This window comes from Aotus nancymaae, unplaced genomic scaffold, assembly GCF_030222135.1.
Source record: "Aotus nancymaae isolate 86718 unplaced genomic scaffold, 86718_ANA_hifiasm-v0.15.2.pri h1tg000041l, whole genome shotgun sequence".
Classification (NCBI taxonomy): Eukaryota; Metazoa; Chordata; class Mammalia; order Primates; family Aotidae; genus Aotus; species Aotus nancymaae.
Window position 1 is genome coordinate 29582316 of NW_026988455.1, and position 119329 is coordinate 29701644.

At 38.9% G+C, this 119329-nt stretch overlaps 2 protein-coding genes and 1 pseudogene across 4 annotated transcripts; 2 read left to right on the forward strand and 1 right to left on the reverse strand.

Annotated features, from left to right (window-relative positions):
• Positions 1–12098: 12098 nt before the first annotated feature.
• On the forward strand, positions 12099–100585 carry KIF27 (kinesin family member 27). Of its 3 annotated transcripts, none has more exons than XM_012472134.2 (16): positions 12099–12150; positions 21227–21611; positions 29100–29300; positions 33256–34214; positions 39748–39891; positions 47817–47986; positions 48472–48575; positions 50509–50664; positions 53640–53845; positions 57525–57722; positions 74095–74208; positions 76592–76768; positions 81068–81283; positions 86271–86477; positions 89059–89257; positions 99916–100585. In XM_012472134.2, exons 2-16 carry the CDS (start codon positions 21314–21316, stop codon positions 100125–100127), a joined length of 3561 nt encoding a protein of 1186 aa, XP_012327557.2. In that variant the 5' UTR covers positions 12099–12150; positions 21227–21313; the 3' UTR covers positions 100128–100585. The 3 variants fall into 3 exon arrangements, with proteins under 3 accessions (XP_012327557.2, XP_064217687.1, XP_064217686.1); XM_064361617.1 differs by lacking the exon at positions 99916–100585 and adding an exon at positions 97799–98675; XM_064361616.1 differs by lacking the exon at positions 12099–12150 and adding an exon at positions 16846–16865.
• Positions 69994–71400, reverse strand: LOC105730732 (large ribosomal subunit protein uL4-like). Its single transcript, XM_064361295.1, is given in 2 exon segments — positions 69994–70500; positions 70503–71400. Coding segments are annotated over 2 exon segments (1257 nt in total). The 5' UTR covers positions 71368–71400; the 3' UTR covers positions 69994–70108.
• Positions 100586–102135: 1550 nt separating the features above from the next.
• Positions 102136–104997, forward strand: LOC135268650 (kinesin-like protein KIF27; annotated as a pseudogene).
• Positions 104998–119329: the final 14332 nt, after the last annotated feature.

The following is a 119329-nucleotide window of genomic DNA, read 5'->3' on the forward strand; positions in this document are numbered from 1 at the left end:
ATTATTTCATTAAAATAGAATTTACCATATATAATTTTTAAAAAGCTTACTGTAAATTAGATTATTTACCTTCTGTTGCAGAACTCTCATTACCTGTCAAGCACTCATTTCCAACCACCACCCCCACATTCCTTCTAACAGAATCTTGATTTTGTTAGACCTTGTCTGCTTGCTGTGACTTGGAAAAAAAAGTAAGGAAAAGACACCCTTTTCCCAAGCAATTTACTGCCATCTGCTGGAAGCTTGTCATAATAACTTTACAAATGACAATGAGTGAGGCCTCTTGGAGTTGGGCAGTACACAACTTGCACAACCACAGTAGTGGTCCTGTGTCTGTCCCTGTCCTGTGTGACTCGGGATGGTGATTCCATCCCCAGTTCTGGAAGTAGATCTTGTATGGCATGAATGGTTTACTACTCCTGGTCACCTTATTCTCCTTGCCTGTGATTAAGCTTTGGTAATGGGTATATAATCTAGTTCTGGTCAGTGACACTGGATAGCAAGTCTGCTGGGAAGCTTCTAGAAAAGGATTCTTCACTTTTAAGAAAGAGATATAGGAAGGTCCCTTTTCTTCCTCTGAGCAATGCTTTTAGCATAATACTTGATGTTATGGTAGCTATTTTATAGAGCTAGAGCCCAGCTGTTCCTTCCATGCCTGAGCCCATCCTATCCATGGACTTCATACTTGAGTTAATAAACACATTATAACTTGTACCAGAAAGCATCATAACAGTTTCCAATGTAACCTCTGGGCCTCTGCTTTTGCCACCCTTCCTGCACCTCTCCCTGTCTTCCCTTCCCCCTTTCCCTCTTCTCCCTTTACTTCTCTGCCCTCTTCCTTCTTCTTCCCCTTTTCCCCTCCCCCTTCTTTATCCTCTCCTCTTACTTCACTCTTTCTCTCTCTCTCTTTTTTTTTTTTTTTTTGAGATGGAGTTTCACTCTTGTCGCCCAGGCTGGAGTGCAATGACACGATCTCGGCTCACTGCAACCTCCGCATCCTGGGTTCAAGCAATTCTCCTGCCCAGCCTCCCGAGTATCTGGGATTACAGGCATGCGCCACCATGCCCGGCTAATTTTTGTATTATTAGTAAAGATAGAGTTTCATCATGTCGGCCAGGTTGGTCTTGAACTCCTGACCTAAGGTGATCCACCTGCCTCCCAAAATGCTGGGATTACAGGGGTGAGCCACCACACCTGGCCTTTTTTTTTTTTTTTTTTTTTTCCGTTTTTCTTAGAGATGGTCTCACTGTCACCCAGGCTGGAGTATAGTGGTGAGATCATAGCTCACTATAACCTTGAACTCCTGGGCTCAAGCAATCCTCCCAAAGTGCTGGGACCCGCAGGCGCATGCCACTACACCTGGCTAATTTTTTAAATTTTTTGTAGAGATGTGGTTTCACCATGTTGCCCAGGCTGGTCTCAAACTTCTGGGCTCAAGTGATCCTCCTGCCACCGGCCTCCCAAAGCACTGAGATTACAGCTGTGAGCCATGGTTTCCTAGATCCACCTGCCTTTTCTCTTCTGCCTCTGAGCATAACCTGGATTCACAATCCTGGATGTCTGCATTCTAATCTAGGCAGCAGGATTGAAGAAGTAATGAATAAGAGTATAAAAAAGGGGTTGAAGCTGGGTGCAGTGGCTGGCTCCTATGGTCGCAGCTACTGGGTGGTGGGGAGGAACTGAGGTAGGAGGATCCCTTGAATCTGGGAGTTTATGTCCAGCCTGGGCAACGTAGTGAGATACAGTCCCTTAAAAAAACTGTTGAAAGGCTCTGGTAGCCACTACATTCCATTTTGGCACATGACCACAACTAACTGCCAAGAAGGTTAGGAAAGTGGCATGTATTACAGGCACTGGGTACTAGCTAAACTGTGTAAAAAGAAATGGATGGGCCTGGGCACAGTGGCTTATTCCTATAATCCCAGCACTTTAGGAAGCCAAAGCGGGGATGATCACTTGAGCCTGGGAGGTCGAGGCTGCAGTGAACAGTGATTGCCACTGCACTTCAGCCTGAGCAACAGAGTGAGACCCCAGTCTCAAAAGAAAAAAAAAGTATGGATGGATACTGGGAAACAGCAAGAAGTTTTTGCCACCCAGTGCATAGATTTTATAATTTTCTTACCTGATACAGACTAAGAGCACTAAAATAACATCTAATGACTTTAACAGCCATTGGTGATCATTTTTCAGATCTATTATTTCATTAGGGATTGCAAAATGTTCTAGTCCTAACATTTTGGTTTTTGGGGATTTGTGTGGGGATAACATCCCTCTCGGATTTCAGGGTAGTCTGGGGGAACATAATTAACATGACATTCCGGAAGAGAATGGAATGTAGAATTAAGTTCTAAAAGTGTTTTCAGTTGTGTTGATTCATTCTGCACACCCTTTTAAAGATAATGAAAATGTGCACAGCCTCCTGAAACTCCCTGGCACAGCCCTCCATTCAGAGAAGTCCTTTCTAATTCCTTGGTGACTCAGTTTCCTTTAGTAGCCTTTGATTTGCTGCCAGTTAAAAAATGTTTTGTTTTGCATACAAATTTCAATTATTTTTCTTCAGTGGCCTCCTAATGATTTGCCTCCCTCTGCACACTGAAGTTGTTTAGCCAAAGCACCTTGTCAATGCCTTCCAACCAAAGTAAACAGGTTAGATGTATTACTTGTAGCATGGGATGTCTCAGTAGGAGGATTATTTGGGGCAGGGTCTAAGGAAACTGTTCTGTTGAGATTGGATACTGTCAGAAAGCAGGATCAATTCTACCACTGGCTGCTCTACCATTGGCTGCCTCAAATTTTATCTATAGGGAGGGCAGACAAGAGCAAGGATAAAGCTGTCATTTGTAAAGAAGTTAGCAGTCACTCATTTCAGTAGAGATAGGATGTTTGGGCACTTTATTTGGCACAGTGGTCTTGTACTTGTCTGTGCTTAGGCAAAATTCTGAAGTGGCCTTATTTAGGCTTACTTTATCAGGGTCTCTCAGTAACCTTTCTGATGTTAGTGTTCTGTGAGATTATGTCCAACAGAAGACTAACATGCAGACTAAGCTGTGGGTGCCAGGCCAGCTTTTTATCAGGGGCTGCTTTTTTTCCTTTCTTAACCTTAAACTTCCCCCTGATTAACACCAAAGCAAATTAATAGATTTAATTTCATTAAATTCAGAAATCCTGTATTGAGCTTCCTCACAGTGCCCCCTCCCCTGAAGTTGAATGGATAATGGCTTAATAATCTGGTTGGCACCCCAGTCTGTCCCAGATGCAGATTAAATGACTGTATATGACTTAGGGAATCAGCTTTGAGGCAACTAGACCTTGCTTTTCCTTGCAACTCTGTGACCCATCTTGCTTTAGGTGTGCTTGGACTATTTTTTTTTTTTTTTTTTTGCTTTAGTTTAAAATTTCCAGCTTTTTGGTGGGTGCTGTAGTCAAATACAAAACCTGAACAAGTAAGGGAATTGCTCTTACTCAGGCTATTACAATAGGAAAAGCATTCCAAATCCAAAGATCAGAGTCTCTTGGCAGGGTGGTTTTGCCTTAGACTTTTATAGGGAGGAGTATATAAGTTACAGATGGAGGACTTAAGGTGGGATTGTTTTGCAATCAGAAGTCTCAGTTGCCAAACATGAAGTATTTATCTCTATGTCACGCTGGTTTTAGGTGGACAAAGAGTTCTAATACAGAGACAAAGAATGGAGAATTGGGCTGGGCACGGTGACTCACATCTGTAATCCCAGCACTTTGGGAGGCCAAGGTGGGAGGATCACTTGAGCCCAGGAGTTCAAGACCAGCCTGGGCAACATAGTGAGATTCTGTCTCTACCAAAAAAAAAAAAAAAAAAAAAAAAAAAATTGTGAAAAAGAATGAGGAATTCAGGGGTCTGTGTCTGGTCTTGTCCCACTGGGATGGGATAATCTCATGGAATCCCATATAATACCATGGTGTATGTAGTTCATGGGTGACCAAAACATTGTTATGTGATCCATGCCTGTAACTTGTAAAATTCCTTGCAGGTTTACAATTTATTGACTAAACAGTTGGAAGTTTGGAGAAATATATTGTGCCATTCAGCTAAATTACTCTTTTTTCCATACACTGTTATCTCTTTCCCTTTTTTGTTTTGGTTTATCCCTTTGGGTTAAGGATATTTTAGTTTTAAATGAAAGAAACCAAACTAAAACTAGCATAGTGAGAAAGCAATTGTAACGATCAACAAAATAAGCCTAGAAAATAAATAAATAAATAAATAAAAATAAAAATAAATTAAAAAAACAAAATAAGCCTAGGGATAGAGCTGGCCTTAGCCATGATCATGCGACTAGTTACAGTCTAGGGATTAAAATGCACAAAGTTACAGTTTAGGGATTAAAATCCATACCTCATATTTCTTTTTGCTCCTTGAAAGAGATGATTCTAACATCTGGTGATTCTAGGAAACAGAGAGCAAATCATTGTCAATAGCTCAAGCAAAAATCAGAGGCTTGCCTGAGGAGCCTGGTTTGGGTCCTAGGTCTCCCACCCTGGTCTGGGAGCAAGGGCCATGTGATTGGCTGGCCTACCAGGCAGATCAGGGTTAGTTCTTAATGGAAAAAAAGGTCTGCTAGCAGAAAGGAAAGGGATGGTAGGCAGCCAAGACAACTCTGCCTCTAATACCTTCATATGTTTAGAAGTTTTCAGCAGGGGGATCATTTCAGATTGGGAGCTGTTGAAAAAGAGCCAGGGAGAGGCTATTTTCTGAGTTGATCCAAAGAAAGCACTAATCCTAGGCCAGACATGGTGGCTCACACCTGTAATCCCAGCACTTTGGGAGGCTGAGGCAGGCGGATCACTTGAGGTCAGGAGTTTGAGATCAGCCTGGCCAACATGGTGAAACCCTGTCTCTACTAAAAAATACAAAAAATTAGCTGGTTGTGGTGACACACACCTGTAATCCTAGCTATTTGGAAGGCTGAGGCAGGAGAATCACTTGAACGTGGGAGGCAGAGGTTGCAGTGAGCTGAGATTGTACCATTGTACTCCAGCCTGGGCAATAGAGCCAGACTTCATCTCAAAAAAAAAAGAAAGCACGAATCCAACTTCCTGTCTAGGAACTCTCTCCCTTTCTTCACCATTCCCATTTCACCGCTCTCAGGATAGACTAAGAGTCAGTTGATATAGAAAACTAATCAGTATTTGGTTGCAGGAGTAGAATGCAGTTATTAAGGCTCAATATCTTTGTTGTTTAAAAAAAAAAGTGTTGCTTTATTTTTTAGAGACAGAGTCTCACTCTGTCACCTAAGCTGGAGTGCAGTGGTGTGATCATGGCTCACTGCAGCCTCAATCTTCTGGGCTCAAGAACCTCAGCCTTCCAAGTAGCTGGGATTACAGGCATGCACCACCACGCCTGGCTAATTTTTATTTTTTGTAGAGATAGGGTCTCACTAGATTGCCCAGGCTGGTCTCAATCTGCTGGCTTTAAGCAATCCTCCTGTCTTGGCCTTCCAAAGCATAAGCCATTGTGCCCAGCCAAGGCTCAATAACTTTGAGGAAGCCTGAGTCAAAGTGAAAAGAAACAAATAGGTCACAGTGGTATTTAGTGAGAAGCCTAGAAATACTTACTTTGAGAACTGAAAATAGTATTTTGAAAACAAGTAAAAAAAAATTTAAAAACTGTAGTTCATACTCACCCTCCACCACACATATGCTCCAAAAAAAAAATCCATATTGTTTAACTTTGAAGGTTGGTAGGAACCAATTTGTTATTCTGAAAAATTGATAAATAAAAAGAAAAAACATGTATTCTGTAATTCCTGTACTAACTATATTTCAGGATAACCTGACAGAGGAAAAGCTCTTCTTTATAGAACAATACCAGCTAATGCATGCAAAAAGGAATATTAGAACATTACCATTGTGCAATCCTTAATGAAATAATAGATCTGGAAAATGATCATCAATGGCTACTAAGTAAAATGTTGATGAGGAACTTTTTTTTTTTTTTTTTGAGACGGAATCTCCTGTTGCTCAGGCTGGAGTGCCGTGGTGCCATCTTGGCTCACTGCAACCTCCGCCTCCCAGGTTTAAGCGATTATCTTGCCTCAGCCTCCTGAGTAGCTAGGACTATAGGTGTGTGCCACCACGCCCAGCTAAATTTTGTATTTTTAGTAGAGACAGGGTTTCACCATGTTGGCCAGGCTGGTTTCAAACTCCTGACCTTAAGTGATCTGCCCATCTTGGCCACCCAAAGTGCTGGGATTACAGGGCCACCACACCCAGCTGATGAAGAACTTTTTAATGGGTGGATTACATTGAAAAACATCTGTACTCGGCCAGGCGCAGTGGCTCATGCCGGTAATCCAGCACTTTGGGAGGCCAAGGTGGGCGGATCACGAGGTCAGGAGTTCAAGACCAGCCTGGCCAGCATGGTGAAACCCTGACTCTACTAAAAATACAACAAATTAGCTGGGCATGGTGGCAGGCACCTGTAATCCCAGCTACTTGGAAGGCTGAGGCAGGAGAATCACTTGAACCTGGGAGGCGGAGATTGCAGTGAGCCTAGATCACGCCATTGCACTCCAGCCTGGGCAACAGTGTGAGACTCCATCTCAAAAAAAAAAAAAAAAGAAAAAAAAAGAAAAACATCTGTACTCATTTATAATCTTAACATCACCAAAAGCAGGATATGCAGACATTATATGCTTCCTGGTGTGTTGCAATAGGAAGTATGTAGCCCAATCTATGAATTATTCTTGCCAGAATTGAACCTGAATCTAATCAAGCATCTAAATCTAACTTACTAGTTTACAGGAAATGTAGGAAACAGAGGAACAAGTTAAATGAAAATACAGGATATGGTCAGCCAATTCTAAAGTGTGAAGAATCCTATAAGACAAATGGCAGCTTCTTTCTTTTTTTGTTTCTTTCTTTCCTTCTCTCTTTCTTTTAAGACTAGGTCTCACTCTGTCACCCAGGCTGGAATACAGTGGCATGATCACAGTTCACTGTGGCCTCAACCTTCTGGGCTCAATCAGTCCTCCCACCCTCAGCCTCCCAAGTAGCTAGGACTACAGGCACATGCTACCATACCCAGCCAATTTTGAAATATTTTGTAGAGACAGGGTCTCCCTTTGTTGCCCAGGCTGGTCTTAAACTCCTAGCCTCAAGCCTTCTTCCCGCCTCAGCCTCCCAAAGTGCTGGGATTACAGGTGAGAGCCACCACACTCGGCCTCTTCCTCCTCTTCAAATGACACTAATTCCATCATGGGGTTCAACCCTCATGACCTCATCCAAATCTAATTACCTCCTAAAGGCCCTACCTGCAAATACCACCACATTGCCGTTTAGGGTTTCAACATATGAATTCTGGGGAACACAAGCATTCAATCCATAGCAATACTCCCCAGACTGAAAAATTCTCAGAGATATTTATGCATACATGTTCACAGCAGCATAATTAACAATAGCCAAAAGGTGGAAACGACCCAAGTGACCAACAATGGATGAGTGGATAAACAAAATGTGATACATACATACAATGGAATATAATTCAGCCTTAAAAAGGGAAGAAACTATGATATATGTTACAACATGGATGAACCTTGAGGACATCATACTATGTGAAATAGTCACAAAAGAACTAATCTGTATGATTTGGCTTCTATAACCCAGAGTAGTCAAATCCACAGAGACAGAAAGAAGCATGGTGGCTGCTAGGGGTTAGGGAAAGAAATGGCAGAGTTTTTGTTTAATGGGTATACAGTTTCAGTTCTCCAAGATGAAAAGAGTTCTGGCGATTAGTTATACAACACTGTGAAGGTACTTAACTAATTTATTTATTTATTTATTTTTGAGACAGAGTCTTGCTCTGTCACCCAGGCTAGAGTGCAGTGGTGTGATCTTGGCTCACCACAACCTCCTCCTCTCGGGTTCAAGCTATTCTCCTGCCTCAGCCTCCCAAGTAGCTGGAATTACAGGCATGTGCCACCATGCTTGGCTAATTTTTTGTATTTTTTTTTTTTTTTTTTTTTTTGAGACGGAGTTTCGCTCTTGTTACCCAGGCTGGAGTGCAATGGCGCCATCTCGGCTCACCGCAACCTCCGCCTCCTGGGTTCAGGCAATTCTCCTGCCTCAGCCTCCTGAGTAGCTGGGATTACAGGCACGCACCACCATGCCCAGCTAATTTTTTGTATTAGTAGAGACAGGGTTTCACCATGTTGACCAGGATGGTCTCGATCTCTTGACCTCGTGATCCACCCGCCTCGGCCTCCCAAAGTGCTGGGATTACAGGCTTGAGCCACCGCGCCCGGCCTTAATTTTTTGTATCTTTAGTAGAGATGGGTTTTTGCCATGTTAGCCAGGTAGTCTCAAACTCCTTACCTCAGGTGATCTGCCCGCCTTGGCCTCCCAAAGTGCTGTGATTACAGGCATGAGCCACCATGCCAAGCCGATACTTAACCATTTAAAAGAGTACATACAGCTCAGCAGTGTTAAGATAGTCCATTTTGGCCGGGTATGGTGGCTCATGCCTATAATCCCAGCACTTGGGGGAGGCCGTGGTGGGCGAATCACCTGAGGTCGGGAGTTTGAGACCAGCCTGACCAATATAGAGAAACCTTGTCTCTAATAATAATACAAAAATTAGCCAGGTGCGATGGCACATGCCTGTAATCCCAGCTACTTGGGAGGCTGAGGCAGGAGAATTACTTGAACCCAGGAGGCAAAGGTTGAGGTGAGCTGAGATCGCACCTTTGCACTCCAGCCTGGGCAACAAGAGTGAAATTCCATCTCAAAAAAAAAAAAGATAGTCAATTTTATGTTATGTACATTTACCACAATTTTTTTAAAGGTGAGGGTAATTATACTGATTAAAAGAGAAGGTGTTACGGGCGCGGTGTCTCATGCCTGTAATCCCAGTGCTTTAGGGGGTCAGAGGTTTGAGATCAGCCTGGCCAACATGGTAACACCCATCTCTACTAAAGATACAAAAAATTAGCTAGGCGTGGTGGCACATGCCTATAATACCAGCTACTCTGGAGGCTGAGGCAGGAGAATTGCTTAAACCTGGGAGGGGAGATGGAGGTTACAATGAACCGAGATTGGGCCATTGCACTCCAGCCTGGGCAACTGAACGAGACTCTGTCTGAAAAAAAAAAGAGAATTAGGGTACATATCAATCAAATGCCATATATGGACCATGTTTGGATCCTGATTTGAGCCAAACAAACAAACAACAAAACTTCAGATGCATTATATAGAAAACTGCAGCTCTGCTCAGCTCAACCTCTGGTAAGGTGTGTTGACTTTGTTATCTGACAGATGGAGGCTTCAGTCTTGCCTCTGCCACTTAACCATGTAGGCTTGAGCAAGTTACTTTTCTGTTTTTAAATTTTTTTTATTTCCATAAACATTTATTAACTCTCTGGAATGTGCTTATTATCTATTATATATTAGACATTGACTGTGCTCAACAATACGGACATAAAGATAAATAATAGATTGGGCACAGTGGATCACACCTCTAATCTCAGCACTTTTGGAGGCCAAGGTGGGAAGGATGGCTTGAGACCAGGAGTTCAATACCAGCCTAGGCAACATAGGGTGACCCTAACTTTACAAAAAATTGAACAGGCCAGGCGCAGTGGCTCATGCCTGTAATCCTAGTACTTTGGGAGGCCCAAGGCGGGCAGATCACCTAAGGTCAGGAGTTTGAGACCAGCCTGGCCAACATGGCAAAACCCCGTCTCTACTAAAAATACAAAAATTAGCTGGGCATGGTGGCAGGTGCCTGTAATCCCAGCTACACGAGAGGCTGAGGCAGGAGAATCACTTGAACTCAGGAGGCGGAGGTTGCAGTGAGCTGAGATCGTGCTATTGCATTCCAGCCTGGGTGACAAGAGTGAAACTTCGTCTCAACAAAACAAAACAAAACAAAACACAACACAACACAACACAAAATATTAGCCAGGCATGGTGGCGTGCACCAGTATCCTAGCTACTCTGGAGGCTGAGGTGGGAGGATCATTTGAACCCAAGAGTTTGAGGTTGCAATGACCTGTGATTAGACCACTGCACTCCAGCCTAGGCAACAGAGTAAAACCCTGTCTCTAAAAAAAATCATAACATTTAACTCTACCATCCAGAGATGATGGTGGTTATCATTTTAGTGAATTTTGTTGAACATTTTTACATCTTAAGATTTTTTATTTTAGTTTTAAAAATTTATTTTATTTTACAGACAGGGTCTTGCTCTGTCACTCAGGCTGGAGTGCAGTGGCTCAATCATAGCTCATAGCAGCCTCCAACTCTTGGGCTCAAGCAATTTTCCTGCCTTAGCCTCCCAGGTAGCTAGCACTACAGGTGCATGGCATCATGCCCAACTAATTTTTTTTTAAGAGAAGGGGTTCTCACTGTGTTGCTCAGGCTGATCTTGAACTCCTGTCCTCAAGTGATCCTGCTGCCTCAGCCTCCCAAAGTGCTGGGATTGCAGAAATGAGCCACTACACTTTTGGCTTTCTTCTAATCTTCTGCCTTCTGGGTCCACATGGTCAACCTATGTTTTTTTCCAGCACCAGACAGGACAAATGTGCCCGTTAGCAATGCAGACATTATTGAAGATTTTGCAGGGGAGAGAGAGGAAGGGGTTTGAATTGCACACCTTACAGCATGGACATAAATGCCACCACTGGCTGGGTGTGGTGGCTCACACCTGTAATCCTAGCACCTTGGGAGGCCAAGGTGGGTGGATCACAGGGTCGGGAGTTCAAGATCAGCCTGACCAACATGGTGAAACTCCGTCTCTACTAAAAATATAAAAATTAGCTGGGTGTGGTGGCACCTGCCTATAATCCCAGCTACTTAGGAGGCTGAGGCAAGAGAATTGCTTGAACCTGGCAGGCAGTGAGAACCTGGCAGGCTAAGTTTTGATTTTTTGTAGGGGTGAGGGTCTCATTATGTTGCCCAGGCTGAGCCAAACTCCTGGGCTCAAGTGATCCTCCCAGTTCAGCCTCCCAAAGTGCTGAGATTACAGGTATGAGCCACTGAGCCCAGCCTGAATTTTTAAATTTTTAAATAATTCAGTTAAAAGAAAAAAATAAAAACCATAAATAAAATATTCAGCTTTTTTCCCCACCTTCATTCCTATATTTCATGAGAGAAGGAAGGCATTTTGAAGATGCTTAGATTGTGTTACTATAAACAAGTGGTACTAAAGCATTTAAAACTAAATTGGAAAAGTTAAATATTACCATATGACCCAGCAATTCCACTCCTAGGGCTATACTTAAAAGAACTGAAAACAGACATCCAAATATTGCACGTGAATGTCCATAGCAACATGGAAAAAGCCCAAATATCCACAGCCGATAAATGGATAAACAAAATGTGGTATGTCCCTATCTATACTATGGAATATTATTCAGCCCTAAAAAAGTCCTGATAGATGTTACAACGTGACTGCAGCTTGAAAACATTAAGCAAAAGAAGCTAGACACAAAAAATCATACAGTACATGACTGTATGATTCCATCAATATGAAATGCCCAGAATAGGTAAATCTATCATAGAGTCATAGATTAGTGGCTGGCTGGGGTTGTGGGGAGAGGGGAACGGGACTAGTTTGGGGATTTTCTTTTGGGGTGATGAAAACGTTTTTGAACTATATACACAGAGGTGGTTGCATAATATTGTGAATAAATTAAACGCCACTGAATTGTGAGCTTTAAAATAGTTTATGTTATGCTATGCTAGTTTTACTTAATAAAAATAAACTGCATTGGTAGCTAAGATATTGAAACGCAGTGTGGAATCGTTCTGATTCATTTCACCAACCCGTGGAAAGATGCTTACGCTCAGCCCTCAGAGACCGGTTCCAGCGCGTGGGTGGCACACAACTCGGGTTTGCAGGGAAGCCCGGGGGCGGGTTCTTTGAGGACCTCCGGCAGGAGAAAGACTCGCGCGGCTGGCTTGGGGGAGTGGCCAGGACCGGGGGCGGGTCCAGGACGCGACGTCCGGGATAGGACGGGGCGGGCGGAGTGCTTCGCCGGTTGCTAGGAGAACCCGCAACAACAAAAGACGCGGGCGGCGGAGGCGGCGGAGGCGGCGGCGCGGCGCGGCGGAGCAGAGCGAAACTGAGGAGTCAGTCAGTCCTGCGCTCGCCTGGGACTCGGCAGTCCCGAGCTGGTCAGTGCACGGCAGGTCTGGCCGGGCGGTGCGGGGAAGTGGGTCGCCCTCCCTCCCTCGGCGTCCCGGTACCCGCCCTCCAGCCCGCGGCGCCCGCGTCCCTAGGCCGCCGTTGGGAAGAGTAGGGCCGCCGCGGGTTGGGAGCCGGAGGGTGGGTGGTTGGGGCGCCAGCGAGACCGAGGGGTGCGTCCGAGGGGTCTGGGGTCGGGGCTGGGAGCCCGGCGAGCGATTGGAGACAGAGCGCCCGTTCCGGAGGAAGTTGGGTCCACACTGAGGAGCGGGGCCCGGGGAACTGGGATCCACCCGAACGCTGGTTCCAGCTCCTCGGAGCGTACCCCGTGTTCGTCTTGCGTCGCTGTGGGGCATGAGGCACGACTCGAGGGTCACCACCATCGAGCGCTTTGTTTTGTCGCAGGCCTGTTTTTCCCACCGTAGAAGTTGAAACTTTGGCCCATTCGAGCCCGAGAGCCCACTCTCTCGGAGGCAGGTGACTATAGAGAAAGAGAAAAGCGTCCAGATTCTTTCTTTGAAACCGCTTTTGAATAACGCTGCCCACTCCAGTTTTGAAAATCCTTGTTGTTTGCCCTTCTTTACTCCATTGTCTTTTTTTTTTTTTTGAGTCGGAGTCTCACTCTGTCCCCCAGGCTGTAGGGTAATGGCGTGATCTCAGCTCACTGCAGCCTTCGCCTCCTGGATTCAAGTGATTCTCCTGCCTCAGCCTCCCGAGTAGCTGGGACTACGGTCGTCCACCACTACGCCCTGCTAATATTAGTATTTTTGGTAGAGACGGGGTTCCACCATGTTGATCAGGCTGGTCTCAAACTCCGTACCTCAGGTGATCCGCCCACCTTTGCCTCCCAAAGTGCTGGGATTATAGGCGTGAGCTACCGCGCCCGGCCTCCTTTCTCTCCTTTAAGCATTTGGAGCCTTTTCTGAGATCCTTATGTGATTTGCTATCCATCTACTGGGAAGTTTCTTATGAAAAGAATTAACAGACCATGCATTTAAGACAACCACTGCTTTCTGGGAAATCAAAGGTACGGAATGGCAACGGTTTTTGGAGATACTCATTCCTGACCAGTGACATGACATGAGGGATTAACTATTTCTCTTGCCTTTGCTCAGATTTCAAAAACCCATTGAGTATGCTTAAATACGACCAGCCAATCAGATTTTGCCTTTTTTGGCATTTATTGGTGACATAATACACATGTTTCTGATGACTATAGTTGATCAGAATCTGAAGAAGTATGAGTGAAATGGATTGTGTAAAATTTTATTCTTGTACATTTTTGGTTTACAAGCCCTATGATTGTGGACCATTATTATTATTTGTTTGCTTGTTTTGTTGAGACAGGGTCTTGCTCTGTCACTCAGGCTGGAGTGCAGTTTCACACTGCAGCCTCAACTTGCTGGGCTCAACCAATCCTCCCACCTCAGCCTCCCAAGTAGCTGGGACGACAGGTGTGTCACCACAGCCTGGCTAATTCTTATATTTTTAGTAGAGACAGGGTTTCACCATGTTGCTCAGGCTGGTCTCGAACTTGTGGGCTGAAGTGATGCGCCTGGCTTGGCCTCCCAAAGTGCTGGGATTACAGGCATGAGCCACCGTGCCCAGCCCCATTATTTTTTTCAATGCTTAGAATGAGTTTCAATTGCCTTTATAGCCAAATTATTTATAGATATTACCATTAAAAAACCCCAAGAAAAGAGTCTAGGCATGGCGGCTGACGTCTGTAATCCCAGTGCCTTGGGATCCCAGTACCTTGGGAGGCCGAGGCCAGCGGATCTATTTAGCCCAGGAGTTCAAGACCAGCCTGGGCAACATGGTGAAACCCCGTTTCTACGAAAAATACAGGAATTAGCTGGGTGTGGTGGCCTGCACCTGTAATCCCAGCTACTTTGGAGGTTGAGGCAGGAGAATTGCTTGAACCAGGAGGCGAAGATTGCAATGAGCCAAGATGGTGCCACTGCACTCCAGCCTGGGTGACAGAGCCAGATCTTATCTCAAAAACAAAACAAAAACCCAAGAAATGAAAATTGGCTTTTTTTATTAGCAAATTCATTAGAAGCAGTTAGGTTTGGCTTAACATAGTCCATGAGTTTTGCTTTAATTTGATGGCATACAAAGAAATAAACTAATATATTTTTTTTTTTGAAAGAAAGAGAAAGAGAGAGAGAGAACAGGAGTCTTGCTCTATTGCCCAGGCTGGAATGCAATCTAAAAATAGGTGTTAAAAACCCCTTTTTTGCTGATAATTGTGCTTAACAGCGGAAACAGGAAGGAATAAGAGAAGAAAAAAACAAACAGCCAACCAATATTTCATTAAGTCTGTGAAATGCTATGCAAATGCTGAAGAGTGATTTACTTCCAATTATGTGGTCACTTTCAAAATAGGTGTAATGTGATACTGAGAAAAATGTATGTTCTGTAGACTTGGGGTAAAGAATTCTATAAATATTCACTGAGTTTACTTGTTCCAGGTCTGAGTTCAAATCATAGATGTCCCTGTTAATTTTCTATCTCGTTGATCCGTTGAATATTAACAGTGTGGTGTCAAAGTCTCCCTCTATTATTGTGCGGGAGTCCAAGTCTCTTTATAAGTCATTAAGAACTTATCTTATGTATCTGGGTGTTCCTATATTGGGTGCATATATATTTATGATCATTGGCTCCTGTTGTTGCATTGATCCTTTTACCACTATGTAATGTCCTTTGTTTCTTTTAGTCTTTGTTACTGTTAAAGTCTATTTTGTCAGAGACGAAGGTTACAACTCCTGTTTTGTTTTTTTTTCTCTCCATTTGATTGGTAAGTCTTCCACCAACCCTTTATTTTGAGTCTTTGTGTGTCCTTGCTTATGAGATGGTCTGGATACAGTGTACTGATGGGTTTTGATTTTTTATTCATTTTGCCTATCTGTGTCTTTGATTGGGGCATTTAATCCATTTAAATTTAGGATTAATCTTGATATTTGTGAGTTTAATATTGTCATTTAATGCTAGCTGGCTATTTTGCCCATTAGTTGATATAGATTCTTCATTATGGAGATACTCTTTACCTTTTGGTAAGTTTTTGGGATGACTGATACTGGTTGTTCCTTTCTTTGTATAGTGCTTCTTTCAGAAGCTCTTGTAAAGCAGGCCTGGTGGTGATGAAATCTCTGAGTGCTTGCTTGTTCACGAAAAATTTTATTTTTCCTTCATTTATGAAGCTTAGTTTGGCTGGATATGAGATTCTGGGTTGAAAATTCTTTTCTTTGAGGATATCGAATATTGACCCCCCACTCTCTTCTAGTTTGTAGGGTTTCTGCTGAGAGATCTGCTGTGAGTCTGATAGGCTTCCCTTTATGGGTAACCTGACCTTTCTCTCTAGCTGCCCTTAGAATTTTCTCCTTTATTTCAACCCTGGTGAATCTAACGATTATGTGTCTTGGGGTTGCTCTACTTGAGGAATATCTTTGTGGTGTTCTCTGTATTACCTGGAGTTGAGTATTGTCCTGCCTTACTAGGTTAGGAAAGTTTTCCTGAATAATATCCTGAAGAATATTTTCCAGCTTGGATTCATTCTCTTCATGACATTCAGGTACACCTATCAAACGTAAATTAGGCCTTTTCACATAGTCCCATATTTCTTGGAAACTTTGCTCATTCCATTTTACTCTTTCTTCTCTGATCTTGTCTTCTCATTTCATTTCATTAAGTTGGTCTTCAACCTCTAAATCCTTTCTTCTGCTTGATCGATTCGACTGTTGAAACCTGTGCATACTTTGTGGAGTTCTCATATTGTATTCTTCAGTTCCATTAATTCACTTATATTCCTCTCTAAATTGTCTATTCTCGTTAGAATTTTGTCAAACCTTTTTTCAAGGTTCTTAGTTTCTTTACATTGGGCTAGGACATGTTCTTTTAATTCACAGAAGTTTCTTATTATCCACTTTCTGAAGCCTTCTGTTATTGGAACGCACTCATTCTCCATCAGGCCTTGATCCCTTGTTGATGAGGAACTGTGATCCCCTGTAGAGGGAGAGGCATTCTGATTTTGGGTATTCTCAGCCTTTTTACTCTGGTTTCTTCCCATCATTATGAATTTATCCACCTGTCATCTTTGTAATTACCGACTTTCAAATTAGGTCTCTGAGTGGATGTCCAACTTGTTGATTCCCACCGCCGGAATCTGAGCAACCCACTGTGCCGGCTAAAACAGTGGCATTAAGATTGATGGTGCTTTTCTGCCTGGGAATCTCTGGTCTGGCTTCCTTCTTGAGTCCCTTTTTCAATCAACTGAATAGGCGACTCTGCCTTCCCGGAGCTCCAAACGTCGAGCAAAAGGGGACCCAGTCCCATTTACTCTGCATCAAGAACCACTGCGCCAGGGCGCCGACAAGACCGCCTTGCTGGCCACAAGAGTCACGCTGGCAACCCGTGGGGCTCCTCCGCTGGGAATCTCCTGGTCCATGAGCAACAAATATTCGTCTGAAAGTGTGGCGCCCTCTTGTTCTGTGCGCTTTCACTGGGAGCTACAATCCTGAGCTACTAGTCATCGGCCATCTTGGATCTCTCATAAACTAATGTTTTTGATTAATTTGAAGTAACTTCAAATGTTGGTGTTCAGAGACATTGGAAGAATTAACTCAGCGTTCCTGCAGTTGGAAAAGTTTCCAGTACCAAATAATCGTAGAGTTCTTTAAGATCCAAAAAAGGATTTATCAAACACGTGAGCATTTTTTTTTCCAGTATAAAATTCATTAGAATGATTTAAAAACTACTAAGGTTAGGTGTATCTCTTTGTTTTAGTGATTAAAGATATTTGTTGACTCTGTTTTGGGATTTTGCAGCCCAAGGGACCTGATTTTTTTTTTACTCTCAGTGGGCTTTTAGAAGAGTGGTGTAAATGTTTTTTGTTGTGATCCTCTTCATGCCATCCACTCACAGAATTAGAAATACTGAGTACTGTTGCAGTGTTTTGTTTTATTTTGCTTTGTCTTTGACAAGAGTCTCGACCCTTTCAGGATCAAGGGATCCTCACTTCAGTTTCCCAAGTAGCTGGGACTACAGGCACGTGCCACCACATCCACCTAATTTTTGGATTTTTTGTAGAGATGGTGTTTCTCCATGTTGCCCAGACTGGTCTCAAACTCCTGAGCTCAAGTGATCCACCTACCATGGCCTCCCAAAGTGCTGGGATTACAGGTGTGAACCACCATGCTGGGCCAGAGTTTGTTTGTTTATTTTTTAAGGCTAGTGAATATTAATGTTATCAATTTACTGTTATGGTTATTAATAAAATGTCATTTCAGTCCAGTAGTCTCTATTACTTACTGGTAATCTTCAAGATTCAGCAGCTTCTTTAAAGAACCTAGTCTCACCTCAAACTGATTACTTTTCATCATCTGCACTTAAACATTATCATAGATTACTTGTTGCATTTAGTATAAGCTTTATCCTTCTAAGACTGAACATTTATACAAAAGTTTTTATACAGACACAATGTTTTCATTTCTCTTGAGAGTGGAATTGCTGGATTAAGTGATGGAGTGGAATTGCTGGGTCAAGTGATAACTGTATGTTTAACTTTTTGCAGAAATGTCAATCTGTTTTCCAAAGTGACTGTACCATTTACCTTCCCACCGATAGTGTATGAGGGTTCTAATTTCTTTACACCCTGCCAACACTTACGATCTGTCTTTTTTATTATAGCAGTGCTAGTGGATGTGTATTGGTATCTCATTGTGGTTGTTTTTTGTTTGTTTGTTTGAGACAGAGTCTTGGTGTGTCACCCGGGCTGGAGTGTGGTGATTTGATCTCACCTCACTGCAACCTCTGCCTCCAGGGTTCAAGTGATTCTCCTGCTTCAACTTCCCAAGTAGCTGGGATTATAGGCACCCTCCACCAGACCCAGCTAATTTTTGTATTTTTAGTAGAGACAGGGTTTCACCATGTTGTCCAGGCTGGTCTTGAGCTCCTGACCTCAGGTGATCCTCCCACTTCAGTTTCCCAGAGTGCTGGGATTACAGGTGTGAGCCACTGTGCCTGGCCTCTCATTGTGGTTTTGATTGCATTTTTCTGATGTTGGGCATCTTTTCATGTGCTCATTGTTAATTTGTATATTTTCTTTGAAGAACTGCCTTTTCAGATCCTATGCCTATTTTTAAAATTTTTTTTAAAAAAATGTTTGAGTTGTAATAGTTATTTATGTATTCTAGTTGCAAGTTTCTTGTTAGGAACAATATATGTCTTGCAAATATTTTCTCCCATTCAGGGAGTTGTCTTTTCATTTTCTGGGTGGTTTCCTTTGAGGCACAAAGTTTTAAATTTTGATGTCCAGCTTTTCCTTCCCTCCTTCCCTCCTTTCTTCCTTCCTTCCTTCCCTCCCATCCTCCCTCTCTCCCTCCCTTCCTCTTTTCCTGTCTTCCTTCCTTCCTCCCTCCCTCCCTTCCTTTCTCCTTTCCTTCCTCCCTCCCGCCCTCGTTTTTTAATTTTTCTTTCTTTCTTTTTGAGACAAATTCTTGCTCTGTTGTCCAGGTTGGAGTGCAGTGGCGGAATCACAGCTCACCATAACCTCCAGCTGCTGAGTTCAAGCCAACCTCCCACCTTAGCTTCCCAAGTAGCTGGGACCACAGGTGAGCACTACTGTGCTGAACTGATTTTTAAAAAAATTCCAGCCAGGTACGGTGGCTCACGCCTGTAATCCCAGCACTTTGGGAGGTTGAGGCAGATGGATCACCTGAGGTCAGGAATTTGAGACCAGCCTGACCAATATGGAGAAACCCATCTCTACTAAAAATACAAAAATTAGCTGGGTGTGGTGGCGCATGCCTGTAGTCTCAGCTACTTGGGAGGGTGAGGCAGGAGAATCGCTTGAACCCAGGAGGCAGAGGTTGCAGTGAGCCAAGATTGCGTCACTGCACTCTAGCCTGTGCAACAAGAGCAAGACTCCATCTCAAAAAAAAAAAAAATGTCTTTGTAGACATGGCATCTCACTATGTTGCCCAGGCTGGGTCTTATTTATTTTGTAATCTATATTTCATCTTTATTTTTTACTTTTATTACTATTTTTGGTTGACACAATCATTGTACATATTTATGGGGTACAGTGTGATATTTCAATACATGTATACAATATGTAATGTTTAAATTGGTATTCTTTATTTTATTGCTTTTGGTGTCATATCTGAGAAATTATTGCCAAATTCAAGGTCACGAAGAGTTACTCCTGTATTTTAAGAGTTTTATAATTTTAGTTCTTACATTTAGGTCTATGGTCCATTTTTGGTTGACTTTTGTATATGATGTGAAGTAGGAGGTCCAACTTCCTTATTTTATCTGTTGTCCCAGTGCCATTTGTTGAAAAGACTATTCTTATACCTCAGTTGAATTGTGTTGGCACCCTTGTTGAAAATCAGTTGCCCATAAATGTGTGGGTTTATTTCTGGATTCTCAATTCTATTCTGTTGATCTATATGTCTATCCTTAATGCCAGTACCACACTATCATGATTACTATTACTTGGTTTTGAAATTAGGGAAGTGTTAGTCCTCTTACTTTGTTATTTTTCAATATTGTTTTGGTTATTCTGTGTCTCTTGAGTTTTTTGAGATTTTAGGATCTGCTTGTCAATTTCCGCACAGAAGTGAGCTGAGGTTTTGATACGTATTGTATTGAGTCTGTAGATGAATTTGAGGAATGCTGACGTCTTTATCTTTCAATTCATAAACATGAGATGTTTTTTCATTTTTGTACATCTTGTGCATTCTTCTAATAATATTTTTATTTATTTATTTTTGAGATGGAGTTTAGCTCCTGTTGCCCAGGCTGGAGTGCAATGGTGCAGTCTTGGCTCTCCACAACCTCTGCCTCCCAAGTTCAAGCGATTCTCCTGCCTCAGCCTCCTGAGTAGCTGGGATTACAGGCATGCACCACTGTGCCCTGTTAATTTTGTATTTTTAGTAGAGACCAGGGTTTCATCATGTTGGTCAGGTTGGTCTCGAACTACTGACCTAAGGTGGTCTGCCCGCCTCTCTCTCCCAAAGTGCTGGGATTACAGGTGTGAGCCACCGAACCTAGACTAATTTATTTTTAAGAGTGTTAATTGTAGTTACCAGTTATTTATTTACATATACTTTTAGCCCGGAAACTATAGCCAACAATTTAGTTTTTAATGTATTAATTCTAGCAGAGATCTTCAGAAATAAGTACAACATAATATTTAGAAGTAGAAAAAGCAGTTTTTCTGTTAGTTTTGGTTATTTTTGAATAAATTTAGTTTTAAGTTTATATTGATTTATTGAAATCCTTAAAACTATTTTCATGGATTTATTTCTAATAATCGTGGCAAAGAGGAAATGCTATTTTTCAATGCCTAGCTATAAAATCTAATACTGTTTGTTTTTAGTACATGTACAGCCTGAGCACGGTGTCTCACACCTATAATCCCAGCCCTTTGGGAGGCTGAGGAGGCGGGTCACCTGAGGTCAGGAGTTTGAGACCAGTCTGGCCAATATGGTGAAACCCTGTCTCTTCTAAAAATACAAAAATTAGCCAGGCATGGTGGCAGGCGCTTGGAAAACCAGCTACTTGGGAGGCTGAGGCAGGAGAATCACTTGAACCTGGGAGGCGGAGGTTGCAGAGAGCCGAGATGGAGCCACTGCACTCCAGCCTAGATGATAGAGCGAGGCTCCATCTCAAAAAACAAACAAAAAACCACGTGTACAGTTTCTTACTTAGTTATCTTCTTGGCTTAATTTTCTAACTCCCTGGTTATTATTCAGTATTTAGATTAATGAACTGGGAAACATCACTGTAGAAATAAAGGCACAATGGAATCCCATGTACTTATCACTTAGCTTCATCATTTATCAGCTCATGGACCCCACCCTCTAGATTGTTTTGAAGCAAACCCAAGACATACTATTTTGTCTACAAATTAATGATGTATCTTACAAGATAGGTTTACTCTTTGTGACTGTTTTATATTGGAAGAAAAGCCTGTTCTAATGGACTCTTTTAGAAGGTGGTTTGTTTATTGGGCTAAAAGGAATCAGTAAATAAAATTACTTTTTTATTTTTGATACACAGGAATCCAGATCTTACATAAGATGGAAGTTTCTCACACTAGATGCTGAACATTAAGTAAAAAGTCTGTTCAGTAAAATCTAAGGTGCCATGGAAGAAATACCAGTAAAAGTTGCTGTGAGAATTAGACCTCTGCTTTACAAAGAAGTTCTTCATAATCATCAAGTTTGTGTGAGAGTTATTCCTAACAGCCAGCAAATTATCATTGAGAGAGATAGAGTCTTCACTTTTGATTTTGTTTTTGGCGAAAATTCCACTCAAGATGAAGTTTATAATACATGTATAAAGCCCCTAGTGTTGTCACTCATTGAGGGCTATAATGCGACTGTTTTTGCCTATGGACAAACTGGATCTGGGAAGACATACACTATTGGAGGAGGCCATGTTGGTAAGATTCTCATACTCTTTGACTTTTATTTGTGACACTAGAAAGAAGCTAAAATATGACCAATATCTGACACATGGTATGTGCTTAGCATATTGATTGAATAGTGAAGGAATGAATAACGTAATCAAATGTGATCATAAGATCATCATCTTTGAAAGATTTGTTTTTAAATATTGAAGTGTCATTAAGTGATCTAATTTAGGATTATATTTGCTTGAGGAAAGAAGTTTAAGATAGTTTTCAATGGTCAGCCCTTGTTGTTTTGAACAGAATTTAAAGTAGAGGTAAGTGAGTTTGTTAACATAATCAGATTTTGCATCCTTTTACAAACCAGTTGTAAATGTTGAGTCCCACAATCAGGACTTAGGGACAGTAGGAAAAATTTATTATGTAAGGTATCTTTTTTTCATATTCTAGCCAGATTTCATTTTTAAAAACTGAATATTTTAGGATATAATTTCTCCTGCTTATAATTATAATTTGGAAAAGATGGAATTATAGGGTCTTCTGTAGAGCTAGAGGGAAACTTGGAAATCATTTTAGTTAAGTGTCTGGTAATAGAGTTGGGGACTTGACAGCCAAGTCCTCTGCTAAGATTGTTTACTGTATTGATATTGATATTTTTCTACTAAAAACAAACTTTTGAATAGTGCACATATGCATCGTTGTCTAAAATTTTAGTTAGTATTCTCTGTATATATAGTGGCTCTCAATATTTTTCTGTTTTCATATTTCACAAATGTAAAACATGTGGCTATCAGAAACCTTTTTCTCTAGCTGCTCAGATATGAGCTAAAACAAAATAAAGTAAAAAATTTTTTAAAATAAACTTCGCTCATTATACGCATGGAAGGGAAGTGGCTCAGAGCATGTAGTTTGAGGAAATCTTTATTCCAAAGATTAAATGGAGGAGTCTTTAGAGGCCAGTACTCTCCAACTAAAAGAAAAATCTCTATATTCTGCAGGATTAGGAGATCACAGATGCTAGATTGTTTCATGGTCTCACAATAAAAAGAATTCAGTTTTTTTCTAGTATAAATTTTAGCTTTTCTTGAGGATTGTAGGGTTTTTTTTTTGATTGGTAAATGTTTTATAATCCTAATAACTCAATAGGTACTTTATACCAATAGGAGTTATAAGATATTCAGAAGCTGGTGACTTAAATAATAGTTATACTGTTTTTTTTTAATTAAGAAACCATGATTCCTGAGATGTTTAATTGGCGTTAGATTAAAAAAGAAAAGAAGAAGAAGAAAAAAGAAACCATGAGTACTATTTTAATTTTGTAAGGGAAAAAGTTATTAAAGTTACCTATTGTCCTAACAGCTTTTAATTGCTTTAAAATTTTCTCTATCAGAAGAAATAGACCACCATTAAGAACATTTTGGATGTTTTCCTTCTCCTTTTTTTTTAATTAAAAGAAATGCTTATTATAAGAAGGATTGTGAGTGATGCATAAGAAATTAAACAAGTGACAGCTCCTCTCACCCCAAAGAAATAATAAATTTGATGCATATAACTCATATTACTCACATATGTAGTTTTTTTGGGTTTTTATTTGTTTGTTTAATGAGATATTATACCTATGATTCTGTAACTTTCTTTTTGCATTTAACAATGTAAAATGTCATTTCAGATCAGGAGTGGTGGCTCATGCCTGTAATCCCAGCAGTTTGGGAGGCCAAGGCAGGCAGATCGCTTGAGGCCAGAGTCTAAGATCAGCCTGGCCAACGTGGCAAAACCTGTCTCTGCTAAAAATACAAAAGTTAGCCAGGTGTTGTGGCTCACACCTATAATCCCAGCTACTCAGGAGGCTGAGGCAGAGAATTGCTTGAACTTGGGAGGCAGAGGCTACAGTGAGCCTAGACTGTGCCATTGCACTCCAGCCTGAATGACAGAGCAAGACTGTCTTAAAAAAAAAAAAAAAAAAGTTGCATTTTTTTTTTGGTGTATTAGTGAGCATTTTCTATTTCCCAGAATGTCTCTATAGCACACTAGCTGTGGGTCAGTTATATGTTTTTTGATTGTTGACCATGCAAATGATGTTTTTTTCCCCCCAGTGAATATTTATTAAGCATATGCAGTATCTAAGTTACCATGCTGGGCACTAGGGCAGAATGAAACTCTCTTATTTTAAAATGTGTTTCACTTTATTTTAAAAACTTTTTTGTAGAGACAGGGTCTCACTATGTTTTTTGTTTTTGATTTTGTTTTGAGACGGAGTCTTGCTCTGTCACCCTGGCTGGAGTACAGTGGCACAATCACAGCTCATTGCAGCCTCAACCTTCTGGGCTCAAGACATTCTTTCACCTCAGCCTCCTGAGTATCTGGGTCTACAGGAGTACATCACCACTCCCAGCTAATTTTTTTTTTTTTTTGGTATTTTTTGCAGAGACAGGGTTTTGCAATGTTGCCCAGGCTGGTCTCGAATACCTGAGATCAAGTGATCTGCCCTGCCTCAGTCTCCCAAAGTGCTGGGATTACAAGCATGAGCCACCATGCTTGGGTTTATTTTTAAATATGATGCTTATTTAAGCTAATATTCATTTTCCTGCCTTTGAGAACCTGGACTTACCTTTACAAAGTAGAGCCTTTTCCAAAAACTTTTGTGTACTCTTTAAACACCATGTAATAGCTAAATGATAGCTGTTGAGGTATAAAACTTTGCAGGTTTTCTCTTGGAAATGGTTTATTTCAGGAATATAAGACTAATATTGCCAATTTTATATTTAAGTTATCAAAATACATATTGGAGCTTTATTATAAATATTTGAAATTAAGTTTTTTTGTTGATGTGGGAAATAAATGAACTATTTCTGGTCAATTATTTATTCTGGATAATCAAGATTGCTTATCTATACTATAGTTTGGAAGGTTTAGATATTTCCCACAGGCTAGTTCCTATAAGTTCTTAAAAGGGAATCTTCATTTGTACTGTATTAGAAGAAACCCCACAACTTGCTTTACTTGCCACATGAGATGGCAGTCTCTCATCTTAAATTAGGGGAAGGCAGCCATACAAGTTGATGGAAACTCAGATTTTCAGAATTATTGTTGCCAAAAACCTAAACTTTGGTAATCTTCAACTTGGAAGCAAGCCGTTTTTTTTTTTTTTTTTTTTTTTTTTTGAGATGGAGTTTTGCTGTCATTACCCAGGCTGGAGCAATCTCAGCTCACCACAACCTCCGCCTCCTGGGTTCAGGCAATTCTCCTGCCTCAGCCTCCCGAGTAGCTAGGATTACAGGCACGCGCCACCATGCCCAGCTAATTTTTTGTATTTTTAGTAGAGACGGGGTTTCACCATGTTGACCAGGATGGTCTCGATCTCTTGACCTCGTGATCCACCCGCCTCAGCCTCCCAAAGTGCTGGGATTACAGGCGTGAGCCACCACGCCCAGCCGGAAGCAAGCTGTTTTTAAGGTTTATTTGTAAGTCAACTCTTTGTTGCTTGGAATATATTTTCCATGGAACAATGCTAAAAATGATGGGCATTGTTTTTAAAATTAGTCTACAGAAACTTTTTAAGTCTCAGTTTTTCCCTCTACTTATTTTAAATTTTATCTCATACACTTTATTTTTACTGTTTTTACAATTGTGATAAAGTACATATAAATTTACAGATCACCAAACTTACCATTTTAACTACTTTTAAGTTTAGAGTTCTGTAGCATCTATTAATTGTTAATGCAATAATAATGACTATTTCCAAAATTTTCATCACCCAAACAGAGAAGCTATATACCCGTTAAACAATATCTCTCCCCACATTATCTGATAATCCCTAATTTACTTTCTGTCTCTTTGAATTTGCCTGTTCTAGATATTTCATAGAGGTGAAGGCCGGGTGTGGTGAGCTCAGGAGTTTGAAATCAGCCTGGGCAACATGGTGAACTCAGTCACTACTAAAAATCCAAAAAATTAATCAGGCGTGGTGGTGTGCACCTGTAATCCCAGCTACTGGAGGCTGAAGCAGGAGAATTGCTTGAACCTGGGAGGCAGAGCTTGCAGTGAGCTGAGATCGTGCCATTGCACTCCAGCCTGGACAACAGAGCAAGACTGTCTCAAAAAAACAAAACCAAACCAAACACATAAAAGTGGGCCTGGCACGGTAGCTCATTCCTGTAATCCCAGCACTTTGGGAGGCCCAGGCGGGTGGATCACAAGGTCAGGAGATCGAGACCATCTGGCCAACATGGTGAAACTCTGTCTTTACTAAAAATACAAAAATTAGCAGAGTGTGGTGATGGGCACCTGTAGTGCCAGCTACTCAGGAGGCTACGGCAGTAGAATCGTTTGAACCTGGGAGGCAGGGGTTGCAGTGAGCCAAGGTTGCACCATTGCACTTCAGCCTGGGTGACTGAGCGAGACTCTGTCTCAAAAAAAAAAAAAAATTGGAATCATACATCCTAGCACTTTGGGAAACTGAGGTGGGAGGATTGCTTGAGGCCAGGAGTTTGAGACTAGCCTGGGCAACCTAGTGAGAGTTTGTCTCTACAAAAAAACAAAAACAAAAAAAATTAGCTAGATGTGGTGGAGCAACCCTGTAGTCCCAGCTACTTCTGAGGCTGAGATGGGAGGATTGCCTGAGCCCAGGAGGCCAAGGCCGCAGTGAGCCATGATTGTGCTACTGCACTCCAGCCTGGCTGACAGAGTGAGACCATGTCTCAAAAAAAAAAAAAAAAAAGAAGTGGAATCATACAGTAGTTTTCCTTCTTTGTCTAGCTTTTCTCACTTAGCATCAGAACTTCATTCCTTTTTCTGACTGAAGAACATTCCATTGTATGTATATACTGTGTTTTATTTATCCATTCTTTTGATGGACATTTGGTTTGCTTCCTCCGTTGTAGCTCCTGTAAATAATGTTGCTGTGAACACTGATATAGAAGTATCTGTTTGAGTCCCTCCTATGCCTTTTTGTAAAGTTGCTTTAATTCCTTTTTGAAACAAGGGGGAACAGAAATAAGTGTTCATTCATAATGTCTGCGTTCTGGGTTGTAGAAGCTGTGGACTTAGATAGTGTTGGGGTAGAAGAGGTGTAGAGATGTTCCCTTCCTCATTCTTGAACTGACGTCTAGACCTGGGTATAACAGAACCTGTCTTCTGTACACGTTCTTGTCACCATCGACTCTGGCTTGCTTTCCTGTCTCTTCTTCTTATCCCTTTCTACTCTCAAGCTCCTTGCACCTTTTCACCCCATCCAGAAATCTCAGAACAGATACACTTGCTGATGTGCGAAGAAATACGATACAAGAATTTTTTTTAAAAAGCATTCTCAATCTCTTAAGATAACTCTTCTAATTGAAAAAAAAAAGCATTCTTACTAACATAAATGAATTGCACTCCAGTGATTGGGATTCCACCCAGATCATAATAAATGATCTAAAGAGAAAGATATTTTAGTGCAAAGGATTGTGAAATAGGTTGGTCTTACCTAGGGTCAGTTTCCTGCTTTTTACAGCTATTTTCTGCTTTAGAATTTTATGTCATCTAAAAGCACCAACATTTTTTTTTTAATTGTACTTTAGGTTCTGGGGTACATGTACAGATCATGCAGGATTGTTGCATAGGTACATACATGGCAATGTGGTTTGCTGCCTCCATCCCCCTGTCTCCTATATCTGGCATTTCTCCCCATGTTATACCTCCCCAACCTCCCCACCCCTGTTGTCCCTCCCCTAGCTCCCTGCAACAGACCCCAGTGTGTGATGCTCCCTTCCCTGTGTCCATGCGTTCTCATTGTTCAGCACCCACCTGTGAGTGAGAACATGTGGCGTTTGATTTTTTGTTCTTGTGTCAGTTTGCTGAGAATGATGATTTTCAGACTCATCCATGTCCCTACAAAGGATACGAACTCATCATTTTTTATGGCTGCATAGTATTCCATGGTGTAGATGTGCCACATTTTCCTTGTCTAGTCTATCATTGATGGGAATTTGGCTTGGTTCCAGGTTTTTGCTATTGTAAACAGAAGCACCATTTTTAGAACATGGCTCCCACTAGTAGTGAATATCCTAGCAATGGAGTGGCTTTGGGCAGGGGAAGCCCTTTGTGTAGAAGGACTTTTTATGAGCCAAGGGCCACCTCTCTGGATCTAGTATTTAATGAACAGTGAATTGGGAAAGATAAAGTATTTATTTATTTTTTGAGAAAGGGTCTTGCTCTGTCACCCATGCTCTGTCTCCTGGCTCACTGCAACCTCTGCCTCCTAGGCTCAAGCAATCCTCCCTTCTCAGCCTCCCAAGTAGCTGGGACCTTAGGCATGCAACACAATACCCAGCTAATTTTCTTTTTTTTTCTGTAGAGAAGGAGTATTGCCATGTTGCCCAGGCTGGTCTCAAACTTCTTAGCTCAAGCAATCCACCCAACTTGGCCTCCCAATGTGCTGGGATTACAGGTGTGAGCCACCACAGTATGGAATAAAATGCCACCCCATATAGTTTTATCATTTATATTAAAATGGACATCTACCACATCTACCTACTTTGAAATTCACCTGTGCCACTTACATCTGTTTCATTCCTGGGACTTTCCAAATATATTTTCTTATTAAATTTTTTTTTTTTTTTTTTTGAGACAGTTTCTCTTTGTCGCCTGGGCTGGCCTGCAGTGGCACTATCTCAGCTCATTGCAACCTCCACCTCCCAGGTTCAGGTGATTCTCATGCCTTAGTCAACCAAATAGCTGAGATTACAGGCATCGTCTACCACGCCCAGCTAACTTTTCTATTTTTAGTAGAGACTGGGTTTCACCATGTTGCCCAGGCTGGTCTACTGGGCTCAAGTGATCCACCCGCCTCAGGCTCCCAAAGTGCTGGGATTATAGGTATGAGCCACTGCGCCCGGCCTCTTTCAACTCTTTGCTCAGATGTCACCTTCTAAATGATGCCCACCATGACCTTCCTGTTTAAAGTTGTGAGCACCTCCCGCCTGGTAGTCACACTTCTAGTCCCTTTACCCTGCCCTATTTTTTTTTTCCTCCAGGTACAATGAACACTTTTTAATAACTTACCAGTTATTCTTTTTTGCTATTTTCTGTCTTTCCTCAGCAGAATCTCACCAGGGAAGGGATTTCTTTTCTCTCTGTTTTGTTTATTGGTGGATTCCAGAGTCCTAGTATAGTGCCTGGTACACAGTAGGTACTAAATAAAGATTTGTTGAATGAATGCATGAATGAATTATTGGTAAGGGGATACCTGTGAAAACTTGTGAATTTTGTAGCTGTGGTTTAAAAAAAGTTATAATAGCCTGGTGGTGGGTACCTGTAATCCTAGCTACTCAGGAGACTGAGGCAGGAGAATCACTTGAACCCAGTAGGCGAAGGTTGCAGTGAGCCAAGATTGCACCACTGCACTCCAGCCTGGGCAACAGAGCAAGACTCTGTCTCAAAAAAAAAAAAGTTATAGAGAAATGTAATAAAATAACTGTAAATTTGGCGTTGCTTTTCTTATGTTTTAAATTCCAGGTGTGCTTTCTTTTTCTAAATTTTCAGCTTCAGTTGTGGAGAGCCAAAAGGGTATCATTCCTCGCGCTATTCAAGAAATATTTCAAAGCATCTCTGAACATCCTAGCATTGACTTTAATGTAAAAGTATCTTATATAGAAGTATACAAGGAAGACCTAAGAGATCTTCTAGAATTAGAGACATCCATGAAGGATCTTCACATCCGAGAAGATGAAAAAGGAAACACAGGTAAAGTAGCCTGCTTAATCAGTTGCCTTCATTAGCAAACAGACATGCTTTAATTCAGTTCCTGGATATATTCCAAGGAATCTTTAAATTAAACAGATATAGAAGCAAAATGAATTTGTTTTTACTTTTAAATTGAATAGCCTTATTGATTATTAATCTCTCTCTCTCTTTCTCTCTCTCTCTCTTTTTTTGAGACAGAGTCTCTCTCTGTCACCCAGGCTGGAGCATAGTGGCACCATCTTGGCTCACTGCAACCTCTGCCTCTCGGGTTCAAGCGATTCTCCTGTCTCGGCCTCCCAAGTAGCTGAGATTACAGATGTGTGCCACCACACCTGGATAATTTTTGTATTTTTAGTAGAGATGGAGTTTCATCATGTTGGTCAGGCTTGTCTCAAACTCCTGACCTCTTGATGCACCCGGCTCAACCTCCCAAAGTGCTGGGATTACAGGCGTGAGCCACCGTGCCCAGCTTCTTTCTTCCTTTTTTTTTTTTTAAGTTGAGTTTATGTATATATTTTTTTCATATTGACATTTCCTTGTTTTTTGTTGTATTCCTCAAGTTCTGACTTTATACATTAGTAGCCTATTAATTTCATTAACCAATACCCATTTGTTGGAAATGGGAGAAGGTTAGAATGGGAGGGTCAAACTGCAAGTATTTTAAAGAATAACAATTTGTGCTTTTCTAGTTTATAAGCTAATATGTTCATCATAGAGTATTTTGAAAACAGGAAAGTATAAGGAAGAAAGTTAAAGATCATTTTTAATCCCAGAGCCTAGAAATACCAACTTACCAACTTCTCTTTTTGGTGTGTTTCCTTGCAGATTTCTTTTTCTATGTACATATAATTTTTAAAAATATATACTTGCAACCCTGCACACGGTTTTGTATTTTATATTTCACTTAATATTTATATTGTGAAAAATTTCACGTCATTAAATATTTTTCATGGTTATGTGGTAATTTGTCTTATGAATGTGTTTATAGTTATTTAATATTCCATTGTTGGACATTTAGACTGTTTCCAGGTTTTTTTTTTTTTTTTTTTTTTTTTTTTTTTGAGACGGAGTTTCGCTCGTTACCCATGCTGGAGTGCAATGGCGCGATCTCGGCTCACTGCAACCTCCGCCTCCTGGGTTCAGGCAATTCTCCTGCCTCAGCCTCCTGAGTAGCTGGGATTACAGGCACGCGCCACCATGCCCAGCTAGTTTTTTGTATTAGTAGAGACGGGGTTTCACCATGTTGACCAGGATGGTCTCGATCTCTTGACCTCGTGATCCACCCGCCTCGGCCTCCCAAAGTGCTGGGATTACAGGCTTGAGCCACCGCGCCTGGCCTGTTTCCAGGTTTTAACTATTATTAATAATATTGCAGTGACTATTCTTTTTTTCTTTTTTTTTTTTTTGAGACAAGGTCTCACCTCTGTCACCCAGGCTGGAATTCAGTGGCATGATCATGGCTCACTGCAGCCTCAACCTTGCAGGCTCAAATGATGCTCCTACCTCAGCCTTCCCGAGTACCTGGGACTACAGGCGCCTGCCACCATGGCTGGCTAAGTTTTGTATCTTTTGTAGAGACAAGGTTTCACCATGTTTGCCCAGGTCTATCTTGAACTCTTGGGCTCAAGTGATCTGCCTGCTTTGGCCTCCCAAAGTGCTAGAATTATAGGCATGAGCCACCATGCTCAGCCTATTCTTGGATGTCTTTTTCTAAAAAACATATTTAGTAAAACCTTCCTGGAGATCCTGCCAGAGAAGGGAATTTCCTAGCAGTTAGGAAAATAAGATGGCTTTAGTCATTCAAATAGCAGTCTACAGGAAGCAGCAAATCTTGCCTCTTTATAGCCCTGTCCTGGCATTTCTGGATGGTTGAAGAAATTATTTTTGTTTTTGTTTTTTGAGGAAGAAACTATATATGGTAGTTTATGGTCTTATTAGATAATTCAGTACAGTTTATCTCTTCTGGATAGAGTTCAGACTGATGTTTTGAGCTCCTTTATCTTATGGAATACAATTACTGAATATTTTATCTTTTTATCAGAGAGTTAAAAAATAATACATGCTTCTTGTAAAATATCAAGCAAGACAGAAGTATACGCTTCACTATCACTCTTGGTAAACTTGATGATCAAAATATTCCATATCTGATAATAATGCTGAAAAAATTTTGGAAGGATGTTACAAATTATCTTAAATTACAGTATATCTTACATAATGTCCCACTCACAAGTAAAGTGCATTTGTTTGACATAATTCTTTAGAATCTCTGTGTGAAGCAGGGATGTCCATGCTGGCTGCTGCACAATTATTATACGTGGGAAGCTTTTTAAAAATGCTGATTTCTGGGTCCTACTTCTCAGGGATTCTGATTTAAATGGTCTGAGATGGTGCCTGGGCATTGGCACTTTCTTTTTTATAAAGCTGCCAGGTGATTGGTATCTGGGTTTGAGAACCAGAATGCTAACTTATAGCCTAACATTAGAAAAATTTAATGAAAGCTTTACTGTGATTTACAGGTACTTAAATGGACTGGGATGTTTAAAAAGTGTCATGATGGTCTCAATCTCTTAACCTCATCTCTACTAATAATACAAAAATTAGCTGGGCATGGTGGCGCGCGCCTCTAGTCCCAGCTACTCGGGAAGCTGAGGCAGGAGAATTGCTTGAACCCAGGAGGTGGAGGTTGCGGTGAGCTGAGATTGTGCCATTGCACTCCAGCCTGGGTAAGAAGAGCGAAACTCCATCTCAAAAAAAAGTATCATGATGGAAATAATGAAAGTGAAGTGATTACTTTTTAAAGAAATAGTGATGTGACAGAATCTGAGTAAACAGGAATTATGGCAATATAATTTGACCATGAAACCAGGAGCTTTCCTTCTCTGATTTAATTCCTAAGTCCACCTATTTCTTTTTGAAATATTTTTGGATATAAACAAATAATGCAAGTAGTAAATGTAGTTTATTTTTACTTCATTCTGCCATTGAAATAACAACTGTTTTTCTTTTTTGAGTACAGTAAATTATGGCGTTCAATGTGTTTTCTTTTAATTGCCATCTCATCTGTTTACCTTGCACCCTGATATTATGTAAAGCATACCTGTTTTTAAAATGAATAACCAACTTTTTTTGTATTGATTTTTTTTACTCATCATTGATTATGACCTCACAATACCAAAAAATCCTAAAAGCTAAGGATGGCTTGATTATTAACAAAACTGAAAAAAAACTAATGATTTTTAATTGATGCTAATTAATTTTTCTAGTCTACTGATTACCTCTTTTGAGTTACAGATTTAATTAATTTATAAAAGATCAATCTAGCCAGATGCGGTGGCTCACACCTGTAATCCCAGCACTTTGGGAGGTGGAGGCAGGCAGATCACCTGAGGTCAGGAGTTCAAGACCAGCCTTGCCAACATGGTGAAACCCCATCTCTACAAAAAATACAACAAAAATTAGCCAGGTGTGGTAGTGCATTCCTGTAATCCCAGCTACTCAGGAGGCTGAGGCAGGAGAATTACTTAAACCTGAGGTACAGGTTGCAGTGAGCTGAGATCGCGCCACTGCACTCCAGCCTGGGCGACAGGCTGAGACTCCATCTCAAGAAAAAAAAAAAGATTAATCAATTAGGCTTTACAAATCAAAAGACTGGAATGAAGAGTTTTTCTTTTGTCGGTCATTATAAGGAATTGAATGTGACTCATGACTCTAAATAAACTATATAGTTTAAAAAAAATTATAGTTTTTAGAATTTAGTCATCAAAATGAGTGCTGTCTGTTAAAATAGTTTCTTTGGGAGATTATCTAAAATTATTTGCTAATGTTGCTGATGTTACTATTGTTATTTGAAAATGCTGTTGACTTTTTAAAAAGAGACTATCTTGGCCAGTTTAGCAAATGGTAACTGTTAACTATACTAGGTTTTGGCTTAAAAACATGTTATTGCTATTTTAAGTGATTGTTGGGGCCAAGGAATGCCATGTGGAGAGTGCAGATGAAGTGATGGGTCTTTTGGAGATGGGGAATGCAGCCAGACATACGAGTACCACCCAAGTGAATGAGCACTCCAGCAGATCACATGGAATTTTTACAATCAGCATTTGTCAAGTTCAGAAAAACATGGAGGCAGCTGAAGATAGATCATGGTATTCCCCTCAGCATATTGTCTCAAAGTTCCACTTTGTGGATTTGGCAGGATCAGAAAGAGTGACCAAAACAGGGCATACTGGTGAACGCTTCAAAGAATCTATTCAAATCAATAGTGGATTGCTGGCTTTAGGAAATGTAATAAGTGCTCTTGGGGACCCACGCAGGAAGAATTCACACATTCCATATAGGGATGCTAAAATTACCCGGCTTCTGAAAGATTCCCTGGGAGGCAGTGCCAAGACTGTCATGATTACATGTGTCAGCCCATCCTCCTCAAATTTTGATGAGTCCTTAAATTCTCTCAAATATGCCAACAGAGCACGGAACATTAGAAATAAACCCACTGTAAACTTCAGCCCCAAGTCAGACCGTATAGATGAAATGGAATTTGAGATTAAATTGCTTCGAGAAGCTTTGCAAACCCAGCAGGCTAGTGTCAGCCAAACTAACCAGATCCATCGAGAGGGGAGTCCTGATACAAATAGGATTCATTGTCTTGAGGAACAAGTAGCTCAGCTTCAAGGAGAATGTCTGGGTTACCAATGTTGTATAGAAGAAGCCATTACCTTTCTGGTGGACTTAAAAGATACTGTCAAACTAAACCAAAAGCAGCAACACAAATTGCAGGAGTGGTTTAACATGACCCAGGAGGTCAGGAAGGCTGTCCTCACTTCATATCGAGGAATCAGAGGCACTGCAAGTCTGGAAGAAGGACCACAGCACAGTACAGTTCTCCAGCTGAAGAGAGAGCTTAAGAAATGCCAGGTACTTACACATCATTTATTTATTTATTTATTTGATACATAATATACATACATATTTTGGGGGTACATGTGTTAATATATATAGGCATTATTGTGGATAACTAAGGACTAAATTTATTTGAGCAAGTAAATTCTAAGAGTCATTTTGGAATTTTAGGTTTTTTTTAAAAAGGATTTACATATAGAATCTCACTTGCCTCTCTTACTTTGTTCTACCCTCCCTTTTCCTATTGCTTCCTCCTCACTCTTCATACCCTTCTTGGCTCCTCCTCTTTTCTCCTTTGGTTAAAATGTATTTTAATTTGTTGTATTTATTAAAGAGAACTTTGTGGACCTGGTTGTCAATTTAGAGATTGAAAATAAACATGTTTCAGAAATAAAATTAAGTTATCTTCTACTGAGTTTTTCTCCCTCTATGGGTCAGTAGTTCTTGAAAGAAAAAAATACTTCATCCCTTGTGTTTGGAATATAGGTTTTAAAAAAACCCAACAAATTAATATATTTATTAATATTTAAGGAATGTAGGTATGTACATGTGTGCATGTTATATGTACATATATTGAGTTTCCCCACTTCTCATTCAGAAACTATTGTGTGAAGATTGTATGTCATGGTAGGAATAGTGGAGGACAAGACATACTTCATTATTTCTTGCTTGAAGTTTGCAATCTAGTGAGCAAATGAATGGTCCTTCAGTTGTTCCTGAGATAACATGGCTTCCAACTTCCATGGTTCTGTCCATTTTTCAAAATAGGAAAACTTACAGTTAAAAAGAGCTTTTTAGTTAAAAAGGAAATATCTTTTAAGTATATTTCCTTTTTTTTAAAGCTCTAAGCTTACTTCTTTATCTAGCTAGAAGTATTTCCTCAAAGCCTTTTTACGTGTAGCATTATAAAAAAGGCATTTGTATTATCCTCTGTTACAGGAGTTCTCAGAAATTTTTGATCACAAGACTTCTTTATGCTTTTAAAGTGAGATCCCTCAAAGAACTTTTGTTTATGTGGGTTATATCTATTGATACTTACTGTGTTAGAATTAAAACTGAAAAAAATCTAAGCTATTTATTTATTAATTCATTCAAAACTAACAGTAACCCAATTACATGTTAATATAAAGAGCATTTTTAATGAAAAATATTTTCTAACACACACAAAAATTTTAATGAGAATAGAATTGCTTTACATTTTTGCAAATCTCTTTAACATCTGGCCTAATAACAGACAGTTGGATTTTCATATCTGCTTCAGCATTCAGTTTGTTGCAATATGTTGTTTTGGTTGAAGTTTGTGAAGAAAATTCAGCCTCAGCCTCATATTATAGTATAGCCTCATAGTTGTGTAGTTTGAAGGGAGGAGTGTTTCACTGATTCTTTTCAGATAGTTGTGGATATTCTTCTTTAATATTACACCAAAACTCAACAAGTGGAAATTTCTAGTTGCCTGAAATACGAGATTTGAAACTATTTTGTTATATTAAGATCTGTACATTAAAAATGTACTAGTCTCAGCCAGGCTCAGTGGCTCATGCCTGTAATCATAGCACTTTGGGAGGCTGAGGCTGGAAGATTGCTTTGAGCCCAGGAGTTTGAGACCAGTCTGGGAAACAAAGTGAGACATGTGTCTCTACAAAAAATAAAAAACTTAGCCAGGCATGGTGGCTGTGGTCCCACCTACTTGGGAGGCTTAGGTGGGAGGATCACTTGAGCCCAGGAGTTCAAGACTGCAGTGAGCTATGATTGCACCACTGCACTCCAGCCTGAGTGGCAGAGTGAGACCCTATCTCTAAATATAAATGAATAAATAAATAATAACATAAAAAGATGTAATACTTTTGAAATCATTTTTTTGAGGTTTTTTTTTTTTCTGAAAGGTAATAACTCTGCCTAGGTAGAGTAGGCCATTCCTCATTAGTATAAGAAACTGCCAGGCGCAGTGGCTCACGCCTGTAATCCTAGCAGTTTGAGAGGGTGAGGCAAGTGGATCACTTGAGGTCAAGAGTTCGAGACCAGCCTGGCCAACATGGTGAAACCCTGTCTGTAGTAATAATATAAAATTAGCTAGGTGTGGTGGCTCATGCCTGTAATCTCAGCTACTCAGGAGGCTGAGGCAGGAGAATTGCTTGAACCCAGGAGGCAGAGGTTGCAGTGGGCCAGGATTGCGCCATTGAACTCCAGCCTGGGGTACAAGAGTGAAACTCTGTCTCAAAAAAACAAACAAACAAACAAAAAAACTGGTGGAACAGGAAGTACTGGTAATTGGAAGCTTGAGTGTTGGAACGCATATAGGAGTTGGCAATAGGAATAGCTTTTCCTTCATGCTTCTGAGGTGGCTGAAATGGAAGCCCATCAAACCCATTGCTTGGGGGTAAGGTAGGTAGTAACTTCCTCTTTCCACATGTTGGAAAATAAATTTAAGTTTGCTCTCGATTATATTCTCTAGATTATTACATCCTAAAGATATTAACAGTTTTGTTGAAAAAAGTACCATGTTGAGATTATTTTAGGACATGGTAGATTGCAAAAAGCAATTGAGATTCTTTCTGTCTTCTTCTTTTTTTTTTTTTGAGACAGGGTCTCCCTGTGTCACCTAGGTTGGGGTGTAGTGGCATGATCATGGCTCACTGCAGCCTTGACCTCCAGGGCTCAAGCAGTCCTTCCACCTCAACCTCCCAAGTAGCTGGGAGCACAGGTCACCATGCGAGGCTAATTTTGTATTTTTTGTAGAGACAGGGTCTTGCCACGTAGCCCAGGCTTGTCTCAAACTCCTGAGCTCAAGCGATCCTCCCGCCTCAGCCTCCCAAAGTGTTGGGATTACAGGCATGAGCCACCATGGCCTGCCTTTCTTTTTTTAAAATCAATCTTAGGCCAGCAAACAGCTTTCTTAATTGCAGGAGTTCTCAGAACTTTGAAAGTGCTAATGCATATTATGAATCTCAAAGTAAAAGACATGTAGTACCTGATTTTAAAAAATGGATTCCTTTTTTTGTCTGGGATCTTGCAGGACTAGGACTAGTAATCTTTGCATACCAGTCTTTCCATTTGGATGGCAAATGGCAAAATGATTCGTGTCATTCCTCACCTTGTGTATCTCTTTTTTTTTTTCTCATTCTGTCACCCAGGTGGGAGCGCAGTGGTGCAATTTCAGCTTACTGCAACCTCAGCCTCCTAGGTTCAAGCGATTCTCCTGTAATCCTGAGCAGCTGGAATTATAGGCACGTGCTACCATGCCCAGCTATTTTTTGTATTTTTAGTGGAGATGGGGTTTCATCATGTTGGCCAGGCTGGTCTCAAACTCCTGACCTCAGGTGATTCCCCCCGACTCTGCCTCCCAAGGTGCTGGGATTACAGGCGTGAGTGCTGTGCCCAGTGTGTATCTCTTTTAAAAATTGCTTTGGGCTGGGTGCAGTGGCTCACATCCGTAATCCCAGCACTTTGGGAGGCTGAGGTGGAGGGATCACTTGAGATCAGGAGTTTGAGAGCAGCCTGGCCAATTTGGTGAAACCCCGTCTCTACTAAAAATACAAAAATTAGCTGGGTGTGGTGGCGCATGCCTGTAATACCAGCTACTTAGGAGGCTGAGGCAGGAGAATCACTTGAACCTGGGAGGCAGAGATTGCAGTGAGCCAAGATCGCACCACTGCACTCCAACCTGGCGACAGAGAAAGACATTGTCTCAAAAAAAAAAAATTGTTTTGGCCAGCATGGTGGCTTACACTGGTATTTCCAGCACTTTGGGAAGCCAAAGTGGATGGATCACATGAGCCGAGGAATTCAAGACCAACTTGGGCAACAAAGTGAGACCCTGTCTTTACAAAAAATTAAAAAAAAAAAAATTACCTGGGTGTGGTGGCATGCACCTGTAGTCCCAGCTACTTGGGAGATAGCCTTTCACTTCAGCCTCATAAGTATCTTGGGACTACAGGTGTGTGCCAGTGCACCTGGCTAAAAAATCATTTTTAAAACTTTCTTTTCTATTCTTCTGTGAGAAGCAGAATATGGAATGGTTAGGAATATGGATACCAAACTCCCTAAGTTTCAATCCTGCCTCCTTTTCTTACTAGTTGTATGATCTGGGTCAAATAGTTGACCTCTCTGTGCTTCAGCTTACCCATCTATAAAACGGAAACAGTAAAACCACCTTATAGGGTTGTGCAAATGTTAAAGCATTAGTTCTCATAAAGCAATGAGGATACCTGGCCTGTTCTAAGGCTCAATATATGTTAGCTTATTACTATATATACTTGTCATTTATTTTTCACCTGCCTTTGCCTAGGATATACATCAGTGGTAGCTAAGCTCAGTAGTTGCGGGTAGGGATACATCCCAGGGGTTACTGTGAAGGCAGCTTGGTAAACTCAGCTGTTTAGGGAGATTGCTGGGCAAGGTGACCAGTACATCTGTGTGACAAGCAAGGATATTCTTTTCTCAATCCCTGTTATCCTTGAGCCTATTAGGCAAGCAGGTAAGTACTTATTTTAAAAATTCTTAGCCAAGATAAGATCATGGGCCATCTCACAGATGGAGTAACAGCTGGATTTTTGCTAGGGAAGTAAGTGTCATTTTGAAGTTACCATCTTTTTTTAGAAGCTGCCAGATGCTGTTGCAACCCTGATTTTTCACCATGAGTTGATTTTTGGAACATTCCACCTGCTCATAAATAATCTCTTAAGGAATTTTATTGTCCTTTTTATTTCAAGTTTTGAACACAGAAAAAATACATGAACACAAATACATTGAACAGATAAATGCTCTTTTAAATAAATAATAAACCAAATAAAACTAAGTTATAAAGCATATGTAAAAATATCTAAATATTTTTAAAATATTTAAGGAAGCTAAAATTACAGATTCAAATATGTAAAATGCTTACTTATAATATTTTAAATATTATAAATATTTAAGTATGGGAAAGCCATTATATTTTAAGCTTCTCAAGTAGACAATTATTTTTCATATACAGGAAGTAAAAATCAGGAAAATTGGCTGAGTGTGGTGGCTCTTGCCTGTAATCCCAGCACTTTGGGAGGCCTAGGCGGGCGGATCACCTGAGGTCAGGAGTTCCAGACCAGCCTGGCCAACATGGTGAAACCCCATCTCTACTAAAAATATAAAAATTAGGCGTAGTGGTGGGTGCCTGTAATCCTAGCTACTTGGTAGCCTGAGACAGAGAATCACTTGAACCCAGAAGGCAGAGGTTGCAGTGAGCCGAGATTGTGCCATTGCACTCCAGCCTGGGCAACAAGAGCGAGACTCTGATTTTTTTTTTTTTTTTGAGACAATCAATCAATCAATCAATCAATCTATCTCAGGAAAATCTTCCTGTCTTCATGGTAATGAATTCCTATGTTGTAGCAATGATAGGTTCTCTCAACTATTTCTGCCTTTCTTAGAAAGAAATCAGAAAAAGTTGAAAATGAAAAAAACAATTTGTGAGACATCGTCAAGGTATAATCACATCATCTTTTTTGTGTTATTATATGGGGTTTCTTGGTAATTTTCCATGGTGAATGTCACTTGTGCCTTCTTTCCCCACTAGTATGCTCTTGCTGCTGATGAAGTAGTATTTAATCAGAAGGAACTGGAGGTGAAGGAGCTGAAGAATCAAGTGCAGATGATGGTACAGGAAAACAAAGGGCATGCTGTATCTTTGAAAGAAGCACAAAAAGTGAATAGATTGCAGGTAGAGTTTCTTAATGTATCTATTTCTGTAGATTTACTTGAAATAGTACCTAACTAAACACAGTAGCATTTTAAATGCTAAATGGGAACTTAAAAAATGTATGTTCATTTGAAGAATTCTGAACATAGGCACCTGAAAGAATTATTAGCTTTTCCCTTAAATCTGCTTAAATGGAAACATTTTTATTGTTAGCTTGACTTTGGTTTTAGAAATATAAAGATAATACCCAGGAAATTAATTTATAAATCATATTATGGTTATCATTTTTCCATACTTTTCCCTCCTGTTGTTTGCCGGGGTACTATAGGCAATGCCATATTGTTAGAAGTTGAAAGGTAAATACATAATTTGAACTTTAAAATGTATTTAAGTTATCCTCTTATACTTTGTGAGTGATTTGCTTTTTAACTTTGCTTAACTATTTCAAATTTTCTGTCTTAGCTTTTCTATTATTAACATGGATATGTCTACAGTATAACATAGTATGCCTCTAAATATTATACTCCCTGGCTGTGGCTTCTCCCATCACCCCAAATAGTTAATATCATTTAAAGCCTTTAGCTTCCTATCAGGGAATCACTAATGCCCTGAGAAATAATCTGATCCAGGACATAGCAGATTTTTATTTTCACGTTATTTGATTTTTGTTTTCTTTTTTAACCCTTCTAATTGTGTTTTGTTGTTGTTTTTGTTTGTTTTGAGACAGGATCTCTTGTTGCTCAGGTGGGTGTGCACTGGCACAATCACAGCTCACTGCAGCCTTGACCTCCTGAGCTCAAGTGATCCTCCCACCTCAGCCTCCTGGGTAGCTGCAACTACAGGTGCACACCACCATGCCTGGCTAATTTTCTAATTTTTTTTTGTGGAGACAGGGTCTCACTGTGTTGCTCAAGCTGATCTCAAACTCCTGGGCTCAACGATCCTACCATCTCAGCCTCCCAAAGTGCTGAGATTGATTACAGGCATGAGCCACCATGCATGACCATAATTGTATAATAATTTAAAAACGTAAAACTAAAGTATATACAAAACAATACATATTATTCAGTGATTTATCACAAAGAGAACAGCTGGGTAACCACCACCGGGTCAAGAAATTGCTAACTGCCAGTGCCTCAAAATTCTTAGTGCCTCCTTACAATCACTGTTCCTCCTTCTTCCTCAAAGAGAGCCACTCTCTTGACTTACATGGTAATCATTTCTTTGCTTTTTCTTATGGTTTTACTATCTAAATATGTATCCTTAAACACTACAGTTTAGTTTTTGGAATTTTTGTTAATCTATTCAGTATACATTATTCAGTATCTGACTGGTTTTGTTGAACATTGTTATGATTCATCCACTTTTAATGGTAATTTTTTTCCGTAAATTCTAATATTTTATCTATAATGTGTAACTGTGGTTTGTTTAGTTTGATAGCTACATAGGATTTTATTGTGTGACTATACCACAATTTATTTTCTGTTCTACTGTTTGATGGACATTTGTGGTTTTTTATGAAATTTTCTCGTGAATTTTCAGTGTCTCTTGGTGCAGATGCACACACATTTCTTTCATATTTCGTGCCTAGGAGTTGAATTGCTAGGTCATAGGGTAGGTGTATCTTCAATTTTTGTAGGTAATACCAGATTGTTTTCCATTTTACACTCCCATCCAGCACTATGTGAGCATTCCCACTGTTCCATATGCTTGTCAACATTTGTTATTGTTAATTTTTAAATCTTAGCCAATCTGGTAGATATGTAGCATCATTTTGTGGTTTTAGTTTGCATTTCCCTGATGGCTAGTGAGGTTGAGCATTTTTTTTTTTCATAGGTTTTTGGCTATCTGGATATCCTTCTTTGTGAAGTACTCATTCAAGTCTCTTGCTTGTTTTTCTATTGAGTTACCTGTCTTCTAAATTAATTTGTAGAAGTTTGTTATATATTCTGGGGATGAGCTCTTGTTGTATATTCTGGGTATGATTGTAAATAATTTTTCTCTTTCTGTGGCTTCCTTTTTACTCTCAGTGGTGTTTTTGATGAAGAGTTCTTACTATAATCAAATTTATCAATCTTTTTCTTTATGGTTAGTGATATTTGTTCTCTAGTAAGTTTTTCCTTTCCCCAATTGTTTCCTCTGAGGATATTTTCTATATTATCTTCTGAAGCTTTATTGTTTTGCCTTTCATATTTAGCTGGATAGTCCTTCAGGAATTGATTTCTGTATATGGGATAAAGTAAAGATCAAATTTCGTTTTTTAAACATAGACATACTCATTTGTCCCAGCAACATTTATTGGAAACCATCTTTTCACAACTGTTTTGAGTGCTGTCTTTATCATAAATCAAGGTCCATTTGTGCATGAATCTCTTGTCTATTTCTTGGCCTTCTATTGTGTTGGTTGATTTGTATATCCTTTAGCCAGTATCACATTTCTTATTTATTGTAGATTTATAAGTCTAGATATTTTGTAGAGCAAGGCCTTCTGCTAGTCTCCTTCCTTCCTCACTCTCCAGATGTCTTGGATGTTCCATATAAATTTTATTTTAATTTAAACATTTTTAAATAATAATTTTATTGAGATATAATTCCCATACTGTAGAATTCAGCTTTTCAAATAAACAATTCAGTGATTTTTTTAGTGTTTTTACAGAATTGTCTAACCATCACACCATCTAATTTTAAAATATTTTTATCACCTCGAAATGAAATCTTGTATCCATTAGTAGTCGCTCCTCATTTTCCTCCTTTCTTTAGCCCCTGGCAAAAACCACTTTACTTTCTACCTCTATAGATTTGCCTATTCTAAACATTTCATATAACTGGAATCATACAGTAAGTGGCCTTTGTATGTGGCTTTTTTCACTTAATATGCTATTTTCGTTTAGTTTTCATGGTCAAATAATAATTGTGTATGTTTCTAGGATACAATGTAATGTTTTGATGTATGTATACATGATAGAAAGATTCAATCAAGCTGGTTAACATTAATTCACTAATTAACATTGAATTACATTTATATATCTGTTTAGAATTATTGAACATATTTTGATTGAGTCTCTTAATTCATAAGCATGGTATAGTTCTCTATTTACTTGTACTTAGTCTGGTTTTTCTCAGTAATGGCCTACATTTTTTTGTGCAGAAATACTGCAAATAATTGATAGATTTCTTTGTAGGTACTTGATTTTTTTTCTGTCACTATAAATGGTATCTTTTAAAAATTTCATTTTTCTGATTTCCTAATTGTTGGTATGTGGAACTGTACTAATTTTTACATATTAATACCTCATTTATCCAGCAACCTGACAATTCACTTTTTGATGGTATCAGGAGTGTTCAGTTGCCACTAGGTGGGAAGCCTTAAAAATTCCTGAGATAAATAGAAAGATCCAAACTTTTTGGAAGTAATTCCTTTTTTTTTTTCTGGAGACAAAGTCTCACTATGTCACAGTCTCAGCTCACTGCAACCTCTACCTCCTGGGCTCAAGTGATTCTCCTGCCTCATCCTCCCTTGGGATTCTAGGAACCTACCACCATGCCTGGCTATAAACTTGCTGCTGCTGCTCCTTTTTTTTTTTTTTTGAGATGGAGTCTCTCTGTCATCCAGGCTGGAGTGCAGTGGCGCAGTGGCACAATCTCAGCTTACTGCAACCTCTGCCTCCTGGGTTCAAACAATTCTCCTGCCTCAGCCTCCTGAGTAGCTGGGACTATAGGCATGTGCCACCATGCCTGGCTAATTTTTTTGTATTTTTAGTAGAGACAGGGTTTCACTATGTCAGTCAGTCTGGTCTCAAAATACCTGACCACAAATGATCTGCCTGCTTTGGCCTCCCCAAGTGCTGGGATTACAGGCATGAGCCACCATACCCAGCTTAAACTCACTTTTTAATTCTAATATTTTATCTGTAAATTCTTTTGGATTTTCATTTGTAATTATATCACCTGCAAATAATGACAGTTTCATTTGTTTATAATCCTTTATCTTTCTGTATCTTTTTCTTCTACATCGTCTATGTTGTATACTTTAAATAGTTGGATTCTATAGTATGTGAATTTTGTCTCAATAAAGTTATTATAAAAATAACTTCTTGTATTTGCTGGGATCTCCAATGCAATGTTGAATACAGGTGGGGTTAGAAAGCGTCCTTGTCTTGTTTCCAGTCATAGAGGAGCTTTCAAAATTTCATACTGAAGTATTATATTTTCTATAGGTATTTTTAATTTACCCTTTCCCAAACTAAGGAAATTACTGAGAATTTTTATTAGAATGGAGCAGTCACAGAGGATGTGCTTAATCCCCTAGCAATGAGTTGTGACAACACCTATAAAATGTTACCTTCCAGGGAAACTCAGTAGACTCAGTGCTCATGGGTTATATTGAGGACGGGTGGGTCATGAAGGCATCCTTTGCCTATTGTGAACCAAAGTCCCAGACTACCTGAAGGAAAGCAGGTGTAGAGCATAAACCACATTGATTGTGCCATTAGTTAAGCACAGTGAATCAGTATTATCAGAGTGTTTAGGAACACTCCCAAAATCTAAGTTCTCAGATATCTGACAACCTCATAGCAGGTCTTCTAAAAGATAGCAGTCAAATCTGCTATGTTAACTTTTTTTCTGCACAATTGTCCTAGATTTGGTTTGCTAATGTGATGTTTAGGATATTTGTCAGTGAGCTTGTCCTATATTTTTCTTTCTCATAATATTCTTGTCAGATATTATAACAAGTTATACTGGCCTCATAATATAGATTATTTAATGTCCCCCTATACCTGGAAGGGTATGCGAAAAATTGATACTATTTCTTTCTTTTGTTTTTTGAGTTGGAGTTTTGCTCTTGTTGTCCAGGCTGGAGTGCAACGGCGCCATCTCGGCTCACTGCAACCTCCGCCTCCTGGGTTCAAGCAATTCTCCTGCCTCAGCCTCCTAAGTAGCTGAGACTACAGGCATGCACCACCAGGCCTGGCTAATTTTTTTTTTTTTTTTTTTTTGAGACAGAGTCTCACTCTGTCACCCAGGCTGGAGTGCAATGGCACGATCTCAGCTCACTACAATCTCTGCCTCCTGAGTTCAAGCACTTCTCCCGCCTCAGCTTCCTCAGCTGGGATTACAGGTGCGCACCACCATATCCAGCTAATTTTTTTGTATTTTTAGTAGAGATGGGATTTCACCATGTTGGTCAGTCTCGTCTCGAACTCCTAACCTCATGATCTGCCTTGGCCTCCCAAAATGCTGGGATTACAGGGATGAGCCATCCCACCTGGCCTAATTTTGTATTTTTAATAGGGACAGGGTTTCTCTATGTTGGTCAAGCTGGTCTTGAACCTCTGATCTCAGGTGATCTGCCCACCTTGGCCTCCCAAAGTGCTGGGATTACAGGTGTGAGCCACCACACCTGGCCATTATTTCTTTCTTAAATGTTTGATTGAATTAGCCTGTTAAGCATTTGGGACTGGAAATTTTCTTTGGGGGAATGTTTTATGAATTAAATCATATTGATATTTTCTTTTTCTCCAGTTTTGATAAGGTTTATTTTTCTAGGAATTTGACCACTGTATCTAATTTCCAAATGTATTGGCATAAGTTTATGATAGTCTTTTATCTTGTTAATATCTTTAGCTATGTAGTCACATGTCCCCTTTTTCATTCCTGATTATTGGTGCCTTCTCTCCCTTTTTTTTTTTGCTTTCAGTTTCACTAGTAAAATTACCAATTCATTAGTCTCTTCAAAGAGACAATTTTTGGCTTTGTTAATCTTCACTAATGTTTGTTTAGTGAAGATTAACAAAGTCAAAAGTTAAGTATTTCATTATTTCATTAGTTCATTCACTATTTCATTTATTGTTTAATTCTTAGTTATGTTTTGTTTGTGGTAATGTTTAGTGAAGATTAACAAAGTCAAAAGTCAAGTACTTCATTATTTCATTAGTTCATTCACTATTTCATTTATTATTTAATTCTTTCTTTTGGGGTAATCTGTTATCTTTTCAACATCTTTAGATGAATATTTAGTATATTGATTTAGTATATTGATTTTTAGCTTCTCTTCTTTGATAATATATGCATTTAACATTATATGTGTATTTCTAAGTTTATCTTGACTTGCACTCCACATTGAGCTCAAAATGTTTGCTAATCTTGTGACTTTTTTTTGACTTGTGAATAACATAATTATTTTACTTACAGGATATGGGGAATTTGTTTTTGTTTCATCAATTTTTATTGCATTGTGATCAGTTAACATACTGTGTCTGATTTCAGTCCTTTTGAAGGTATTGAAACTTGCTTTTTGGCTTAGAATAAGGCAAATTTTTATAAATATTACAGAAGTACTTGAAAAGAATATGCATTCTGCAATCATTGGGCACTGTTAATCTTGTTATTCAAATCTACATTTTTAACTCATCTTGGAAGTGTTTTTGTTATATCCAGAATGGTCTCGATCTCTTGACCCTCGTGATCCACCTGCCTTGGCCTCCCAAAGTGCTGGGATTATAGGCATGAGCCACTGCACCTGGCCATATTTCCTAATTTTATGAAGAGAAATGATTTATTTATGTGAGCTCCATCTAGTTGTTACAATCAGAAGGATAAGAAATGAAAGGCAAGTGATATATAAGCAGTGCCATAGACTTTGCATCAAGCAGTCTTGGGTATGAATACTGTAATAGCTCTGAACATTTGGTTTTCTTTGTAAAAAGAAATTTTAAAAGGAAATTACAATCCCAGAGAACAAAGTTAGACTCTGAACCAAAGGTTTTATTTGCTCCTTCAATAATTCCCACACTCTCACAAGAGAAATGTAGATGCCTGCCAGTTATGGGACAAAATAGCCATGTATTGTACTTGTTAGATCAATACTTGTTGAGTTGCTTCTTCCTTAAAGGATTCCCCTTCCTCATACTCCACTGAGAGGCCACCTAAAAAACTTTAGCCCCATCTGTCATGATGCTGTTGTGACAGATGATATAATTAGGTGACTGACAGCAGAAGCACAAAAACCAGACATAAGATGATTTTCAGAATCAGGTAGGATTTTTTTAGGAGAGAATACATGAGGGGCCTATTTGTCAAGTGATTAAATCCCAAACACTATATGATACTCATATTCTACTATATGTTACAATTTTAACAGCTTATAGTAATTTATATTGATAAATGGACTGTCTCCTCTTAAGATTTTATTACCTTTTGTGAGAATTCATCTCGAGGTTTGGTTACAGAGGTGATGAAAAGGGAAATATTTTGCAATAGAAACCAGAACAAAGGTATAAAGCCAATTTCTAATTTATTGTTGTTGTTTTCTAAAGTCATTTTTTTGAGAATTTAAAGTGCATTTCCAATGGAAAAATGTTATAATATAGAAAATTCCCAGGCTAGCCCGTACAATTTTACTTATGACATATATTAAATATTTTTTCTAGAGCCTTAGTTCAGCTATACCTAACCACCATGTATAAAAAATAAGTAGATACATGAAGGAGTGGAGATGGCTCTGGGTTTCTTCCTGTGGTGGGATTTGGATTGGAGAGGATGCAGACTTTTGGCAGCAGCACCACAGTTCTCCAGGTGTTCTGAACTGGGAAGATGGGGAAACGGGAACATTTTTTGGGCTGTGTCTGTGCTGTGTTTTAAGAGCTGGGATGTTTTCCATGCCTTCTTCTGGTTTCATTTTTGAATACTACTTTCCATAAGTGAAGATAGAAGAGTTGTCCAGAAGAGAAGATGCTGTGTATATTCTGAAAGAAGTATTTGTCTGTGAGGCACAACAGTATTGTTAAATTAATTTTGACCTTTGTTTGAGGGGAGCATTTTCCAGTGATTAGCTATTTTAAGAGTGTCTATTTAATAACCCTTTTAAAAGCATTTAGAGTAACAGGATACAATTAGACTTGTAAAATATCATTTTTTTTGTTGTTGGTGGGGGAATCACTTGCAAGGTCTACACAAGTCTGCCTGTGTACTCCCTGGATCGAGTATTTGCTGGATTTAGAAGACGAAGTCAGATGCTGTTGAGTCACATAGAAGAACAAGATGAAGTCCTCCATTGCCAATTTTCTGATAACAGTGATGGTGAAGAATCAGAAGGCCAAAAGAAATCTGGAACTAGGTATGTTAAATATACACTGATTTAATAAACATTTAGAATTATATGATGCAATAACTATAGAAGTGTAGGTTTTTTACACTGGAGTATATCTTTTCCGTTTAATATAAGAGTAGATAACTTTTGCTAAAAGTACTATCATCTAATATGTTATGAAAATAGTATTTGAATCCAAATCATCAGACTTATAATTGAAAAATAATTTTACTTTTGCTTTCAGAGCTTTTATAGTAATTAGATTCTAATTTTCAGAGGGAATTTTTTTTTTTAATTTCCTTATTCATCTGCCACGATTTCAACAAACATGACTTTTCTACTGGATTCAACATGGGGAGGCATCCTTGTATTTTGAGCAATAATAGTAGAATTCTGTTTATAAATGTAATTAATAATTTTTTAACATTGCTGTCACTTTTTTGGGGAAACTAATTTGAGGGAAGATTAGAAAATGCTAACAATAAGTTAACTTTCTGATTTTTTTTTTTTAGATGTAGAAGTCGTTCATGGATTCAGAAGCCAGACTCTGTTTGTTCCCTTGTTGAATTGAATGATACTCAGGATGAAACACAAAAGTCAAATTCGGAAAATGAAGGTACATAGATTTTCGTAAATAATTTAGACCTAATGGTTATAAGATATTTACCTTTTTCCTCAGTTGATAATTAAGAAACATCCAGGAATTCTCAAAGACCAGAACTAGGTACAAATGCGTTCCTGGTTGGTAGAACTTCTTTTATGTTCTCTGTTTTAACCTCTTTCACTTTTTTTACTCCTTAATAAAAAAGATTTTCTGTCAGTTAATTATGGCTAGAGATATAGGCTAACTCCCTTAGAATAAGGATTTTTATATTCAGACCTGAATTGATATGCTTTGTACTCCTGATGACTTTAAAATACAGTGTAAGTAATTGTAGTAGGTGTCTGCTCCTTCACTAACATCAGTGATGTATTTGGCATTAGAGTCCAGTTAGTATACTGGGTGCTGGTAATGTTTTCGTACACAACTGCTAAGAATCTTTATGCATCAGTTACAGCATCAAAAACATTTATGAGCCAGGCATAGTAGCTCATGCCGGTAATCCTAGTGCTTTGAGAGGCTGAAGTGGGAGAATTGCTTGAGGCCAGGAGTTTGAGACCAGCCTGAGCAACATAGTGAGATCTTCTCTCTACAGAAAATGAGCCAAACATGGTGGTGCATACCTATAGTCCCAGCTACTCAGGAGGGAGGCTGAGGTGGGAGAATCACTTGAGCCCAAAAGTTTGAGGCTGCAGTGAGCTGAGATCACACCACTGTACTCTAGTCTGGGTGACAGAGCAAGACCCTTCTCAAAAAAAACAAACAAAAACAACAAAAAAGAAAACTACTACTACCCTATAGTTCTCAAAACATTTTTGTTTATTTATTTATTTATTTTTTAGACAGAGTCTTGCTCCGTCACCCAGGCTGGAGTGCAATGGTGCAGTGTCGGCTCACTGCAACCTCTACCTCCCGAGTTCAAGTGATTCTCCTGCCTCAGCCTCCCGAATAGCTGGGACTACAGGTGCATGCCACCACATCCAGATAATTTTTGCATTTTTAGTAGAGACGGGGTTTTACTATGTTGGCCAGGCTGGTCTCAAACTTCTGACCTTGTGATCTGCATGCCTCAGCCTCCCAAAGTGCTGGGATTATGGGTGTGAGCCACTGCGCCCAGCCAGCAGTAGTAGATTTTAACTCATCTCTCTTGGCCAATGTGTGGTTGACTCACAAAAAATAAGGGAATAGTGAATATAAATAACATGATAAGTGCTACACTTTGAAAATATAGAGCATCTCTTTAAGAACTTATACATGGCTTAATGAGCCAAAAATTTTAGTATAATGAAAATAAATTTCAAAATGTAAAAATGATAAAGGTAAGTGCTACTCAGGCAGCCATGCTTGAGCTGTTTCTTACTGCTCTGCAACCAGGGAAAAAACTTATGTCAGAATGTAAATGAGCTTACACTAGTTCCTTCCGTAAGAAAGTCTGGCTGTGAAAAAAATGTCACCTGAACTAAAGCAGTGTGCTTAGTGATATAGTTCATGTACATTCTGGTGCAGGATAGTAACAAACAGTGCTAGACCACATGCTGAGTAGCCTTGTATAGACTGCATTCTCCTATTACAATAAAAGTAGAAGTTAATAGGAAACAAATTAATCCCTCCATCTGGAAATTTTATACCTATCTCAAATAACTCAAGTTAAAGGCAATGAAAAATTGTATGTCTGAACCTGTGGGATATTATGAAATAATATATACATATATATTAATTTGTAAGAAAATGAAAACTCTTACTGTAAGCTGGAATGCTAGAGTCCCAATTGCTGTGTACTTTTTCCTTTCCTATCTTTTTGTCTCTTCAACTGCCACCTCTAAATTGCCTTTGTGTCTGCTTTTCTTAACTCTACTTCTGTTGAATGTTTTACCAGCAGATAGTTTTATTTCTCCGTTTTGGTGGTTTTTTTGTTTTGTTTTGTTTTGTTTTGTTTTTTTGTTTTAAGATATAAAGATTGAATGTCTCCAGGAGAGTCAAGAATTGAATCTGCAAAAATTAAAGAATTCAGAACGCATACTTACTGAAGCTAAACAAAAAATGAGAGAACTTACAATTAACATCAAGATGAAGGAAGATTTGATTAAAGAATTAATAAAAACAGGTAATAGTATCTTGTGAACCAGGTTATATGAGAAAGAAAACTTCTAAAATTGTTTCTGATGTGGTAACATTTACTTTAGTTTTTGAAGCTCAGGTCTATCCACTTAGCTTGGATTGGTGTAACAAGGTGAGTTTTTAGGCCAATATGTTGAGGTTATTTATCAAAATAATTTTTTTATTTGGGGATTACACCTCTGAATTGTTCTAACCGGTGTGAACTCTGCATTGTGCTGAAATTCTGTGGCACTTACGAGTTCCTTTTTCTTTTCTTTTCTTTTTTTTTTTTTTTTACATTTTTTAAGAAGCATCCTCTGCTTAGCGACTTCCCCAAGGCTTTTTTTTTTTCTCATTCCTAGTGACATATGTGCTATGCATCATCCTAGCTCCAGTTACCCAGGTGTTTAAATAAGTTTGACCATGCTGCTTCCTCACAGGCAGGATCAAACCCCACTTGACCCCTTAGGAGTATCTAGGAGCTGATCTAGAATGGCTTCTCCATTCCCAAGATTTCAGGGTACTGCCTGTGGAATTTGAGGATATTTGCCCACTACAGTGAATTGCTTTCTTTCAGAAAGGTTATCTTACCATGGATCTCATTAAACAAACATGTTTTTATAGCCTGGTATACCTAACATGGTTGCTTTAAAATAGAGGACACCAGAGCTTACACACAGAAGGTCCTTTCTTGCTCATTACCAAGGGCAATTTGGAGCTTTCCTAAATTAAATCCTCAGAGATGGTGACTTGTGAAAGCGTCAGTGAGTGTTTACTTTTTAATGCCCTCTCACTGAAGACTTCTCTTGAATAGCAGCTACTTCTGCCAACTAACAATAACAGGACATCTATATTATATTTTATCAATTCTGATACACTGCAAAAAAATTTATAAAAACTACAGGTACATATTGTGTATTGTGGCATATGCCTGTAGTCCCAGCTACTTGGGAAGCTGAGGTAGGAGGATTTGTTGAGCCCTGGAGGTCAAGGCTGCGGTGAGTCATGATTGCACCACTGCACTCTAGCCTAAATGATAGAGCTAGACCCTGTCTGGAAAAAATAAACAAACATGTAATTGGCACTGTTTTTTTTTTTTTTTTGAGATGGAGTTTTGCTCTTGTCATCCAGGCTGATGTGCAATGGCGTGATCTCAGCTCACTGCAACCTCTGCCTCCTGAGTTCAAGTGATTCTCCTGCCTCAGCCTCCCAAATAGCTGGGATTACAGGTGCCCGCCACCATGCCCAGCTAATTTTTGTATTTTTAGGAGAGATGGGGTTTTGCCATGTTGGCCAGGCTGGTCTTGAACTCCTGACCTCAGGTGATCCACCTGCCTCAGCCTCCCATAGTGCTGGGATTACAGGCGTGAGCCACTGTGCCTGGCCAGGCACTGTATTTTTTGTAGTGGCTCATAAAATGTTAGTGTGTTGAACAATTAGTGAATAGTCCAAAATGATTTGTTTAAATATAGTAGTTGTATATATTTTAAAAGTAGTCAAATAGAGAGTAGAGTCAGAGGGCGGCTCACAATGCATTTAGTTAAATAACTTTTATTTTAAAATGATGAGCATTTTTGGATAGCAGGTATAACCAGCTATATAAATAGTATAATAGGCTGGACACGGTGGTTCACGCCTGTAATCCCAATACTTTGGGAGCCTGAGGTGGGTAGATCACTTGAGTTCAGGACTTTGAGACTAGTCTGGCCAACACAGTGAAACCCCGTTTCTACTGAAAATACAAAAATTAGCCGGGCATGGTGGCATGTGCCTGGAATCCCAGCTACTCAGGAGGCTGAGGCAGGAGAATTGCTGCAACCCAGGAGGCAGAGGTGGCAGTGAGCTATTACACCACTGCACTCTAGCCTGGGTGACAGAGCGAGACTCTGTCTCAAATAAATAAATAAATACATAGTATAATAAACTGTCTCTGGTGATTATTCATCAGCATCCCCCGAGCTTTAGACTCCTATTTTTTATTGCCACGAGTTTTCCAGTCTAGTTCAGGGATAGTTGCCTATTCAGAGCAAATCAAAACCAAACTTTTAGGGTTAGTAGCTGGACTTAGAATGAAAAGAGATGTAGAAATATCTATAGTATATTTTTTCTGTTCTATATATTAATAAGAAAACAATTTAAAAGGAATTAATCTCAAATAAGTTCAGTGCAGTGAAAAAGGAGAATCAGCTTTGTATGAAAAGATTTCTTAAGAGACATAACAATCAGATGTATTGTGGACCTTGTTTAGATCCTAATTAAAATAAACCAATTGTGAAAGACATTTTGAGGCAATTAGGAAAGTCTGACTATGGACTGGTTGGTATTAATATTGTTAGTGTGATAATGACTTTTTGGTTATGTCCATATTTTATATAAATGCTTATTGCAGTATGTATAAGTAAAAATAGGAATTTAACAAAATGAAGTATGTATGGTGAGATGATACATTTGGGATTGCTTTATAATAGTTAAGCAAAGTAAAACAAAAGGCATATTAAGCAGCTATGACAAAATCTTGATAACTTTCAAATCTGGGTGATGGGGGTTCATTTTATTATTTCTTTTGTTATGTTTAAAATTTTTTAATAGTAATTTTAAAAAGGAATTCAAGGAGACAGATCACTGGTAGCGGGAGGCTAGAGTATACTAAGCAAGAGGACAGTCACTCCAAATATCCTTCTTAACTGAGTTTGATACCAGCAAAGCTCAATTACAAATTCAGAGGACCAGAAATGTCACTCTAAAATGCAAAAGATTAAAAGTGAGCCTGAGTGGCAGCAGATAGGAACAATCATTAAGGAACTAATTATTAAGAGACCTGGTGGCAAGCTGTGTTTGATGGGGGTGGGTGGGGACAACTTGGTTTTTAATGCTATATCTTAAATAGTATCACTGCCTAGCTGGATTTTAGAGTATTTTAATGTTTTTGATGTTTAACTTCTTTTTACATAATTTATACTAATAATAATTATTATGGTTAAGGTAACGATGCCAAGTCTGTAAGCAAGCAGTATTCTTTGAAAGTAACAAAACTGGAGCATGATGCAGAACAGGCAAAAGTCGAACTCTTTGAAACACAAAAACAGCTACAGGAGCTGGAAAACAAAGATCTTTCTGATGTTGCAATGAAGGTAAAATTACAGAAAGAGTTCCGTAAAAAGATGGATGCTGCAAAGCTGAGAGTTCAGGTAATTTAAAAAATGTAATTGAGAAAACTTATTTAAGCATTCCTGCTTTTGAGGATTCTTGTACTGAATTAGGAAAGAAGTGGAATTCAGTTTATAGCAGCAAGAGAAACAGGGTATCAATTTGTATTTTGTAGAGTGCTGGTCGATTTACCTATTTTAAAATATGGGTTGTATATTTCTTCATTCAAGAAATATGTATTCTTTCAATCTTCATATCAGAAAACCACATGGTAAGAAATAAATATAACCACAAAACAGTGTTTTTTTCTGAAGGACAAAGGATTAAATAATGGTTAAATAATACATATAAAACAGGTGGTACCTATATGATACTTTGTAGACACTCAACAAATGGGAACAATTTTGAGATACGGTTTTCTGAAACCATAACTGATTGGCTTAAGAAGAGTTAATAACTTTGTGTACTGCAACTTATGCTTAACTTCCTAATGCCTGGTTTTAGCTTTAACTTTAGAAATAGTTACAGTTAAAAAATTCTATTCTATGAGAAATATTCTATCACATAGAGATTTTGTGTGATGAAGCCATTTACAGGTGCTTTGGAGATAGTCACAGTGCTTTGTTAGTCTGATCATAATGAACTTTCTAGGATGCCTTCTCTATTTCTTTACCCCTCATGATCTCACGATCTACTGCTTTAGTGCTATAGAAACATTTTTATATTGTTTCCGTTATAGGTAGAGTTGTAATTAACCTATTCACAACATTATTATTATTTTTGAAATATGCCACAGTTATTTGCTTTCAACAAAATAGGTATTTGCGATATACCTCTTGTGTGCCTGGTCCTAATCTAGGTAAGAAGGCAGAGGTGAACGGGCCAGAAAAGTCCCTCCTGGAGTTTCTTACGCCACCTCAAACATCTGGATATTTCCACTAAAAGTTATTACCTAAATAGCTTCTCAAGTCAATCCCAAATTAAAATAATATGACTTGAATATTTGAATTGCTTAAAGGAGGACATAGGGTGGTTATCTATGTCACACCTTCCATTTTCCTTCAGAATACATATTTTCACTTTGGAATTCACCTCTGAAAGTGTTGGGATGAATTCTTTTTCACTTCTTAATCCTTTAAATTAGGGCTGTGATGTTTAACAAAGTACTCATTGTAACAAAACATTAGTAGAATATAATGATTAAGATTTTTCCTTGTGTTTATTGTGAAATTTTATTTATAATTTAATAGGTTTGTATTCTAGCTTCAGTTCTTATTATAATTCTTATTCTCAACATTGAAAACCAAAATTATTATTTTTCTAGGGATGTTACTTATCATATACATCTATAGTTTAAGCCTTGTTTATGAATTCAGCAGAGGTTATTTTTGTATTTCCTATGTCTCACACAACTAAAATGGGAGAGATTAAAAGATTAAAGATTATTAATAGGATTTGCGAATTATTATGTCTTTCCATGTTTTCTATGCTTCCTGCTGTATATATCCTTTTCTGCTAAGAGTACTGATAAGGAAAGGAAAAGAAAGGTGTAGAACTTAACCTCAAAAGAAACATCTGATACAGCAGAGGACAGAAACAAGACATAGTTTTAGAAATTTTGTAACTTTGACATATCCATGCACTACTGATGGGGATAGGATGATAAGGAGGATGAGGAGGACAGTAGTTACCATTTGTTGAGGGCCTATACATACCAAATGGTTTATATACATTATTTAATCCTTTGAAGTGGGCATTTTTAGCCATTTTACAAATGTGGAAACAAAGGTTTAGAAAGGTAAAATAACCCAGTCAGAGTCCCATAGTGGTGATGACAGTACCAGTTTTCAGTGCTCTAACATAACATGGTTTTTTGTTTTTGTTTTTGGTTTTTGGTTTTTTTTTGAGACAGAGTCTTGCCCTGTTGCCCAGGCTGGACACTGCAACCTCCACCCTTCACCTCCCAGGCTCAAGTGATCCTCTTGCCTCAGGCTCCCAAATAGCTGGGATTACAGGTGCCCGCCACCACACCTGCAAATTTTTGTATTTTTAGTAGAGATGGGGTTTCACCATGTTGGTCAGGCTGGTCTTGAACTCCTGACCTCAAGTGATCCGCCCGTCTTGGCCTCCCAAAGTGCTGGAATTACAGGTGTGAGTCACTGCACCCAGCCATATCATGCTGTTTTAAAATGCTGAAATACTAGTATTTTTATTGGTAGAATACAGTTATTTCCATTTTTAAAACAAAAAAATTTTAAATTAGAAACTTCTAAAACCTATATTTTTAATGTCTTTAGGTATATGTAGAGCATTATATGCTGCATTAATAGTTGAATGCTGATGCACTTTTAAACAACTATGGAATAAGTGCAAAAGACAGTGGGAACAGTATCTCACTCTTAAGTAAGATTTTCAGGATGTACACTGATATTTTTAATATTATGTGAAAAAGACACTAAAATACTGGTATCATAATTTTTGCTGCAGTATTGTAATTATTGTCAATTGTAAGTGGCAAAGCCAGTGTCCAGATTTAAGTATTAGAAAGTGCAAAGGCTTGTGGCCTCCAAGCCAGTGGTACCCAAAGTAGTCCATCTGCAGATTGTTCTTGTTCTGTGATGAGATGAAGGTCAATCATTGCACAGCTTCCTACATCAAAAAAGTCTTGCATGAAAACATCAACTGAATCTAATAGTATGCTGAGGGGTGCAAATTGACAACAGTGTCTGTAAACTAGCACTGGTCTACAGATCACATTTTGAGTAGCACTGCTGTAAATTGCAGTGCCTCTTGGATACTTGATTTAGTTAAAATAAAACTTGCTTATGCTAACACTTTATTGCTAAAATAAAGGAAATAATTGTGGTCTGCATAATTTATGAATGACATCTCCTTAACTTTTTTATGCCACCTAATTGGCACTTAGTGCAATGCTAATAACATAATACAAGTCTAACTTTGGTCAGGACTAAATTGTAACACAAGTATTTTATATTAGTGGTGTGAACACTTTGAAACCCTAATGCTATCTATACATAATTTTAGTTAGATGAGAAGGAATTTAAGATAAATGTTAAAACAGTAATTATAATGGTCACTCTCAGGGAAAATATTATCAGCTCTGATCATCTTAACTCAGGGATTAATGATTTCAGCTATAGCTGTAGCTATAAAGACAAGAGCACAGTGGAATGCTGTGCCCCCACACGGAACAAATCTATGTGAAAAGACCTCTGAGATAACTAGGGAAAAAGGGAGATAGTAGTCTATATAGAATATATATGAAGCTGTTTGCATGCATATGCATACATTTTTTTCTGGAAGAATATTTAAGAAATTGGTGATTTTGTGTTGGGAAGCAGGACAGGTAAATTAGAGGTGTATGATAAGAGTGACTTAAAATATAAATTCAGTTTTATGCTGTTTTAACTAATTTTTAAATTAAAATGCTTATTAATAAAAAGTAAATCATCCATTTTATTTTGTTTGTTGTCCGCATCAGGAAGTCTCATCATTCTTTATATTTTTACATTTGTGATGAAAGTGGTGATGGTTTCCCTAATTGCAAAAATGCAAATGTAGGAGAGTTTATGAACCTGTCAAAAATAAATGAAAATCTAGGGAAAATTTCTTCTTTTATCATTAAATGGAAAGATTAAGTTTAGTTGGGGAATGTGAGAGATTCAGTTTTTCATTTTGAAATATTCCGTATGATTTCAGGTCTTACAGAGGAAGAAACAAGATAGTAAGAAATTGGCATCACTGTCAATCCAAAATGAGAAACGTGCTAATGAACTAGAGCAGAATGTAGATCACATGAAGTATCAAAAGGTACAGCTACAAAGAAAACTTGGAGAAGAAAATGAAAAAAGGAAGCAACTGGATGCAGTAATTAAGCGGGACCAACAAAAAATCAAAGTAATATTGTCATACATTCCTGCTAAGTATAATATGAAATGTTAAATGGCTCAGAGCTAATGAAGCCATAGTCTTAATTCAGTTGGCTTGTGAAATATCTATCCTTGACCTGCCCTTCACTGCTGTCCTTATTCACTTTAAAGCTTTGTTCATCTACATAGTAAAACCTATTTATTGAATTCTGAGTACTGTCTTGAAGGCTTTGACTTCACAAAAGAAGGTACAATGATAATTTCTCTTAGTAGGATCTTAACTGTAGGCTGTCAAAAACATACATTTATAAAGCCAACTTTGTAAATAATACCTACCATTTGAATAGGATTTTCTGTTTTCAAAGTGCTTTGACATGCATTGTCCATGTGGCTACATAGAAAAAGTACCAGGTAAAGTGGTACCATTTCTTTCACAGCAGAAAAATGATTAGACCTGTATGTACAGCAGTTCTAGAATAGATTGGGCTGGGGAGGAACTTAGTGGTGTCAACCTGGGCTCTTGGACTAGGCTATCATGGGTTCAAATCCTAGCTCTCTTGGTTGCTGGGTGAGAGATTTATTGAAAAAATAAATTTTCTCAAATTTCTCAAAAATTTTACCCTCTCTGTTTATTCTTATTGAAAATGGCTTTAATCATACTTGTCTCACAGAGCTTTTTTGAAAAAGATGATGATGATCATAATAACAGACATTTATCTAGTACTGTATGCTAGGCTCTGTTTCATTGAAATGTTAAGCTGAACCCAAGGCAAGGGACATAATTGGAGATGTCCTAGTTTTTGTTTTTTTTTTTGAGACAGTCTTGCTGTGTCACCCAGGCTGGAGTGCAGTGGCACTATCTTGGCTCACTACAACCTCCACCTCCCGGGTTCAAGCAATTCTCCTGCCTCAGCCTCCTGAGTAGCTGGGATTACAGGCGAGCACCACCATGCCTGGCTAATTTTTGTATTTTTAGTAGAGACAGGGTTTCACCATGTTGGTCAGGCTAGTCTCGAACTCCTGACCTCGTGATCCACCTGCATCAGCCTCCCAAAGTGCTGGGATTAAAGGCATGAGCCCCTGCGCCTGGCCACTAAGGTTTTACTTTTTTTGAGCAGTTTTAGGTTCACAGCAAAATTGAAAGGAAAGTACAGAGATATGCCATATACGCCCTGTCCCTGAACATATTTAGCCTCTCCCATTATCAGTATGCCTCAGATTTCCTAGACTTTTAACAATAAACATAACCTATTTTCCAACCTTAAAAAATATCACAGAATTCAGCAATGGAAGGGAACTTAAAGAACATTTAAACTAAGTTACTCATTCTATTTTTTTAACAGTCTTTATTGAGATATAATTCATATAATACCATATAATTCACTCATTTAAACTATACAACTCAGTGGGTTAGACATTCATTTTTTTTATATTATTCATTTTTAAGTTGTGGTAAATTATATATAACATAAAATTTACCATTTTAACTATTTTAAGTGTATAATTCAGTGCCATTAATTACATTCACAATCTTGTGCAACCATCACCACTATTTCCAAAACATTTTCATCACCCCAAACAGACACTCTTTAACTATTAAGCAATAGCTCCTCATTTTCCCCTTACCCCAGCCCCTGGTAATCTCTTACCTACTTTGTCTATGAATTTGCTAATTCTAGATACTTCATATAAGTAGGATCATATATTTTACCTTCTGTGTCTGGCTTATTTCACTTAGCATATTTTCAAGGTTCATCCACAATGCAGCATGTACAAGAACTTCATTCCGTTTTATTGCCAAATAATATTCCATTGTATGGCTATGCCACAGTTTCTTTATCCATTCATCCATCAATGGTCACTTGAGTTGTCCATTTTAATTTTGTTGAAGTCTGATTTTAATCTTTTTTTCTTTTGTTGTTTGTACTTTTTGGTGTCATGTCTAAAGATCCATTGCCTAAATCCAAGGTCATGAAGTTCACCCCTATGTTTTCTGCTAAGAGTTTTATGGTTTTTGCTTTTATATTTAGGTCATTGGTCTATTTGGGGGTCAGTTTTTGTATATGGTGTGAAGTAGTGGGTTCAGATTTATTCTTTTGCATGTAGAACTCTAGTTGTACTAGTACCATCTGTTGAAAAGACTGTTCTTTGCTCCATTGAATGGACTTGGCACCCTTATAAAAAATCAGTTGGAGGGGGAAATAGGGAGATGCTGATGAGGGAAACAGAGATGTTGGTCAAAGGGTACAAAGTTGTAATTATGTAGAATAAATAAGTCTAGAGACTATAATGTACAGCATGATGACTATTGTATAGTGGAAATTTGCTAAGAGAGTGGATTTCAGGTGCTCTTACCACATAAAAGCAAAATGCTAACTATGTGAAGAGATAAATATGTTAGCTTGACTATCGTAATCATTTCACTATGTTTATCAAAACATCATGTTGTACACCTTACATATGTACAATTTTGTTTTTTTGAGACAGGGTCTCACTCTGTCACCCAGGCTGAAGTGCAGTGGCATGATCATAGCCCACAGCAGCCTCCAATTCCTGGGCTCAAGCAGTCCCCCTACCTTAGCCTTCTAAGTAGCTGGGACTACAGACACTTGCCACCACACCTGGCTAATTTCAATTCCTACTTTTTGTAGACAGTGTCTTGCTATATTTCCCAGGCTGGTCTTGAACTCCTGGCTTCAAGTGACCCTCTGGTCTTGGCCTCTCAAAGTGTTGGGATTACAGGCATGAGCCACCATGCTCGGCCTCAATTTTTATTTTAAAAAAATCAACTTGCCATAGATGCATGGTTACTAAACCCGCAATTCTGTTCCATAGGTCTATATGTCTATCCTTATGCCAGTATCACACTATTTTGATTACTGTAGCTTTGTATTGAGTCTTGAAATGGGAAAGTAAGTCCTCCCACCTTGCTCTCTTTTTCAAGATGATGGCTATTCAGGGCCCCTACAATTTTCCATGTGATTTTGAGGATGGGCTTTTCCATTTCTACAAAAAAGGCTATTGAAATTTTGATAGAGATTGTTGAATGTCTAGATTGCTCTGAGTAGTACCCACATCTTGACAATACTAAATTTTCTTATCCACAAGCATTGGAAGTCTTTCCATTTGTTTGGGTCTTAATTTCTTTCAGCAATGTCTTATAATTTTTAGTATACTAGTAGTATTTTACCTTTTTACTTAAACTTGTTCCTAGATATCCTTTTAGACACTATTATAGATGGAATTGCTATTTAAATTTCCTTGACACTATAAGACAACCCAGTGAAGAGTATTGAGTTTAACTGTAGCCATGGAAAAGTATTCTATAGTCACCTAGGATGAAGTATAGAAGATAAGAGGACAAAAATCAGAGCTATGAGGAACTCTTGTATTTAAAAGAACTGGTAATAATAATGATATTCATAATAATAATAATAGTAATTATAGCAATAGTTAACATTTATTGGTATCTGTATTCAAGCAATACTGTGCTAAGCATGTATGTGTCATCTTTTATCCTTTTATTTTCAACTTTTCTTCTGGATTTGTCTTTAAACATCTTAGATGTTTTTCATCCTGAAATTATCCTCCTTCAACCTTTTTACCCCTCCCTTTCTTACCTCCCCTTTGTAATCGAACTTGGAAAAGTTGACTGCATTTGTTTCTGTTACTTCTGCTTTCATTCATTCACTTATCCTCTCCAGCTGGCTTCTGACTCTGTCATTCACTTCACAACTCTTGAGAAGTTCACTGGTGCTCTCTCTGTCACTAATATCCTAGTTTAACACTGTGCATCCAGCACAGTTCAGCACTCCCTCCATCTTGAAGTATTTTCCCCTTGCCTTTGTGACATTATACTTCCCTTGTTTTTTCCTCTCTTTTTGATTGCTTGTTCTCTGTTTTGGCTAGCTCATTCCACTCCACCAGTCCTTTTAAATATGGGAGTTCCTCATGGCTCTGGTCTCTGCCCTCCCTCTTATCTTCTATACTCCATCCTAGGTGAGTGTAGGATACTTTTTCATGGCTGCAATTAAACTGAAAATTCCCACATTTAATGCTTAATCCCAGATCTGTTCTTTGAGCACCAACGTCTTCATTAGGTTGTCTTTTAGATGAATTCATGGTTTTCCTTACTTATCTTTTCATGATTCCCTACTCCCTGCTCCCTTCATGGGAGGAAAAAATGTAGTTCTCCAATGTGCCTTACATGATATATCAGTTGGGTGAGCTGGAAATTTAGGCATCATCATTGGCTCTTGCCTCTTTCTTATCATGCATATCCAATGAACCACTGAAGCCTTTAGAGTATTATCTTTAAAATACCAAGAATCTGTCCAATTTTCATTTCTGCTGCCACCAACATAGTCTGTTTTGTTTTAGCTCTTCTTCCCATGCGAAGATCAGGCCTGCTTGTTCAGTGTTGTGGTCCTTGGGTTTTAGCCCCTCATCTCTTATAGGTCATGGCTTAAACCAGAAAGACATAGCACTCTCTAAATCCATGTTTAGAGGAAAGAAAAAAACTCTCTTCTTCAAAGAGTAGAAATCTGCTGAAATGCAACTCTGCCTATAACTCTAATTTTTTACCTTCTTATCTAGGGCACTTTTTTTTTTAATTGCATTTTAGGTTTTGGGGTACATGTGAAAAACATGCAAGGTTGTTACATAGGTGCATCTGTGGCAGTGTGATTTGCTGCCTTCCTCCCCTTCACCTATATCTGGCATTTCTCCCCATGCTATCTCTCCCCAACTCCCCCCCCGCTGTCCCCCCCACTGCCCCCCAACAGACCCCAGTGTGTAGTGCTCCCCTCCCTGTGTCCATGTGTTCCCATTGTTCAATACCTGTCTATAAGTGAGAACATGCGATGTTTGATTTTGTGTTCTTGTGTCAGTTTGCTGAGAATGATGGTTTCCAGGTTCATCCATGTCCCTACAAAGGACGCGAACTCATCGTTTTTGATGGCTGCATAATATTCCATGGTGTATATGTGCCACATTTTTCCTGTCCAGTCTATCATCGATGGGCATTTGGGTTGGTTCCAGGTCTTTGCTATTGTAAACTGTGCTGCAATGAACATTCGTGTGCATGTGTCCTTATAGTAGAATGATTTATAATCCTTTGGATATATACCCAGTAATGGGATTACTGGGTCAAATGGAATTTCTATTTCTAGGTCCTTGAGGAATCGCCACACTGTCTTCCACAATGGTTGAACTAATTTATACTCCCACCAACAGTGTAAAAGTGTTCCTATTTCTCCACAACCTCTCCAGCATCTATTGTCTCCAGATTTTTTAATTATCGCCATTCTAACTGGCGTGAGATGGTTTCTCAATGTAGTTTTGATTTGCATTTCTCTAATGACCAGTGATGATGAGCATTTTTTCATATGCTTGTTGGCCTCATGTATGTCTTCTTTTGTAAAGTATCTGTTCATATCCTTTGCCCATTTTTGAATGGGCTTGTTTGTTTTTTTCTTGTAAATCTGTTTTAGTTCGTTGTAAATTCTGGATATCAGCCCTTTGTCAGACGGGTAGGCTGCAAAAATTTTTTCCCATTCTGTTGGTTGCCGATTCACTCTATTGACTGTTTCTTTCACCGTGCAGAAGCTGTGGGGTTTGATTAGGTCCCATTTGTCTATTTTGGCTTTTGTTGCCAATGCTTTTGGTGTTTTGGTCATAAAGTCCTTGCCTACGCCTATGTCCTGAATGTTTTTGTCTAGGTTTCCTTCTAGGGTTTTTATGGTGTTAGGTCTTATGTTTAAGTCTTTAATCCATCTGGAGTCAATTTTAGTGTAAGGTGTCAGGAAGGGGTCCAGTTTCTGCTTTCTGCATATGGCTAGCCAGTTTTCCCAACACCACTTATTGAACAGGGAATCCTTTCCCCATTGCTTGTTTTTATCAGGTTGGTCAAAGATCGGATGGTTGTAGTTATGTTGTGTTGCCTCCGACGCCTCTGCTCTGTTCCATTGGTCTATATCTCTGTTTTGGTACCAGTACCATGCTGTTTTGATTACTGTAGCCTTGTAGTATAGTTTGATGTCCAGTAGTGTGATGCCTCCCGCTTTGTTCTTTTTGCTTAGAATTGACTTGGCTATGCGGGCTCTCTTTTGGTTCCATATGAAGTTTAAGGTGGTTTTTTCCAGTTCTGTGAAGAAGGTCATTGGTAGCTTGATGGGGATAGCGTTGAATCTGTAAATTACTTTGGGCAGTATGGCCATTTTCACAATATTAATTCTTCCTAACCATGAACATGGAATGTTTCTCCGTCTGTTTGTGTCCTCTCTTATTTCGTTGAGCAGTGGTTTGTAGTTCTCCTTGAAGAGGTCCTTTACGTTCCTTGTTAGTTGTATTCCTAGGTATTTTATTCTCTTTGTAGCAATTGTGAATGGCAGTTCGTTCTTGATTTGGCTCTCTTTAAGTCTGTTATTGGTGTATAGGAATGCTTGTGATTTTTGTACATTGATTTTGTATACTGAGACTTTGCTGAAGTTGCTTATCAGTTTCAGGAGATTTTGGACTGAGATGATGGGGTCTTCTAGATATACAATCATGTCGTCTGCAAATAGAGACAATTTGACTTCCTCCTTTCCTAATTGAATACCCTTTATTTCTTTTTCTTGCCCGATTGCTCTGGCTAGAACTTCCAGTACTATATTGAATAGGACTGGTGACAGAGGGCATCCTTGTCTAGTGCCAGATTTCAAAGGGAATGCTTCCAGTTTTTGCCCGTTCAGTATGATATTGGCTGTTGGTTTGTCGTAAATAGCTTTTATTATTTTGAGATACGTTCTGTCGATACCTAGTTTATTGAGAGTTTTTAGCATAAAGGGCTGTTGAATTTTGTCAAAGGCCTTCTCTGCATCAATTGAGATAATCATGTGTTTTTTGTCTTTGGTTCTGTTTATGTGGTGAATTACATTTATAGACTTGTGTATATTGAACCAGCCTTGCATCCCCGGGATGAATCCTACTTGATCATGGTGGATAAGCTTTTTGATGTGCTGTTGTAATCGGCTCGCCAGTATTTTATTGAAGATTTTTGCATCTATGTTCATCATGGATATTGGCCTGTAGTTTTCTTTTCTTGTTGAGTCTCTGCTGGGTTTTGGTATCAGGATGATGTTGGTCTCATAAAATGATTTGGGAAGGATTCCCTCTTTTTGGATTATTTGGAATAGTTTCAGTAGGAATGGTACCAGTTCCTCTTTGTATGTCTGGTAGAATTCAGCCGTGAACCCATCTGGACCTGGGCTTTTTTTGGGTGGTAGGCTCTTAATTGCTGCCTTGACTTCAGACCTTGTTATTGGTCTATTCAGGGTTTCGACTTCTTCCTGGTTTAGGCTTGGGAGGAGGCAACTGTCCAGGAATTTATCCATTTCCTCCAGGTTTTCTAGTTTATGTGCATATAGTTGTTTGTAATAATCTCTGATGATGGATTGAATTTCTGTGGAATCTGTGGTGATATCCCCTTTGTCATTTTTTATTGCATCTATTTGGTTATTCTCTCTTTTCTTTTTTATTAATCTGGCTAGTGGTCTGTCTATTTTGTTGATCTTTTCAAAAAACCAGCTCCTGGATTTATTGATTTTTTGTAGGGTTTTTCGTGTCTCTATCTCCTTCAATTCTGCTTTGATCTTAATTATTTCTTGTCTTCTGCTAGGTTTTGAGTGTTTTTTGATCTTGCTCCTCTAGCTCTTTCAATTTTGATGATAGGGTGTCAATTTTAGATCTCTCCTTTCTTCTCATGTGGGCACTTATTGCTATATATTTTCCTCTAGAGACTGCTTTAAATGTGTCCCAGAGATTCTGGTATGTGGTGTCTTCGTTCTCGTTGGTTTTGAAGAACATCTTTATTTCTGCGTTCATTTCATTGTTTATCCAGTCAACATTCAGGAGAAAGTTGTTCATTTTCCATGGAGCTGTGCGGTTCTGGGTTGGTTTCTGAATTCTGAGTTCTAACTTGATTGCACTGTGGTCTGAGAGACTGTTTGTTATGGTTTCCGTTCTTTTGCATTTGCTGAGGAGTGATTTACTTCCAATTATGTGGTCAATTTTAGAGTAGGTGTGATGTGGTGCTGAGAAGAATGTATATTCTGTGGATTTGGGGTGGAGAGTTCTGTAAATGTCTATTAGGTTTGCTTGTTCCAGGTCTGAGTTCAAGTCCTGGATATCCTTGTTAATTTTCTGTCTCGTTGATCTGTCTAATATTGACAATGGTGTGCTGAAGTCTCCCACTATTATTGTGTGGGAGTGTAAGTCTCTTTGTAAGTCTTTAAGAACTTGCCTTATGTATCTGGGTGCTCCTGTATTAGGTGCATATATATTTAGGATCATTAGCTCTTCTTGTTGCATTGATCCTTTTACCATTATGTAATGTCCTTCTTTGTCCCTTTTGATCTTTGTTGCTTTAAAGTCTATTTTATCAGAGATGAGAATTGCAACTCCTGCTTTTTTTTGCTCTCCATTTGCTTGGTAAATCTTCCTCCATCCCTTTATTTTGAGCCTTTGTGTATCCTTGCATGTGAGATGGGTTTCCTGGTTACAGCACACTGATGGGTTTTGGCTTTTTATCCAATTTGCCAGTCTGTGTCTTTTGATTGGGGCATTTAGTCTGTTTACATTTAGGGTTAATATTGTTATGTGTGAATTTGATCCTGTCATTTTGATGCTAGCTGGCTGTTTTGCCCTTTGGTTGATGCAGATTCTTCATTGTGTTGGTGCTCTTTACCATTTCGTGTGTTTTTGGAGTGGCTGGTACTGGTTGTTCTTTTCTATGTGTAGTGCCTCCTTCCGGAGCTCTTGTAAAGCTGGTCTGATGGTGATGAAATCTGTGAGTACTTGCTTGTTCACAAAGGATTTTATTTTTCCTTCACTTATGAAGCTTAGTTTGGCTGGATATGAAATTCTGGGTTGAAAGTTCTTTTCCTTAAGGATGTTGAATATCGGCCCCCTCTCTCTTCTGGCCTGTAGGGTTTCTGCTGAGAGATCTGCTGTGAGTCTGATGGGCTTCCCTTTGTGGGTAACCCGACCTTTCACTCTGGCTGCCCTTAGTATTTTCTCCTTCATTTCAACCCTGGTGAATCTGATGATTATATGCCTCAGGGTTGCTCTTGTAGAGGAATATCTTTGTGGTGTTCTCTGTATTCCCTGGACTTGAATATTGGTCTGCCTTGCTAGGTTGGGGAAGTTCTCCTGGATAATATCCTGAAGAGTATTTTCCAGCTTGGATGCATTCTCTTCGTCACATTCAGGTACACCTATCAAACGTAGGTTAGATCTTTTCACATAATCCCATATTTCTTGTTGACTTTGTTCATTCCTTTTTACCCTGTTTTCTCTAATCTTGCCTTCTCGTTTTATTTCATTGAGTTGATCTTCGACCTCTGATATCCTTTCTTCTGCTTGGTCAGTTTGGCTGTTGAAACTTGTGCATGCTTCGCGAAGTTCTCGTGTTGTGTTTTTCAGCTCCATCAATTCGCTTATTTTCCTCTCTAAATTGTCCATTCTCGTTAGCATTTTGTCAAGTCTTTTTTCAAGGTTCTTAGTTTCTTTGCATTGGGTTAGAACATGTTCTTTTAGCTCACGGAAGTTTCTTACTATCCACTTTCTCAAAGCTGGTTCTGTCATTTCATCACACTCATTCTCCATCCAGTCTTGTTCCCTTGCTGGTGAGGTGTTGTGATCCCTTGTAGGAGGAGAAGTGTTCTGGTTTCGGGTGTTTTCATCCTTTTTGCGTTGGTTTCTTCCCATCTTTGTGGATTTATCCACCTGTTGACTTTGTAGTTGCTGTCTTTCTGATTTTGGTATTTTTAAGTCTGCAGCAGCAGAACTCATAAACCCCCCTTTCTTCCCCCCAGGTGTTCTGTCCCAGGGAGTTAGGGCTTTATGATTTTCCGCTGTGCGGTTGCTGTTTTCCCTGCCCACAAGGTGGCAGCCTAGTCACACTCAGCCTGCAGAGGCTTCGCTGAGCTGCTGTGGGCTCCGCCCAGCTTCCATGTGAACTTCCCTGCAGTCCTGTTTATATGGGTGTAGTTAGAACTGCTTCCGCTATGTTGGCCTGCCTCTGTAGTGACGGAGTCACTGTCGTGGCGGGTTGCCTTCGTAGATTGCCCTGGGAACTGCAGGGTGCCTCTGTAATGGAGGACGCCCCTCCTCCACAGAGCTGGACCGTCCCGGGTTCAGTTGTGTTTGCAGTGGCACTTTTTTTGCCCGGGAATCTCCTGGCTTGACTCCCTGTTTCAGCTCCCCTTGCTGGCTAAGAGGGGACACCGTCTCATCTGCACTGCCTCCGGAGCCACTGCTTCGGCTGAAACCGTGATTCTCAGATTCGTGGCGCTGGCCTGGCTCCCCGTTTCAGCTCCCCTTGCTGGCTTAGAGGGGACTCGGTCTCTCTCACTCTGTAGAGGGAGCCACTGCCCCAGGGCGCAGGGCTAGCGGCTGCGCCGTTCAAACCAGCAGCGCTGGTGACCCGTGGGGCTCCTCCGCCTGTTAATCTCCTGGTTTGTGGGCAGTAAAAATCCATCTGGAAATGTGGCGTCCACTCACCCTCTGTGCTTTCTCTCGGAGCTGCAATCCCGAGTTCCTCCTAACCGGCCATCTTGGATCACTCCACCCGGGCACTTTTTTTTTTTGAGACGGAGTCTCACTTTGTTACTTTGTTGCCCAGGCTGGAGGGCAGTGGTGAGATCTCGGCTCACTGCAACTTCTGCCTCCCTGGTTCAAGTGAATCTCCTGCCTCAGTCTCCCAAGTAGCTGGGATTACACATGCCTGCCACTACTACGTCCAGCTAATTTTTTCTTTTTTTGGTATTTTTAGTAGAGATGGGGTTTCACCATGTTGACCAGGCTGGTCTCGAACTTCTGACCTCGTGATCTGCCCGCCTCGGTCTCCCAAAGTGCTGGGATTACAGGTTTGAGCCACTGCACCTGGCTACTTTTTTTTTTTTTTTTTTGAAACAAGATCTTGCTCTGTTATCCAGGCTAGAGTGCAGTTGTATGATCACGGCTCACTGCAGCCTTGGCCTCCTGGGCTCAAGCAATCCTCCTGCCTCAGCCTCCTAAGTAGCTAGGACTTCAGGCACATGCTAGTGCACCTCACTAATTTTTTAATGTTTTTGTAGAGATAAGGTCTTACTGTGTTGCCCAGGCTGGTCTCGAACTCCTAGGCTGAAGTGGTCCTCCTGCCTCAGCCTCCCAAAATGCTGGTATTACAGGCATAAGCCACCGCACCTGGCCATTTAGGGCACTTTTATTCCATCTAGCCACATCTCTAATTCTAGTGAAATGACCCATTTATGGGGGATAGCAAGTATTCCAGAAAAAGGAACCAGACTGTCCCAAAGATACATTAATATATCCACTACATAATGCAAAAACAGAAAACCTGCTTACAGTCGTAAAAGATATTTTCTGTCTGTTTGGAGCTAACTTTCTGAAACTCCTGTCTGTCCCTTTTCTACTTGACTAAACCATTTCCAAAGAATAGTACAACTTCTGCATAGGTTTTCTTTAGAGCAGCAGTTCTTAACTGAGGTCCATGGATAGGCTTTGAAGAAAAGATGTGAGAACTCCTGAAATCATGGGTAGCAGTATGATCTTGAGCTTTTTAACAACCCATTTCCTCATCTATAAAATGGATTTTATAATAGTCCCTATATCACAGGATTGTTTCGAGGGCTAAATGGGATAATTAAACAGACATAAGAAGGCTAGCACAGTGCCTGGTACACAGTTATTTTAATATGTATAACAAAGATTACAATATAAGAAAAAAGGCTTTGTCTGGAGCAACATGTGGAAGATGGAATTAGAACTACTGCAGTGTACTTTTAAAGTGTATGTGGACAAACAGAAATAGTAGAGAGTCAACTCCATATAAGGTCACTTTATTTAAGGTCGCTTTATTTCATCATCCTGAAATTTCTAGGACTATAACGGGGCTAAATTATAGCTATGAACTAGAGCTAGGGAAGCATGAAGAACTATGGCAGCAAACATCATAGGGTCCACATTCACTCATCATTCAGATGGGTGTAAAATTTTTCTTTTATTTAGTCTGTAGCACCTGTCGTCTTTGTGAGTGCCCCTCTCCTCTTCTATCCACTTCATGATTATTGCTGGAAGTATGGTGGAAACTAATCAGATGTTCTCTCTGTTCAAACCTTATTCTGAAAATGTAAACACTTCCTTTAAATACTTCTCAGTTCTCTTGAATAAGAATGCTTAGTCTCTTAGCCTCTTGTTCCCTATGCTTCTCTCCCTAAGATGGCATCCAGTTGTATGTTATGGTTGGATGTCTAGGTTTTTTTTTTTTTTTTTTTTTTTTTTTTTCCCTCTGCCTGTTTGATCAGGTCTTTATTCAAAAGAAGCTGTCCAAAATGATTTGACCTTTATGGAATAATCAAATTTAAGAGTTTATGCAGCAGGCTTCTTTTCCTCTGTAGTGGGTTTCTTTTCTGCTGGCTTCTTTTCAAGGGCTGGTTTCTTGGTAGCTGCTGCCTTTTTTCCTACTGGAGGCTTCTTCTGCTTCTTATCACCAACAGCAGCCTTCTTTCCTTTCTTACCTACTACAACAGGCCTCTTGCCTGCAACTCCCTTCTCATCTGATTTGGATTCTAGTGCTGCTGCTGCCACGGCCGCCTTATCCACTCGGAGCTTGTGATTCCTGGCCTGGCGCAGAATGGTGTTTCGGCGCATGGTCTTTGCATATGGGTTTAGCTTCAACATGATTCTCAGGTTTTTCAGTGGGTTCTTCTTTAGGACTCTGCGATGAATCTTCTTGCATGGTGCTCGAAGGGCTCTTTGATCTCTGGGCTTTTCAAGATTCTGCTGAGATCTGTATTGATCATCTTGTGCATGGGGAGATTGTAGTTACTCTTGAAGGAAGCAGCTGTATGCCAAGTGCCATACAATTCATCTAACTTCCGGAAAGCACTTTCAGTCCAAATGCAGAAACGTCCCACATGCCCACCAGGAGCAAGTTTCAAAATGTTCAGTTTGCTTACATTAAGCAGAGTAATTCCAGGGATGTTTCTGAAGGCCTTGATGATACCATTATCCTCATTGTAGATGATGCAGGGGCCTCTGTGCTGGATACGGCGACGGTTTCTCATTTTGCCCTTGCCAGCTCTCATTCGCTGAGAGGCATAGACCTTTTTGATATCATTCCAGGCTTTAAGTTTCTTAAGAAGCAAAACAGCCTCCTTGGTCTTCTTGTAGCCTTCAACTTTATCTTCGACTACCAAAGGAAGTTCAGGAACTTCCTCAATACGATGACCTTTAGACATGGCCAGGGCAGAACAGATGGCTTATCGTTTTCGGGTTGTGTTCACTCTACGATGCCAACGGCGCCAGGTTTTGGTTGGTGCAAACATTCGGCCTCCACAACACATATTTCCAAAAGCACCCTGGCCAGAGCGGTGAGTCCCACCACCTCGAACTCTGGGAATTCGAGCCACAGCTCTGCCAGTACCCCAAGACTCAGCACTAGTCTGATGACCTGCTAATTCACTGACAGCATAGGGCTGTCTGTTGTTTTTGCGCAAGTTGGTGTGGACAAAGTTCACAATATCTGGTCGAATAGGAGCCTTGAATACAGCAGGCAAAGTGACATTTTTGCCAGATGACTCCCCCTTTTCGGAGTACACCGACATCAGTGGGCGAGCACGCGCCATGGCGGAGAGAAGAGACAGCCATGCCAGGTATATAGGTTTCTTTTATCCTATGCCTTGGAGTTGAGGAATGTGACCAGCAGGAAATTGTTCTCCCTTGTCCACCTTACCCTGCATCTGCTGCCCCGATGATGAAACGCCTGGCTGACATAAATCATAGTCTGGTCTTGCTTCTGGTTTAGAGCATGAGGGTGCTTTCCCTTCATCTCATCTCCCACTACCTGTATAAGCCCCTATTGAGGCTACTAGGCATTCTGTCTAGCTTGATAGCCCAGTGGCCTGTTCTTATACCCAGTTTGGGAGCCAGTTCTTTACAGTGACTACCTACATTAGCTCTCAACTCAGGATCCATGCTGCATGAGACCAAGGACTCCAATTAGGGTATCTTTCCTTTTTATTTTTTAAAGCAGGGTTTCACCATGTAGGTCAGGCTGGTCTCAAACTCCTGACCTCGTGATCCGCCCACCTTGGCCTCCCAAAGTGCTGGGATTACAGGCGTGAGCCACCGTGCCCAGCTGGGTGTCTTTCCTAATTGTACCTCTCTGCTCTTTCAGCAAGACTGGGCAATCATATATGGGTGTGGGGCTTCTGCACTGCAGTCTGCATTTTCTCTCCCAAATGAGTTAGGAGCACCTCTGTCTCCACTGATACCTTTACTTATCATCCTCCTTTCTGGACCAAAACTCAGAGGACAACTGGAAAACAAATCTTTCTTACTGTCTCTTTTCTCCTTTTTGCCATTCCCAGGGCTGGAGAACACTAGGCTTTTCTTTTACCTTCTATCAGTGCTTCTGAAATTACTTGTGGAGAAGGTATAGTTTTTATTTTGTTATAAATTTGTCACAGCCTAACACTTTTGTAAAACATGAATTAGTAGAATATTGAAATTTAAAATATACAAATAAAAGTCCATTTTAAAAATTATTAAAGTCATCAGACATAAAATTATTCTGTCAAATTGCTATAAAAGTATCTCAGCACTTTCAATTGTGTACTTACCTGTGGACTGGCCCACTTTGACTCAGGGCCTCCTTCCTGATTCCTGCTAAGCTTTAGTGATGGACATCATGAGCATTGTGCCTTTTTTTTTTTTTTTTGAGACACAGTCTCACTCTGTCACCCAGGCTGGAGTGCAATGGTGCAATCGTGGCTCACTGTAACCTCTGCCTCAGGTTCAAGTGATTCTTGTGTCTCAGCCTTCCGAGTAGCTGGGATTACAGGTGCACGCCCGGTTAATTTTTGTATTTTTATTAGAGACGGGGTTTCACCATGTTGGCCAGGCTGGTCTCGAACTCCTGACCTCAAGTGGTCAGCCCACCTCGGCCTCCCAAAGTGCTGGATTACAGGTGTTAGCCACCCTGCCTGGCCAACATTGAACCTGTTCTTGACCCTTGAGATGTGAATGGAGGCTGGGCGTGGTGGCTCACCCCTGTAATCCCAGCACTACCTGAGGTCAGGAGTTCAAGACCAGCCTGGCCACCATGGTGAAACCCCATTTCTACTGAAAAAAAAGAAAATACAAAAATTAGCCAGGTATGGTGGCACGCCTGTAATCCCAGCTACTCAGGAGGCTGAGGCATGAGAATTACTTGAAACCCAGGAAGCAGATGTTGCAGTGAGCCAAGATTGTGCCATTGCACTCCAGTCTGGGCGACAGAGTGAGACTCTCTGAGTCAAAAAAAAACATGATGGATGGAAACTAAAGAATCTGGAAAATAAGCTTCATAAGACCATGATCTGTCTTCTAAGGCTATTGTCATAGTGCAAACTCCCATTTTTGAACACCAGATATTGAACATTTCTTTTTCCATTTCTACTATAATAAATTTTAATATACCCACAGCAGATGGATGTCTTAGGTGGATAACCTATGAAGGTAATAAGCTCAGAAAGGCAGAAGAGAAAAACCCACTTATAATTTCAGACTCTTATCCCTATTGTGCTAATTTGTAACACTCACAAAGAATGAAAAAAATCCTCAGTTTTGTTAGTATATCCTAATTTTTGCAGTTACATTTTATTGCCTCAGTGAGCGCTAACATTCCTTTCTTCTTGGTTATGTTAATTGCCCTGGGCTGATCACTATACATTATATGTATTGAAATATTACTACGTCCTCATGAATATGTACAATTATTGTTTGTCAACTAAAAATTAAGGCTGAGCTTGGTGACTCATGCCTGTAATCCCAGAACTTTAGGAAGTTGAGGCCAGAGGATCACTGAAGGCCAGGAGAATCACTGGAGATCAGCCTGGGCAACAAAGTGAGACCCCATCTCTACAAAAAATTTTTTAAAAATTAGCTGGATGTGGTGGTGCATGCCTGTAGTCCTAGCTACTTGGCAGGCTCTGAGAGGATTACTTGAGCCCAGGAGCTCGAGGTTACAGTGAGCTGTGATCATGCTATTGCCCTCTAGTCTAGGTGACAGAGTGAGACTCTATCTCTGAAAAACTTTTTTAAACAAAAAAACTCCACATTATTTTCTTCTCAAATAGCCCCAACTATCATCTACTCATTTTCTCTTTCTGTGACTAAGCAAGTAAATGTTAAGAAAATGTGGCTGGATGGCTTGAGCCCAGGAGTTTGAGGCTGATTGTACCACTGCACTCCAGCCTGGGTGACAGAGTGAGACCTTGTCTCCAAAAAAAAGAAAAGAAAAAAATTATCTGCATACTTAATGATGGTCAGGTGTAAAAGCAGTAAGGTGTTTTCAATTTCTTTTTCTATAGGAACTACAGTTAAAAACAGGACAGGAAGACGGTCTAAAACCGAAAGCTGAGGACCCTGATGCATGTAACTTGAAAAGGAGAAAAGGTTCGTTTGGAAGTATAGACCAACTCCAGGTTTGTCAATTCTACTTAGTGTTTCCTGGTTTCTCTTCAATCTGATGGTTGTCTAAATAGAGGTAAACTCACACCTGTAATCTTAGCACTTTTGGAGGCCAAGGTGGGTGGATTGCCTGAGGTCAGGAGTTCAAGACCAGCCCAGTCAACATGGTAAAATCCTATCTCTACTAAAAATACAAAAATTAGCCAGGCATGGTTGTGGGCGCCTGTAATCACAGCTACTTGAGAGGCTGAGGCAAGAGAATCACTTGAACCCGGGAGGTGGAGGTTGCAATGAGCTGAGACTGTGCCATTGCACTCCAGCCTGAGTAACGAGCAAAACTCCCTAGACAGACAGACAGACAGACAGACAGACAGACAGACAGACAGACAGATGTAAAAACTGGCGGACTCTGAATAAAGCTTTTAAACACTAAACTCTTTGCCATCCGAATGCAAAATTTCTGGTATTTGTTTTGAAACTTTATTATTTTTCTTTTCTTAAATTTTAGATTCAGGGATACATGTGCAGGTTTATTATATTGTGTGATGCTAAGATTTGGACTTCTAATAATGGGTATATTGTGTGATGCTAAGATTTGGACTTATAATAATCCTGTTGCCCAAGTAGTGAAACTTTTATGATTACAAAATTATTTTCTCATCCAGAAATGTGCTATATTTTTTTTGCTCTCTCAGCAAAATAAATATATTCTTATTTCAGTAGAAATGAGTTTATTTGAATGTTATAGACTATAAATTGAAATCCATGTTCACTGGATTGTATTTATTCCTATCTCATGAAGACAAATATATTTCTAAAAATCAGAGCTCTATATTCAAATAAAACCAAATTGTATATGTACTTATATATTAAAAAGCCATTACTTTAGTGCCACCTTTTAAAAAGAAAGTCATAATCTACAAACTAATTTCAAAGTTCAAAGAAAGTGAAATTGTAAATTTTATATAAGAAGAAAATATTGTATTTAAAATATCCAGAATGTAATTAAATCTACCTTACTTTAGAAAGATTTATTCTCTCTTCATAAATTTTACATTACATTTTATTAGTGACATTTAATAGTGACATGGATGCATTCCTACACACACCCATTCCACCTAGAAATGTCATTACCAGTTGTAATTTTTTAGTTTTTTTCCTTTTAAGTGGAGCTTAAAAAGAATCTCTTACTCATCTTTCAAACCCCACTCACAGTTTAGGAATGTTTATAGAATACGTTTAAGTTACTTGCTAGACTTCATAGGGTCTCCTCCTGGAGTATCTAAGGATATAACAAAACTAGCATTTTTATAGTTGTTCTTTCTGTTCCTAGTAATTGTAGAGCTACTATAATTAGGCTCCAGTGTTACCTGGACATGATAGTGCTTAAAAGATCATACTATTAATATCTTGGTATTATTGGAAGACTGAAGAGCTATGCATCTTCTTTGCCTTGGCCATTTTGCTCTCTTTTTCTCATATGTCTTCACTGTGTCATTGTATTATAGATTTCTAGGAACCCTTCCTATAAGGTTCATGAAGGACTAGGAAATAATACTATATTGTTTTCTTTTCCTATTTATTTGTTGTTTTGGTGGCAGTGCTTCATTACTGTGTCCATTTGGTAGAGTTCCTTTTCAACAGTCATATTCCATCTATATTTATGTTTGTACTTGTTTCTAGGTATCTTTAATTCAAGAGAGTACTAAGATGTTTGTTTTGGAGATCTTTTCAGCAGTTTTTTATTTTTGTTTTTTTCTTTTTTTAAAAAAAATAATTATTTGAAGTTGACAAGCTACAATGCAAATTGGGTTTCCTTCCATGCTCTATCTTCTGTGTCTTCCACTGTGTGTATTCATTTATTCACTTCATTGATTGACTGAATCAGGCATTCATTCACTCATTCATTTAACATTTTATTGAATGCCTGCTGTGGTCCAGGCAATATACCAGGCATGTGGATAGACAGGTAAAAACTACAGTCCCTGCAATCATCAAGGAGCTCAAGTTGGGAGATAGATAGTAGAGCAACCACTAGCGTAAGTGCGAATGATGGAAGTATGCACCACTTATGCACCACTATAATAGAGAAAAGACTCCCAACATGTTCTTATTATAGGCATAGAAAATTATCAGCCCTTTCTTTGTCAGACTAAAAAATCCCAGACTGTTTAACATATCTGGGGAGTAAATTTTAATTCTTTATAAAACAACCTAGCTACATCTTGACTAGAACTACTGATGTCTTTAGTAGTTCAGATGGGAACATGAGTTACTCTGAGTGATAGTTTTTAAATGTTCATTAAAGAGATTTCAGCCAATCTGAAATTATGTTATCATGTAATTTTTATGGCAGAAGGAAAAGCAAGTAACTTTTTTTTTTAAATTTTAATGTAGAAATTGGATGAGCAAAAGAAATTGTTAGATGAAGAAGTAGAGAAAGTTCTGAACCAACGCCAAGAATTAGAGGAGCTGGATGAAGACTTAAAGAAACTAGAGGCCATAGTTTCTAAGAAGGAGGCCCTGTTACAGGAGAAAAGTCACCTGGAAAATAAGAAATTGAGATCTAGTCAGGTATTCTGTTTAACATGCTACTTGATTCTGGTTGTAAACCACTCCCCGCTCCCCACTAGGATGGCTATAATCAGAAAACAGATAATAAGAAATGTGGGGGAAGAGGTGGAGAAATTGGGACCTTCATACACTGCTGGTGAAATTGGAAAATGGTATAATTGCTTTGGATAACCATCTTGTAGTTCCTCAAAAGGCTAAACTTTGTGACCCCGTAATCCCACTCCTAGAGAGAGAGAGAGAGAGAGATACTATATGACCCAGTAATCCCACTCCTAGAGAGAGATTTCTATATGTATGTCTCCATGAGAAATGAAAGCACACAAAAACTTGAACATGAACATTCATAGTAACATTATTCATAATAGCTAAAAACTGAAAACAACACAAATGTTCATCAAGTGATGAATGGATAAACAAACTGATTATCCATACAATAGCTTATTATTTGACAATAGAAAGGAATTAACTGCTGATATATACAATAACATGGATGAACCTTGAAAACCTATGGTAAGTGAAAAAAGCCAGTCACAAAAAAAAAAAAACACCTTTGTATAACACCATTTATATCAAGTGTCCAGAATAGGCAATTCCATTTCTGTTCAGAAACAAAAAGTAGAATAGTGGTTACCTAGTGTTGGTGGGGGATTGGGGAGGAAATAGAAGGCATACTAATAGGTGTGGGGTTTCTTATTTTGAGGGGTGATGAAAATGTAAAATTGATTGTGGTGATGGTTGCTTAACTGTGAATATACTAAAACCACTGAGTTATATACTTTGAACTGGTGAATTGTATGGTATGTAGATCATATCTCCTTAAAGCTATTACATTTTTTGAAAATCCATAAAGGGGAAAAGACAGTAGAGGAGATAACAGAAAACAAAAGATTACAAAGAAAGAAAAGATAGAAAGCAAATAGATGAGAGGTTATTAACTTAGCAGAACAGAAGATACTGCAATCCAAGAACCTAGAGAGATACAAATGAGAGCTAGGCCAAGATCCTATATATATATATGCTTTCACCACACATCTTATCAGCTTTTTAATACCTGACTCTGAAATGTGATGGGCATTTTAGGAATGCTTTAGATGTTTTCCTTTTTTAAAAATAACCGCTTTAGAGAGATGTAATTCACATAGAACATCAAAAAGACTCAGAAATTAAGGAACCAAAATTTTCAGAAGTCAGGAGTAGCATAAAAATGAAAACGGCATAGTCAGGAAACTATTTTTTCTCATTCTGTGACCGATTTATTTTCTGAAGATTGAACCAGGCACAGCAAAGTTTGTGGTAAGTCAAAAAACTCCAAATAGGGAATGAATGCAAGTCTGTACATGAATTGTGAAACATCTCTTTCCTAATCTGTGCTTAGATCCAAAAACACTGGCAGCCAGATTTATACTTCCTAGAAGTATAAATTGGCATATTTTCTGAAACATCTAAAAAGATATAAAAACACTTAAATTTGGGAGCCCCCAACTAAGTGGCTGTCAGATATGCTATCATCGCAGATCTTATCAGCTTTTCGATACCTAACTCTGAAATAGGATGGACATTTCAGGAATGCCACTATTAAAGACAGAGAACAAAACAAAAAGAAAAAATGAACTCAGACATTAGAGCAAGAAGCTGAAAAGACTTCACAGAAATCTTAATATCCTCAACGTGCTAAAAGATGACTATAAAGAACTACAAGTTGTTAAAAACATGAAATAACTCTTTGAAATTAAAAGAGTTGGAGGATAGGCTGGGCACAGTGGCTCATGCCTGTAATCCCAGCACTTTGGGAGGCCAAGGTCGGGATCACCAGAGGTCAGTAGTTTGACATCAGCCTGACCAACATGGTGAAACCTCATCTCCTTTAGAAATACAAAAATTAGCCAGGTGTGGTTGGGGCACCTGTAATCCCAGGTACTTGGGATGCAAAGGCAGAAGAATCGCTTGAACCTCGGAGGCAGAGGTTGCAGTGAGCCGAGACTGCCATTGTACTCCAGCCAGGGCAACAAGAGCAAAACTCTATCTCAAAAAAAAAAAGAGTTGGAGGATAAAGTTGAGAAAATATCCCAAAAAGTAAGTAAAAATATAAGTTAATAGAAAGTAGGAGAAAAACATTTTTAATTGGCAGATAAATCTGGGAAACCCAAGATCCAAGTAATGGGAATTCCAGAAAGATACAACAGAGAAAACAGAAGAGAGAATATCATCAAAGTCATCATATAAAAATTTTTCTTGGCTAGGCACAGTAGTTCACACCTGTAATCCTAGCACTTTGGGAGGCTCAGGCAGGTTGATTGCGAGGTCAAGGAATCAAGATCATCCTAGCCAACGTGGTGAAACCCTGTCTCTCCTAAAAATACAAAAGTTAGCTGGGTGTGGTGGTGTACACCTCTAGTCCTAAGTACTCGGGAGGCTGAGGCAGGAGAATTGCTTGAACTGGGGAGGCAGAGGTTTCAGTGAGCGAAGATCTCACCACTGCACTCTAGTGAGGGTGACAGAGTGAGACTCTGTCTCAAAAAAAAAATTAACACTAGTAATGTGAAGCTCTACACTGAAGTAGCCCAGCAAAATGAGTATCTAAAACATACCATTGTGAAGATTTGCATACACTGACTAAGGAAAAAAGAAGGTCCTGAAACCTTCTAGACAAAAAAAACTACTTGTAAATCTCAAGAATCAGAATGGCATTGGACTTCTCAGCTTTCCTCATTAGAAGTTTAAAGATCTGAAGCAGTCTTCAAACTCCTGAGGAAAATTATGTCTAATAAAATAATTTTCTTCTTAGCCAAACTCTCAATCAAATGTGAAGCTAGAATAAGGTCATTTTTAGGTTAAAAAATTTGTATATCCCATCAAGTCCAAGGAAACTACTAGAGAATGTGCTCCACAAAAATAAGGGCACAAACTATGAAAAAGGAAGACTCAGTATTCTGAAAATGTGCTCCAACATGGAAAGTCTCAGGAAATACCAAAGGGAAGACCCAGGACAACTGGTCCAATGTGGAGCAGGAGGATGAATGCTCCAGGCAAAATGTTGCCAGAAAAGAATAGATTGAAAAGATTTCCTGATAAGTTTGATCAAATGAAAAAGTGTTGAGAGGAATTTTGTAGTTCTGTTGGAGAAGAATTAGCTATAAGGTGCAATAAAAAGTTGTATCAAAACAGAAGCATGATCATTTCACACTAGATCATTCACCTTTAATAAAATCACAGTTTTTTTTAAGTAAAAACTGTAATATAACTTATATTGGGAGAATGGAGAAGTAGAGTAGGTATAGGGGTGCTAAATCTTTATCTCTCATAATACATAGTCAATAGACAATGTCTAAAATTGACAGTGCCATTTAGAAACATGCCATAAACACCGGAAGAACCAACTGAAAAGGTTGGAGGTGGCTGTCTGGGAGTAGGATTCAGTTAAAAGCTTGGGGGAAGGGAATGCGTTTTTAAAATTATAAACCTTATGAAAGTGTGTGTTTATATGATAAACCTTATGGTAGTATATACAAATAATTACTATGAAAAATATTTTACAGATTACCTGAAATTTGACCACAATGAACATCTCCATAAATCTGGCCATATTTTCTCGTTAGAATGAAATAAGAGCAAAAACAAATTATATGTTTAAGCCAACCAATCATATGTTTAAACACACCAAATCTCAACCCCTAGGAAATTGTAACATAATTCTACAATGTAGAATGTAAGCCAAGAAAGAAAAGTTCATTTAGAAAATAGTAAAAAGAAAAATACTGCCTCTGAAAACCTAGTCAAGGAAATTCTTGGTAGTAAACTCAGAGTTTAAATAGACATTTTTAAAAAAAGGCATTCAACTTAAGATTGTAGAAAATGAACACCCCGGCTGGGTGCGGTGGCTCACACGTATAATTCCAGCACTTTGGGGCGGCCAAGGCAGGTCAATCATCCAAGATCAGGAATTCGAGACCAGTCTGGCCAACATGGTAAAACCCCAACTCTACTAAAAATACAAAAAATTAGCCAGGTGGCAGGCACCTGTAATCCCAGCTACTTGAGGGGGCTGAGGCAGAAGAATCCCATGAACCTGGGAAGCAGAGGTTGCAGTGAGCCGAGGTCACGCCAACAGAGCAAGACTCCATCTCAAAAACAAAAAAAGAAAAGTGAACACCCCTCTCCCTCAAAAAGATCCACGGGAGCAAACAATAATGTAAAAACTAAAAATATATTTAGCAATTTTCTCTATGTTTTTCCTAATTTTTATGCTGTCTAGATTTCTAGTAACTATTTTTGGGATGTCTGGTGGGTTGTATCTTTTAGGCCTTAAACACAGATAGTTTGAAAATATCAACTCGCCTGAACTTACTGGAACAAGAATTGTCTGAAAAGAATGTACAGCTTCAGAGCAGCACAGCTGAGGAGAAAATAAAGATTTCAGAACAAGTGGAAGCCCTCCAGAAAGAAAAGGATCAGCTCCAGAGACAAAGACACAGTGTGGATGAAAAACTTAAGAATGGTAGAGTGCTATCACCTGAAGTAAGTCAGTATTCTTTGGAACTGGAGATGCTGTATGATGGATCACTTGAGTGATTTCCTCAGTCTTTTTCACATAATCATAAATATGATAAATTTGGTAAACTTGGTTCCTTGAGATTTTGTCAGATGTAGTGAGTTCACTTGGCACTTACTTGGACCACAAACCATGCTTGACTAGAGACTGAGATATCCTTATATAGTGGTCCCTGGACATGGCCCCTTCCTGGCATTGCCAGGCATTTGGAAACTCTTATTTTCCTTAAGTATATTTGCCTCCTCAGCTGGGGTTTCTCGTCTGAAATCACAGAACATAGAAAGTGATTTGAGGGACTCTACTGGAGGGCACGTGACTTTTCTCTACATATTTCTTGAATAATACTAGGTAATTTATTACATACAACAGATGCCTAAAGAATTAGGGGTTAATTCCTTCCATGAAACCTTGGTCGAGAAGGCCCAATGTCCATACTATGTCCAGCCAAATAGATGCATAAAATTCTAATCCCAGCAAAAGACCTTTTAGCTATAGTTTTTATTTAGGAAGCATATGGCTCCTTTCACCTTTATTTTTTAAAACTATGTAAAAGATGATTTATTTACGGGCTGTCAAATTGCCCTAGACTTTGTCTTTTTTCAAAATTTTAAATCAGTTGGCAGTGGTACCTGTACCTTACTTCGTCAGACAAAGATGAATTTTTGGACTTGAACTTCCTCTGCAAATATTTGTTGTTGTCTTATCATCACCAAAGCAAGGGACAATTACTAAGAGAAGGTGAATAGCTGAGAATCACACACAGTGGTGAATCTTGTAGTGTTTTACTTTGGAGCAAATGAGAGGAAGTTTAGGGGGATAGGAGGAAGGATAACACTAGATTGTTGCTCATTGAATTGATGAAAGCATTGATTTACAAATCCCTTGATTGGGGGCTAAGTGGCAGTTGAAAGGAACATTATAGGACCTCTACTGCCCTGTTTTATAACTTAAGCTGGGTGGCTGTGCAGAGGATCAGAGAGCCAGGCTGTCCGCCCAGGGTGTTAAATTGGAGCCCCAGGCTTATAGATCTGAAGATTTGACAGCCTAAGATATATCAGAATTCAAATATTTAAGGAATTCTGCCTGCCCATGACTATTACTAAGCTCTATGAAGAAGCAAAAAAAAAAAAAAAAGTAGTATATTTCTCTTGAGAAATTCATACTCTATTTGGGAAAATCAGAAAACTAAACTCTGAAGGATATTGAAAATCAAATTGTGGATAATGTATTACAGCTATACTTCTTACATTATTTATTCAAAGCAATGAAGTGATCTTTTGGGGGAAGATTCATCAAGGCAGCCTCAGTGGATCAGAATCTTGAGCTGGATTATGAAAAACATGATATGTACTGGCAGATATGAGAAAGAAGTTCATTTTAGATAGAACATCATTAAATAAGGCGCAGAGATGGGAATTAACAAATTATGTTTGCAGTAGGGTAGAATTCCATTAATATCAAGAAACATTTAGGTTTCTATTTCATGTGGGATCCTGTAACTAAAAACATTATTTACAGATTTGTGGTGAAAATATAGTATGGTGCATGATACCTATTTTGCCACTATTCTGGACTGGTTTGAGAGAATGATGAGCCTCCTACAATTGGTGGAGTTCTAAAGTCACATGAGCATCTATGCACCTTTCTTCCACATGGTTGGTTCTTCTTAGTGTAGCTCTAAAGTGAGGCTCTGCTCTTACCACAATTTTAAAGCCAGGATTAATTTTCCCAAATAGATCTGTGACTAGCAGATGATCGAGAACATAAGATTCTGATGTGACACAAGATATCAATAAAATCTAGATGGAATGTTTTGCTGTCTTAATGTCTTTAAACTTGCTTAGGATTGTTTTCTCTTTCCACAGTAAATTAAAATATTTTTCCTAATTTTATTACTTTAAGGATTTTGATAGAAAGATTTTAGATCACTACACTAATAAAAAATTACCCAACAATTTACTACAGACAAGTCACACAGTTTTGTTTTTTTCCTTTTTTGGTAAAATCTAGAACTAAAATTAAAGAATACTTGAACCTTAGTTTTCTAATAATATAGAGTAGTTGCTTAGTAATGGGGAGGAAAATATAAGAACTATTATGTTGATCTAATCTTTTAAGCTTTCAATTCCACATTTTATGATGAGAACATATATGTATACACACACACACACACACACACACACACACATTTTTTTTTAATTGAGATGGAGTCTTGTTCTGTCACCCAGGCTGGAGTGCAGTGGTGCAATCTTGGCTTACTGCAACCTCCACGTCCTGGGTTCAAGCAATTCTCCTGCCTCAGCTTCCAGAGTAGCTGGGATTACAGACATGCACCACCATACCCAGCTAATTTCTATATTTTTAGTAGACACGAGGTTTTGCCATGTTGGTCAGGCTGGTCTCGAACTCCTGACCTCAAGTGATCTACTTGCCTCAGCCTCCCAAAGTACTAGGATTACAGGCGTGAGCCACCACACCCAGCCGAGAACATATAATTTATAGAGAAATATACATATACGCAGTGCTTGCTTCAAAGTTGTTGTTATTTATTTATTTTATTTTACTTGGTCTCTGGACCAGCAGCAACAGCATCACTTGGGAGCTTGTTAGAAATGCAGATCCTCAAGACCCACTTGGATCTGCTGGATCAGAATCTGCTGGATCAGAATCTGAATTCTAGCAAGCTCCTATGTACATCTTAAAGTTAAAAAGCAGTGCTCTATCATAAAGCAGAGTCAATGCTTGATAACCTGTGGTTTGTGTTGTGGCAAAGTTTTTATCCCAGGATAGTTTCCCATTGCCACGTATCTTGTCAACTTACACCTATTGCTGAGTTAGAGGGAATGACAAACATGGATCTGCTGCAGCCTCACTGGAGCAGGCTGTTCTCGGGTTTCTATGTTCATATGACCTTATATTATCTCAGTACTTCCTTAACTTAGATCCAAAACCATAGAAACTAAATTTATACTAAATTATCCTCAGCCATGTATAAAGGCAAACTCTTCACATTTGTTTTTGATAAACTATAATCACAGTATGAATTGAAAAGTCAAGTACAGTAAAGTACTCACTGAACATTGTGGATAGGTTCTTGGAAATTGGGACTTTAAGAGACACCATGTATATCAGGTCCTCAAATTACATTGTTTTCCTTCAACATAGTTGCTTTTGTTAAAGTTAATAAGAAAAAAAATTTCCCATATATATTCTCTTAAAGTCACAGTTTCTAAGAACCTATTGATGATAAGTAAGGACTTACTCTATATTGGAAAATTCACTTTTATTTGTGGCTCCTCTTATTCATTCAGCGAAGTACATTTTATTATTTAAGGTTTTTTTTTTCTTGAAAAGGTGAATATTATTTTATTCCTTATGGAGTAATTATGAAACCATCAAATTCCATATGGTTAATGATTACACAGAGAAACAGAATGGCTGTTGATCATTTTTCTTTAGGTAGATCAGAAATACTCACACTATTGGCTGGGCCTGGTAGCTTACTCCTATGATCCCAGCACCTTGGGAGGCTGAGTGGGCAGATCACCTGAAGTCAGGAGTTCAAGACCAGCCTAGCCAACATGATGAAACCCTGTCTTTACTAAAAATACAAAAATTAGCTGGGCATGGTGGTATGCACCTGTAACCCCAGCTACTTGGGAGGCTGAGGCAGGAGAATTGCTTGAACCCAGGAGGCAGAGGTTGCAGTGAGCTGAGATTGCACCACTGCACTGCAGCCTGGCTGACAGAGTGAGTGAGATCCTGTCTCAGAAAAAAAACAAAAAAAGAAATATTCACATTATTTTCCTTTGGGACGTTAGGGGGAGGACTTGAGAGAAATAACATGGGTCCTGTAGCCAAGGACACATGAAGTTATTTTTTCTCCTTCGTTAAGTCAATGGATATTTATTGAGTTCAAACTATGTGATAGGTACTGTGCTAGGCAATAAGGGTGTACATATGGACAAGATAGTCTGCCACAGGAACTTACTGAGGTGGCCTCCACAATAGTTATAGGTATAGAGAAACATATATCCAAATCTCACCAATCTGAAGTAATTCCTTACCAGAGATTTATATAACCAAAATAACATGTATTTAGATAGTTCAAAGAACTGGAAAACCTGGGCATGGTGGCATGTCCCTGTAGTCCCAGCTACTTGGGAGGGCAAGGAAGGAGAATTGCTTGAGCCCAAGAGTTTGAGTTCAGCCTGGGCAACATAGCAAGACCCTGTCTCAAAAAAAAAAGAAAAGAAAAGAACTTACAGGTTTTCTGATAGAGATTCATCAATCTTCTCTAGTATTTGAAAAAATACTATGTTGCCCCTATTTTTAACATCTACATTTTCCTTCTAATAAGATTTCATAGGAATCTTATGAAATATTTCACATACTTAAATCCTCACTACTTTTTTAATGCCATATTGTGCTTTTTAAATTACTAGTTCTTAATAAATTACTCTAAATATATACCTTATACCTCGAAGCAGTATATTGTTTTGATAGATCATTGAAGGGACAACAGTGAGTCTCTAGATCTCACTAGTGGAAATACTGACACATAACATGGACTTAAGGGGTTATGGAGGAGATATATGACAACACTGCTAATCCTGTGGAGTTAGGCTTTGTTCAAGTATATTCCTTGGATTAGATGATCAGCAATTGTTGTGTGACCTTGGAACATTTCAGAACTCACCTAAACTTCCGTCTTTTCCATTTTATTCCACCAGGTTTATTGTGAGGGCTTAATGATTATATTAATATGTTTGTGTGTGTGTTTATACACACACTGCATTATGTGGCATAGCAAGCACTCAAAAACATTTTCTTAAAATTTAGTAAAAGAGTGGTAATGTCCATTAGACTAAAACAGTTTAGTAGGATCCGAATATATGACAAAGTCAAAGTTACACTATTTCATTTAAAATGAGTGATTTCTGTTATATCTAGGAAGAACATGTTCTTTTCCAACTTGAAGAAGGGATTGAAGCTTTGGAAGCTGCAATTGAATATAAGAATGAAAGTATCCAGAGTCGCCGGAACTCACTCAGAGCATCATTCCATAACCTCTCTCGTAGTGAAGCAAATGTCTTGGGAAAACTAGCTTGCCTGAGTCCTGTTGAGATTAGAGCTATTCTTTTCCGATATTTCAATAAGGTTTGTTTTTGAGGGTCAGAATATTTTTCTTGTAAAGATGAGTCAAGATGCTTACATACTTATGTTTATTTTGAATTTTTAAAGAAATTGAAAGGCTCAAAGATTTGATGGTGTAACTACAAATTTAAGCATGATTTCTCTTTATAGAACTAAATGTTGTCACCTGAAAGCTTTGTGATTATCCAAATATGTAGGCCTAACTTTGTGATGTTCTTAAAGTTGGAGGACCTTTCAAAAGAAGGTCTTTTTAGAAAGTTTTTAAAACCAAATAATTTGTTATATTCCTTATTATTTCTTGGATGTTTTTCTAGATTTGGATGTTGCTACCCAGCACTCATGAAAAATCAAGTCCCCCCCAGCCCCCCACCCCGCCCGCCAAGTTTCGATTCCCTTTCCTTCATTGCTCTAGGGTAGGGGAATCTATACTTTCTCATAAGGTATAAGTTGAAATGAAGATGAAGTAGTGTATCAGTGGCAAAGATAGTAATAGATTTTATTAACCTGAATGTGCTTAAATCAATTAAAATATTGTATTTTTTACAGATTAGACAATTTATTGATCCACAGATGTCTCATAGCATTGAGAACTATATCCATCTTTTCTCTAATGTCTTTTCCACTTAAGATATATATTATGAAGTGTTAAACAATGAGATAACTCTTATCTCTGAAAAGTACATTCAGTTTATGGGAATATCAGATAATTAATGAAAAATAAAACATTGATATTTTAAAATAAAGTCATAAGGCCAGGTACAGTGGCTCATGCCTGTAATCCCAGCACTTTGGGAGGCTGAGTCAGGAGAATCACATGAGCCCAGAAATTTGAGATCTTGTCTCTACAGAAAATAACAAAATTAGCCAGGTGTGACAGCATATACCTTTAGTCCCAGCTACTTGGGAGGCTGAGGCAGGAGGATCACCTGAGCCCAGGAGTTTGAGTTTGTATGATCACTACTGCACTCCAGCCTGGGACAACAGAGCAAGAGCCTGTCTCAAAAAAAGTTAAATAAAATTATAATTCTGTGAAATAAGGATGAAATGCAGATGTTATATGCACAGCCTTCTCTTGGATAATCATCAACAGTAAGCCACTGTTATTGATGAGAGTGCATCCTATTGCATGTTTGGAGGGTAGAAAGATGATGGAGTGCTTTGATACAGATAACTCTTTTATGCTGTTCATTTTTTTTTTTTTTCTGAGACCAGAGTCTTGCTCTGTCACCCAGGCTGGAGTGCAGTGGCATGATCTTGGCTCACTGCAAACTTCACCTCCCGGGTTCAAGCACTTCTCCTTTTTCAGCCTCCTGAGTAGCTAGGATTACAGGCATGTGCTACTATGCCCAGCTAATTTTTGCATTTTTAGTAGAGATGGGTATCACCATGTTGGCCAGGCTGGTCTCAAACTCCTGACCTCATGATCCGCCTGCCTTGGCCTACCAAAGTGCTGGGATTACAGGGATGAGCCACCATGCCCAGACCTTATGCTACTCTTAAAGCAGGGCAACCTGGCTAAGGTCAGTGCATTTTCTGATCCTGAGAACCTTTGTATTAATGATTATTTTTTTGGAAGAAGGTCATTAGATTATTAACAAGTTTTATGACATAGACATTGTCTGAAGTATTTTTACTTCACATCAGCAGGGAAGAATCCAGTAGACAAAATGCATAATCTGACTGGGTATGGTGGCTCACACCTATAATCCCAGTGCTTTGGGAGGCCAAGGCAGGAGAATCATGTGAGTGAGTCCAGGAGTTCAAGATCAGCTTGGGCAACACAGTGAGACTCCGTCTCTATGAAAAAAATTTTAAAAATTAGCCAGACATGATGGCATGTACCTGTGGTCCCAGCTGTGTGGGAGGCTGAGGTGGGAAGGATCCCTTGATCTCAGGAGTTGGAGGCTGCGGTGAACTACGATTGCACCACTGCACAGAGTGACAGAGTGAGACTCCATCTTAAAAACCCAAAACTGTTACTTATTTATAATATCCATTCTGGAGTTAAAACTTGGAATTGTCTAGATGTTTCAACAGTATACTAAAAATGAAAGTGTCACCCAATTCAGAATTTCAACAAATCTTTTTTTTTTTTTTTGAGATGGAGTTTCACTCTTGTTGCCCAGGCTAGAGTCTAATGGTGCCATCTTGGCTTACTGTAACCTCCACCTCCTGGGTTCAAGCAATTCTCCTGCTTCAGCCTCCCAAGTAGCTGGGATTACAGGCATGCACCACCACGCCCAGCTAATTTTGTATTTTTTTTTAGTAGAGACAGGGTTTCACCTTGTTGGTCAGGCTGGTCTCAAACTCCTGGCCTCAAGTGATCCACCCACCTCAGCCTCCCAAAGTGCTGGGATTACAGGTGTGAGCCACTGCACCTGGCCTGAATTCCAACAAATTCAAAAGGCTGTTAGGTTTTTTTATGAATATGTTACAAAGCATTTGCCTAAGGACCCAATACCTGGCAGGAATCATTTACACTATGGAGGTTAAGGAAGTTCATCTTTAAGTAGCCCAAGAAAAGTAGATTATTATATTAGGCTATCTAAGACAGACTTAACAGGTCAAAAAATGTATGTGCTAGGTGGTGAATTTGCGAGAAGCTCAACGGAAACAACAGTTATATAATGAAGAAATGAAAATGAAAGTTCTGGAACGGGATAATATGGTTTGTGAATTAGAATCTGCATTGGACCATCTAAAATTGCAGTGTGACTGGAGACTGACCCTCCAGCAAAAGGAACACGAACAAAAGATGCAGTTGCTGTTACATCATTTCAAAGGTAACTTGCCCTTTTTGACAGTTACACAAAGTTGGTGTGTAGGTGGGGGTACTGAAGGAATATAGGACAGAATTTGATCACTTCAAAGCTCAACATGTTTAAATAGTTGCTACTTAGACCAGTTTTTAGGCTTTACATGTTTTGGTTGCCGCATTTTGGGACAGCTGACTTTGTTGTAGGGCTATTTGTGCTTGGAATGCCATCCCTTCCCCTTGTCCCCAGTATGCACATAAGAACTGCTGCAATCCTGTGAGCTTGTTGTTGGTCTAGTTTTTACATAGAGATGTGGGACTAATTCAGGCTTTTTGGTATACAATTGAAATTTTTTTATTTTCCAAGGATATAATACTATCATATTTAAATTATTTTCTATTCACAAAATTAAAGCGATAAGTTCTGTCATATTCCTAGTTATATTTCATGTTATAATTGTCAGTTGATTGTAAAATTTTATGCATTAAAGTTACATCTTGGGTCAAAATTAGACTGCCATTGATGGGCACATACCATTATCAGTGAGCAGTAGTTCACCACCAACTCTGATAGAAAACTCTGATAGTGATCTGGACTCAGTTTACCTGGGCATATGGCCAGTATACAAACAGCTACTATGGCAGCAAAATAATTATTAGGTGATACTGTTACTGCTTTAACTAAGGCTGCTTAGTTTTGATTCTCATGAACCCATAGCTGAAAATAGGTCAAAAGGGATCTGGAAGAAGCAACCTGAGTAAGCAGAAAATTGGAAAATCTATCAATTTGAGTGTTGAGGCAATTTGCCTCTAAGTTAATTCTGTCACTGGTTAATTAGCAACCAATTGCCTAATGACAGAATTTCCTTGCAAGATCTCACACATCATTACATTCAAACATGCTCTCCCTACCTTAGTTTATTTCAGAAACTGATACTTTAATATTTTTTAAAGTGACGGATTATACCACAGAAGTTCATGCTGTAGTCAAAAAATAATATATAAAAACTTGGCTGAGCACAGTGGCTCACACCTGTAATCCCAGCACTTTGAGAAGCTGTCAAGAGGATTGCTTGAGCCCAGGAGTTTGGGACCAGCCTGGACTACATGGCGAAACCCCATCTCTACAAAAAAATTCAAAAATCTAGCCAAGCATAGTGGCACACACCTGTAGTCCCAGCAACTCACAGGCTGAGAGGATCACCTGAGCCCCAGAGGTTGAGCCTGCAGTGAGCTGTGGTCACACTACTGCACTCCAGCCTGGGTGACAGAGTGAGATCCTGTCTCAAAAAAAAAAAAAAAGTTAAAAAAAAATCATTTCTATAGCTGTACAAATTAATCATAACAAAGTTGTGACTGGGTGCAGTGGTTAATGCCTATAATCCCAGCGTTTTGGAAGGCTGTGGTGGGAGGCTCACTTGAAAGTAGCCTGGACAACATAGTGGGACCCCATCTGTATTAATCAGGGTTCTCTAAAGGGACAGAACTAAATATATATATATATAAAGGGGAGTTTATTAAGTATTAACTTACATGATCACAAGGTCCTACAATATGCTTCTGCAAGCTTGAGGAGCAAGGAGAGCCAGTCCCAGTCTCAAAACTAAAGAGCTTGGAGTCTCATGTTCGAGGACAGGAAGCATCCAGCACAGGAGAAAGATGAAGGGTGGGAGGCTAGGCCAGTCTCACCTTTTTATGTTTCTCTGCTGCCTTATATTCACTGGCAGCTGATTAGATGGCGCACCAGAGTAAGGGCAGGTCTGCCTTCCCCAGCCTACTGACTCAAATGTTAACCTCCTTTGGCAGCACCCTCACAGCCACACCCAGGATCAATCCTTTGAATCTTTCAATCCAATCAAGTTGACACTCAGTATTAACCATCACAAGGCTACCCCTTGTCAACTTGAACCCATACACATCTCCTGAGATCACACATAATCTTCAAATAAAGACAATAATAAAGTTATAATTAAATCTAACATAATACAACTATCCTTCTTACAACCGGAAATGCACCAGTCCCTAACCCAAATACTATTACATAAAGTTAACGATACTTAAATGCTGATGTGAAGTCAATGATGTGAAGTCAATAAATCTTCTGTCACATGATAAAGGAAAAGGAAATAAAATGAAGATATTTTCTTAGTACAAGTGTATATATACACAAACATGTATTAACCAAAATAATGAGGAAATATGACAGTTACAGTACTTGTTTCTGCAGCTGGTCACATGGTCATAGCTGGTATTGATGACTACCTTCTTCTACTATCCATTCTGTATTCCCTTTGCCTTCAGCAAGCACCTCAGCAGGCTGTGGTTTTTTTCCTAGTGGAGTGACGCAAACCTTCATTCCCGAGGGATCTGGACCATTTGTAGTCCTGCCTGGGCTATTGTAGTTTCTCATTGACCTTAATCTCAGGGCATGGTAATACTAAGAGATGCCCAGTGGATCTTCTGTATTCCATGTGTACTCTTCCTTACCTCTGTTATGGAGTAGTAGACTAATTTCATCTTGATAGTCTGGGTCAATAACCCCAGCCAACACTGTAACTCCCTTCTTAGCCTGTTGACTTAAAGGTAGGAGGAGCCCAAAGTGTCCAGGTGGCAATCATAATTTCCAGTTTGATGGGATCATTGTTGTTTCTCCTGGTGGCGGTGTTCTTCCCTCTGGAACAAAGTCTTCTAGGCCAGCAGAATGTAATGTTGCAGGAACAGGTAGCAAAAATTTTGATAGTGGATCATTAGGGGTGATGGTGAGTGTGCCACTTCCACTTCCACCCCTCGATTCCTGGACCTGTGAATCCTGGCTATGGGAGAAACAGTACCATGTATTGGAGGTTGATGCAGAGCATACATGGCCTTCTGGAGAACTCTGTCACAGTCTTGCATAGTATTGTCACCTATTTGGTGTTGTAATTGTGACTTCAAAAGGCCATTCCACCGTTCTTTTAATCCAGCTTCTTTAGGATGATGGCATTGGTAAGACCAGTGAATTCCATGAGCATGAGCCCACTGTCACACTTAAAGTGAGTGCCTGGGTAAGAGGGAATGCTGTGTGGAATACCATGATGGTGGATAAGACATTCCATGAGTCCACAGATGGTAGTCTTAGCAGAAGCATTGCATGCAGGATAGGCAAACCCATATCTGGAGTAAGTGTCTATTCAAGTGAGGACAAACCTCTGACCTTTTGATGATGGAAGAGATCCAATATAATCAACCTGCTACCAGGTAGCTGGCTGATCACCCCGAGGAATGGTGCCAGATTGAGGGCTCAGTATTGGTCTCTGCTGCTGGCAAATTGGGCACTCAGCAATGGTTGTAGCCAGGTTAGCCTTGGTGAATAGAAGTCCATGTTGCTAAGCCCATGCATAACCTCCATTCACGTTTTCCAATCATGCTTCTTCCAAGTCTCTGACCATCCAGCGAAACCATTGGCTATAGACCATGAATCAGTATATAATTGCACATTTGGCCATTTCTCCTTCCATGCAAAGTGCACAACCAGGTGCACTGCGCAGTGGGAAGATTTCCCTTCACCGCTGTCCTTCAGGGATGTCTTAGAAAGGGGCACTAGTGCTGCAGCTGCCTACTTTAGGGTGGTGCAGGCATATCGTGCAGAACCATCTATGAACCAGGCCTTAGTCTTCTCTTCCTCTGTCAACTGATCATAGGGAACTCCTCATGAGGCCATCATGCAGGGCTGGGGTGAAAAGGCAGGGTGGCAGGAGTAGAGACTATGGACATTTGAGCCACTTCCTCCTGTAACTTATGCCTTCAGGACCTGCTTGAGCCTGATCATATATAGCACTTCCATTTGACGACAGAATGCTGCTATGCATGACCCACTTTATAGCTAGATAGGTCAGAAAGCACCCAGTTCAATGATAGGCAGTTCAGGTCGCATGGTGACTTGATGACCCATGGCCAAAAATTCAGTTTCCACTAAAGCCCCGTAATAGGCCAAGGGCTGTCTCTCAAAATGAGAGTAGTTATCAGAAGATGTCAGGGCCTTGCTTCAAAATCCTAGAGGCCTCCGCTGTGATTCACCTATGGGGGCATCCCTATCTGCCACTGACACCTCAAGCACCATTGGATCTGCTGGGTCATATGGCCCAAGTGGTAGAGCAGCTTGCGCAGCAGCCTGGACCTATTGCAAAGCCTTCTCCTATTCTGGACCCCACTCAAAACTGGCAGCCTTTAGGTCACTTAATAAATGGACCAGAGTAATACAAATGAGGAATATGCTGCCTTCAAAATCCAAATAGGCCCACTAGGCATTATGCCTCTTTCTTGGTTGTAGGAGGGGCCAAATGCAGCAACTTATCCTTTACCCTTAGAAGGAATATTTCAACAGCCCCCACGCCACTGGACCTCTAGAAATTTTACTGAGGTAGAAAGTCCCTGAATTTTAGTTGGATTTCCCATCCTCTGCCACACAAATGTCTCACCAGTAAGTGCATTGTGTTTGCTAATTCTCGCTCACTGAATCCAATCAGCATGTCATCAATGTAATGAACCAGTGTGATAATCTTGCAGAAGCAAAAAGCAATCAATGTCTCTCTGAATATGATCATGATACAAAGCCAGAGAATTGGTATGCCCCTGAGATAGGACAGTAAAGGTATATTACTGGCCTTGCCAGCTGAAGGCAAATTGCTTCTGGTGGGCCTTATGGACAGGAATGGAGAAAAAGACATTTGCCAAGTCAATGGCTGCATACCAGGTGTCAGGAGATGAGTTAATTTGCTCAAGCAATGAAACCACATCTGGTACAGCAGCTGCAATTGGAGTCATCACTTGGTTAAGCTTGTGATAATCCACCGTCATTCTACAAGATCCATCTGTCTTCTCCACAGGCCAGATGGGAGAGTTGAATGGGGATGTGGTTGCAATCAACACCCCTGTGTCTTTCAAGTCCTTGATAGTGGCATTAATCTCTGCAGTCCCTCCAGAGATGCTATATTGTTTTTGATTGACTATTTTTGTAGGTAGAGGCAGCTCTAATGGCTTCCATTTGGCCTTTCCCACCATAGTAGACATCACCCTGCCAGTCAGGGGCCAATGTGGGAGTTCTGCCAGCTGCTAAGTATGTTTATGCCAATTATGCATTTTAGCACTGAGGAAATGACCACAGGATGAGTCCAGGGACCCACTGGATCCTAAGTCAGATCTGAGCTAAAACTCCATTAATTACCTGACGTCCATAAGGCCCTACTTTAACTGGAGGACCACAGCATTTGGGGTCCCCTGGAATCGTCAGCTCGGAAGCAGTGTCCAGTAGTCCCTGAAATGTCTGATCATTTTCCTTTCCCCAATGCACAGTTACCCTGGTAAAAGGCCAGAGGTCTCCTTGGGGAAGAATGGGAGAAAGATTCATTACATAAATTGTTGGTAATGTAGTGTGGTCCTTCCTCAAGGGGACCTGGCCCTCCTTCATTCAAGGGGTTCTGGGTCTGTAAACTGGCTCAAGTCTGGAAATTGAGGGGTCATGATTCTCTGTTTTTTAAATTCAAATTAGTCTTCCATCCATTCAATCTAGAAGTTTTCTGCTTGTATAAATTAAGTGAGAATGCAGTAGGCTTCCTATCAGTTTCACTTTTAGGAACACTGATTAACTAATGCCAGAGCTCTACACGAGTCAGACCATTCTGATTGCTGCTTTGTTTCCGCTGTCCATTATGGTCGCTATGCCCACCTTGCCTTTGACGGTTGAGTGCTGCCACTTTGCCCCTACCACCTCTGGATCCAATTATTCCCATTGTATTTAAATTTTGTAGTTGAGTGACTGCGGTTCCCACTGTTAGATCTGCCATACAGAGAAGAGCAATTACAGGGCTCTTTAAAGACGTAGGTTTTGCCCTCACAAGTCTATTTTGCAAGGCATTGGTCAAGGGTATATATTCCGGACCCTCCTAGCTGTGATGAGTAGGCCTAAAGTGACTAATCCACTCCACCACCCTACTCTCCCTAAGCCTTTGGATCCCTTCCTCTATATTAAACCAAGGGAGATGAGGCATTTCCAGCTCACTCACAGTGGGCCATCTTTTAATCCATATTTCAGCTAACCAAGCAAATAAATGATTAATAAATGATTAGAATCTTTTTTTTTTTTTTTTGAGATGGAGTTTCGCTCTTGTTACCCAGGCTGGAGTGCAATGGCGCGATCTTGGCTCACCACAACCTCCGCCTCCTGGGTTCAGGCAATTCTCCTGCCTCAGCCTCCTGAGTAGCTGGGATTACAGGCACGCGCCACCACGCCCAGCTAATTTTTTGTATTTTTAGTAGAGACGGGGTTTCACCATGTTGACCAGGATGGTCTCGATCTCTTGACCTCGTGATCCACCCACCTCGGCCTCCCAAAGTGCTGGGATTACAGGCGTGAGCCACTGCGCCTGGCCTTAGAACCTTTTTTAACTCCCCAAGGTGCAACATTAAAAGCACAGTCCCTATTTAGTTAGTCCAAATCAATAAATTCTGCCTGATCCAACTCTGTGTTCCTTCCATCATTATCCCATACCCTTAATACCCATTCCCATGCCTTTTCTCTAGATTTCTGTTTCTATAGAGAACTCAAAACAGTTCGAGTGTAGTGCACCTCCTCATGGTTCACACTCTCAATCTCACCTCGGGGGCCCGCTGGGACTTCAGCCTAGTTATAGGTCTAGAATCAAACAGGGGTGTTGGGGGTGGCTCCTGAGGAGAATCAACATTATTTTTTCTGGTAACTGCCTCAAGGGAGGCCATCACTGTTGCCTCAGGCAGTGCAGGGTTTATCTCCTCAGACAAAGGTGGAAAGGCTGATGGCAACGTGGGCCAGGGAGGGGATGCTGTCACTACTGAGGATGGGGAAGCTGTTCCTTCTGGCAAAAAATATTCATCAGCATTTACAAACTCAGTGTCCCCAGCTTCATCAGAGTCCTCCCACATGTCCTCATTCCAAGTTTCAGGGTCCCATTCTTTTCTAATCAGTACCCTCACTTTAACAGTAGACACCTGGAAAGGCTGTGCATGCACCTTTTGTTGCAGGTCAGCCAATTTCACGTTAAGAGCTTGTGTCTGGTACCAAAACAGAGATACAGACCAATGGAACAGAACAGAGGCCTCGGAGGCAACACCAATCTACAACCATTTGATCTTTGACAAACCTGACAAAAGCAATGGGGAAAGGATTCCCTGTTTAATAAATGATGTTGGGAAAACTGGCTAACCATGTGCAGAAAGCAGAAATTTGACCCCTTCCTGACATCTTACACTAAAATTAACTCCAGATAGATTAAAGACTTAAACATAAGACCTAACACCATAAAAACCCTAGAAGAAAACCTAGGCAAAACCATTCAGGACATAGGCATAGACAAGGACTTCATGACTGAAACACCAAAAGCATTGGCAACAAAAGCCAAAATAGACAAATGGGATCTAATTAAACTCCAAAGTTTCTGTACAGCAAAAGAAACAATCATTAGAGTGAACCGGCAACCAACAGAATGGGAAAAGATTTTTGCAGTCTACCCATCTGACAAAGGACTTATATCCAGAATCTACAAAGAACTAAAACAGATTTACAAGAAAAAAACCAAACAAACCCATTCAAAAGTGGGCAAAGGACATGAACAGACACTTTTGAAAAGAAGACATATATGAGGCCAACAAACATATGAAAAAATGCTCATCATCACTGGTCATTAGAGAAATGCAAATCAAAACCACATTGAGATACCATCTCACGCCAGTTAGAATGGGGATCATTAAAAAATCTGGAGTGTACAACAGATGCTGGAGAGGTTGTGGAGAAATAGGAACACTTTTACACTGTTTATGGGAGTATAAATTAGTGCAACTATTAAGGAAGACAGTGTGGCGATTCCTCAAGGACCTAGAAATAGAAATTCCATTTGACCCAGCAGTATATCCAATGGATTATAAATCATTCTATTATAAAGACACATGCACACATATGTTCACTGCGGCACTATTTACAATAGCAAAGACCTGGAACCAACCCAAATGCCCATCGATGATAGACTGGACAGGGATAATGTGGCACATATACACCATGGAATACTCTGCAGCCATACAAAATGATAAGTTCATGTCCTTTGTAGGGACATGGATGAATCTGGAAACCATCATTCTCAGCAAACTGACACAAGAACAGAAAATCAAACACTGCATGTTCTCACTCATAGGCGGGTGTTGAACAATGAGAACACATGGACACAGAGAGGGGAGCATCACACACTGGGGTCTGTTGTGAGGGACTAGGGGAGGAACAGCGGGAGGTAGGGAGTTGGGGAGGGATAACATGGGGACAAATGCCAGATACAGGTGACGGAAGGGTGGAGGCAGCAAACCACATTGCCATGTATGTACCTATACAACAATCCTGCATGTTCTGCACATGTAACCCAGAACCTAAAGTGCAAAAAAAAAAAATACATATATATATATATGTGTGTGTATATATATATATATATGTGTGTGTATATATATATATGTGTATATATATATATATATATATAATAAAACAGAGCTTGTGTCTGTTTTTCCACAATTTCAGCTCTTTTTCTACTGGGGATAAGACTTTCACGTGGGGCAGTCTTAGCAGATTTGAGGCTCAGTATCTCCTTCTGAAGCTGGGAGACAGAATCCCTGAGTTCATCATTTCCTTTCATCACTTTGTCCACTGAACTTAGGAGCAACCAACCAGCTTCACTGGTTCTCCACATACGGTCAAAGGTATATGTATAGAGTCACTAAACTCCTTGCTTCTCACAAGCAGTGAATCAAGAGTGTCAAATGCATTTATTCTGCATAATTCTCTAAACAGTTCATGCCAAGGACTATCAGTGTTCTCTATACTATTAGAAGTACAGTCTTTAGCATTTTTGGGCATAATCAGATTAAGCAGCCAACTCCAGAAACCCCCAAACCATCCTTTTTATTTTGTTCCTTTAGAACCACTTTAGAATCATTTCTGTTCCTTAAGAGCTCCATCCTTAATATTCTGTTCCTTTAGAACTACTTCTGTTACCGAAACCTGTATTAGTCATGGTTCTCTAGAGGGACAGAATAGTGTGTGTATATATAAAAGAGGAGTTTATTATTAACTTACACAATCATAAGGTCCCACAATAGGCTGTCTGCAAGCTTGAGGAGCAAGAAGAGCCAGTCTAAGTCTCAAATCTGAAGAGCTTGGAGTCTGATGTTCAAGGACAGGAAGCATCCAGCATGGGAGAAAGATGTAGGCTCGGAGGCTGGGCCAGTCTCTCCTTTTCAGGTTTTTCTGCCAGCTTTGGCAGAAAATCCACAGGTAGCGGATTAGATTGTGCCCACCAGATTAAGGGTGGGTCTGCCTTCCCCAGCCCACTGACTCAGATGTTAACCTCCTTTGGCAACACCCTCACAGACACACCCAGGATCAATACTTAGCATCCTTCAATCCAATCAAGATGACACTCCATAGTAACCATTACACCATAATTTTTTTTTTTTAATTTAAAAAAATTAGCCAGGCACTGTGGCATGTGCCTGTGGTCCCAGCTACCCCGGAGGCTGAGATGGGAAGATTATTTGAATCCAGGAGGTTGAAGCTGCAGTGAGCCTTGATTGCACCACAACACATTCTAACCTGGGCAACAGAGTGAGATGCTATCTCAAAAAATAATAGTAATAGAAAATAAAAATAAAATAAAAACAAAGTTATAACTGACAGTATTAACAATTCACGAATTTTCTAATTTCAATTGAATATCTCATATAAATACGGGGATTCTGATTTATTATGTCATTAATTTTAAGTATTTTTTAAAACAAGATGATGGACTAATTTAAAATACACAAATATACTTGGACAAAATTCTACAAAACAATTGTAACCAAAGAAAATCACAAACCAGTAGGATCATTTTATAAATACACCAGTAGGAGAGAGAACAGGTCTGAAATTATTATTTTTCTGAAGGTCAGTACACTGGATTACACTGGTTCAAGAGCATAACCCAATGGAAACAATGTTAGACATTCATAAATATTAATGAACATACTAATAAAGTTTCTAAACTTTATTACCTCTAAATTTAAAGTTTAGAAACTTTAAGTTACACTCTGGCATAAACTAGAACTTTATGCTGGCTATATTCCCTCTTTTTCTGTGGTGTTTTCCTTTGTGATTTAATCTTTATGGCCTCTTTTAACAGGTTTTTGTTTTTGTGGGGGTTTTGGCTGTATATTTCTTGGGCCTATAAATCCTAGTTATATGACTTTATATAACCACAGTTCCTGATATAAACTTTATACAAAATATTAAAGCAGCCAGTGAACAGAGTTCCAAAAGTGAACTTTTTATAGAAAACACCTTACTTCTGGTGTTCTAAGGATAGGTCTAGTTGGTAGCAACTGCAAAAAAATTCTTGCAAAAGTGTGAGGGGTTGGTAGGGGTAGGAATGGAGGTGACTAACGGCTCAATACTACTTTGGAAAATTTTACAGGCAGAAAAATCCAAATTGTAGCAGAAAATAAACCCACCCAGGTAACAGATTTTTGTAATATGCTTCTTATCCTTTAAATATAGTCCAGTGGCTATGTTAAACCATAATTTTGCATCATTTATTTATTTATTTATTTATTGCATCATTTATTTAAAACTGATTTTAAATGCAAATTTCTGTTGTATAGAACAAGATGCAGAAGACATTATAGAAACTTTCAAAACATATGAAGATAAAATCCAGCAGTTGGAAAAAGATCTTTATTTCTATAAGAAAACCAGTCGGGATTTTAAGAAGAAACTTAAGGAACTGGTAGGGGAAGCAATTCGGCGGCAACTAGCATTATCAGAGCATATAAGACTTTTAGTGTTACTTGTCACGCTAACACTGTTTCTCTAGCATTTGGTGAAGTCATACCAGCTTTGTAGTATAGCCTTTACCAACTGACTGGGTTATTTAGGATTAGATACTTCTATATTTGTCTCTGTAGACAAAAATCATTGTCTAAGACTGAACCACATGAGAAGTGAATGAATAAATGAAGACATATATAGATGCAAAGGAAAGCTCAATTATTGATTGTCTGCCATGTGCCAGGGGCTTGTAGACCTTAACTCATTTAATCCCTAAATTAACTCTGTAACATAGCTGTTGTTTTTCTATTTTATAGTAAATTAAGCCTTCTGATTATCACCAAAAAAAAGATGTATGGTAGGTAAGAGTAAAAGTAAAGGTAAAACTATGTATTTTAAAGATAAATTAGGTCTTTATATATCATGACTCCTGGAAATTCAGAAGTGTAACAGAACCCATTGTTGAGACAAAGATGTTTCCTTGTATAATTATATGTAAATATGTAGATTTAGTACATTCCTAAATGAAATAACATATGAAAATATTATACTTTGCAAAAGTAAAAAATACTATGGAGGTAATATATTGCTGTGATTAAAATATACCCTCTTTAAGATAGCTGAATAGAGAAGAATCAATATTTCTAAAATAATAAAGTCTATATTTTATAAAAGAATTAGCTAATAATTTCTAATAATTCTAATAACTTCAATAATTTAAGTATGGTTTATGAAAAGTTGACTTTAAAATCTTTTAGGAACACACTTATTTTTTATCTGGAAAGAAAACTGCTTAAAGATGGGCACATAAGATGTACGAAGACAGTGAAAAATTATATAGATGAGCAATGAAGTGATATATGTTGACTATGTAATAGAAGTAGAATTGACCAGGCATGGTGGCTCACACCTGTAATCCCAGTACTTTGGGAGGCCAAGGTGGGTGGATCACCAGAGATCAGGAGTTCGAGACCACTCTGACCAACATGAGTTAGTAGAAACTCTGTCTCTACTAAAAAATACAAAACTAGCCAGGCGTGGCAGCACATGCCTGTAATCCAAGCTACTCAGGAGGCTGAGGCAGGAGAATTGCTTGAACCCGGGAGGTGGAGGTTGCAGTGAGCTGAGATCTTGGCATTGCACTCCAGCCTGGGGAACAAGAGTGGAACTCTGTCTCAAAACAAAAAAAAAAGAAGTAGAATTAACATAGTTTTAAAATTTAAAAGGCAGTAATATTTAGAAAAGTCATGCTAACTTATATTTGTGACACTTATCATGTATAGACATTTTCAAAAATAATTCCCTTTAGCCTTCAAACTCAGGATAGGCTGGAGTCTGCTAACTCCATTTTCAGATGAGGGAATTGATGCCTAGAGGGGCAAGTGACTTATGGACAGAACAGTAATTATAACATAGTCTAATGTCCCTCATCTTCTGACTGATGGTTCAGTATTCCAGAATAAAAGTTGTCTTAGGATAAAGATGTGATGCCAAAGAGACTACACTTTCTGATTCTCAGTTCTAGTAATACAGAGGTGCTTACTGATGTAACTCATTTACTTGAAATACTGCCTGCTATATATAGCTAAAACTTTAATTTGAAACATTACTTGCCAAAAATTTAAAAGTAAACAGGTATCAAGTAAGAGACAGAATAATCACCATAAGACCACTTTAGCTTTTAAAAAAGTCTACTGTCATATTTGAGGTTTCTGATATTAGACATCTAGTTTGTAAATGGCCCATGTTTATACCACTGAATCTATTAGACATTTCTTTAAATGACAATGTGGTATGGTCATAGACAGGCTTAAGAAATCTGGGGCCTCATCCTGCTCTTTAACCAAATAAACAGAAATGTAAAACAAAGTTAATCTTGGAGAAGTGTAAAATGAGAATGACACTGTTCTGACCAACTTACCCAAAGAGTGGAGTCTTGATAATGACGTTAGAGATACTATTTCAGCTAATTTGCCATTCTACCTAGAAACATTTAAAATACTTCTATATTTGGCTATAAATAGTAATATATAGTCATTATAGAAAATCTGAAAATGAAGAAAACAAGTAAGTTATAATCCTACTCACATTTGAGCATAATTCTTTTCATATTTTTCCCATGCTTTAAAATATACAGTTGCAATTATATTGGGGATATATATACATATATATATATACTATATCCTATCTTATAATGCTACTCTAATAACATGAAACAAGGTTTGCTTGAATTACAAATATAGCTATTTATATCAAACTCTGAGTTCCATAAAATGTTTTACATGCTTAATAATCAGCATCATAGTTAATAAATATCTTGGTATTTGGTGCAGTGTTTTTGTTTTTTGTTTTTGAGATGGTGTTTCACTCTTGTTGCCCAGGCTGGAGTGCAATGGCACTATCTCAACTCCCTGCATCCTCCTCCTCCCTGGTTCAAGCAATTCTCCTGCCTCACCCTCCTGAGTAGCTTGGATTACAGGTGCTGCCACCATGCCTGGCTAATTTTTTGTATTTTTAGTAGAGATCATGTCGGCCAGGCTCATCTCAAACTCCTGACCTCAGGTGGTCCACCCACCTTAGCGTCCCAAAGTGTTGGGATTACAGGTATGAGCCACCGTGCCTGGTGGTTCAGTGGGTTTTGATAGAAGACTGCCTATAAAACTTATATTTGTATTTTCTTTGAATATTTTTGGCTTTTTCAAATTGCAGAAAAATTCATCTTTTGACTAAAATATCTTGGTCACTTGATGGTCATGCCTCTGTTACAGTGTATCTGTTTTCTAACATTTTATAAGGATAAAATCAGTTTTATATGAACATGCATTCTCTCTACTTATATTTAAACCTATACTTGTATCAATTTAAATCATTATAAAACTATATGTAAGGATAACAGAGTCAGAAGATCTGACTTTTATAAAACTCCGGAAGAGGGAAGCTTTCTTGTGAAAAATCCAAGTGGGCTTTGGAGTGAGCCTGAGCAATGAGCCTGTCTCTTTTCTTATGATCTTTTAAAAATAAGACGCCTTTCTCCTTCCCCCAGATACTGTCACCTGGGGAGCAGGATTTTTTTTTTTTTAAGAGTTGGGGTCTCTCTCTGTTGCCCAGGCTGGAGTGTAGTGGTGCAGTCATGGCTAACTGTAGCCTTAAACTCCTGGGCTCGAGCAGTCCTCCTGCCTCAGCCTCTCGAGTACCTGGGGCTACAGGCATGAACCGTTGCACCCAGCTAGGGAGCAGGATTTTTAAAAGCTTCCCAGTGACTCTCATTTACAGCAAAGTTTGGGAGCCACTGTCTGTGGTCAGTTTTGTATCAGTTTCATGTATGAGATCTAGATCATTTGCTAGTTCAGGTTATTTGATTTTGAGAGAATTTTAAAAACGAGAAAGTCAGTTATGTTTTAAGCTAGGGGTTAAAAATGAGAATGCCTACCTGAGCCAGGGAAGCCAGAGTGAGCAATGGGGACTGCAGCAGCCATCTAAATGGTCAGTGGCAGCTGTGTTCCAGCTGCTATTGCAATTCAGAAACTGTTAACTCTTATAACTTTTCTGGAAAAGCTGTAAATCTATATTATTATATGAAACTTTTCAATTTTTAAATTTTGGGTCAAGTGTTACTACATTATAGGTCAAATAAAACATGTCTATGGGCCAGATTTGGCTTGGGAGCTGCCAATGTTGTGTGTTTTAAAACTCTGTCTTTGCAGGACTGAAAGTATACTAAGCATGTATCAATATGTTAAAGTTGGCATTTTTCATCATATTAGATCTAGTACCTAAATGCATTTCCCTTAAGCAAGTTTTTCTCTTTGATATTAGATATTCTTTAAGAACCTCTAGCTTTCATCTCTTTACTCTAATTCCAGTGGGGTGTTCCCCCCACCTCAAGGGAGTATTCTCATCTCCATTTTGATGGTGGAAGTTGTGGCACACACCCCAGAGTGCATTCAGACAGCAGAACCCTGCTATCATGCTGGGAGTGCCAACCAAGACCAGATTTCCACACATATAATGCCAAGTCCCAGAGTTTTCCCTGGAAATGTGGGGCAGAGCCAGTATTATCCAGTGCTGGCATCATCACTTGGCCATGATTTAGAATTCGCTAGCAGCAAGACCAGCAGAGAAGGCAGGCGTGGAAAGGCACCAGAGGTGCTCAAAGCACTCTTATGTTTCCAGGGAGTACCAAACCCCCAAAAGACTATTTCTCAACTTTGTTCCATGAATTAAAGTTGTGAGTCACTCACATGCAAGATGGCTAGAAGTAAAATAAAAATATTCATATTCACACATCTGTTCATCTAAAATAAGTCATTTAACAAAAAAGTTGAAAAACATTATGCATATTGGGTGATAATGTATTTATGTTAAGATGTGATTAAAATACCTAATTTTGAGGAAATAATCTCTAATTTTTGGTTTGGGGATTATTTTTAGATCATGAGACTGGAGATGGAGTCCTGAAGCCAGAAGAAGCAGGCATGCTTTCAGAAGAATTAAAATAGGCATCCAGGCCTGAAAGTATGAAATTAAGTGGAAGAGAAAGAGAAATAGACAGTACAGCAAGCAGCTTAAGAACACAGCCAAATCCTCACAAACTCTGGGAAGATGTCCCAGAATTACCTCCAATTCATAGTTCTTTAGCACCCCCCAGTGGGCATATGTTAAGCAATGAGGATAAAACAGAAGTAAATGATAATCAGTTTACAAAATCTCACAGTCGACTACCATCCCAAATTCAGGTTGTGGGAAATGTGGGACAACTTCATGGTGTTACACCTGTAAAATTATGTCGAATAGAATTACGTCAAGTTTCCACCTTGGAACTATCATTGCAACGTTCCAGTCTTGGAGTTGGGGTTGGATCAATGGCTGCCGATTCCATTGAAGTATCTAGGAAACCAAGTGACTAAAAAACTTAGGCATTTAATAATAGAACTTTTAGTAGACATGTAAAAAGATTCCTTTTTCTAACCTGTTAAAAATGAAAGCTCAAGCTCACTACCTCTTTCCTCAGGATAAAGGAAGAAGGGGAGGAAGGAATCCCTTATTCTTTTATATACTATAGATATGTACATCTTCTATTAACATATTTGGGGATTTTTTAATTAAATTCCCATAGTAACCAAACACGTTTCCAATACTTGATAACATTTAAGTATTTACATTTATAAATATGCTTAATGTTTTTCCAGGCATATTTGAAGAACAAAACTAATAATAGACTAAAATATCTAGTATGTTATTATTATATAATATAAATGTACATTATAAAAGTATATGATATGACTATATTATTGTTATTCTCATATACACGTATATTGTTATTTTTAAAAGATCCAGCTAAATCTTGGTTTTGTCAGAGGGAGTCACCTGCTGCATATGCGGGCTAAGACAACCTGTCAGCTTTATGGATCGAGGCTAATTTACAGTCCTCAGAGCTCACAGAAATGGTCAGTCTTGACTTTTTAAACTTGCTCACTGTTCTGTTTCTGGAATTTTTTTTATATTTACAATGTTATGTTTTTGGTTTGCTAATATTATGCAGTATAAGTTTTCATGTCTTTCCTGCTCTATACACTCAATATATCTCTCATTATGCTAATAAAATTGGGAGAAATGGATGCTGTTCCATGGAACAGGGAAACGATAGAATAAAACCTAAAGCATTCTAACATTTCAAGAGAACACTGGTTATGACATCTCTGGTCACATGGACTGTGTCTGTAAAGCTTGAAGTCTAGCCAAATAATCTTTAATGATCTGATGGGCTTAAGTCTGAGATTATTCTCTACAACCTCCTTAGTTAGGTTTTACAAACTGGCTAAACTACATTGGGGCTATAAATATGTCAACGAAATTTTTACTAAAATCTCCAAGTTTTTCTGGTCAAAATTTTGCTATATAATGTACAATTTAGTTTGGTATTAAGAACTAAACAATTTGCCCACCAAATGTAGTTTGTGCTTTTTAACTAAACAATTTGCCCACCAAATGTAGTTTGTGCTTTTTAATCATACTTTTCAGGAAACATCCATTGTAATGACCTGAGGAATTATTTTGTTACTTATGTTGTTGTTTGTTACTTTTCCAAACTTTCACTTGTAAACTAAAGTTGAGTTTCTTAAACTAATTAATGTTTGGGTGTGGGCAATAGCAAAACCATCTTGACATGGACGCTTACTTAATTAGAGTCACCCACTTCCTTGCTGAATCCATTTTTTCTGATGTAGCACTACCACAGACCTTTTCCTTTTGTCCTTTCCTCTGTTGCCCTAGACTTGAGCATTTCACATAGGACCCAAACTGTCACCCTGTGCTCAAAGACTGAAGGTTTCCTTTCTCTAGCTGCTAGCCCCTAAGGAGTAGAGTTTCTTGGTTTCCTTGCTAAAATCCAGTTCCTTTAGGAAGCAGATCAAAACAAAACAAACTTATGAAAAGGATAATAGTTTATCTCTTAAGCATGGTACTAAAATTCATTTAAATTAAATAGATTGCTGTGGACTTATCTGGGAATGAAACAATTTATAATATTCGTCCAATGAGTTACTGTTTTCTAAATGTCAAACAACTAATTTAGAAACTAACTGGAAATTTTTATACAAACCAAAGGTAAAACATACACATTATAAATATGTATAAATGCACTGACCTTTTGCCATTTTATATATATACACACACACACACACACACACACGTATATATGCAGGTATATAAGGAAATGTGTATTTCCACAGGTAAAACAAGTATGTGTAAATTAATTATTTCTAATTAAGGCATAGCACATTACTTAATCTTACAAAGCATTTATAATTAGGACATTCATTAATAAATACATATTTATTTATAAATGTATTATTGCTGTGCCTTGTTGAAGGCACTGAACTAACCTTTTGCCATTATCTATATCTATATATATACACTTGTATGTAAACACTTGTATATATAGTATATGTATACTTGTATATAAATATAGATATATCTATAGGGTATACATTATATATTATTTCATTATATAATGATATATTTCATATGATTTTTTATTATATCATATATAGCTATAATGTATATATATAGATATAGATATATATAATGGCTGAAGGTCAGTGCCTTTAATAACAACCACAGCATTTATTTATTCATTTGAGTTGGAGTCTTGCTCTGTCACCCAGGCTGGAGTGCAGTGGTGTGATCTTGGCACATGGTAACCTCCGCCTCCGAGGTTCAAGCGATTCTCCTGCCTTAGCCTCCTGAGTAGCTGGGATTACAGGTGTGCGCCACCATGCACAGCTAGTTTTTTTTGTATTTTTTGTAGACAGGGTTTCACCATGTTGGCCAGGCTGATCTCAAACACCTGACCTTATGATCCACCCACCTCGGCCTCCCAAAGTGCTGGGATTACAGGCGTGAGCCACCGCACCCGTCAATAATATATTTATAAATAAATATATATTTATTAATGAAGTCCTAATTATAAGTTCCTTATAAGATTAAGTAATGTGCCATGCCTTATTTAGAAATAATTCATTTAAGAATGTATCCTGATACTGGAATCCTACTTGCTCAAGAAATTAACATGTACTTGTTTTACCTATGGAAATACACATTTCCTCAAAGCAAGTCACGAATAAAGCAAGAAAATGTATATCAAAACAACAATGACTGGGTTTGATTATACAAATGTGAGTTGATTTTTAAATAACAAAGGTATTATTTTTTTCTTCCTTTTGGTTAAACATATATCCTTTATATACGATGACAGATTTCATGCCACATATGCAAACACACATATAAATAATGTGAATAATATATTCTGGAAATGAACCTCTGGTCATTCTAGTTTAGTCGGTGTTCTCATAAAGGAAAGAAAAAATTAGACACCTACCCAAGGCAAGTAAAATTGTTTTTTTACATATTCTAATAATGATTTTACTATTTTTCACATGCTTTGTCTAAACATTTTGTCACTTTATTGCCTTTTGCATGTATATAAAATGATTGTGGTTTTCTTTTTTTTGTTGTTCATTATGTTCTTTTTTTTCTCTAACTGTAATAAAGCATTTGAAAGGAAAAATATTTATACAGTACCAGTTACTTTCCTAACTGTAGAGTGTTATAGCTAACAGAGATGGAAAATTTTGTAAGTTGGGAACTATAGGTGGTGAGAACATTGATGAAGGAGCTTTTGTGCTGTAATGTTTGCTTTATTTTGTTAATGTATTTTTTTTTTTGTTCCCTCAGTTCTTCATATCTTCAAACTCAGGGTCCAAGGACTCAGCAAAAATACATATGATCTTCATTAATGTGGTCTAGATTGCCACTAGCCGTTGCCTTATTCAGTCTAGGCCAATAAAGTGAGGAACGCTTATTTGAGACTAAATTCCTTACATAGAAAAAATAAAAGTCCTATACTAAGTTTTGGAATGAATGTCATGGAGTGAAATCCCTAGTGGGAGTCAGGTTCTATGGTCAGAATAAATTCTCATACATTAAATGCAAGTATGACATATTTTGATCTTTCACTTATTTCCTTAGGCACCTACTCATGACTTTAAAACAGTAGGATATCAGTATTTAAAAGTTCAGGTAGAAAGTTACTTATGTCCACAATTCCTCTCTCAACTTCACTGGAATTTTTTAAAAAATTCATTATGTATATTTTACATTTAAACTTATAACAGATTGTAAGCTGCCTTGATTAACACTGATAATATACTCTTCTACATTTATATTTTCAAAAATTGACATTTATGTCTCACCTTTCGGTGAGAATGAGATCCATCTACAGTAAGCATCTCAAAAGCATCCGGCATGTAGTACTTTTGAGCTTATGTTGGCAGAAGTATACCAAGGGTAGGGTACTGGGGAGCCTCTGCGCAATAAGGAAAAGTATTTTATCACTGTCATTGCTACTGCTAAAAGCAGGCTGACTTCATAGATTATGTTGTTTTTAAATTATCTGCAAACAATGCACCCCTTATTGCCTACACTAAGGTTGACTGCTGTGATTCCTTGCTCTTGGAATGTACTACATACAAACCATCAAACACTGGAATAGTGTTTGATTTTTATGATGGCTTTTTTTTTTTTTATAAGACAGAGTCTCACACTGCTGCCCAGGCTGGAGTGCAGTGGCATGGCTTCGGCTTACTGCAACCTCTCCACCTCCTGGGGTCAAGTGATTCTCCTGCCTTAGCCTTCCCAATACCTGGGATTACGGGTGCCCTCCACCATGCCTAGCTAATTTTTGTATTTTTAGTAGAGACGGTTTCACCATATTGGCCAGGCTGGTCTCAAACTCCTGACCTTGTGATCCACCCACCTCGGCCTCCCAAAGTGCTGGGATTACAGGCGTGAGCCACCGTGCCCGGCCTATAATGGCTTTCATGTTGACCCCAAACATGACTCCATAATACATGTAATTAGAACAAAGGAAATTATGAAAAGAAATCCCAGAAAAAGTTGATGTTATAATGATGGCTTTTGATATTTTGCATAGTTCTCATTTGTCTGTTTTTATATTTCCTTCTAGGAATTTCTTCAATGAGTCAATAGAATTGGGACTATTTGAAATGCTAACAGTATAATTTGATTAAACCCAAATATATTCAATTAGACCTAGATATTATATTCTACTGGTTAATTATAACACAGCTCTATTGAGTTATCTGTATAGTACTTTAAGAGCAAAATACAACAGTCTCACAATCTATTACAACAAGCAAGATCCCTATATCCCCAAGGAACAAAATCATTCACAACAGAAAATAACAGAAAACTAAATATTTTTTAAATGTCTACTTAATGATTCTTGGAAATTTAAAATGATCTATTAATAATTATATAATTGAAGTAGAACAAAAGGAATTATTTTAAAACCATACTTGTATTTTGTATTGTATTTTCAAGCTTACTATAGCATATATATAAAGCAAGGTATAATTTTTCAAGTCCAAAGTGGTAAATATTGTTAGAAGTTATGTGATCTAAAGTGTCTCATTTTTAAATGAACCATTCATTGGACCCCACACCCCAATTACCAATAACAAATTATAGGCATATGCTTACTTATCTTTCACTTCCCACAGTGATCCAGGATTCCAGTAGTTCTAAGACAGATGACTGGAGTGGGAGGGAGACAGGAGGGAAAGAAGTTTATGTGAAAGCATTCCATAGACGAGCAAAGGATTTTCAAAAAATATTTTGAGAGAATATATTTCTCTGGCGTAAGGACTGAAACTTAAATTCAACCTTTGGCTATCTCTACACACTAAAGAATCCTCTTGGTTAGTACTGACTTTGCCATTTAAAAATAGACAACTCAGTTTTTATACTGGTTCCTTTTCCTTTGTTTACTATTCACTCAGAATATTATGAGAAGAAGCCATCCTAGATTGAATTTTAATAGAAATTGTGGAGCCATTCAATAGAGAATTATAAGAAATAGCAGTTTGGGATACATTCTAGTGGCCTAACAACATGCGTTGAAGAAAGCAGTTAGGACTTAAGTGGTTTTACCTTTGAAGAATCATGAATGATACGCCAAAACAAACCAAAAACCCCACATTTGATTGTAGGCAGAATAGGATTTATTTTTATAAAACAATATCTCAACTAGTTTGCTTATTTTTTCCCTTCTCCTAAAATATCCCTGAATTTTTCTACCAAAAACCTGTGTATAAAAAACTTTAATTCATGATTACAAACCAGCAGCTATTGGCGTGCCTCGAGAGGCTGGATTAATGTTAATTCATTTTCATTTGTGGCTTGTAGTTGCACTTCACTGTCCTATCCTCTACGAGTAAAAAGGAGTGAGGAGTTATCTGAGTTCAACTAATTGACAATTTTGATAATTTAGAACTCTTAAAATTGTCAAAGTTTTGTTGTTACTTTCTAGCATGCTTTTTCTAGATGGGAATAATGAGAACAGGGAAAGGTATCTTAATACTGAGGAGTCAATCTCCTTTCGAAATTCCTATCACCTGGGAGAGTTGGGCAGCATCTGAATTGTTCCATTCAAGGCCTGGGCCTAAGCCCATCGGTCTCTCTAGACACTTTCCTGGCTAGCTCCAGGTGTCACCAGCTGTTAAGACATGACTAGAATGACACAGGCTATCATCTTATTAATGGGGTACATTAAATGATATTTTCTAAATCAATCAGCCTTTTAAAAAAATCTACTTATGAATCACTACCCTGCATTTAAAATCAAAATCTTATTTTTCAAATTCAACACAAAATAATTAACTAGGAGGGAAATTACTATTTTTGCTATATAGAAAATAATCTTGCTTTACCAAATAAACGCTTGATCAAATGAAAGCACTTTGAAAACTGAAGCATCATATATGTTTAAGATTAAATTATAAGTAGGTTTTCCATACAGTTGGCTGCCAAAATGGGATAACTGTTTGGCACACATGGTTATTTATTTTATGCATATCATAAGACATCTTCTAAACAAATTGATCAGTTTTAGTTATATATGTTATCAATGGTATAAATAAGAGTGTTGTCTGGGAAGACTCGTGAATTCTAACAAATATTTTAAAGATTTGCTGAATTTATTTTTATAGCTATAGAAGTGTTTCATGACTATTTCTTTGATTTAAGAGTAAAAGGATGTTTTCTACTGGATCTTTCAGCACCAGTTTTTGGCTATTTATTACTTATTTTTTTAGTAACAGTTACATTTGTGAACTATTGAACTATGGCTGGAAAATGACTTTAAACTGGTAAGAATTTTAAACTGTATTTTTCCTCAAAGAAACTATAAAACAAGAAGTTAATTTTTTGCACATGTATAGGTATATGATCAAATAAAAAGCAAATCAGTCTTCATTTAGCATCTGAGACTTTTAGCTCCTAAATACAAGAAGTGTATTAGAATTAAATTTAACATTACCATAGTGGCCTCTCCTTCATAAACATTCACAGGGAAGCTCATTCCCCTTAGCTTGCAAGTAGCTGCCAGTGTAAAGAATATTTTGTCTCTAGCTTATAGGATCTCAGTAGCCAAGTAAAGAGAAGGTCAAGACTTTAAGGGTAATGGAATCTACAATCATAAGTATTCTAGTGGATTGTGAACACATAAATCAGAAAAGAGTACTAACATATACTTTTCCTGAGTTACCTTCAGTGGTATGAGGTATTCTTAGTAAGATTTATTTAAAAATTCAGTGTTTCCCATGAGAAAAGAAGGTAGGTTTAAGCATCTGATTATGTGAGTATAGCTGGCCCTTCACCCTTCAGGACATGGGCCAGTACTGTGGGGTTTAGTTCTTATATGGGAAAGAATCCGTGCCTCTTCTAAAGGGTGAGCTAGTAGCTAAAGTTATGTGTTTTCTGAAAACATCAAAAAATGGCATCTATATGTAAATATGGAAATTTCTACAGGCTTTTAATTTATAGGCATTTTCCTGCTTTATGTTTTCTATCAACCTTTTATTTTTGCTGATAGAGCTGAAAACGAAAAGTCCTATCCCTCAAGGAACTTATAGTCCAGTGATGTTACTTATGGAGAGAGTAAAGCAGGGTAAGGAAATAGAATACTAGGGGTGCTTTTTCAGGTGGAAATGTGTTTCTGAGCTCATACATACATACATAAAGCTGTAAGAACTATATGTAAACTTACCCAAAAAATGCTTTTCTGATGTATGCATGCTCAAAAGAGCAAGTATCATAAATTGTATCTGAACACAGAAATCACATCTAACCAGCTTTGATGGAAGAAGAGCACTTACAGTTTTACGTCTTACATTTGGGTCTTTGATAAATTTTGAATTAGTTTTTGTACATGGTATGAGGTGGGGTCCAACTTCATTATTTTGCATGTAGATATCCAGTTGTGTCCATACAATTTGTTAAAAAAAAATAATCCTTCCTCATTACATTGTCTTCATATGTTTGTTGAAAACCAATTGACTACACAGGTTTATTTCTGGACTCAATTTTATTCCATTGGTCTATGTCTATCCTATCACAGTACCACACTGTCTTGATTATGTAGTAAATTTTGAAGTCAGAGTGTGAATCCATGAACTTTGTCCTTCTTTTCCAATATTTGTTGGTTATTTGGGGTCCCTTAAGTTTCCATATGAATTTCAGACCAGTTGTCTAAAATTCTACAAAAAGGCAGATGGAATTTTGATAGGAATTGCATTGAATCTATAAATCAATTTGGGGAGTACTGCCATCTTAGCAATACTCAGTCTTCCAATCCATGAACATGAGCTGTCTTTCCATTCTTTTAACCATGTTTTTTAGTGTTCAGTGTACATGTCTTGCATTTCTTTGGTTAAATTTATTTCTAAATATGTTATTTTTGATGCTACTGTAAGTGGAATTGTGTTCTTAATTTCATTTTCAGATGGTTCATTGCTAGTGTCAAATACAACTGCTTTTTGTATATTGATTACTATTTATTTTTAGTGGATAGTAAATTGGTTTAGAAACACATGCCATGAATCAAAAAACTTAGGTGCTTACCCATACAAACTAATTTAATGAGCAGAAACCCCAACTACTTTTTTGTTATTGTTGATAAAAATTTTAGCTGGTTATTTTAAAGACTGTTTCCTTAGGAGTTGTTTCTATTTTATTTGTAGGTTAAGAGTGGTGAGAGCACAGTAGGTCATTTGGCATTTGTAGTCTATAATGTGAGATCTTTCATATGTATTTTTCCTATGAGTGAAACACAAAGGAACAATCCTGAGCAACCCATGTCTCTCTGTATCTTGAGAATACTTTTTATATGCTCCTCAATGTTATATACCATATTTTACAGATTAATTATAATGCTGACGAAGTTAATTTATTCAAAAAAACTTCTATGTGCTAGATGCTAAAAGAAACAAAGTTTAATAAACCACAGATCCATCCACCAAGGAACATACAGCCTGTGGAAGAAAGACAGACAAGTAAACAGGCAGTTACACTGGAGTTTGTTCATTCAACAATCATTTGAATGTAAACAATGAGCCTGGCACTGTAGTGACATACCAATGAGTAAAACAGACCAGGTCTCTGCTTTTAAGGGGCTCAGAAGGTAAAGAGGAATATAATAACTCTGGTAAAAATACAGAGGGTACTGTGGGAGTATGGAGGAAGGGCATCTAACTTTTAGGGGTAAGGTAAATGAGAACACATGGTATTTGGTTTTCTGGTTCCTGCACGAACTTTTTAGGATAATTGGCCTCCAGTTGCATCCATGTTGCTGCAAAGGACATGATTTCGTCCTTTTTTTATGGCTAATATTTTGTTTTCCCTGGAGTTAATTATTCCCTCTATTGTAAGTTGCTTAGTTTTATCTATCTCTGTCTCTCTCTCTCTCGTCCCTTTTTTTTTTTTTTTTTGAGATTGGGTTTCACTCCGTCACTGAGGCTGGAGTGTAGTGACACAATCATAGCCCACTGCAACCTCAATCTCTCAGGTTTAAGTGGTCTTGCCACCTCAGCTTCCTGAGTAGCTGGGACTACAGACATGCACCAGTACACCTGGCTAATTTTTTTTAAGGTAGAGATAAAATCTCACAATGTTGCCTAGCCTGGTCTGAAACTTCTGAGCTCAAGCCATTCTCCTGCCTCAGCTCCCAAAACGTTGAGACTACAGGTGTGAGCCACCACACTTGGCAGTTGCTTAGTTTTCTCTATACCTATCACCATTACATATTCTTATGTTCCACAAAATTGTGAATTTTGTTCAAAAGTTTCAAACATATTAGATAATCCATCATTTCCAATTTCTTTTCTTGGAGACATCTCTTCTAGAGCCTTCCATCCTCTAGTGTGCTCTCAAGGCCTGCTACACGGCTGACTTCCTGGAACCTCCCTTCACCTTCATCTAGGACAGGGGTATCCAATCTTTTGGCTTCCCTGGGCCACACGGGAAGAAAAATTATCTTGGGCCACACATAAAATACACTAACAACAGCTGATAAGCTAAAAAAAGAAAAATCACGAAAAGGTATAATGTTTTAAGAAAGTTTACAAATTTATGTTAGGACACATTCAAAGTCATCCTGGGCCACACATCACAGCTTGGACAAGCTTGATCTAGGGAATTCTGTTTGTTTTCTACTTTGTTGGAGTTCCTGTTTACCAGATCCCATGTTTTTCTTTTTCTTTTTTTTGAGACAGAGTCTCACTCTGTCGCCCAGGCTGGCGTGCAGTGGCACAATCTCAGCTCACTGCAGCCTCTGCCTCCCAGGTTCAAGCAATTCTCCTGCCTCAGCCTCCCAAGTAGTTGGGATTACATGCAAGTGCCACAGTATCAGCCATATTTTTGTTGTTGTTGTTAGAGATGGGTTTCAACATATTGGCCAGGCTGGTCTCAAATGTCTGGCCTCAGGTGAACCACCCCCCTTGGCCTCCCAAAGTGCTGGGATTACAGGTGTGAGTCACCGTGCCCAGCCACATGTTTTTCTGTTTCTTGATTTATACCTTTACTTGGGTGGAGTGCTCCTTCCAGCAGTTTCCTGAGTGAGAAGAGTATATGAAAATGAAAAATTTTGAGAATTTCTTGATTTTGACATGTGTTCTGATTTTCTGCACAGTTTTTATTTCCTCCTAGTTCATTTTTTTTTTCTCTTGAGATGGAGTTTTGCTCTTGTTGCCCAGGCTGGAGTGTAGTGGGGTGACCTTGGCTCACTGCAACCTCCACCTCTTGGGTTCAAGCAATTCTCCTACCTCAGCCTCCCGAGTAGCTGGGATTATAGGCATGTGCCACCATGCCCAGCTAATTTTTTCATGTTTTTAGTAGAGGTGGGGTTTCACCATGTTGGCCAGGCTGGTCTCAAACTCTTGACCTCTCGTGATCTACTGCCTCAGCCTCCCAAAGTGCTAGGATTACAGGTGTGAGCTACCACTCCCAGTCTCTAAAGTTCTTTTTTTTTTCTTGTTTGTTTACTGTAGGTTCTGTCTTTCATGTAAGGAGGTTTCTTCAAATACATGCAGATCCTCAACTATTCATCACATTTAAGAATGAGGTGATAGCTGGGTGTGGTGTCTCTTGCCTGTAGTCCCAGCTACTTGGGAGGCTGAGACAGGAGGATCTTTTGAGGCCAGGAATTTGAGGCCCACCCGGGCCACACAGAAATATCCCATCTCTAAAACACTTTTTAAATTTTTATTATTTTTAGAGAGGGTCTCACTCTGTCACGAAGGCTGGAGTACAGTGGTGCAATCACAGTTCACTGCAGCCTCAAACTCCTGGCTGTAATGATCCTCCAGCCTCAGCCTCCCAAGTAGCTAGGACTACAGGTGTATACCACCAGGCCCAGCTAATTTTTTATTTTTATTTTTGTAGAGATGGGATCTCACTATGTTGACCAGGCTGGTCTTGAACTCCTGGGCTCAAGTGATCCTCCCACCTCAGCCTCCTCAAGTGTTGGGATTACAGGTGTTAGCTATTGCACCCAGCCAACATTTTTTAAATAATATAAAAGAATGAGGCAATCCAATGTTGATGAGAGCTTCTGTAGGTACGATCAGGGTTTGCTGACTGTTGGACTGACTGTAAGAGACAGGTAACAAGCCACACTCTTTACCATGGGATCCCCAAACCTCAATATTTGGAGACCTCATCTCTTGGACCAGCTAGCTTTCCTCTAAGAAGAAGCTTCCAGTGTCTTGACAGGATCCCAGCATTCCAGGATCTGAATTTGTGAATGAAGCTGAGGGAAAGGGGTCTGCCTTATAATTTAATATACACGACTTCACTTAATTCTGCTTTTCTGTGTAGTGAGTCATCCCTGTCCTCAGCTCTGTCTGGTGCCTAGGAGAACTCTGAGTCAACCTCTCCAGAGAGTAAAAGATAGATATCTTCTGCTGAATTTGGGCAGCATGGAATGGAGTAGGGAATATGGGGGAGGCAGGATCTCACTGCTCTTTAGAAAATGTTCACAGTGAATTCTCCTTTCCAGCCTTGCTCACCCTCTGCTTTTGGAGGGAAGGCAGCTCTAGTTTTAGAGCCTTTCCAGGGTGCTGTGACATGGATACGTTCACTTCTGGCTGGCTCTGCCTCCTCCCAAAAGCTAAAGTATTCACTTTGGTGGCTTTGGTAAGTCAGTGATCACTCATCCATCTGCTTTCCTCATTCCTAAGTTTTGTTGGCATTTAATTCAACAGGGATCTCTTTCCCTGTCTGCTTTTTCTTTATAGATTTATATCTTTTTTTATCCCTGTACTGTCATTTTAATGAGGTCTCTGGAGTAAGTAGAGACAAATGTGTGTTCAATGCACTGTGCTTAACCAGAAGTCCCCTTGCCACTGGGTCTTAACGTGTACAGATATAATGAACTATAGCAAAGTGAATACTTAAGCTATAACAAATAGCAGTTTAGCCTTCTCTAAATGTCATGCAAAATGTTATGGCTCCAACACAACAGAAATATATGTTGCTCACATAATTGGGTGTCCAGGTCAGTGGGTAGCTCTCCTTCCTCCAGGCACCTTCTTTCTTGTGGCTCTGCCAACCCCAGAGGCTTTCAGTCATCTGCATAATTGAAGCAGAGTCACCGTGTCCAGGGTCCAGCTGGCAGAAAGGAAAATGCATGAAAGAGGCACAAGTACTCTCAAAGTAAAGGCCTTGGCTTGACAGTGGCAGACATAACATCTGCTCACTTTCTATAACTTAATACTTGACCATATGCACCTGAAAGAGAGGCTGAGAAAAGCAGTCTGTGTGTTCAGGGAGAAGGGAAGACTAAATTGTGATGGACAATTAGCAGTCTGCCGAAATAACCTTACTCCTCATTTTGCTGAGAAAATAGAAGCAACTGGAAGAGAACTACTTTCTCCCACTGTCAAATCTATCTACTTATCTTAATATGTCCCATATATGTGGGAACTGGGGAAGATGGGGTCCCTAGACTAATCTTGACCACAAAGGGGATCTTTCTTTCCAGGCTTTCAATGAGAAAAATGTGGTCTTAAAGACCGTACTACCTAATCACAAAATGCAAACATACCTTCTTTCCTTGTGCTTTTCAACCTCTGTGGTTTTGGATCTTGATCAACACTCCTTCCAGCCATGCTTTTGTGAAACACCAGTTTACCTCTGCATTACCCAATTCTCCTCCTACTTTCTGCACCTCCCCACCCCACTGTTTCTTTGCTGGCTTTGCTCATCTAGATCAGAGATTCTCAAATTTTTTGATGTGGCACAAATCTCTTCTGTTTTTTTTTTTAAGTTGAAGATGCTGGTTCAGCAGGTCTGGGGCAGGGCCTGAGATTCTGAGTTTCTAACTAACATCCTCACATCAGTGCTGCTGGGCCATTGACCACGTTTTGAGTAGCAATACTCTAAAGAGGGTGTTTTCCAAGATTCTGACCTTTGTTTTCTTCTTTTATCTCACAGTGATATCACTCCTAGGCTGATTATTTATGAGTCTACTTTCTAGTACAGCCCCCTTTCCCATATTACAAAACCTTTATTTCTAATTTACTAGTGTTCATGTCTCTCTGGATGTCTTGACAATCCTTTGAATCCTTAAAATGTTCAAATCTAAACTGATCTTCTCTTAAGAAGTAGCTCCTTCTTCTTTCCTTTGTAATTGTCTCTTTTCTCTCTCACAATTATTTACAAACTCAAAACCTCCACTATCTTTGATTTCTCTCTTCCGACCCACAATTAATCAATCAGTTGCGAAATTTTACAGATTCTGCATGCACATCATCTCTCAACCATGCTCTTTTAAATTCCCCCGCTGTCCCTTTAGGTCAGACTCATCATTACCTTTTACCTGACCTACAGTAGATCTGTCAGTATTTCTACCTCTAATTTCTGCTTCTCCTCACAGATAATAGCACAAAGAAAAAAAATCCTTTACTTCCCCCAAATTTCTGAACCCTGAAAACTCAAAATACTGAATTAAATACAAATTCATCCATTTGGTATCTTAGGCCCCATACTCCTTTGTCTCGCTACTTCTCAACATATCCCGGAGTCTTTGCTTTTTCCCCCAACACAGCTTTCACTGATTCACCTTTGTATATATTCTCATGCGATCCCTCTTGCTGTAAAACCCTCCCCATCTCCTTCAAGGTCAATCCTAAATGCCTACTCCTTCATACTGCCTTTCTTTCCTTTTCCCCAAGACAGATACACACGGTTCTTTGATTCCCTGCAGTACTCTGCCACTTTTCACATGGCACCTATCATGGTTTGCTTTTATTGTCTGTTTTATCTTTGTTTTATTCCTTAGTCTTTGAAGGTAAAGTTATCTTCAACTTCCCTCTGCAACTCTACAGCATC

Excerpts from the sequence above, each read along its gene's own strand:
- KIF27 (XM_012472134.2), top strand. The coding sequence starts at position 21,314 with ATGGAAGAAATACCAGTAAAAGTTGCTGTGAGAATTAGACCTCTGCTT. Across the intron at positions 21,612-29,099 it reads TATTGGAGGAGGCCATGTTG|CTTCAGTTGTGGAGAGCCAA; the intron begins GTAAGATTCTCA and ends CTAAATTTTCAG. Across the intron at positions 76,769-81,067 it reads AGAAATTGAGATCTAGTCAG|GCCTTAAACACAGATAGTTT; the intron begins GTATTCTGTTTA and ends TGTATCTTTTAG.